Here is a 119,577-nt window from a genome sequence, read left to right as displayed (position 1 = left end):
ATTTATAATAAAATTTTCTATCGCTACATTAGGCTCTGACTGTTCATTTTATAAGGGTGAGAAAATCAGTGAAATCAAGATAAGGACAATCATAAACTTAGAGGCCCAATGATCATGGTGACTGACATATGAAGTTCTTGAGTTGAAAGAATCATAGCCCTGATTATATTGCTTACCTTAATCTAGTAACTAAGGAAGGAGGACTAGAGCATGACAAAATTTGAAATAGCTTTCTTAGAGCCATTTCACTCAGTGAGGGTGAGAGGTTTTTTTCTAACTACGGTGAAAGTACCACGTGTGTAGGTGCTGGAGAATTGCTTTGGAACAAGGCAGAATCCCTAAGTAAATTGGATTGATCCCTCCCTGTAATGCTGTTTCTCATAGCGGAAGGGGACTCAGTTCAGAGGAAGAACCTTGCCCTCCCTATGGAGACACTAGGTGGTGCAGCCTTCCTGTGTGACACTGGGAAGAGCCCTTCTCTGCTGTGAATGTTCTTGCCAGGTCTTTGACTTTTGGGTTGGTCTGTGCAAATGCGGTGGTAAATAATCACTTGGACACGTCTTTAACCGGGCTGGAGATGTTGCACTTGAGCCGGTGCTGTTCTCATGTTTTGAACTGTTTCTGTTAACTATAGGTTATGTGGCTCCAGTAGTTCTAAAGACCTATAATCCCTCTAGGGTAGAACTTCTAAAATAATATTCTACTCCCACACAAGCTATTCCAGCTATTAAAAAAATATTTTGGTGTAGTGCTACAATACACTGAGTGTTGATCCCTTGATCAACATACAAATTGCTCTAAGAATAGTGATATTCAAACAGAAGTTAAAAAAAATCATCAAAACGGGCTAATGCTGGAACCTTTCTATAGTGCTAGATCGTTTGGAATGGTATTACACCTTGCCAGTCTATCACTTGTCTGAGAGTGTATGTTAGCAAGTTTATGTAACACAACTGTAACCTCTTACTCCCTGAGCAACTGCTGCTTGCATGTTCCCTCCTACTTCCCAGAGCTCTTTGGTTGGCAACAGGAAACGGTTTGAAAGACAAGGTTACATTATCTTAAGCCTTTTTCTTTTTTTTTTCCTTAAAATGAAATGAAGCCTGTAGTGAAGTGCTGACCAATTCTTAACTGTCACGTTTTCCAACGAGTTGTGATGGACTGTGTTGCTAGGACATTAAAGACCTCTGAGAAGCTGTTTTAAAGGTCAGCTGAGGACTGACTTCCTCTCTTCCTGCCCTCTACACCAAAAAGAAATCCTAACGAGGATGCAGACATGGCTGGTTCAGTCCTCTTCAGCTTCTCAAAGCTCAATGGATATAAAGAAAGCAGAATGCATTAATATTTACCATTGCAAAATAATCTTGTTAGTGGTGACGAACAGATGTTCCCCTGTTCTGCGTGAAGCTACCACTCTGGATAGAACATCAGCCATTTGTCTTATCTCAAATTACTACCATACAACTTGCTTCAGGTTAAGTGTTTATTAAAATTAAAAATCACCAGACAATGGAAACTATTTACATTTGTAACTGATAGGCTGCTTAAACTGCACAGTTTGACTGAAGGAAGCCAATGGAAAAGAAAAGCAATTAATATTTATGCTGTTGAACTTCAACTGCAGGCACACTGAAGCTTTGTCAAAAGGGTTTTAAGCTTCTGCAAAGTACCATTGCCTAAATAATTGGGCTGAGGGGTGGCAAAGATGTACTGGGTTTTGGTTGTAAAAACCAGTATCACTTTGGGGTCGGGGGGGAAGTAATCTATGCTGTAGTTACATTGCAATTGCACTAGCTCAGCTGTTTTAGTAAGTAAGTTGGTAGAACAATTCAATATGTAGAGCTTAGCAAACTGCATTCACTTTTATGAATTAGATTTATATGTTGAGCAACAAACCTATAGTGTCACCGCAATGTAACTTGATATACTATTGCGTATTTCCACAAATTGTTTTTGATAGTGCTAGGGCTAGTTTTTAGCTTTAAAACAGATTTGAGGTTAGTTGATTAAAGCAGCAAAAATACAAGGAATATTCTTGAATAATCACAGAAGATTAAAAATTAAGATTAAAATATTTTCAGTGGTAAGAGTCTCAGCGACTGCAATGAAAGTAATAACTTCATTCAAAATCCTGTGCTTTCCCATGGACTTCAGATGATGACTTTGGCCTTGTGGGAAAGTAGAGGTTGAATACAGAACTAGCTGTGCTGCTGCTTCTGCCATCATGTGTGTTCGTATTGCACCTCTGCGTCTGTGATGGCCGTGCGATGCTTTGAAAATTATTTAAAACTTAGTACGAGTAATACAGCAGTAAAACAGAATCATCTTCAGTGTAAATAATTACATACATAACCCCTCCTTAAAGGAAACCATGACATCATTTAGAAAGTCTTACAGGAGGTGACAGTACTCCAACTACTAATGTGAAATAAGAAGGGTATAAAAATAACTTTCACATTATGCTGTATTTCAAAAAAAGATGATTTAAGAACATCACCACGTCTTAAATCTGCAAGTTCTCCTTCGTGACTTGTTCTTTCGAAAACAGCTGTTCATGCATCTTCTCACCCCTTTTATAAAGGTCTCTTTGTAACGTATTCCGTGACTTGGATCCTAAGAAGGCATTGTCAGACTGTACCGGTGCATGATTGCTTTCCTTCCTTCTCCCTCCCCACCCCAAAAAGCCTGCTTGGTTGGGGATGTTTCTGCAGATGTGAAACACAGAGCATTTATGGAGAACTTCAATCTTTAGAGAACTATTTAAACCAAATAAAAACATTATTATTTCTCTGCAGAATTACTCTTTCCTTCAGCATTTCAGCTTCCACGCTCAGTTAAGACATCCAGACGTGTGAAGTAATGGGTTTGAGCAGTCTGTGCCAATGATCCATGTCAATAGAAAAAGTGTTCTTTGTTCTATGGCTGTTGTTGATACTGCCCTTCTGTTGCTGTGTAGAAGTCATCAAGCACACTCTGTAGATAATCAAATGTTGGCCTCTCTTCTGCTTTGTCTTTCCAGCATGTTTTCATGATATCGTAAAGCTCAGCTGGACAGGTTTCCATGCGTGGCATGCGGTACCCGCGCTGAAGAGCAACCATCACATCGGAATTGCTCATACCTTCAATAGAAAAAGAAAGTTTTGATCAAATTATCTCAATTCCTAAAGAAATGATTTTTTCTTTTTTATTTACTTTAAAGATCTTCACCCAATAATACAAGGCTATTGCTACTTATTAGAGGTAGCTACTAATACAAGTTCAATAAACAAGGCTGAGGTGTGTTCTGGAACCGAGGGACTTGCATTGAAAAGCCTGAGGGAAGATTTCCATTTCCCCAGTTGAGGGTAGCGACCTCTCTAGTGCACAAGACTGTGGGGGAAATCATAATTCTTGTCTCCAGAACCAGCTGCAGTCTGTTCATTTGACCAATCCTGCCACTTTGTTCTGCTTCCAGCAGTGGTGAGATTCACAGCAAAAGTCCACCCTGGCATCAGCCTTTGTCTCATAGCTGCAGAGCTTCTGACCTGCTCGCTGTAGGCCCCATCCATACGGAGATGGAGAGCAGCCTACCTGGTCAACCACGCTCCCAGTCACCCTGCCCAATGTAGTATAACACACTTCAGATTTTCTTCTATATCAGCTTTTGTCTAAGTGCTGCTGATTGCAAGATACTGAATGTTGTCACTTGTAACAGGCAATTTCCCCTCCCTTCTTCCTCATCCTATTCCTATTGTGCAAAACCATCTTGCCAGCGGTGCTGAGCTTTGCTTTGTTTCCCCGTTATGGTTTTCTTGCAGAGGATAAGAACTCTAACTACCAGAAGCGCATCCTGAGCCTCACATGCCAGCTAACGTCACATGAGGGAGGCCTGCCCTGGACTCCGTCTTCCTCCTCTCTTTTTTTTTTCCCCACCTTCCCCCCTCCTTTTTTAAATCCTTGAGAAATTGGTTCACAGAACAATTTCAACACCTACTCTTAGCTACGGCAGGGCCAACAAAAGGCTCACCACTTCCTACCCAGAAACCTGTCTTTCAGCTTGTCCCTTCCTCTGCAAATCTTATGCAACCCAGTGGAGTAATTGTGCCAGGATTCTCCAGGACACAGACTCTTAAGCTTTCTGTACTCCAGTGAATGTTGTTTCTTCTGATGACTGGGCATGCGGGAAGCACCTGTGCTTCAGCCTGGATATTTGCTACCACCAATGAAGACCTTCCCTCTATCAAGAAGGGTACGCCAGACCCCCCACAGCTGCTGGCCACTCCTCAGGCTAAATGCTCTACATGGTGCAGTTCTGCCTAAGACTACAGTTTCTCATGATTTTTCTCAGGCAACTTAGCCTCTGGTCAGGCGCATTGTCGTGGTTTAGCCCCAGCCAGCAACTCAGTACCACGCAGCCGCTCGCTCACTCCCCCTACCCCGATGGGATGGGGGAGAGAATCGGAGGAGTAAGAGTGAGAAACACTCCTGGGTTGAGATAAGAACAGTTTAATAATTGAAATAAAGTCAAATAGTAATGCTAATAGTAACAGTATAATAATGATAATAATAATAATGATACACGAAGCAAGTGATGCACAATGCAATTGCTCACCACCTGCCGACCGATACCCAGCCAGTTCCCGAGCAGCGATCGCTGCTCCCCGGCCAACCCCCCCCCAGTTTATATACTGAGCATGACGTCATATGGTATGGAATAGCCCTTTGGTCAGTTTGGATCAACTATTCTGGCTGTGCCCCCTCCCAGTTTCTTGTGCGCCTGGCAGAGCATGGGAAGCTGAAAAAGTCCTTGACTAGCATAAGCAGTACTCAGCAACAACTAAAAACATCAGCATGTTATCAACATTCTTCTCCTACTAAATCCAAAACACAGCACTATGCCTGCTGCTAGGAAGAAAATTAACTCTATCCCAGCCGAAACCAGGACACGCATGCATGACATTCACTGCTCCTGCTTACACCAGCTCCCCAGAGGTGCGGGGAGAGCAGGCACACTCCACTGAGAGGAGGCAGGACAGGTCCTGCTCCGAGCAAGGTCGGCAGCGGAGCTGCAGATGTGGTGCTCCCCCGAGTACTTGGTGACTCTGCAGCTCTGTTGCTGCAGACTGTGCGGATCTTTGGATGTGTTACCTGAGTATTAAAGCTATGATTTAAGCCACTGGGCAGGTAAGGACAGATTTGAATTGCAACCAAATGACAACTTTATAACTACTTTGATTATTCAAGATGGCTATAGTTCATATATACTTGACTTCAGTTCAAGCCTTTTGGCTTTGACCTATTCTAGAAATAGCCATGAAACCTGGGTCTGGATCAGAGTGCTTACTTCGGGCACATCTTTTGTATTTTCAGTTCCACTTTGGAAGGAGTGACGTTTTTCTGAGCTAACATTGCACGTGTCTGTAGAAAACCAGTATTTTGAAGGTAGCAGTGGAATGGCATGTTGTCACAGAATAAGGAATTACTGCTATATAAAGACAAAATAAATATAGGAAGAAAGTCAATAAAGCATTTTATAGAGAACAGTGATCTGACTGCTTGAGCTTAAAGAAAGGGATTGTATATAACATATGCAGTAAAACAGTTCTTCATGTTATGCAGTCTTAGTTAACTGTGTGTAATGCATGAGGACTGCTACTACTGTGTTTTGCGCAGAATGGGGCTGATTTTGTGGGTTTAAGTACTTTATAGGATTGTGCTTAGATCTAGTGTCTGTAGTACTGATTGTTACATTCTGAATGCCAAGGACAAAGCCTGTGTTTCAGCTAACTTGCAGGAAAACTATCTGTTAAATAACCACTTAAGTTCACAAGAGAAAAATGAACTTTTATCAGTATCCCATAGTAAATACAATGTCGTGAACATACTTGCATATGTTTTGGGTTTTATTTAAAACAAAAAGGCTTACTTGTCTACCCCACAGTCCATGCAGTATTCTCAAAATAGCTACTTGTTTAACTTTTCCTGGTTTTTTTTTTATTTTATTTTATTTTTGTGGCTAGAGAATTACCTGTCTCACCAACACTACATCCTAATCAGTAAAAGAAATGTATCCCATGTGCATATTTGTTACGCTTACACCCTCTGAAATGCTAGCAAAGGACATTAGTGCTAAAGGTTTGGTACGTGTCTCTTAATTTACACTGTGGTACCTGTTAAGCATCACAGCTAAAGACATATCTGCTTATATAAAAGCCTGGGAAATTATGTGAACGCAGTGGTATGGAGGAAGAATCCCACCATACAGAAAGTGGTGTACCTTGTGAAGAGCAGCTGATGTAATTGGAATGCAAGTATGGATGCTGCCAGTATTTGACGTACTATCACCTGGAAATTAGTTTTAACAACCAATTCAACTTATTTGCCCAGATGTTCAGATACTTGTTTCATATTTCAGAGGTAGTTCCTGAAACTAATTGCTTTGAGTTTCTCAGGAAGAGAAACAGCTGTTGGAATTTAAGAACAAAGGTCACAAAAGCCCCAGGTTTCTTGGCTGGAAATGCTTCCTACCAAGTTACCTGCCTAGACTTTCTTCACAGGTATTAACTACTTGCCAGGTTCAACTCAAACTGTTTTGTATGCAGCTTTATGCTGAATACCGTCTAGTTGCTGGAGCTGGTTAATAATTGAAAATAATATTTTGAAGCATTCCCGTTAGAATTGAAAAATCAATTTACTGTTTCTCTCCAGTGGCTGCTGGTTACAACCTATCACTAGGTTACTCTTGCCATGCTGGGGTAATTTGCCCAAACCTGTCACATCTCTTCATGTAAAGTAAATTGGTCACCCATTTATTTTGCTGTCCTGATTCTTCAGTATGAACTTTCAGTCTAATAGGCTATTTCAATTTAGACTTCTACTTAAAATAGACATATATCCCTCTTCCAGTTTAATGCAAGCAATGCCTGCAAACTATTAAAATCTTCCAGTATGCAGTCAAGAGGCTTCCGCTTCTAATTGCTGGTTGACAAATGAATCCACAGTGTATGGCCTATTTGTGGTGCTCATAAAAATGCTCCCATATTAAAAAAAAATATTGCCTAGACTTCCCCTAGAAGAGATATTTTCCCACAGTAGTACAGCAGTACAGTGTCTGCTGTACGGATTGATTTTTTTTCTTAAAATAAAAATATGGTAAGTTTTATGGAGGCAAAGAGAGAGCAAACATAGCTGCAGAATTAAGTACTGAATTGGGTTTTGTATTTTTGTAATGCCAGTTTCCAGGCATGCTCATAGGTTTGCTCAGGGAAGGACAATTTTCAAGGCATCTAGAAACAACCTTGTGAGTCCAGCTCAGCACAGGTAACTGTCTGGATACACAGGCATGTGCTGACGGGGAAAAAAAAAAAAATATCCTGACTGTGGGAAGAACCAGGCATTACTCAGCTGTATACAGCTCCCATGTGACCTTTCCTGGGGTCATGAGCCGTGTTTAGAATAGCTTTGGGAGGACCTGCTACTCAGTCGCATATTTTGTAGCCCTTACCTGAAAACCAACCCAGAGCATATGTTTAAACACTTAGCTGTGCAGACAGCCCTATCATCTCTTGAAGTTTAAGGGGGCTACCCTTGAGCTTAAGTGCTTTCCTGGACTGGAGCCTTACCAAGCAACGAGAATGTCTTGTATGGAAAGTTGTTAAGTTCTTCCCTAACATAGTGTAAAGTTGGCCACCATCACCCCTTCCCCGCTGCCCGAGTCTTGTGGAAGGTCCGGTCTCCCTGCGCTCAGAGGTGTTGAGCCTACTGTCATTTCAGGACCTGGGACTCAGGTCACCCAGGTCTGCCCCTTTGACACCTCTGGCAGTTCAGGATGCAGAATTCCAGCTGCTCAGGAAGCGGTGGTGAAAATGTTTTCACTGTTTAAACAGCAAGAGCTGCTGCACTGGAAGTGCTGGGAAAGCTTTGCTTGGTTGAAATATCTACTCTCCCTTTACTACCTGTAAACTGCAGGATCCTAAGGGTTCTTCTCATAAGTCACTCCATCTATGAGATGTGCAGTACAGGTGAATGTGGCTGTACTTTCCCTGTCTGCCCACAAGTTAAGAGAATTTAGGTTAATTTTCCATAACCTCAGTAAGCTTAAATGAATGTGGTCTGCCACCCTGAGTTAATCAGCTGAGATATGACAGTTTTGTGTGCAAAAATATCCTTCATCCAAGTTGTTTCTGTGGGCTAGAAACATTAATATGTATTTTGTTTAACAGAAAGAAAAACAAAACATAAAGCGCATAGCCCTTTCCCGGCTACTTAATGCAGCTGTGATTGATGTACCCCTCTGTGGTCTTGTGCCTGAACCGTATGGAACAGTGAAGAGTAAAAATTCCTAGCGGTAAGTCAATGCTGCTTTAGGGTCTGCTTTCATATTTGTTTAGATTACCTAACACCGACAAATTATTACAGCCTATTTGCTTGTGGAAACACACTTTCTTAGTACTTTCACACATTACAATATTAAAAACCCCCAGCAGCTTACACAGCACCATTAGAGACTGTGCTGACTGTAAAGCCGGGATCTGTGACAGTTCAGCATTTGCTGCACTTGTAACATCTTTTGAATACATAAAAATGACTACTTCTTCATGGTGCCATTAGTCTTTGCTAAAATTTACCCCAGAGAGGCACGTGGTTTATGCATACGGTGACTATAAGTTTTCAAAGCAATAACGTTACCTGCAAGACATTTTCCAAATCACTGCGGTCGCTACTGTCAGATGCCAGCTCTTTCCCTGCATATTTTCTTTGCTTTTTAACACCAAAGTATAAATACAGAGTAACGGTATAAACACATGCCCATACCTGGATACGGAATCTTTCCATATGTAACAATTTCATACAGGAGAATCCCAAATGACCACACATCGGATTTAATAGTGAAAGATCCATAGTTAATTGCTTCTGGTGCTGTCCACTTAATAGGGAATTTTGCACCTACAAAAAAATACAGTCTCAATCAAAGGCAAATTTAAACACTCGGTATCAAGTCACTAAAAGGTCTTAAACAACTTGCCTGTGATACCCCTAAACTAGCAAAGTTACCAGCAACTCCTTCTGTCCAAGAGTTAGCAGCAGAGCTGTGCTGCAGGGTGCACGTTGCCACACTGCACGTCCCGTGTCAGGGGTGCAAATAAGATGCCAAAAGTTACACAACACCTTTTGACTCTTAGGTATGGTGAATTTTTGCTAAAATTACAGTCACCATTTTCCCTTCTGCGCAGTGGTCAGGCAACAATCTTACAACTCCCATCATCTGGAACTTCGCAAGACTTTACTGACTTTTCCTATTTTAAAGGAAGTTAGTCTACCTTCAACATACATTTTAACACATTTCACGTTCAGCCATAGATGCAAAAGCAGTAGCAAGTCATATCTTAAAAAGTCACATCTTAAAATACTGTCTTTCATGTCTAATTAACTGATTCCAGAAAATCTCATATAAAAGCAAACTCCTTGCAGTTAAATAAGAAAAGTTCAAGCAGCCTTTGTTGGGCAATATTACACTGGCACTTCAGACAGTGAAGACTAATACGAGCAGATTCTCTATGCCCTTTTTAGCCTGCTCTATCATTCTGGCACAAAATACCAGGTAAGCTAGGAAACTTTTCTGAATGGCAGACAACACATCAAAGAAGTTCGGCATAAAGAATTTATAACCTGAAAGGTTCATTTAATCAGTACACAATGTCCAGAGCTAGCTAAAAAACACAGATATGGGTTCTGTACCTCTGCAAACTGCTTAATCAGACCCTTCCCTCTGATGTACTGAATTACTGTTACCCAGTGACTGCTGAATAGCTCATCTTCCTTTAATCTCAACTGTAGTGCATTGTTCTATTTCTCCCTCATACCTTAGTTCTTCCCCTCCAGGCTGTATGAAAATATGAGGTAGTGTCTCTAAAATAAGAGGGGGAAAGCCAGCCAACAAACCTGCTCCGAAAAGTTACCCTAATGCAATCTGTGCATGGAAGCACGAATACAAATTTTTCACTACAACAAACTGACTACGCACTTCTTGAAAGGATCCTTGACAACATTAGCAACGCACACGTGGCAAAACCCAGACAAATATCTTCCCCTCTTGCCAGTCCTGACCCTGCTGCAGCGTTACCTCCTGCCCGCATGCTGAACAGGGACATGACCCAGCCTTCCCGTGTCCCTGCACGTAGCAGCAACACTGCTGAACGTGCACATCAAGGCTGCAGCTCCTAAAGCAGCTTCAAAAGATAACCACTCCTGCTAAAGGTTTTCCTGTTACCAGCAACTACACCTGCTAGGGCTCCTTTCCCTACGTGAAAGGAGGTGCATATGGCACTTAAGGATGTGAAGAGAAAATAAGTTTGTATTTTCTTGGCATTTAATTCAGTGGGATGGAAGCTGCGGGTGTGCAATTAATTTGTTCAATTTAGAAAAATTTGTGTGCAGTTAAGTACTCTCAATTTTCCTTGTTTTTCAGATTTATTTCAAATAAAATTTTAAAAAAGCTGGGGAGCACAGAGAGGTTACTTGTTTCCTTACTCTTTTTTAAAAGTTGTTGGCATTAGAACGCTGCCTCTAGGAAGTTCTTACGGCATTTTCTGTCCTTAGTGACCATGTTATTGTTTGTTAGATACCGCCTCAATGCCTCCCAGAGGCTGAAGTTTTAAAGACAAAAATAAAAATGCATACCTTCCCTTGCTGTATATTCGTTGTCTTCGATGACTCTTGCTAGTCCAAAATCAGCAATTTTGCACATCAGTAAGTCCGAAACCAGAACATTTGCTGCTCTCAAATCTCGATGGATATAATTTTTTCTTTCTATGTATGCCATCCCTTCTGCAATCTGTAACAAAAGAAACAACTATTTTGATATTTCAACACCACACAACACCAGCAGCAGGTCTGAGCTCTCTGTTCTTTCACTGTATCAGAAAAGCCACATCCATTTATTCATTACCAGTATCTTTGGAGCATTTTTTACACGGAAGCAAGGAAAGGGTGATTGCCGTGGAAAACTTATGTGTAGATCCAGTCCTGCAAACCTATACTTACAGCAGCAGCTTCAAAATAATTGTTTGGGTGACTAACAGCTGGCAGGATGAGCGATATGTATTAGAGACATTTCCTGAAACAAAATCTTAATTAAAATGTTCCTAAGATTTCTACTAAAATATTTTCTTCCCCAAATTATTAACCATTTTTTTTTCCAAATACTAAGAAAATGGAAGGAATGAATAAGTTAAACAAGATGCAGATGTTCTTTTAAGGACTGATGAAACAGCAGATAGAATTTAAAAAAACCCAACAACTTTCTATTTACCTAGTATAGGCCTGGACAATCAGGAAACAATTACTAAGATAGGGAAAACAACTTTATTTTCTTCTACAACAACTTGTACCTGTTCATACATGAGGAGTGTTAGGGAGCAGCCAGCTCTCAGATACTATCAGAAGCAAATTTAATTTGTATTTCAGCAGCCCAAATTAATTTCCAAACCAAATTAAAGATGATTAATGTCCTCAAAATATGCACTGGGGATGATTTTTTCAGTATTTGCCTAGACTAACGTCCCCCCCCACTGCAAAGAAAAACATTTTACTTTTCAGAAAAAAAGAAACTGAAAGAATACTTTCTAAAGTCAGAGCAATGAAACTGATGTGTAGATCGCATTCTGTCCAAAAGTTTAAGAGGAGCTAGGAAAAAAGAAAAATAAACCCAGTGCTTGTGAGCTGTCAGTTTTTCTCTCCCTTGTAGGACCCTGGTGACGGGTGGTTCCCAGGCAGGGCCCAGGGTGCAACCTGGGCTGCAGCTACCTCTCCAGGGTGCCTGTGGGTGGGTGACAGACAGCTCGCTCTCGGCCACATGGTTTGGGGAACGCACAAGCGCTGAGGTTTGCTAACGAAGCAGCAGTAAAGCAGGAGGGGTCCTTCTCCAGTGCCAGTCCCCAGCGCACTCACACACGGGCTCTTTCTCTCCACCGCAGGAGAAGGTAAGTGCACGGATCCCTTCTCAGTGCCAGAGGTGCTCATTTCAGCCATGCAGGGAAGCAGGCAGGAGCACCTGACCGAATTTTAAGAAAACATTAACATCACTTCTGCTTATCCATTTTTAAAAAGTCCCCGCGGGGTACTGCAAAGGTGCACACTGCCACCGCTTACAACACAAAACCACACGGTCTTCGTTCCTCTTTTTTGGTTTAGGCAATGGAAAAATAGAGCCACTTGCCCTCCCACCTCCTTCCACCGTGAACCTCCTCTTGCAAACCACTATATTCTTCAGCGCAAGTGTGTTACATTGCCCTCGTACAACACAGGGGGGTTCTCACACTGAACCAGAAAGAAACTCCGATGATGAAGAGAATGAAGAACACCTGCATTTCACATTTTCTAGAAATAAGTAAGACGTTTTATAATGAAGGAAGCAGCTACTAGTGAATAATTGCTGCGGAGAGTCTTACTAGAGACTTACAGACAATACAGAAACATAGTATTTGATTAGAGCCTGCTCTGCCTCTCTCTCCTTCCCGTGTGATTACTTGGGTTTGGGGAGGAATGAGACATGAAAGGGAGGGTTTTGCTGTAAGATTAACTCTGAGATTGGACTGGCCAGCTTGGCAGATACGACCAAAATGCAGACAGGTCCCCTAATGTCACCAAAAATACATCAACCATCACAAAGGAATCAACTTTCCTCCTACTTCCCTGCACAGATTTAACATTTGGGTGAACTGGTGGCTGGGGAATGAAGAACCACTTCATGAAAAAGACATTCATGATGGCAATATTTAGTTTCCAAGCCCAACCAAGCAAAGCCATTGGAAAGACCATTTTATTTCCTCTTATTTGTGCCAGACTCACTGAAGTCATCATCTGATTAGTCACAAATGAAGAATGTGATATCAAACGATCCATTATGTTTTCAGCAAATACAAACTACATTTCCGTGAAATTCCAGGACAATGGTTTTGATTACATTGAATCAGAGAAATTCAAACAAGCCACATATGTGCAAGCATTTGGGCATGCAAAAAATTCCCAAGTAGGAAAAGAATAATGGGCAAGGAATTTTGAATGGGAGAAGGAGGGGAAACACAGCAACTGGACAGCTGAATTCACACATCTGGTCACGTCAAACCTTTGCTTGTGGGAAATGAAAAAAAAAAAAGAGGATTTTTTTGATCAAGGGAACGGGTGCCAGAGCCCATGTGATAACTCTTTATGATAGCTGTTGGGTTTTCATTGCGAAATGATATGTTAAAGGTAGAGAAATTCATGGGAACAAAAGAAAATTAAAGCCTTTTCCCCCCCTCTTTTAATGATCATTGGTACCTGTCAAGACTGTTCGGCTACATGTAACTACTACTCAGGAGCAGGATGGGAAAGCTAATTTGGGCTTCTGGAATATGTTTTGTGGCCTTTAAGAGAAGATTCTGCCTACACTGCACAAGTGTTACTACCAGGAAGGGAGCAGTTTCCCCTTCAACTGTAATGAACCACTGGCACACTTCTAGAAATACCCAAGTTAAATCCTTCTAAAAACAACCAACCAACAAATCTCTAAATGCTAGGAGCTATGCACCCAGGGTAAGAATGGAAGAAAAGTCTTCTGGAAGAAATAAATCACTCCACAAGACAGCATCCGTACTGTAAAGCTTCAGCTAAAAGTCACACAATAAATGAATGACTCAGAGACACAGTTCTGCAAACAGCTCTGTCACCCATTTGGGGTGTGATTTCAGCTGGCAGTGCTCTTTCCTCTCTGTTTCTGCTCTTTCTACCTGTAAACCAGGGTAATTACTTTTAACTTTCTGGAATACTTGTGGGTCATTTCACAAATAGGTATAAAGCTCTTTCAAAATCCTGAAAGAAAATGGTAGCAAAAGCGTGGCGCATAGGATGTTGCTTTGAAAACATGCATGCCCTACTTTCTGACCCATTCTTTTAGCTTTTGAAGGTGTTCAGGGAAAAAGGAAAAAGCAACAGAGGACCTTGAAGTATGGAGGGGAGAGCCTACTGTCACAGAAGAGCTACACCTTCTGAAAAGCAAAAGCACTTGGTCACAACTCGAAGACTCCCTTGGTGAAACGTCACAGCCGACATTAAACAGCATGTAGAGGGATGGGCAGTTCTGTGCTTTTTTTCAAAAGGTGAAACTCAGCTATTTTAATTTTTTTTTTTTCTGAAAGACCAGAGAACTTCTGGATTCCTTCATAGCTCTGTTTTTCAACTCAAAGACGTGCTTGATTTCAACTTCCATTCCAAAGGTCCATGATCCTCCTTTGCAAGAGTTATTTCAAACAAGGCATGTTTTACATAGTTTGCAATGCTGTTTCTTCATGCAGAGAGGCGGTTACGGCAACATGTGTAATGGATTCTGCTTGTGCATTTCTAGGCTGTATGTAAAAATGTGGAATACTAAAAAGGCCAGATGGGTTTGCTTAGGGTCAGCCTGATAGGATGTTTTTACATCATACTGAGAATGCATTATATCATGTTGAGAAGGAAAATTAAGTGACAGGATCATGAAATAGAGTGGAATGAATATGTAAGGGAATGAAAGAACAGCAAAATACGAAGTTTTTCTTTTATTAGGAAAGCAAGTTTTAAACAACCTGGAGGGTTGACAGGTCCAACCTCATGGGAAAAAAGTCTCAGGAACAACCACACCATCAAAAACCCCAGCAATTACAAGTGCAAGGGCAAATCACACTTATTATAAAGACAGCGCCTGGCAAGAAAAATTTAGAATAGAATAGAATAGAATAGAATAGAATAGAATAGAATAGAATAGAATAGAATAGAATAGAATAGATTAGGACTTATTTCAGTTGGAAGGGACCTACAGCGATCATCTAGTCCAACTGCCTGACCTGACTGACACTCCAGGGCTGACCAAAAGTTAAAGCCTGTTGTTAAGGGCATTGCCCAAATGCCTCTTAAACACTGACAGGCTTGGGGCATCGACCACCTCTCTAGGAAGCCTGCTCCAATGTTTGACCACCCTCTCGGTAAAGAAATGCTTCCTAATGTCCAGTCTAAAGCTCCCCTGGTGCAGCTTTGAACCATTCCCACGCATCCTATCACTGGATACCAGGGAGAAGAGATCAGCACCTCCCTCCCCACTTCTCCTCCTAAGGAAGCTGTAGAGAGCAATGAGGTTGCTCCTCAGCCTCCTTTTCTCCAAACTAGACAAGCCCAAAGTCCTCAGCCACTCCTCATAGGACAGGCCTTCCAGCCCTTTCGCCAGCTTTGCCCTCCTCTGGATGCATTCAAGGACCTTCACATGCTTCTTAAATGGTGGGGCCCAGAACTGCACACAGTACTCACGGTGAGACCACACCAATGCTGAATACAGCGGGACAATCACCTCTTTTGACCGGCTGGTTGTGCTGTGTTTGATGCACCCCAGGATGCGGTTTGCCCTCCTGGCTGCCAGGGCACACTGCTGACTCATATTGAGCCTGCTGTCGGCCAGCACCCCGAGGTCCCTTTCTGCAAGGCTGCTCTCCAGCCACACCTCTCCCAATATTTGTGCCTGGCATTACTCCATCCTAGGTGCAGAATCTGGCATTTAGACTTGTTAAATTTCATCCCATTAATCATAGCCCAATGCTCCAATCTATCTAGATCCCCCTGCAAGGCCTCCTGTCCCTCAAGAGAGTCAACAGCACCTCCAGTTTCGTATCATCAGCAAACTTGCTAATGGTGCATTCAACTCCTGCATCCAGATCACTGATAAATATATTGAACAGAACTGGCCCTAGGATTGAGCCCTGAGGAACACCAGTGGTGACTGGTTGCCGGCCAGATGTAGCCCCATTCACTACAACCCTTTGAGGTCTGCGCTTCAGCCAGTTCTTCACACAGCGCACCGTGCACCTGCTCATCCCACAGTTGGACAACTTGTTCAGAAGGATGCTGTGAGGAACAGTATCAAAAGCCTTACTAAAATCCAGAAAAACTACATCCACCGCCTTCCATTCATCCACCAGGTGCGTGACCTTATCATAGAAGGATATCAGATTAGTTAAACAGGACTTTCCCTTTGCAAACCCATGCTGACTGTGCCTGATGATTGCATTATTCTGTAAATGCATTTCAATAGTACCCAGTATAATCTTCTCCATAATTTTTCCAGGAACTAAGGTTAGACTAACAGGTCTGTAAGTTCCCTGGGTCCTCCCTCACGCCCTTTTTGTAGATCGGAATAACATTGGCTAGCTTCCAGTCAGCAGGGACCTCCCCAGACTCCCAAGACCTTTTGTAGATGACTGATTTGGCCAAATCTTACATGGTCAGACATACCTGAAAATTATAAAGTCAAATTACAAAATATAATAAAATACCCCAGTATGACAAAAACCAGAAGAGCCCACCCACAAAAAGTGCTACAAACAGTAGGTATAAGCAGGGAAACTAGAGGTGCATTAGTAATAGGATAAGACCAGGGAAAACATTCACATGAAATGAATGATTAAATTAAATGATGGAGAAGGCTACATGCAAATGCCACAGAGAAGTTTTTAAATGCCGGCCTTTGCTTCAGTCTCCACTGAAAGGGCCAAGGATGCACACGTGGTTAACATGAATGAGAAAGGGGTAAGAACACAGGGTGGAAAAGGGAAAGAACTGGATTAGGACAGTTTTCATGGATAAGGTGGCTTATGAGATACCTGAAAACTATCAGTAAATCCAAACTCATACATCCTCACTCGCCTGCAAAGCCAGCAAGCAAAATGGGGAAAAAAATGGAAGTGATGAATCAGTATTCAAAGTTGAGCCTAGTTTTTATTTGGTTACAAATGAAGTCAACTCTGGGAAAAAAACAAAAGGGTGTGACCTACAATTGCCAGAACAATGAGAAACAACTAGGCTAAGAACCTCCCCAGCCCTATTTTATCTATGATTTTAAACCAAAATCATGTAGAAGTGATTACTTAGAGATAATCTAGGTATACTTTTAAAATATTTCCCTTTGTGTTGACAGGTGTGGCTTTTTACTCTTTTCAGGATCCGTACTATAAAACTACACGTGAAACCGCAGGCAGTAAAAGGCAGAGACTCGTGCATAAAGGCAGCTTCAAAATTCCCTCTGTATTGGTGCTGCCTGCGAGACAAGCGGGGCTGAACCGCTGCGCTCGCTCCCCGGGGCTGGGATGCTGCCCCTGAGGGTGCAGCCGTGAGCGGGACATCCCGGCCACATCCCTCATCCTTTGCTCGGCGGGTGGGGGGCGGTGGCCTCAGAGCAGCTCTCGGCTGCCCACCAGCTCAGGCCCAGGGCTCGGCGGGATGTTCCTGCCCAAGCAGGTAAAGCAGCCCAAAAACCAGACTAGAAATGAATCCAAAGCACTTAGGGTGGGGAGGAGCATCCTGCTGGTGAAGTTTAAGCAGAGGAAATAATCGAGCACATCCTGAGGTTCACACTGCCTTAGATTTGGTAATTCTCACTTCCTAGGGAAGAGCCTCACTAAAAACAGTCTGCAGTTTTGAAAGGTTTGAAGCAAAAATGTGTAAATGATCTGGACAAGGTTGTCTTTGGTCTGGGATTAACGAAAACCAGGTTGCTTTTAATAATGTCCAGATGCATAATAAAATAAAATATACTTCTTGATCACAGAGTTTTCAAAAAGAAAATTCATCTTCATGTGACTCTCTGTCTATGAAGAGGGTGTAGACCCCTTGTATCTGGCAACTGAAAACTTGCAAAATAGTCACATTTTAATCTTCAAGTGATATATCCGTGTAATACCAATTTTCAGTGTGCAGCAGTGCTTATCCTAAAGGTGAAGTCAGGAAAGGCTGCAAAAAAATATTCCTCTTGCTCCAGTCAAGCAGCTATGTAGTCAGAGAAGACCACAGGGAAATAAAAGGATTATTAAAGTAATGTATATAATTATGCACTGGAACATTAGAGGGTATCATTAAAAATGAAAGAAACCTGGAAAGGAATATGGCGAGACTGCAGTGGAAATGCCAATAGGAGTTAAAATTAATTCTGATTTAGGACTTTCCCTTTTCCCCTTAAAAAAGAGAGGAGAGAGGGATTAAAGCACTAAATCAAAAGTCTCTATTAATTTTATTCTAAGTTTATTATAATTCTAATCTGTAGCCTTAGAAGGCAAAAAGAAGAGGATGAGAGTTGCCAATGGAGTTGTAGATCATAGAAGAATTAATGAAAGTATCAGCGCTGCATGGGAAAGAAGAAAGACTGTTTTTGTGACAAAGCTGTGACCAGTTTGAACAGTATGACATGAGTATGTTCAGTAACAACTGATACAATTTTCTAGCCACAGCCACCACGCATGTGTGCACTACACGGTAGATAAAGGATTTGCGTAAGAAGCAGGAAGAGTTTGCACATGCAAAAGGTTCACTGAATTTGCATCATACATTTCCAGCAGGTCTCATCAAACAGAAGCAAGTATGATTTCAAGAACTGTGAAAAAAAGAATCAGGAGCTCTTTGGGTAAATTACCCCTGGGGCAAGATGAAAACCAACTAGTAAAATCCAGAGTTTGCCAGCACTTTAGTGCTGAAGGAGCTAGACTGTTGCCTGTAAATGACCAAGGGGAATATGGGCAATTTTGGGCCCCTCAATACAAGAAAGACATTGAGGTGCTGGAGCGTGTTCAGAGAAGGGCAACAAGGCTGGTGAAGGGTCTGGAGCACAGGCCTTATGAGGAGCGGCTGAGGGAACTGGGGTTGTTTAGCCTGGAGAAGAGGAGGCTGAGGGGAGACCTTATCGCTCTCTACAACTACCTGAAAGGAGGTTGTAGTGAGGTGGGTGTTGGTCTCTTCTCCCATGTAGTTAGCGATAGGACGAGAGGAAATGGGCTTAAGCTGCGCCAGGGGAGGTTTAGGTTGGAAATTAGGAAAAATTTCTTTACGGAAAGGGTGGTCAAGCATTGGAACAGGCTGCCCAGAGAGGTGGCGGAATCACCATCCCTGGAAGTGTTCAAAAAGCGGGTAGATGTGGCACTTGGGGACATGGTTTAGTCTAGTCTACCCTTGATTGGCTTAGAGTAGACTTGGTAGTGTAGGTTAATGGTTGGACTGGATGATCTTAAAGGTCTTTTCCAACCTAAACGATTCTATGATTCTATGTCCACGCGGACTGTCTTGGCCTGCTGCATTAGCAAGATCTGGCAGTATAGCCATGAAATTTGCTTACCCTCCAACTCGTAACTGGGAACCGACAGCGCCTTTGGGTTCCCTGAGCCCACTGGCTGAGCGGACGGGCAGTAGCCCCAGGAAGGAGAATGCTTGTCAACCGTGTCAGCTAATGCCTGCCAGATGTGCGGCAGCTGCAAGACCAGCCCATGAGGTTGCCATGCTGCTGACTCACGCCCCAGCAGTGGTCATGCAGGCAGGGAAACGGGCTCAGATTTTGATTTCTCTGTATTCCTGTATGTTTCTGGCATGTCTGACATACTGACAGTTCTGCTGACTTCTACGGGAGATGCCAAAGCTCTGCTCTGTACTAAAGCAGGTAGTATGTGCTTGAAGATACATTTGCAAAACTCGGCTTCCTTTAAAACACACTGCTTTCCAAGACTTCTAGCATTCATCTCTAGTGGCCAAAATCATCTTTGCCAGGGCATAGCTAACACTAGATTTCCCCAGCCCCTGCTCATACGCACTAATTAAAACACAAAAGAGAAAAAGCTCTTTCAGAAGGCAGATTGCTTTAGAAACTGAGCTGGACCAGCTTCCTAGCAAGCATTTTCTTGCCGTGTTTTCTATGAGCCCAATTTCATAAATTGTGATTGTTAGTACAGCAAAAAAAACCCATAAAAATCCCGAATCCACAGCTGTACACTGAAGCAGTCACTAGATGTAGGTGTAACTAAGTAGAATCACAGAATCACAGAATGCTTTGGGTTGGAAGGGACCTTTAGAGGCCATCTAGCCCAACCCCCCTGCAGTGAGCAGGGACAGCTTTAACCAGATCAGGGTGCTCAGAGCCCCGTCCAACCTGGCCTTGAATGTTGCCAGGGATGGGGCCTCCACTACCTCTCTGGGCAACCTGTTCCAGTGCTTCACCACCCTCATCGTAAAATATTTCTTCCTTATATCTAGTCTGAATCTACCCTCTTTTAGTTTAAAACCATTACCACTTGTCCTATCTCTACAGGCCCTGCTGAAAAGTCTGTCCCCAGTACTCAGCTGTTACTGTCAAAAATGGCAATCAGTGAGTGTAGATGTTAAGCAAACAAAACAGCAAAATCAGTATAGTAGAGTAGGTGTATATTTGATTAATCACTTGAAAAATGCTATCTTTTTAAAAGGTGCTCCTGGGGGAGCAGTCCTTACTTTTCTTTTTGCAAAATCAGAACGTTTCACCCCTTGCAAATGCCGATTTCTTTCAAGACTGTTCAAGGCAAAGGCATTACAAAGTCAGTGAGTGGAGCGCTAACAGCAGTCTGGCAATAGAAACACCAACCCACAGCGCTCTGCAACACCACTTGGAAAATGGGCTTCAGCTGGAGGTTCATGTTCAGCTACCTGCACTATACTTTTCAGCTATCTGATAGTCACAGAGACCACATCATCCCCTCCTTTTCTCCTGTTCCCAGTTCCTCCTTAACCAACAAGGCCATTGTAAGGTGGCAAAGGCCATTCCTCTGGATAAAAAGGCAAAATACTAAGTGGAACCTCTTCTTGCCCATTTTCTTTTTAGCAAGGCCTGTTGTGACAGAACAAGGAATAATGGATTTAAACTAAAGAAGAATAGATTTATGATTCTATGAAAGTTTTGTTTGGGCTGCAGCTAGAAATCCTCAGAGAGGCCTTCCTGAACATAGCTTTAAGATCACTCTGGAACCCAATGCATGGCTCGCTCTCAGGAATTTCTGTTGATAGTCTACATCTTACGCGAAGAGAGGGACTTCTCATATCACCTGTGCTGCACAAGGTCCTGCCCTCTGAGGCCAAGTGCAGGAACTGGCTCTGAGAGGTTGCTGTCAGATCCGTGTGACAAGCGATGTCCATTTCAAGTGACCTGACCTTCAAAGCTTGGTAAATGGCAATCGCTGACCCCTGTCATCTTGGAAGTCATTTACCTAAGTTGTACACAGTTAGAGTTGCTCTCTAGTTCATTAAGCTTTTTAAGCCTTAAATTTCTGAAAACACAATATTAATTTAAAATGAACACAAAATCCCTAACTCCAGTAAAAAGATCTGCTATAAAACCACATATGCTTTTCCTCTCCACATCCTGGGTCTCCTTTCATATCACTGCTCACAGATGTTCTTCTCTCCTTTGAATTTTACACACTATTTTCAAAGCTACATTTTTTTTTTTCTGCCCACTGTTACTCATCTGTCCAGACCATGACCTGGGATCCAGCAGGTTTTCCACATCTACAAAGCCTTTGCCCCACTAAATTCACAAGGACTAGTTACCCAAATTGTTCTGAAAACTTAGAAAGTCTGTATCTACACTGAACCAACAATTATAGCATTTTGGCTCCTGCATTGAATCTATGTTAAATAAAAAAATCTATATTTGATATATTGAACATCTATATAACAGTATGTGATCTATAATGTACCATAGAATAGAACAGTTCCAGTTGGAAAGGACCTCCAATGATCATCTAGTCCAACTGCTTGACCACTTCAGGCCACTTTAACCAAAAGTTAAAGCTTGCTGTTAAGGGCATTGTCCAAATGCCTCTTAAACACTGCCAGGCTTGGGGCATCGACCACCTCTTCAGGAAGCCTGCTCCAGTGTTTGACCACCCTCTCAGTAAAGAAACATTTCCTAATATCTAATCTTATATTTATTTATATAGCAGTAGTTATATAAAACAATTATATAATATTCTTATAGTGAATTTTTTTTATAAATCCCTAATGTTTCATTATGTCTTTTTAAAGTTTTCTCATCTTTCCTCATGAGTTGTGACAAGTTAGTGTAATAGGGTACAACAGCCTGTAAACTCTAATGCATAATAAAACCACAAAAAGATTGGTGAAACAATAACCTACCAGAAATGTCTTCATTACCTATTAGTAACAGGAACTACAACTTGCAAAAGCACAATTCTTACTCTATTTTCTTATATGCCTTCCTGGACAACTGCTGGCAACTGTCCAAGGCAAAACACAGGGCTCCAGGCACATTTGATCCAGGCTTTGACACACAAATCACTCTGGGATCTCTCTCTACAGATTTCATTTATGACATGGGATAACTTGTATATTTTGAAACAATCATCTCGGTTCATAAATCAGATACTAGTACCTGAATCATTTGATTAGATTTCATTTATTTCACAGTAATTTACATAAGAATTTGAAACCAACAATAGTCCCTCAAGGTTAAGAGAAGTATGACCAATTGACCTAACTTAAGAAGTAAAAGCGATGCATTTATTAACACTGAAGGAGTCTCATAAGCATAAACTCACAGACTTGTACTTACATTTTCAACTCACAGCTGCTCGAATTGAAAACAGCCTTTCCACAAAGGAAAGCGGCTGCTTACCACTGCCATGTAAGCAGGTCACCAGCAGTATCTAAGAGTTAAGCCTAAGTTCACATATTCCCTTTGAAACCTCTTTTATCTATTCCCACCTTTCAAGTAACCTTATTTACTCAGGCCAAAACTTATTTGAAAATTAAATTCTTTTTAATGCAAAAAAAAGTTAGGATAAAATTGCCCAGCGTGAGTTTCAGACTCATAGAGAAATAAGCCCCATTAATTTTTAGCATATTTCTTAAAATTTACCTGAGCAGAGAAGTCGATTAGCTTTGGAAGCAACAATTTACTTCCTTCATCACTCTTCAGAAAATCCAGCAAACTTCCTGTCACAACAGAGATAGATTAAGTCAGTGCAGCTTATTACCAAAATAAAGGTCATGCTAGGTCCCCAATTTTCTGGATCACAAAATTTTTGCAGTGAAGTGCTGTGATGTGTTTTCAACTACAGTAAAGCAGTCTCTTTACATCATTTAACAACAGTAACATCCAAGTCAGCGTGTCAGGCATCCATTCCTGGGTGTAGAAAACTCCCATCAGACCATATGTTAGTTCATTGGTGTTGAGTTTGGTAAGTACCCTAGTCTACGGACTATCAGGAAAGCTGCCTAGGAGAATCACACATATCAATCCTTTCCAAGTCATAAGGAATAAGTGGCTCAACACTTGTATATGAAGTTAGCACCAGAATTGCTTGAAAATAGAACAAAAGAAGAAAAACTACCACCCGAGACAATTTGAGAAGGAAACCTCACTTATTTTGTGTAGTAATGCTCCAATAAAGGCTGTCCTTTTCTAGTAGTGCAGCCATGCTTGCAGGACCACTCATCACTCACCGAATTACACATGTATTTATCAATTCAAGGGCCACATAAGGCAATTTCTAAGGTTTGTTTTGTTTTTAACCAGACACAAAAGTTAGGTACAGAGCCCAAAGGAATGAGAGCTGTTTTGGGGGTTATGCTCTGCATCTGAAACAATTAAAAATGCTACATTTATGAAAACTGTAAAATAGTTTATTTCACAAATGCAGCAATGAATCATAAAATTAAAGCCTCAATCCTCCTCTAGGATAGGTGCTCCTTCACTTTATACCATAGCATTCAAAAGAATAATGCTAAAACCCCAAGTTTTCCTTTTTTTTATTCATTTATTTTTAAAGAAAGGGGACTGATTTATGAGAAGCCAAAGAGTTTACTAAAACATTGCTTACAGATCCAATGTTATTCTCACCTTTAGCCATGAATTCTGTTATAATATAAATAGGTTCTTCTTTCGTTACTACAGCATAAAGCCTAACGAGCTTATCATGCTGAAGTGTTTTCATGAGGTTAGCTTCCTCCAGAAAGGCTTGCACAGACATTGTTCCAGGTTTCAGAGTCTTCACGGCCACTTTAGTACTGTTATGATAATAACCTAAAGGAGAGAATACAGTCAGTGCACTTGAAGTCACTCTGCGCCCTGACTAGTAGGAATTTGTAAAGCCGGTGAGGTTGGATTCCAGTAATAGCTAAGAGCCTGAGAGCAAGTGCCAGATGTAGCACAAATATTTACATTAGAATTCCTTTTTGTTTTGCAACTGATATGACATTGCAGCGAAAAATAATCCATTCTCTATGTTTAGAAATCAGTTATCTGAAAAAAAAAAAATAAAGCAAGCAAATCATCTTACTTCATACCAAGTTTTCATTTACAAGTAGCCCATAAAATATTCAAACAGTCAAGAGATGTTTTAATCAATGTCCACATAAATTGTCTCAGAATCTAATAGGGTCCACGGACTGCTTGCAAGATCCTGGACCATCTTTAAATACCATGATTATAACCATTTTATGCATGCCAGTCTCATGCTTATAATCCTTTCTGTAACCCTCAGTGCTCAAAATGGAGCATTACAGGAAAGTGCAATCAAATGAGGATTCTCATGACCAACAAAGATACGCTGCCAGGACTGCAATCCTCCAGCATTCACAGCAAGATTTAAAATATGATAACTTCTTATCACATAGCCCATGCCAAGAGCGGAGGAGACTGTGGCAGTGGCATTTCTCTGTTTATCAAATCTTCTACTGTAATATTCTAATTCTATAAAAAGCAAGTATGACTAAAGAGAAAAGCAGTGAATTGTTTTCTGCTTTAATGTTTTCCAAATATAAAATAAATGTTAAAATAACATTTAAAAAATAGAGTAGCAAGCACTGATCCTAAAGTTTATCTTGTGAAATCATTTAATTTGAAAAATACAAGAAATATAAGAAATAAAAGGGAAGAGAGAGAGGGATATAAATGCAACTCTTGTCCCCCACCATACCCATTTCAACATTGCAAAAATATTTCTCAGAAGAGGTAAAACTTTCAAGACTCAATGAGATAGCCTCATTTCCTTATTCAGCAATGATCCAGACAGTATTACCACAATGGATACACCTCTAAATTAGAGTCCACCATTTCCTTATACTATTTATCATCCTAACGTAAGAAATCAGTGGCAAAGCAAGGAACAAATTTCCAGATCTTAAGAGATTGCTCTAACCACTGCATCTTCTATCACCTTTTTTTTAAAGAAGGATCACAACCTGAGAAAAGCCACTATCTCTATCACAAAATATTCACCTGCATGATTATTAAAACTATTTTTCCAGACACGGTCAGGTCAAAGCATAACAAAGATATGCCTCTAAATGATCTAATAATATGAAATGACAACTACAGGTCAAATCTGCTGTTAAAGCTCAGGTATACAATTTATATCTATCAGAAAAACATCTTAAATATATTTCTTTCTGCTTAAGAAGCAGAAAGCTTATTTGCATCATTTCTACTATTCTACCCCATACCCTAAAGCACAGCACTGGTTCCATTCCCAATTTGTTGAATACTCTACTGAACATACTAATTAATATCATTATTTCTGTGAAGCAATTGTGACCAACACACTTAACATTAACGATGTAACAGTATTTTACATTCACTGAGGAGATCCATCAAACTAGGGTTTATGGTACTACACCACCTCAGCCATACTGATGTTTTCTGCAAGAAAATGGTCTACCCTGACCCTCTGCTAGTAACACACAAAGCAAATTAGCTGAGGAGAGCACTAGAGATAATTGATCCTGATCTCTCTCACATTCATTTATTTCATCAGGTATTGGGAGGGATGGGACACCAAAACAATGAGGAAAGGTGGTCATGCACTCTATGAGCACGCACAACAGCGTGCATCGACAGTTTGGCAAAACTGGAATTTATCACCTCTCTCACCCACCCATTATCAGCAAAACGAGCGTTAGCTTGATTTGGGCTGAGACCACGTCAGACCTGGAGCAGGCAGCATCTTTTTAGTATGAGTCTGTACCACCCCAGTTTAACAAAGCCCTAGTCCTCATGTCAGGTCACTTATTGTTACTGTGAGAACGCCTGTGGTAGTTTCCAAAAAGATCGTCTGCTTTGCAGGCACACTCTTACTGTACAGGTAAGAACCTGCAGCCTTGGTGCAGGCGGAGGGAAAACTGGGGACCTCAAAGCGCTTCAGCTGGTGACAGAAAATTTGATGTTCAGTCTGCATCACAGAAGGATTCCAGTGACGCACAGGGAGCTGTGGGAAGGGGTGGCTACAGCACTGCATCACCCCTGCTGCGTACAGTACCTGCAGCTCTGAACCCTTCGCTAGCATCTGCCGTGGCTGAACTGAACCTGGCTCCAGGTGTAAGCCCAGCACTTGCTGTGCCATGGTATTCCTTGCCATATGATATGAATGGACATATGGTCAGTTTGCTGCCTAAACATGAATTCAAAAAGATAGGTAAGCAATGAAATTCTTGCTTACCTCTAGAAGAGCTGACATAAAATTCGGATTCTTTGCAACCTAAACGATTCTATGATTCTATGATTCTAACTAACACTCAGCTCATGTATATACTGTAAAAATCCATTTCTGATACTGATGAGATGTACCAGAAAGTTTTCTTGGTTCATTTTAGATGCCTTTTATTTTAATAACAGTATTTCTGAGGCATGATTTACTCAGATTTTTCAAACAGCTGCATAAGAAAATACACATCCAAAACATGTATTACTTATATTCTAATTTGGGGGTTACAAAATAAGAGAATCTTTTACACCTGAGATGCAAGCAAAATGTGTCTCATTAATAAAATAAACTATAATGGCTCCATTTGGCTTGTTGACTTTTCTCTTAGCCCTGCTTGAGAATTGTCTTCATGGATTATTAATAATACAGAGCATTATGGTTCACATCATATCAGTGCACACTAGGAACAAAAATGCATAAAACATAGACCCTGCTCTTGCAATCACATCGCTAAAGAAGCTGCCCAGATGCACTGAACTCCATGGTCAAAAAAACCTTTCATACCACGGCAGGAAGCAAGTCTCTCTGCAGTTTAGACTTCTGTTAAAAAATAAATGTGATGCAAGCAATAGTACACAAGTCTGAGGAGTGTGATGATGTTTTACACAGAGCGCCATGTTCTTCTCTACATGTTAGAATAGAATCCTCCAAAAATTGTTAGTATCTCAGGTATTTATTCTGGAGTTGATTATGATTATTTTGACAGACTAGTATCTTGGACAGCCAGGTTGCCCCCAGATTCTTGCATGGGCTTAATCAGGCCAAGCTGCGATATTAATTTATAGCAGACAATAATGAGCTTGAGCCTACCATTTCTGACCAGATCTCCAGGACTGAAGATGAACAACTTTGTGAACAAGCCTACAAGATGCAGCTTCCTCATTCCTCTGCTTTCACAGTAATTCCCTGCAAGGTTATACTGGGAACAACTTGTTTGAGCTACAGAGGTATGACACTGTTACAAGCCAGATAATGTCTCAGGCCATTAGGACTGCAGGAGGTACTGAGGAACAGCAGCTTCTCTGCAGACTGTTGCATGTCAGCACATCACTCCTCCGTCACCAACTACAGCCATCACTCAGCTGAAGAGCAGAGGAATGCAACAGTAGCTCCATCTCTAGCTCATCTCCATACAGCCCATGAAATGTGAAGGCAGAAAGCATAGGCTGCAGCTTTCTAGCCACGGTGCATAAAATTTAAACACAACTCTGCCATGCTGTTTTCATCTATGATGTCAGCACAGCTGATGCCCAAAACACACACACAAACACTAACTTGGTAGCCTAAAACCAGCAAGTCTTTATAAAATGTATAAAATTACACATAGCTGTAATGAAGAACGACATTGAATGTGCTTGCAGTAATAGACAAAACTGGGAAATTCGTGGTCCTTTATAGCAAGTTTTCTCTGCATTAAAGAAACTTTTCAGAGTTGGAGGGTATTCACCTGCCCACTCCAGAAGTGACAAAGATTCTCTGCACAGGTCACACAGGAGCACAGCTGAGTGCTTGGGGGATATGGGGGTCTGCTAGGTTCCTAGGGTGTTCTTAGTCCTTCCGTAACATAAGCTAACTCCCTCCCAAATGTGCAAGAGGAAGACGTCACTTGGAAGCCCAAAGAGTACTTATGGACAAATTAAAAAGAAAAGACTATAAAAGACACGCTGGCATATCTTCACATTGCAGTAACAACATTATCTCTATCTTCCCATATATCACAGAATCACAGAAAGGTTGAGGTTGGATGGGACCTCTGGAGGGCAGCTGGTCCAATCTCCCTGATCAAGCAGGGCCACCTAGAGCTGGTTGTCCAGGACTGTGTCCAGTTGGATTTTGAATTATCTCCAAGGATGGAGACTTCACAACCTCCCTGGGCAACCTGTGCCAGTGCTCGGTCACTCACACAGTGAAAAAGTGTTTCCTCATGTTCAGAGGGAACCTCCTGTGTTTCAGTTTGTGCTTTTTGCCTCCGGGCTTGTCACTGGGCACTGCCGAAAAGAGCCTGGCTCCGTCCTCTTTGCACCCTCCCTGCAGGTATTTACATACATTGATGAGATCACCCCGAGCCTTCTCTTCTCCAGGCTGATCGGTCCCAGCTCTCTCAGCCTTTCCTCACAGGAGAGATGCTCCAGTCCTTCAGGCACCTCTGTGGCCCCTTGCTGGACTCTCTCCAGTAGCTCCGCATCTCTCTCTGTTGGGGAGCCCAGTTTCTCTGAATGGGGCACTGTTCCCCCTCTGAAACCACAATTCTAAGCACCCTTTATCAATAAGAAATTTATCCAGTTATTAAACCATGGAACAATATTTCTCTCTAATTCACACTATGACTGAAAAATAATTTTGCTCTACATGGGGAGAGAGCGCAACAACTAGCTCTGTAATGCGGAGAGCGTAACAACTAGGTTATTTCTCAGTACCTCTACATAACTCCTGATGTCCCTGGTTGATCATTACAATACAGAGTGTTTGTTGATACCCTGCACCACACAGGTGACCTAATAGGTCTTTTCCAGCTCGAAATTCCTTGGTTCTAAGATTAACCACGCTCCTGATTCGAGAGGACCTGTGCCATGCAAATCAGCTTCTCTCGCTTCAAGAAAGGAAGCAGAGAAGAGGAAACACAGCGATTGACTTTACAGTACATTAATTTTTCTCACAGTGCAGCAATTCAGATGCAGGGGTTAGGCCCAATTTAGATGTTAAAGTAATGACACAAACAAGAGGAAACATCTTGAACCAGAAACACCCTTTTAAAGTTTTATGCCTTTGTGTGCGTATGTGCAGAAGTAGTCACTTCCCAAAATGTTCTACATTTTCAAGCAGGTGATTACCTTCTGCCACAAAGTCTTTCATAGCATTTCAGTGTCTGTTAAACATTTCTTGCCCTGGTTTATTAAGCACAAAAAAACCTGCACAATGGCTGACGCTTGTCTTAACTAGTGTGTAAATTGTCACTCATGTATATCATAGCTAGAGGGTTTCTTAAGCCTTTTCTTGTGAAGGCAGATAAAAGGCTGAATTTGGCTATATTATATTATAAATATATATATTATTGCTTGCATTTTTTACACGATTTATATTAAAAGATTGCACCTATGACTGGATTAGAGCTTTCTGATTGACAATGTAGTTGCGTGTGGAATTTGCCACTCAAACAGCACCACCCTGCGCTTTACTTTTCTAAATGAGGGCATCTCTTCAAAGCAGTGACATTCCTGTTAGCATGCCACACTCCTGTGGGTCATCAGAGACCCCTTCATAGCTTTGCAGCTTCTAATAAGTTTTGGGATACGCTTTTAAGTTGCTCAGAAATGCCTTGCCTATAGAATCTTGAAGGAGAGGAGAGGAGAGGAGAGGAGAGGAGAGGAGAGGAGAGGAGAGGAGAGGAGAGGAGAGGAGAGGAGAGGAGAGGAGAGGAGAGGAGAGGAGAGGAGAGGAGAGGAGAGGAGAGGAGAGGAGAGGAGAGGAGAGGAGAGGAGAGGAGAGGAGAGGGAAAAAACCAGCACTGTTCTATTATTATAATAACAATTTTATTACTATTTAAATATAACCTCCAAAAAGGAGATTCAGAGGAGGGTTGAGACAATGATCTGGTCTGAAAAAAACACCATAATGAAGACTTTGGGAGAAAGGTATAGTTTACCTCAAATAAGATGGTAACCAGTAACAAGGATGTAAGTAATGAATAGCACACAGAACATGCAATATGGCAACCAAAAGAATACTCAGATCCCTGAATAGACAGCATTTCAAAAGCAAGAGGATTAAATATTTTTGCAGAACGTGGTTAGACCGTGGTCATAGCGCCTTGCCACAGGAAGTCACTGAGGCTGAGAAAATAAGATGTTTATAAGCAAACAAAGCTAATTATGGTTATAATAATTAACACTATCATTTTTTGCTGGGTCTATATTAACATTTACAACTTGTATGTCTTATGACACTTTCATTATTGGGGACCTGCGCAACAGTTCAAGGTAGGGGGTGATCAATCTCTAATCTTCTTACTGTGTGAGTCACCTGCTTTCTCAGCAGCAATCTGGCAGGCAATAATCTTGGATTGCGTCCCCGTTTTTCACCCAGTACGGCAGTCCCATGCATGATATTGCAGCCTCTTCTTTACCAGAGACAACGAAAACTCTATACCTCATTTACTAAATGACATGATTTCTTTCTATTTCAGGTTCTTTACCACTTTCTGATTTGAAACAAAGTTCTGAGATGCCCACTGATTTTGAGAAGTCACAACTTACTATAACCTTCTACTTCCCCCACAAAACACAACCAAAAAAACCCCTTCTAAATTACAGTGTTTGCTCACTATTTGTTTTTTCCTTTAAAAAACACCAAAGGATTTGTTCCATGATATCAGATATCTTCCGCCTCACAAATCCTCTCTCCTCACAAAAAGGTATATTCTGGGCCTGACTGTGCTGTTTTACACATATATCGACCAGGTTCGTGTCCACTATTATTCTGACTGGCTCTGAAATGACACTTCTTTCAGCATATTTAAATACTCTTTCCAAAGGAATAAACTTACCCATCCAGACTTCTCCAAACTGACCAGCTCCAAGTTTCTTCACTAATTTAATTGATTCCCGTGGAATTTCCCATGCATCTTTATCCCATGGTTTTTGAGGCTTGGGACTAATACAAGCTTTTTCCAACTTTCTGCATAAGCCATCTGATTGTTCTGATTTTCCAAGGAAAAACAAAATACAAAATTCATTACACTTCTGTCCCTCAAAACTTGAGACAAACGTTACCTAATTACAGGTGTGCACTAACCAGCTCAAAATAATTCTAGAAATAATCAGGTGGTTTGATGAAAATGTAACCTTTCTGATGCTTTCACATAACTTTAAGCACCTCTGAACTGAAACTTGGTATTCAGAGACAAATTTAATAGTGTCACATACATCTGGTTAGCATCAGATTATTAAGGTTTTTTTAGTACAATTCATACCAACTAAATAAAATGTAAGATCTGCTTACTGACAGTATGTTGATGAACATGCACACCGGAGTCAGGCTTGGAACCTGTATTCTGAATTTGTCATTAAGTTTTCTTGCAGCATTGTTTCAGACACATGTGTACGCAAGCATAAGTAGGTCACCATTATTTTTTTTCTCCAGATGCTGACCAGCTACAACTTTAATACAAATGTAGAATAATTCTCAGGTTTTCCAGCTGTGCCAAAGAATTACCACACATGTCCAACAACTCACAGAAATCTCATAGCCAAGTCCTCAGCGTGGCTTTGAAAAATCACTAAGTGATTTTCTGTCCTACATTTTTCATCTTCTCTGTCTTCCTACTTTCAATACTAAAACCCACATATTTTGGAGCTATCCACCAGGAGGTTATGCAGAATGAAAAGTCACTTTTGTAGCTAAAACACAGGTAGAAACTTGTCCCTTCCCCAGTCCCCCCCCCCCCCTTTTTTTAATAATAAATGTATACATTCTATGTGGGTGCAATTTTCTTTCTTTGAAGTCAATAGACTTTTACTTCCTTCAAAACACCATTCACAATAAATAAACAAACAAATTATTTTATAGGAAAAATAAAAACAATTCCACACTCAACACCGCAAGAAGACATTCACAAGTCTATACGTATTTCTGCTAATTGTGAATACAAATTTACTTTTGAATACAGAATTAATTTACAGTGCAGTCAATTCTTACTGTAGTTTCACAGCATCATAACTTTGATGAGGTGTTTTATAAAGCTATTCTTTATTTCACAATGGTATGCCATAGAGCAAGCAGCATTAGGTCTGATTATGATAACAGTGTTACTTGGGTTCCAACCAGTTTTACTTTATCTGTGATAACACGCATGCTTGGGTTATTTAAGCGGGGAAAAAAAAAAAAAGATTAAAAGGTTTGAAACAAAACAAGAAAGCATTTGTTTTCCTTCACAGGAAATAATGCCTGTGTTGTATTAAGTCATCCACTAGCTGATTTAACTTACTTTGATAATGTTTGATCATATCATTGATGTTGGGAAAAGTTATTCTTGGAGAGATGTAAAATCCTCCATTGTCTAGACTCCTAATTTTGTAGTGCTTAATAACATCGCCATGCTGTGGATCATAGTCTCTTATGGAGAGAGAATAGCTGCCTGTGGATAAAGAAAGAATGGTCATTAACAGATAGCAAAAGTCAACAGTGTCCACGCATATACAGTTGAGCCTAACAAAATCACCTTTTTGTCTGTTTTTCTTTTTACTCCCTTATATCCTCAAAAAGCATTTTGCAATCAACATGAGGAAGTTAACCAATGGGCGGTCCTGAACTGGTCACCAAAATGCTTACAGTCACACTTTCTTTTTCAATCTTATTCAACAAAGCTAGGAGTTCCATAATCCAGACGGCTCTACATCCAACGCCCACTTCTGCAGAAAGTCCCCCTGACTCGAGTGGAACCAGCTGGGAAAGCAAGGCCAGGGCTGTCACACCCCTCAGGCAGAAGCTGAAATTCGGAGATCAGCGTTTCGGAAAAGGAACAAGCTGGATGTCATGGGCCATAGCAAAAGGATAGCTTGGAGATGGCTTGAGGCACACAGGAGGGAGGGCAGATCTCTTAGTCCTAGGGAGCCTAACCTCAGCTGGGGTGGGGCAGCAGAACATCTACCCTAAACTACAGAGCTCTTCGTTTCTTGCACTCATACAACTCTTGTTGTCTATTTTCAAGGCTAAGAAACCACTTTTAAGCCCTTTTCTCTCCCCACACACAGATGCAGTGACAGAAAGATTTTGGGGGTACTTCGCCTTACTCCCAAGCAGCCTATGTTGAATTTAGATCTCTGTCTTCATTTGAGAGCACAGAAGCAGCAATATGGGCCCATTACAGAGCACTACCTAATCAAGAAACCGCAGTGTTAGGGCCAGAAAAAGAATCACAGAATTGTTTAGGTTGGAAAAGGCCTTTAAGATCATCCAGTCCAACCATTAACCTACACTACCAAATCCACACTAAACCAATCAAGGGTAGACTAGACTAAACCATGTCCTGAAATGCCACATCTACCCATTTTTTGAACACTTCCAGGGATGGTGACTCCACCACCTCTCTGGGCAGCCTGTTCCAATGCTTGACCACCCTTTCCATGAAGAAATTTTTCCTAATTTCCAACCTAAACCTCCCCTGGCGCAGCTTGAGCCCATTACAATCCACTGAAGGGATTCATGCATCTTCCTCTGGAGGATGCAGTGTTAGAGTATCCAGCTGGAGAATCCAGTCAGGCTGCTGTCAGTCCAGATGCTGGGGCAGAACCTACTACCCTTTTCTGGAAGTGCTAGCCAAAGAATCTGAAGACTTCACTAAGCTTTTCAGTACAAAGGGTTCTGTCTACAGCAGAAACCTTTACCAAAAAGCTTTTAGAAAAAAATCACACTACAGTGCAGAAGTGTAAACTCTCAATATGCACTAACTACATTTTAAAACTTGTAGCAGTGGATACAGACCCAATAGTGAAAGACTATAAAATGCAGCATCTTCTGTTTATAATGAAAAGTGTTCTTCAGCAAAGGAATCACAAATATTAGGAGGGGAAAAGATCTCTCCATTCATTCCTGCTTCTTGTCAGCGTAATCACACACACACACATATGTATTTTTTTCCCTATCTCCACTTTGGATGTCAACCTGTAACTCTCTTCTCTCTTTTCCTGGTGATTTTCTCATCCTTCTCACTCCTACAGAACTGCAGAAAAGTCACACACTAGGACACACTAGGACTACTCCAAACCCAGTGCGCCACTTGATGCCAATTTTTGTGAAGACAGACTGTATGTTTTTAACTCTGCAACCAATACCAAAGTAAGCCACACCAAAGCCTACCTTTTAATGTTTCACTTTCCCTGATAAGGAAAGCTCCAGGACCATTTCCAGGAGCCAGGAGTTGTCTTTCGGCATCTTTTCGGGTTATGTCTTTGAAGAACCATCTGAAAAATATTTCAAAGAGTTAGGACCCTCTCTTTCCCCCACCTACAAAGGATACACCACCAGGGTCAAGAAGAGGTTTGCCAGTATTTAGAGCCTGGGAGAACTTACTCTTCTGTTTCCAAGGTGTTTACTTTTGCTACGTAGTTGCTGGGAATGAAACCTTCCTTCCTTGTTGTGAGAGATTTTGCTTTCCACCATTCTCCCAGCCTGAAAAACAGAAACAAAAGTAGTATTCACAGGAAAGGAAAATTATAAAGTGTTATTTGGGTTCTACTGTGCTGAGAGCTTTGCCCGTGCTGGAGAGAGAAGAATCTTTTCCCTGAACTCAAGCTCCCTGAGAAGCCATTGGCTCTGTCGGATCAATGTTTGATCACTGTTACCAGGGGCAGCTGCCAACTCCTACCAACAGCTCCACATGCATTTATATTTTCACACATAAGGGAACTCTCTTACCATTAATACACTCATGTTATGAGTAGGATATAAAAAAATTATACAGGGAATTAGATGAGTCCAAAGAAAAACTACAATACAATCAGTACTGTCATACTTACTCCTCAATAACTTTCAATTTTTCTCCTTTTTTGAAGGACAAGTCATCTTCATGAATGCCATCATAGGGATACAAAGCTACCACAATGACTCCATGCTCCTCTGTTTCTACAAAGGTAAAAAGCCAAAGGCATGTTCGCGTTATTTCGCAGGCTGACATGGGCATAGCACACAGCAGTAAGATTCCTATGAAAACGTACCTTCACTGACAAATCTTTGTCCTGGTAAAAGCTGTGCTTCTGCATTTGCCTAGAATAAAACATGTCTTTAATTAAGCAGTTTTAGATCTTTGTGACAATCTTATATTACAATTACATGTTATTCAGTTGCTTCAGTATCATCTTATATGTTAAATTAAATGTTAAATTAAATGTTAAATATATGTTAAATTAAAAGGAAATGCTCCAATCTTTTCCCAGCATTCTTCAAAAGCGAATTACAACATAAAAATATAAGCCCCCATTAGATTTTGAATTGAGCAGCTAAGACCTCGGGAAGGTGTGACACAAGCTGCGGGGAGGAAGTTCACAGCTTTGTGACTTCTGCTGAAAAGGCTTTAGGCAGGGCACTTTAACAGGAACAACCTTAGCAACACAACCGTGCTTGTAGTTCTTTATTAACATGTGGCTGTCATGCTAAAGAACTACAAGCACGGTTGTGTTGCTAAGATTGTGCAAGGGAAAAAAAAAAAAAAAAAAGAGTAATTAAAAAAAAAAAATAATGGTAGTTTGCGATGTGTGTACGTTGGCTGAGAGCACGCTGAGTCCACTGTGTCAGCTGGTGAGAGGGGAGAGAAGGGTGTCATTCACACCTGCAGAGAGCATGACCCCTGAATAAGGGCAGTCAGGAAAAAGAGTTTCCTCAGCACAGTAGAGAGGGTGGGGAAAAAAGGTACCAGTCAATATGCAAAACAGCAAACCCACTTGGTACCTGACGGGATTCCCCTTCCCAGCACCCTTCCTTTCTAATGCCAGGCAGCACACACGGAACTGCCGCTATCTTGTTCCTCTTGCGGCAGGGTGCCGCTCCCTTCAGCACCGCACCCTCCGCTCCCCTCCCGTCCTTACCTACGCACCTCGTGCAAGGGCGAGTAGTGGCCTTCAGTCAGTAAAGGGAAAGTTGACTAGAGCTGGTAAAGAATCGCCCATGATTACCTCAGCCTTTTTAAACAGAATAACCAACACCTGGAGACCATAGCTATTAAAAACCCAATGCCGATGCTTTTGAAAACGGTTCTAAACTACTTCAGGTTTTCTAAAGTCACCTAGCGTTCTTCTACAGACGTAGCTATATCTAGATCAAGCATTGCCAAGGATTACTGTTTTCATGCAGAAAACTATGACAAACATATAGTGATTAAGTAACAAACCGCCAATTTTTATTTTTTATTTAAGTACTAATTCATTGAGGGTGAACTGCATGCTAAAAGCCCAGTTGTGGACTAATGATCATTTGATTTCTTCATGCATGTGTTTTGGACTGACATTTAAGTTATGCCAGTCATGCTTTGATCTCGCTACTGGAATTCTCCCCTGAGACTATCTACTTACTGGCCTTTGCTGTTTATTGGACGTTGGATCCCTCACATAAATAGTTCGTTCAGTTTTACGTACTGGTTGATTCTTCAAATCTAGCCCATCTCCATGCAGACTGTCTTTCCTTTTTGATTTTATACATCCCATATTTCCTGTTGAAATAAAAAAGGTATTAAACAAAAAACATTATGCTATAAACCAAGCCGTTTCCCATGCAATCATCTGGGCTATGCAGCAAAAACGTGCTTCCTTTTCATACACAATAGTTCACGGGGAGAGCAACTGAAGGTTAGGAACACATGCTGAAAGCTCTTTTCTGCTGCAAAGAAAAGAAATGACTTCTTGTCTCAGTTCACAGATGAAGCAAATATTTCAAAAGAGTTATTTACCATTTCAACATTTTCAGATTTATCATTTTTTCTCCCCTACCCCCCCCCAAAACCCCTTACATCTTTCTGATACTTCTGTGAGCTTCAGAATAGATATAAGAAAAATATAATTACTGTAGTGACGACTTATTTCTGTATGTTTTAGAGAAAAGGCTGCTTTGGAAGATGTAGGAAAAAATTCCAGTCCAAATGATGAGAACCGTAGCTTCAGTTAGCAACGCCTGTATCTCCCCACTTCATTTTGCGTATGCCAGTCTAGCAGGGAGCTCCGTTTGATTCAAATCCCCATCTGACATGAGCATGATGACTTGTGCAGTCCCAGCTCCGTGGCAGATACGCTGCTACTGTGACTTTCAGTAATGAATCTCCTTGTTCAAACAGGCCTGCTACAGCAGTCTAAAATAGCCAATGTGTGCATCAGTGATGGCAAATCACCACACATGTATTTCTTTTTCAATACAATTTAGAAGGATAAACCTTGTCTCAGGATGCACATCCATGCTAAATCGGGTGAGATACAGCTGACAGCATCTACATGACTGGAACCTGACTGCTAATCCCATGATGTAATTCCATAGTACTTCAGCAAGCATATATACAACATTATCTCTATATTCCTCCCTCAGAGGAGGGTAATTATACTTACTCTTCAAAGAATCCACTATGAATGCTTTTCAAACCTCTCCTTCCTTCCTCTCTCCCTCCTTTCAGGTCAGTGCTCTAATGCTAGGTTCACAGTCATGTTTTCCCTTGCAGGCACACACTCTCATTCCTCCCCCACCCCCCCTAATTAATCTTTAAAGCCAGTTTTTGAAGAACAACGGAAAACCTAAAATAAGAGCTCAGCGCATATATGGGCTCAAGTAAACCAGCACTGACTAAAACACAGCTGGAGAAGCCAGAGCAGATTGTAACACCCTATAGTACATCTCACTTTTACGTTCATCTGTAGGATAGAAAAGGTCATCATAGTAAAGAGTTAAAGTAGTAGAGGTGTTCACTTGCAGACACAACTGTTTCAATGGGATGGTGCCTTACACACCCTACCCCTGTAGGTAAAAAAATTAGCCAGATTGGTCTGGGTTCATATTAAGACTTGTACTTTTGTTACAATATTGATAATAAACATAATCCTAACTGACTGTAACAACAAACCAAGGCCACAAGCACTCCCACGTGGCAGGTCTCAACTTCCCACGTCGCCTTCATTTAATCTCCCATCCTGCTGTTGAGGAAGCAGCACGTAATGACAGATGCACTGTCCTATCCATGGGCTGAGTGTTTTCTTCTAAACATGAGAGGAGGGTACCCTCCTCTCCTACCATTTCTGCAAATTATCCGTCACCTACTGCCAACAGATCTTGGGTGACCCTAAGATTTCAGCAGTGATGCAGTGAACTGTGATACTGGTTTAAAAGCAGCACGAGAACTCATTGCTCCCCATCTTGTCTTCTCTTGAAATAAAAATTAAAAGGAATCATACAGAAAATCAATAGGCACTGACCAGGCATAATCATCCCACAGAGGTAGAGAATACAGTTTTGTCTTCTTGTGTGTCAACATTTCAGTGTTCCCATACTTGTTTAAAGGCACTGGGGGGGCACCTTCAGCCAGGATCTTCCCTTAGAAGCAAACATCTTTAATGCTTAATTTTAGCTTGTGCAAACACCCATTGGGAGATTTTTCCAAATTCTCAGCTCTACCTGGGTTACATACTAGTTGTTTTGAAATACCGAGAAGGATTTATTTATTTATTTGTTTGTTTGTTTGTTTATTTATTTATTTATAGATGACTCTTGTTCTGTGGTTCATAGGAAATTTGTGTACACCCACAGGCAGGCTGGCATTTGCGTGCTCACCCCAGACATCAGCAAGCCAGTGTTTAATTACCTGCTGTATCTGCAAGATCAGGTATTTAGCCACCTAAGTGCTAACCTTTTGCTCTTGAATAGTTCTGCTTGGACAGAACAAACAGCTAAGGTGGAGGACATAAGGTAATTTGATATAAGTTGTCAGCCAAAAATCCCTTTCCCTATTGCTGTAAGAAAGCTGGAGATATCTTTAGAGACTGCAGCTTGCCCAGTGCCAGTGTAAACTCAGAGAAAAGCATTTTTACTCAGATTTTTTTCTGCAGCTTAAAGCACAAGAACAGCTGTAACTCAAGCCTGCTGTGAAGTTGTGCTGGTAAGCTCAAGGTTAGCATTTGTTCGTGACGGTAGCAACAGCAGATCAGTAATGCCAATGTGCAGGTGCTCCATAATCCCACAGAAGTCCGCTCTATGTCACATGAAATCACACAAATACTGCATGTGAGATAACATATATGATGGCACCAAACAGAGAGAAGATCCTGAGCCTCATCATGAAGCACTGCTGGGTTTTTTTTTCCCCTCATGGAGATGAAAGCCCGTAGTCCTCACAGGACTTAGCTAGGTCTACATTAGCAAATACCAACACCAACAGTTGGTGCTGAAGCCCATACCTGTTTCAAGGGGGGGTTACTGCCCCATTCACTCCAGTATAGCCCCAAGGACTAGAACATTCAGTAGGAGCAAGGCTATAGCAAGAGTTTCTGTAAAGGTAAGCCCTGCACTGCATCTTCATAAAGCAGTCCCATTCTTGCACCCCAACTCTGCTCCACAACACTACCTACAGCCTAGCAAGTGGGGAGTACTACTTCAGGAGTGGGATCCCAGACTAACTAAAATGCTGATGTAGACATACCCTGAGACTTTTAGCTTCTTTATAAAACAAGCCTCTTAAACCTTGCAAAAGAAATCTATGAAAAATATGCAATAACATAAAATGAATGTTTAGCACGTAAATATCAATATAGTTAAATATCAATTTAAAGTTAATTATCAATATAGTTAAATATATATCAGTTAATATATTTAATAATATATGATATATCATTTAATATTTAATTTTCTGACCTTATGTTATTTCTAAACAAGTGTAGACAGACAATGGAGACAAAGCATAAACAAAGCTGAAAAACAGTTTTTAAGCTGTAGAAACTGGATCAATGACCACATGTTCTTTTGATACTGTGAAATTAAAGTTTTCTGAACTCTTCAAAGGCCACAAGATCTTATATTTCTGTACATGCTAGCCCTCTGTAAAGCTGTGTGCACTGGGTTCTGGACTGCACATTTAAAATTCCATAAGATCAGTCCTATGCCCAAAGCAAATGTAACTGTTTTGGTTTCAAGAGCTTCTGCTCAGTGACTGCTCAGTTCATCTGCAATGCCAGATGTATTTGTTTCCAGCACAGCATTATACATTTTTACTGAAATCTGATCCGGGTCTTTCCCAGGATTTTGAGAGTGGTATCAAAGTAAAGATTCATAGTGCCGGTATAACCAGCAGGGACTGACGGGAGAGTTTCGATCAACACACATTGTAATGGATTTTAAAATACAAAATGCTGTATCAGTACCAAAGTTAACTTCACAGAAGTTTGACACTAGCAAATTGTCCATACAAAAAAGAAGCTTTGAAATACAAAATGTGTATACAGTTTACATCTTTCTTAGTTTATACAGCAGTCATAAGGAAAATCTGAAGGGGGGAAGTTCATTCATGCATAAATATAATATTTCACTTGGTGTAAAATGTTTATTTGCATAGCTCTCTGTTGCCATATCACAAGGAGCATCAAGGAAGCATTTTGTGCAGATATAAAGAGAAAGAGAATATCGTAAGCAAAGAGCAATCCAGAGAGCACAGCATCATTACAAATGAAACCATGTTATTGTTTCGTCAGAGATAAAAATAATTTAGACATCAAAGAAAACACTGTCAGTCTCTACTCAGACTTTTCCCATTCCAACAGTTCTGCAATACAGGAGACACTACTTTTCATCCATGATTTTCATTTATTGTCCTGTCCACACCTCTAGACATGAAAGATATATATTTAATTCAAAGAAACTCTATATAACATAGCTGCTAACTTTTATAAACAGATACCTAAAAAAGTAACAACTTCTCTTTTAACAAAGAGCATATTGTATTTCATGGCTAAAAGATAAAGACGGGTACTTGAGCTAACATCTGCAGCGTGGTGACAAGAATCTAAGTTCAGGCACCCTTTGAAAAGCCACAGGAGTATCCATAAGAACCATCACACAGAGCCTCTGCAGCAGGTTGATCCACAGACACCGATTTTGATGTCTACAGAGGCATTCACCTTGAATTTTCCCTCTGAATCCCCTATTTCATTTTGCTACAGCAGCATTTGAGTCTTAATTCCAAAATGGATTGGGGAGAGTGGGGGTCAGAAACCAGTGCAACATTTTTCCAGGGGTTGAAAGTTCCTTTCTATCCCCAAAATACTACTGATTTATCTGCCTTTTGCGACATTACCAGCAGAGTAATGTGTCTCAAGCCACAATACTTCCTATTGCAAGCAGTCAAGGTTCGTGTGACCATCGCCTGTCCATCCACCATCAGCAGCATTTGAGGTTTCATTTCCCCCCAGTGCTTATCCTTTGCATCCTCCAGAAAGCCCATCTCATTTTTCATTTTGCTCATGGTCACAACTGTTCTCCTCCTTGTGATTCTGTTGCATACAATACTTATGGTGCACATTAGAAACCATTTCCTAAAAATCCACCTGAAATGCCTGGGCTTTTCCTGATTGAAGCCATGTCTTCATGAAAATGATTCTCAATTCCTCGATTTTTCAACGGAGAGGCTTCATTTTAATCTTTGCAGAAAATGTAAACTTTTAAAAAACAACTAAACCAGATTATACTTTGGCTTTTCCAATAACAAAGTAACTTTTAAAAGAATTAGAACTACAACATTAGGAATCCAAGCAACTTTAGTTTATCAAAAATATATCTGTTGTTCAGAAGGTTAGTAATCATGTATATAAACACCAATTCTGTGGGTGGCTTAGGCTTTAACATATGTATTTTAACACGTATATAAGTAAAATCAATTTGTATTCAATTACAAGGTTTATAAGCAGTAAACTCTTCATTTAAGCCACAAAATTTCTTATGCATATATTATGTAAAAGATATTCCTTAGCAGTACAAATAAGAGAGAGACAGTGCATTAATAAGTGTAAAGAAAAAAACTTTAAAAAAATCAAGACCCCCAAATTATTCTGAGTCTTGAACATTGCTGCTTTATATTTAAGCTTCTGAATCAAAGAACAGGAAGCAATTGTTTACACTTATGTATAGAAAAAGCAACTGGTGTTAAACCTGGAGCTTTAAAGAAGCTTAAAAAGCAAAGGGGTAAATAATTTTATTTTTCAACACCTCTTTCAAAAATTGAAGAGAGTATCTTTTCCCTCCTCTGTTTTAGACATTTCATTCTGGCCTTGAATGCCAGCTGGTTTGCTGCTACTTCACAAGTTATAAAGCCAGAGGTAGAACAGTGATGCCCTCATCAGATCTCCTGAGTAATCGAGAATGTGAGACTTCTCTGCATTACCCTCAAGGTCAAGGCAGAAGTGTCTCGATAAACAAACAAACTCAGAGTGATCAACTTAGATCTAAAACTGCTGGGGAGGAAGAATCGTAAGCCCACTCTGCCCAAGGACAAAAACACGCGCTTTCTCAGTACCCACTCCAACTTTCCACATCACTTCAATCAACTGCTCAAGTTTCCCATTCTGCCAAAAAAATGGGAAAGATCTTAAATTTAAGGAATTCGTTTCTCTTAACCTTTATTGCCTCCACATCATCTGTGGTACCTGAGTGTTGCAACGATCTTCTATACCTCTGTTATTGGGACTATGAGGAGGACCATCTCTGAGGGGCCTGGGAACCCTGGGTTCATTTCTGGCCCATCATCACATGGTGCAGAATGGCAAAACAACCTCCAAGGAGCACAGAGGAGGGGTTTAATTTGAGGTGGTAAACCTCAGCAAAACCTCATCAGTACTGCTCTATACATATTTGTGCCAGTGAAGATGTGCTACTAGATCAGAGTGAGAATATGAGTGACAAAAATAAATTATCTGTGGTTGGGAGTAAAATGAAAGAATTAAACTGGAGAGCAACTGAACAGAAGTGGATTCCTATTTCTTGCCTGTCTCAAAAATGATCAGTTTGGGGTTTGTTCAGCCTTGTTCTTATACCTGCAATTCATCACATAAATATATATATATAAAAATATATAAAATAGCTATCTATATATTTAATAATATTATATAGATAATACAATATTATAGACATACACACATTTAAATTTTACTGTAAATCCTGACTGCCTGGTAACTTTCATCAAGCTAGACTCTTGCAAACACAGAAGTCCTGGGTCAGCTTTCATCTTGGGCTTGTTTCACTTCCTACATCTTGTTTTTGCACTGGAGACCAACTAGGGGAACTTAAGCAGTTTGTTCTTCCCTTGCCTTTCTGCTGAAAGGGTTATGTATATCTCAGTCACTCCTCGCTTCATGTATTTTAATCTCTTTTTTAATTTAGCTTATTTCTATAGGTCCAGACTACATCAACTCTATGCCTCCCAAACTGAATTTATCCCTTATATGATACACGTATATATGGGCATATAATCACAAATCACCATGTGCTCCCTGCGATGCATATAGAAAGGAGCATGGGTAGCCTAACTCTATGTGTGTGTTTAACGACGACAGACTTGCCCAGTGTAGACTCCCGGTGATCCTCTGATGTGAGAAGTCCAGCTGACAGCATTTTTAAAAAAGAAGAAAATTTGGGGAATTTTTTAGCTGCTTCAATCTCTTTTTGAGAAAAGGTGAGATAAAGCTAAAATAATACTTTGACATACATATCTATATAAACAGGCAAAGAAGAGAAACAAGTTAATCCCCAGTGTAACCAACAAACCCCAAATATTACTGTAGTGGAAAAGTATGCAACAAGCACGCTACTGTGAGATTTCCTCAAACTTATTATCATTTAAGTCAAACCCTCGAATTTTCCAAATTTTCTATCAAAGCAAGATAACAGAGCTATCTAGTTTACCACCCATGATTAAAGCACAGGACTAAAAACTATTTTCTGGGAAAGGCAGACCCATTCCGAGCAGCACAATCGCATTGTACAAGCTCAGAAGTGAGTTTGCCATGCTCTATTTTTAGAGAGGTTAATGGGTGGTGGTGGGGAAGAACAAAATATTATTGCTGAAAGGTTTCAGAACCTCACTTCGTTTAGAAGCTGTCTTGTAATTCCCAGTCTTAAGCACATTTTGGGGACAATAATGGCATTTAGCCCTTCATCCTCTTAGGCGATTAGGAAGAAGTCACATCTCTTTCAGCCTCTTTTCTAAGCTTTAAAGACCAAGCCCTCTCAGTCTTTTCCATTTCCACTGGTTATCCTAGAAGCCCTTCTCCACATCTGTTTCAGTTTGAACTCACCCCTCTTTAAGGACAGGAGGCTGGAGTTGGTAGGGTATTCCAAGACGACTTTCAGCAATGCCTTGCAGCAAATAGTATTAACATTTCTTCCACGTACAGCAATATGTCACCAAATAAATTCCAGAAATGAATTTATTTTCACACCTTCATCATGCTAGCCCTTTATAATCATCTTGTGATCCATTAAGACATCCAAGTTTGTCTCATTTTTCATAATGACAAACTGTTGTCACAGCAGACTTTCATATCTCCAGTGGCATGACCTTACACCCTGATATTAAATTTCTCCCCATTATTTTGCCAGAACATTCTTTCTGCACGATATTCTCAGCTGCCTGTGTGTTTCTAATGCCTCCTAATATCACAAAGGGACTCCTGTTTTTTCATTGCAAATGGAAGTATTAAAAAACCCCAGTCTCAATGTAATGCTAATGTAACGTTAAGCAACAGAGAGCGGTCTTGCCAAGGGTTTGGGGAAGTGCAGCAGACAGGCACCACTGACCTGCTCAGCTTCTTTCACAATTCCTTCCTTAGCAGCTGCGACCAAGACAAATTCTACTTTGCCCATGCTACCTCAGATTATTTTCTATAGTTTTCCTATATCCATTACAGAAAGTATCACCATATCACCTTCATGCTCTCCAACATTTGCATTCCTACTACACTTATAAATCCGTCGTGTTTCTACTTCCTCTGCAACATTCAGTTTTAAGCCCTGCATGAGTATTTCTGCTACTCCTCTTCAGAGCCCAGATTCCCGATGTTAGCACACAAATATCTCAGTCCCACTAAACTAATCTGGGTTGGCAGAAACCTTTCCTGAACTCATTACCAAGCTGACTACTGTTTTCATTGACATTCTCGACAGCCATTCTTCCACCCTTTGGTGTCCTGTTTTCCTTTCCCACATTGGTCTGCACACTGAAATCAGTGGTAGAACTCTGCAGTATTCATAACTCAAGTCCACTTCCAAATTTAAACATTTTTTGAATGAAAATCAAGTTAGAACAGGGAAAAAAGGTGTGCTGTCATCTGACTATAGTGGAAGTGGACTGTGTACTACCTCATACAGCAAAAATCCCCCAACAGCTGACTTAAGAACAGAAAACACCTGGTGAGATAAAATACCTGGAATTGCTGTATTGATGTGTTTCTGGAAAAGGCAGACCCATTCTGAACAGCACAATCGCATCATACAAGGAAAAAACTTTTCTCCTATACCACTCCCATTTTTTAATTCTTTTTTTTTTTTTTTTTTTTTTTACCTACTAGACCAGGCATTTTAGCTATGCAATAACCAACATTAATTAACACATTGCTATACTAAATGGAAAATAAGTGACTTAAGTTAGCACATCTCAAACTTTCAAGTATGAAGTGACCCAATACAGTTATATAGAAGTCAGGTGTGGTCAGGCGAGGTTTGAGGATTATGTACTTCCATCTGCAGCCTTTGAAACAGGAGTGCTTTGGTAAAGCCAGCTGTATCAGTTCAGGTAAACAGTTTTCTATATTCAAATGATACTAATCCACAGTCCAACCTTTGCCTGTCTTGCCTTTAAGTCTCTGGGGAGAGGATAAGTTTATTCAGTGCTCAGCTAAATGATACATGATCTTTGTTGTGTAAAATGATAAAAATGATAGCATAACATATATAATAAATACCATCATAGTTGATGACATGAAAAGTAGCTCTAACAGAGGTGGGGGGCCTTGACCAAGACAGAAGCATCTTCTCTTTTTCTATAAATCCACCACAGATTTGCCTAGATGTGTTAAAAGCTTGGTTTCATGCAGGAATTTCAGCTTTCAAAAGGATGAAAATAAAATTCTGAAGCAAAACATTACATTGAAATGAAGCAGAATATAATTTATACGAACTACTGTTCCTTGATTATTCAATTGAAGAAAAATACCAAAACACAAGAAAGTTAATCCACACAAGATTGTAATTTTGTTAACATTGCATAATAGACTTCATATATTATGAAAATGTTCCAGATTCATGTAGTCAGTATTTTTGGAACTAATTTTAAACCAAGTCTTACATTAAGCTAACATCTGTTTGCTGACCTTATAACACCCGCTTCATTTTATTACAATCATTTGCCTCAACTGCATCCTCCAGAATTTTGAATCAATATCAACAATGAATTAATTCACTTTGCCAGCCCTCAGGCAACTGCATCTTCTATTTCCTCAACTTTTTTCCACTGTACTATATCTTTTGAAGATAGCGGAAAGGTCAAATAACATCTTAATTTGGCATAACAGAATAAACACTTCTATCAAATTCTTCAAAAGGATCATAAGAAATGGAACAGAGAAAAACTGTACCAACATGTTAACCCACTTAAATGGAAGGTTCCCAAAATACTTTACAGACTTAAAAGTGTCATGCAAACTGTAAGTAAAAATGTCATTTTCTTTACTGGTAAAAAAAGTCAGTAATGACAAACTCCATATAACCAAATCTCTATTTCCAGATGAAAATTTGGCCCAACCACTACATTGAAGAGGATGGAGATTTTTCCTAAGTATTAGGAAGTGTCCCACTCCAGCTAGCAAACCCCAAGAACTATGCTTACCTTCCAAGCTGAGTGTACGTATGACTCACATACAATTTTTTCAGTTTTAAATTGATGACTTTGGCCAATAATGGCAGTGTGCTAAAGATTCAGTAGTCTAATATTTGCCCTGAGCTTTACAGATGTCCATGTCTACCAGTAGTATAAGGATTCTTCTCCCCTCCCTTTTTAATGACTGGAGCAATCACTGTGGCATAGAAAAATGAGAAACTACCCACAAAAATGACAAGGTATTGGAGTGAGGTCCAGGAGTAGCCCAAATGACATCATCCTCATAACAAGTGATGTGACAGAAGAGCAGAAGGACAAGCTTCACACAGTTTCTTTGGAGAACATAGATCTGGGACCTGTCCTTCTTCACTCCCAACAGTACTTGCCTAGCTCCTCGCTCTCCCCTTCTTCACACACACACTTTGCATCCCAAAACAAGGTGTAGTTGAGAGGCACGCAACAAGGGTTTCTATGTCAGTCCAAAAGTCCTAATTCATACACATGGTGGTCTTACTCAGGTGTTGATTTCAACATACCCATCAATGTACTCGAAACCAAAGGCACAGCCACTCAAACAAATTACACTGAGTAACAAGTGGCCCCGCATGAGCTACTGTGCAGTACCCAGTGTCTGCATTTACTGCGTGATACATGAAAGAGAAATGAGAGTTAGCTTCTCCCTGTTTCACTGAGCCTCAGAAGATGACATGGGACAAAGTAAGCACCTTGCTAATGTTTAGTGAGTTTGGGGAAAATTAAGGTGTCTCTTTAATATCATCACCAGGCTGTACCCCAACTAGCTCTTCAACTGAAATTTGTCACTCTGTCCACCCCCTCCAGAAGGTGCATAGGAAGGTGTATTTACAGGTAGCAGCTGATACGTGAAACCTCCATCTCATTCAAGTAAGGCAGCCTAATGCTCAACCTAGTTAAAGATGTTGTTGGCAATAGTCTTTTGCAGATGTGATCTCTTGCTTTGAGATGTGCCTGTAATTCAAACCCATTGCTACACTGTAAACAGAACTCAAAGATCATGAAATTATCACAACATGTCAATGAAAACATGATGGAGGACAGCAAATTCACAGCCAGCAAGCCCTGATGAAGGTTTTGAGGTGGCCTCATAGAAAGTATACCACTTCTCCTTTGGGTTTATCTTCTGTTTTCAGTGTGTTTAATAAAAGGGGGAGTAGATCATTAGTGCATATTAGCTTTCATTTTCTCAAATTCAGGTAACCATATCCCCATGGAATAAATCAATTATTGTAAACCTTACCTGGTTTTATACATTCTACAATCTGTTTTCAGCATGGATTAAGATAGTTATGACTAAATTAGTGCAGAAAGACTTCTGTGTCAATGGATCCTAACTCTGTACTAGCCTGGTCATTTTGTAACTCCTATTACTTTGCACCATGCTGCATTTACCATCCTGCTCCATTGGTCAGAGGGCTTCTTCATCTGCTGTCACTTCCATATTTAAATGCTGACACATACTCATGACCAAAATTGCAACTTAAACATAGCATTCTTGTTATAATAGCATCATATTATGCCTTGGGCATCTGTCTAACACACTGAATTTCACAAAAGAAAAACAGATTTTTTTTTTTTTCACCCTCTTCAAACACCAGCATATAATTCAGTTGCAAAAAGAGTTAGTTCTCCAGCAGACTGTTTTGTGTTTCATTAGCTGTACGGCATTAGATATACACAGAGGAACCCTCCTGAAACACAGGCCATTGTACTGGGGTATGTAACATTGGTTTTAAGAACTCTAAGCTCGGATGAAAATTTGGGGTTAAATCATTCATGCTGATGTGGGCTAACACTCTTACTCAGAGTCCAGTTCCTCCTGGAAGTTTGCAAACATTGAACAAGTTTTCTTAAGTCACAAGAGGAAGTTGCAAGAGTTCTTGAAAAAAATCAGACAGTGTCAAATCCAGTGCCCGTAAATTACAGCAGCAGAAATGAAGTTTTGTGCTATTTAATCTTTACAGGGATACTGGAAGAACATTTAGCACTAACTGTGTAAGTATTCCTGTGAGGAACCACCTTGCCTTGTTCTCACTGACATAAGTAGCAGAACCTCCCTTAACTTCAAGGATTTAAGATTGTACTCCAGGTTCTGGCACTTCACAGAGGTCTATTTATAACTCGTTTATTTTACTTAATTTTAAACTCTGTGTTAATTATGTTCCTTTGAAGGCATGCATTTAAACCAGGCACGTTGCAGTTGATTTCTCACGCAGCTTAGTAAACTGTTCTAAGCAACTGTTGCAATTTGGGATACATGCGGGGACCCTAAAGGATGCTGTCTGAACCAACAGTTTGCTGCAAATATGGTAAATAGAACTGAGAGCTGTATCATGAGCAATTTTTGGAGGTTTTTAGATGAAGTCACTGAGATCAGGGTTTTTTGAATAAATATGAGTACACTCTGCATAAGCCTACCAAACATATCCTGAAGGCCTGCGAATTGCTGCTGATTCAGGTCTGAAAGGCTGGCATGTAAAGACAGAAGCACACTTTTAGTTAAAATCTTGTGCAGCTACATGCTCAAGCTGGGGTGACAGTAACAGTGCAAAAAGAAATATGTGACTGAATGAACATGGAGTAAGAATTCACATCCAAGTTTCTAAGCATGCTTTTCACATTTGTTGCACACACGAGCATGAACAAGAAGTTTCTCTAAAGTTAACCAAAATTAAAAATATTTTACACTCTTTCCATTTTCAGAGAGGAGTGAGAGTGGGAATCTGGAAACTCTCTTTTGAGGGAGGGTTGTGAATCACTGGTGTGATGGTTCACTTGATTGTTCCTGCTTCAAACGTCCTAAGAACTGGAAGCTGTGGATGTTAAACACATCATGCAGATGATCTTTCCCAAGGGCAAGAATGAATACAGAGTTCCCCAAATCACTGGGGCAGCAGTTATGCAAGAATATTAACTTGATTACAGTTCTTTTATATTTCAGAGAAATTATTCTACACTAAATAAAAGTTCTGAGTGGGGGACTGACTTGAAGAAGCACATTGCAATTTGCTCAATATGTTAATTTATTTCATTTTCAGAAACCGATTAATACTTTGACTGCTGCTACAATTTTTATTTTGCCTTGACATTTCTTGTTTTCTCTCTCTATAAGCAACCAACATTGCTGTGTTCACAATGTATCGTTACTGGATCGCACAGCATTTAGTGTTTTCTGTTGTTTCTAGTCCTGCTTAATGGTCAAGAGCCTTGCAATTGGTAGCAGATGAAGACCTAGCAGTTACAACCATAGCCAGTTCCACTGAACCAGGCTCTGATCCTGTAAGTGACTGCACGCAACTTGCAGGAGCTCTACAGACCTTGAGAGACTCAGGCCGGGATTTTCTAAACAAAGTGCAGGACACGGACCTTAATGAGTAGGACAGCGTGCATGTAAACTGGAGGTCCATGACAAGAATTATTTTCACATTCATACTGCAGACTGCAAGAATTTTACAGCACTCTTATTATGACCACACTGGCTGCTCGTTGAAGTTCATAATCTTTGTAACTTCAAATATAAAATATATAGCTCATAGGCAGGCCATGTGATCACACTGTACCTAACAAAAACATCTTGGACTGTGCACAAGCCCCATTGTTTATACGTGACTTTAGCGCTCACAGCCCACGCAGCTAACTTTCCAACCAAGAAATAAGAATAAATCAGTGTTCACAATGGTTACCCGAGTTTATTTCAGGAGAACTGTAATGAGCGCACAATGAACTTACATTTAAATTCCATAGAATTAAGCATTGTTCAAAGAAGATGCTTTAAAAACCAGTAAGACTGCTTCATTGTTAGGCATGCACTGGAAGTTCTCAGGACAACACACACTGTATGAGAAAAGGTGTAGGAGAGGAGGCTGAAACCCCTGAGAAGTCAGAATTGGGGTTAATGCTGAGAAATAAGCATTAAAAGAGGGAAGACTGCAGAAGCAGAGAGATAAAAGGAGAAAAACCAATCAAATAAGAATGCAAAGAATGATAACTAATGGGGTAGAGACAATTACAGTCCCTAGGAAAGCACATAATCAGTATGACAAGATACAAAACATGTAATAAACACAATATAGTCACATCACTGAAACTGTATTCTATGCTCAAAGGAGAAATTACTTTCCCGTGTCATACCATACCAAGCATCCTGATGTTTTTTGCTTTTATTGCAGGAGCAAGGAAAAAGACTCTTCACCCCTCTAAACCTAGCAGAAGACTGCCGTTGTACATAGTCAAATACATTACAGAAGAGAATACTGTTCTGATCTCCAATTCAAATAAGCTATTCAAATGCTGAATTTTGCATTTTCTGACATTTGTATCCAACGCCCTCAGACTTGCTCAAATGCCTCACTGAGAGCAGAAACATCTCACCTGAAGCACCTTTTTCCCACTTGTTCACTCTGCCAACCAAATCTCTTTTCTCCTGGTGCTGGCTCTGCTGAAGATGGTTCTTCAAAACTTGCACTGCCTTCCCAAAGCTAAATTTCTTAAGTTTCACTTTCTGTGGGGACAGAGCATACGGGGCATGTCGACACTGAAGAGCACAGCACAGAAATCCCGGAACAAGAGCTGTTGCCTTAGCACCACACCCCCACAATACCAAGCCTTGGTTTCTTCTTCACAGGCCAGCACACATGCCAATAAATCCACGCTCTGCTTTCCTAAACCAGGTGGATTTACAAGGAGAGTCAACGCTGGCTCAAAAACCTTTTATATGTGTCACTACACAGCACAGAAAAACCTCTTGCATACCACAGAAATGAAACTTGACCAGAGAAGGTCAAAGCAACATCGCAGAATGGCAGACAAAGCGGTAGCAGACAATCCATGCCAACCATCTTCAAGATACAAACTAACCCGTTTCAAGTCAAGGCTGAGGTCACTATTTTAAATCAGATGTGGTAAACAGTAGTAGTTGGTTCTAAAGACAGATCACACCTATGCATAATACATGCCCTAGATAGAGTCTTGCTGGCCATCTATAGAAGTACAAAGCCGCTCTTTAAGGAGGCACAGGCTTCTTAAAACACTGTGAAGACCATGTCAGTACTGCTCCCTTGGTCTTCACACCTCTTCAGGAGGCTGGGGATACATATTTCTGGGCACATATTCCCTGATAAGGTAGCACAAGTAGATTACAAATTATAATTAGATTGTGAAAGGTGCTGAGACTTATTTTTCTGGCAGGGGGGAAAAGAAAAGTTGCTGCACAGAGATCTAACTCAAGAGATGAAACAAACAGCTCATACCACTGACAGTCCTGAAGACAAAGCTGGAGAGAAAGAAACAACAGAATGATGTTGGGCAAATAAAAGAATGATCAGAAAAGAAAAAAGGAAATAGTAGTAGGAAGGGAGTACTGCTACAGCAGGATAAAGACTGAAACATGGCTTTTTCCAGGAAGTTGACAAGAAAAAGCCCCAAACAACCAGCACATTATTACTAATGAAGACATTTGAAGCAGTGACCTCAAGACTTTTTCAGACACACTGGTAAACATCATGGCAGAGGCATGCGAACTGCTACCAAGGAATTTAGTGGGACATTTTCAGAAGAGGCAGGCACTCCTGGTCAGGCAGTCCTGCTGTCCACCACCTGCCTAGCAGAAACCATCAATCAGGCCACCTACAGCCCAAGAGAAACTGGCTTTGCATTCACCTCAATATGGCCCGGTGCTTCTCCACTGGTGCCAGGACAGCTGCCGCAATCTCTCTCACAGCCGGTGCAAGTACAGCTGGAAATCAGTGACAGAGCAAAGACCTCACAAGACAGAAAAAGGAAGACGAAGTGCCATGCCAGCAATACCAGGGGAGTTGCTTAAAAGGCAAGTTTTCCCACACCCCTCATGGGCTGCAATGCTTCTTTCTAGCCTTTGCATAGTTTAGCAGATCTTTTGCAATGGTAGGTCTGTAGTTACAAAAATGTACTTTGAATCCTATTTGCATGCTCTGCTACGCCATAATGACACATTCAAATGACTGTTGCAATGTATTTCAAACCAGTTGAACCTAGAACATCCAACATAGGATTTCCTCTTTCTCCTGCCCATCCCCTTCCTGTGTGTTTACGAAAAACTTTCACTTCCTCAGTGGAGCTGGCACCAGCTCTGGCGATCGCTTAACTCTGTTCTCCAGCTCTCGTCCGCTCACACCTGTATCACAGCTATCCTAAGACATTCAGCACTTACAAGGGTTTTAGAAATCCCATCAAGACACATGGTAAGGCTGGGGTTGTCCTGGAGAAAACCATTTTCTGTCCACCGGATCTAATGAATGTAAGCCTCATGATGCTGGCGAGGGATACTCAAGCAGGCAATTTCAATAAATGCAATAGATGCATTACTATCCAGGTCTTTTCCTACTCAGTTGATACTACTGGGAAATATTTTCTTTGTCTGAATAGAGTAGAACTTAGTCATAGGTCAGACCTACTGGTTTATAAATACATTATAATTATGTCGGAATTCACTCAAACATACTCTACCTTTTAATACTAATTTTGTTCTGATCCCCTAGTACAGTCATACATGGAAAGAACCAACCTGCTCAGCAGCCAAATATACTTCTGCACTAACTCCTGTAATACCATATTGTTTCAGTTTATGCCCAAGAAAAAGCTTGAATAAGATTTCATCAAAAAATTGATCAAACAGGTTTGTATACATCTATCTGCACAAACTAATAAAGGAAACATGAAAAGCAAAGCAATATATTATAGATGCCACATCAGAAAGCCCACCTAACGGACTGTGTTTTTGTTGACGAACTTCCTGAAAGTGCTTTCTGTTAAACCAAGAGAGAAGTGGTTAAGAACACATCCCAGAGTGAGTCCATTCCCTCCAAACTTTTACCATGTCCAGACTGCCAGTAGCCCTCTAAAATAGAGAAAACTGCAGAAAACACCATTCCAGAAGAGTAGCTGCATCCCATACTTCAACCCCTGTGGTGAGCGATCACATTTTTCCAGTTTAAGATTGCACAATTTGCTATCACAGGCACATTCAAGAAATGGTTTGGTCAGAAGAAAATGTGCACAGTAAAAAGCAGGCCTTTGCAAATTAAAGTAGCAAATTCTACAACATATCAACCACAATTTAGACAGGAAGAAGTAGCCTCAAGACGCAGCAGAGACCATAAAGGAAGAAGGACACATTGTTCAGACTGTTTATCATTTGAGTCCTTTGAACTGAAGAAGCAAGATAGTATGCTGCGCAAACACAGGAACCAATTGTAGATACTTAAGATGCCAGCAGTTTGAAAAAGATAAGGGATAGCAAATACTGGCCTGAATGGTGCTAGTCTACCCTTTTTCCCCCAGGGAAATGAGATCTACCCATTCCCCCCTTCACCTTTCCCTGGTCTCCAACTCCTTCTCTCCCCAGCGAAGTGTCACTGTCAAAATACCATCTCTCTTCTGATGTTTGCCTGACAAAAATAACTAACCTATTTACCTCTATGAGTAGTTCTTTAGGGCACACAACAAATACAAGTATCTCACAAATATTTGGAGGAAATGCTTCCAGCAGAAGATGAATTCTGCCTTTGCATTTTGTTCCATGAATCCACATTTTCAGGAAAGATGCCGAACATGACCATGAACCATTCAGCCTCGGAAATTACAGCATTTAATGACAACGTCAACAGGAAACGTATCTGAATCAGGCAAACATAAGTATGAAAGCGCAGACCTTTTCATCCTTCCCTCATGGACAATTAAGTTTAAACTAGGAACAGTCACACTAAGGACAGTTACACTGTATTTGCCTTTGCTGATTTCTTTGAGAAGGTAACATTACTGTTTACAGTATGACAGTCTCTTCCTTGTATGCTTCACTAAAGACTGTTTTCATATTAATGTAATTTTACATTTTTTATCGACATAGTTTCCTGTGGTGTGGCTCAGCATGTCTGGAAGCCTTTCTCTCTATACCTTCTCTAGCACTCCTACACTCTCATGAATGAGGGGACACAAATAAGTGGGAGAAATAGGAAGTGGGAATATGATCAGTAGGAGAAAAATCCTAATTCTCAGCTGGGCAACTGGTTCTTCTACAGAATGAAGCTGTTCTTAGACACAGGAATCCTATAGGGGTAAAATAACAATAAATACTACTTAACAGTCATGTGGTTTGGTGTGATTATTTCCACACTCGGCTCCATAGCTTCAGAAGGAAGTATCACCTACTGCACACAAAGCTTGCACAACCCTCAGGATCTCCAGGCAACGGATTCTCCTCCCATCCCTTGCATTAGCACGTGACAGCTCACATCCTTCAGGGATCACTAGTGCCGCAGAAATACATCTCTGTGTACAGCCATGCTACCAGAGCAGAGTGCTAGAAATCCTAGTCTATACCTAATGCCCACCCCCTGCCTTTATTTATTTGTTTATTCCTCATCTGCTTGTTTTCTGTGTTCATTCAGTTCTGCAAAGGGCTCCCTGAACCTCAAGAGTAAAACTGGCTCTACAGTTCCCTGGACACAAGAAATAAAGTCACTCAGTCACTCAGAATATGCACATATGGAAAGGAGGAAAGACCTCACCCCCTCCCCAGATCACCTAGCCCTTTGAGAAAAATAAAAATTGGTTCATGGTCAACATGTTTCCATCCAAAAACCTCAAAGATGCCCATTAAGATTCCAAATAACATGCAAAGTACAGATAGGAAAACATCTCCTTTTTGCGACAGAAATGGAATCACATCTGAGATTAAATACTGCAGTTCTTAAACTTTCCTGAATAGCTACAGAAAGCTCAAATGTTGCTCTCTGATGTGCACAAGAAGGGCCAGATGTAGCATCTCTGGTCTTGTGAGCTGCCCCGCTGAAGATCAGCTACTAAGCTGAGCCAGGAGGACCTTGGACCTTTCTCATTGCCCGTTTTAGGAATAGCTTCCCACAACACTTGCTGTTCTGTGATGCCATTTATCTTACAAGCGCCAACAAGGCCATAGGAAGATAGCTCGCTTCAATTACATACATAAAATGGGGGGGGAAAGTATTATGAAAGAGTTATTTATACATTCACAAATACCTACATATTCATAAATGCATGAAAGAAAACATTTCACATTTATGGAAACGCCCTTGAAAGGGTAACATTAAGAACCGGAATATTAAACATCTTAAAGGCAATGGTGTTTAACTTTGTGTGCGCAAGTTTTGTAATTAATTGCATTGTCAGAAAAAGTCATTGTGCAATTCCACTGGTCAAGGGACTTATAAGGAAAGGCCTAAGTCATACCTTGTCCTCTGTATATTTATGTAGGGAAAAAAACCCATTTACTCAAAAACCTGCAGAAATGCAGAATAACTTCAAGTCAGCCAGCTACTGTACAAACAAAGATGATTGTTCTACACTATTACAGTTAAAAAAATATATATCTCAAGAGCACACAATTAAAATAGATCTTTACGTTATTAAATCAAGAATTCTTTTCTAACTAGTCTGTAGCTCACAAAGCTGAAATGGAGAAAGAAAAAAGCTATAAATCTCAGAAGAGATCCATAGAATGAGACATCTGTTGATCTCAGAGTTCATTAGTTTCAATCCTTGCCCAAGATTTCATAACATCCTATTAACAGTTTCTACACAGTATCTAGCCGATTTCTATCTAGCCTGTTGCCACTCTTTCAGAGAAAACTATTTGATTTTTCTCATCCATACTTTCAGTGCTGTTGATGGTACGTATTATAAAGATACAAAGTCCCAACACATAAAAGATAAGTAACACTTACTCTGCATTCAATACTGGGTTGGAAACAACTCACACAAACACAATTTGACTATCCCTTCAGTAAAACTAAGCTGCATTTTCCCAACGTAGCTTTGCAATTTCCCAACAAAAATCTTCCTCTTTTTTTTTTTTTTTTTTTTTAATTAACTCTTTAGTGATACTATAATGACTGCAGCCATCTACCTGGCACTCATACTTTACAGATACTTGCAACTAACATTAAGATTTTTAAATTACAAAAGTCTTCCAGGTACTTTATGGGATCAAGCTAAAAAATGTAATTTCCAATTTGTATTACAATGAGCTAAAATACGTTAAGACTGGTCAGACTGTTTCTTTTTTTCAAAGGTGGGAACGAAAGGCAAGAGATGGGATATTGATTTGGGGTTTCAGATGAAACAACAGAATAAGAACTCAAACTTTGTGCTTCCCGTGTATATCCACAGTAATGTGATCTGGCTAAACAAGTTTTAAGTGTTAGCCTGTTCGGTCTTTAGTGCCAACAGAGGGGAGCGGAGCAGCAAGATGAGTTCTTGCAAACCCATTCACTGCAAACGCATAAAAGATGCACTTTCCACAGAAACTCTAAACTGCTTTGCTGAAGGTACAGCATCAACTAGGGAGATCTAGCCTGACTTTCCTAAATTAAAATTGGAAGGAGAAAGCCCCTCCCGATCACTCCTTAGGCGTACAGTCCCATTACAAAAGTAGCCCGCAGGAAACACCATGCACCAAACATCGCAATACCATTTTCTCATCTTTCTTTCAAGCTAAAGCCCATTTGAACATACAGTTAAGAGGAAGCAGCTTTAACTTGGAAGACGATCCGGGAATTACTCTCCTAGAAAAAGAGCAGTGTAAGAAGGAATACCCAGAGGCCACATTAGCTCTCCTAGGTCAAGGCTATCGCCTTGGCTTGAAACACCGACTGCAGCCTTTGATCAGCTAATTTTACACGCCTTCCGGCACGAAACAGCCAGAAGGCACCCGAGCCCTCAAGATCATAGCAGAAGCAAAGCAGCAAGAGGTAAAACGTGCTTCTGAGAATTTTTTTTTTTTTTTTTTTACCCCCCCCAAATGCCGTATTTCCCTGATAGACCCCATCCAGTCCTACCGGGAAGGTCAGCCGGCGGCAGCACCTCCTCCGGGAGGCAGAGGCGAGGGCAAGCCGCCCCAGAAAGCACCTTGTACCCGGGGTGCCGTGCCGTGCCGTGCCGGGGCACGGAGGCAGCCCGGCCGGCACCCCCCGCTCCCCCCCGCTGCACCCCCGCGGGAGAAGGCGGGAGAGCCGGGGCTGCCTGCGTCCGGCGGGGCGAGGGGCGAAGGCACTTACTTTGCCGGGTGCGAAAGTTGCGCGGCAGCGAGCGAACTCCACGGTTAGCGCCGGGGCGCCGAGAGGGGTGTCCCGGGGGCGGCCGCGGGGCGCGGCGCCGCTGTCCCGCCGGCCCGGAGCGGGGGGCAGCCGGCGGAGGAGCCTCGCACGGCCGCCGGCGGCTTGGCTGGCAGCCCCTGGGCTTTGCTTCCTGGTGCCGGGTTAGATTTGCATGCGGGGCTGGCGGGGGCGAGCGGCAGAGGGGAAGGCCGGCGGCGGGCGGCGGGCGGCGGGCGGCCCCTGCCAGCGGCCCCGGCGGCTCCGGGCGGGCGGGCGCAGCTCCGCCGGCTGGACGGCGGCCGCGGGCCGAGCGGAGGGCGGCTGCGGCGGGGGCGAGGTGGGGCAGGAGCTGCGGAAGGGGTGTGGGGGGTACGGCTCTGCCGGGCCGCCCCTGGGCCGGCGGAGCTGCTGCGCTCAAGGAGCGGGTGCCCCGCCGCAAGCTTCGCCAGGCTCCATTAAAAGCTCTGACTAAATAAACCCGCCCGTTAGTCTGAGAGGCAGACGAGACAGGGCTGTCTTGTTCCACCAACAGCATTAAAAACCATCGTGAACTCCTCCAGAGCTCAACTACAGCATCTTCTCAGGTCTGTTGGAGGCTGGGTTGGCGGAAAACAAAGAACAAGTAAGGTTATCTTTTCATTTATTTTCTTTTTTTAAGAATTTTTTACTAGCCTGTTGAGAAGTGCGATAGGATCTCATAGGTCAGCAAAACAGGAAATACGAATGCGTGGACACAGCACCCAGAGGATGCAGCTGAAAAGCTCTACGAGAACTGGAGTCAAGGTGTCGTATGTGTACTGCCAGACCACCTGGACGAGTTCGGGTCATGGAGATTTCAAAGGCAGAATTAAAAAAAAAAAGAGACATTTAAGGTTTCCACATAAAGTGTTGAAGACAGCGGAACGAGTTTGGGGAACAGTCAGAGTGGCACAAGATGCTCAAAGGTATCTCTGTACCCTTTCTTGAAGTCCACCAACAAGGCCTAACAAACTGTGAGTTGGAGCAGACCGAGGAGCTGGCGAGGACTCCCAGCAGACCATCCAAATAGCCAGAAATGGCTCAATGCAGCTCACGCCCTATGGATTTAACAGAAGAACCTGATTCATGTCAGTAGGACTTACAGATCTTTGGCACTGATGTAAAGGCCTGCCACACAAGGTCACGTGCAACTGGCACAATCATTTTGCTGCAGTATGAGCTACAGAACTGCAATTCTGTCTCGAGGCTTTGACTCCAGCACACAGGCCACTACCTGCTTCCCGCAGTAGACTCGGTCTGTAGAAGCAGTCAGACCATAATCTGCCACATTTCTAAATCAGTCCCAGCTGTCCCTGGGCATCTGTAGACCTCTGAGAAGCGGAGGGCAAAAGTTGCTTGTCTTCTTTGAATTATATCATCAGTGATTCAAATAATGTCATGAAGATGCTCAGTATAAGCCCAGCCTCTAAAAATATTGTAGGGTGACACAGTAAGGAATTCCTTCAAGTTCTATTAATAAAAAGTTGGTAAATGTTTTCTCCCTTCCCCCAACTTACATACAGGTGTTAGAAAGCATAAGCAGGGAAGGAACTCTCTCTCTCTCATTATATATTCACCAAGAGGGAAAAAAAGCTGGTTCCAGCCTCCCTGTGTCTCTAGATCTGCTGTTTGTCACATGTTTCAAATGTCTTTGCGCATAGATCAAGAAAGAAACTTCAAGCCTGTCACTGAAGTGGAAGTCCTTGTACGAAGGACTGAGAGCCACATTAGCCAGCTAGCGTTCATGCTCAGCAATCGATTTTCTGCTTTGGGCCAGCTTGACTCCCAGACCACGTCTCTACTGCTGAATTAAGCATGGCTGCAAGACAGTGCTCCAGTACTGAGGCCAGCTGGTGCTGTCAGGGTCCACGTCCATGCTGTTAAATTCTCTTGGCATCCAGAACACGAGGACTACACCCAACTGGTGTTTGAGTAGTCCCTGGCCCAGGCTAACTTCCAGATCAGCTCTGGAAATTTTGGGAGTGGTAAGTGGCCTGGGCCGGGGATCAGTTCAGCAATTTGTCAGTAGACTCAGAGGAATGCCCAGGAAAGTTTCCTTGGGCACTGTTAATTACTGGCCTATACGTAGCCCTATAGACTCCAGACCAGTCCAGCTACACACCTGTGTAGCTAGCTGCTGGTCATTGCTTGGATTACGTCTGAGAGTATGAAGCGGCACAAACTGTAGGGGACAGTGGCTCTGGGCAGTAAATCAAACTTTGTCATGGACAATGAAAACAGACAGCAGGCTTCACTCTATGTTTTTATATATTCCTTAATCTCATTGTTGCTGAGCACTTTCTACAGTGTGCTTGAACCCAAAAGCAGAGCAGTAATAGAAGAATACTGGTTAGTCATGAAAGTGTAAGGGGCACAGCCACAGCAGTAATTTGAGAGAGATCCCAAGGAATGCTTGCATTCATTCAATTAAAAAAAAAAAAAGCAGGGAAAAGATCACTTTGTTCAAAAATAGGTTTATAAGGATTTAAATTCTCCATAGAAGAACAAGGAAAGAGAGAGCAAAGATACTGGTAAAACTAAATCATTAAGATATCTGGCTTTTTTTGCATGAGTCAATGTTTTGGAAACTCGTTCTCAATTTGTTGACACAGTAAAATGTCTTTTCTCTAGAAATTCCAGCATTTACATGGTCACTGCTTGCATTGTTTTTCTGTATTTTATTTCTTCCTCAAGGGATTATCATTAAGTAGCTAAAGTCCAGATTGTTAACCGGCTTTGTAATAATGTAGCAATTTTTTAACAAGTAGTGAAGGGTGGATTATAAAAAATGAGATTCAAGTCACATGCTCGTTCTTCACACAATGTTGTTGGAGAAAAAAACCCAACCCCCTCCCCCCCGAAAATAAAAGCATTATGTTTTGGCATTCATTTTGCATTGCTTCCTTTCTTATAGTAACCTATGATTTTAGAGAAAGCTATATTGACCTATGTAAGAAGAATATTTACAAATTTTATTCTAAGAAATGTGCTTTTCATGTGATAAAGACTGTTTGCTTTTGTTTGTTCAAAGAGAAAGAATATAGGAAAGAAATGTGACTTTCAAGTATGAAGCAAGAAGTTAATACACCCATATGTGTAGATATTCATTGGTTCCTGTTCTTGTTTCCAGTTTTGAGCCTGGGAAAATCAGTTTTGTGACACTAAAGAGAAATGAAAATAAACAATCTTAATTTTTAATTGGAGTTCCATTGGGATTATTTGAAATGTATCACACATTAATTTACAATCTTGACTAATGTTATGGCTAAAACTTTGGAAATTATTTAAAAACACTTTGGGGAATAATGCGCAGATCCCTATATTGACTCAATTTGCGTTTGACCTGTCGTTTAGACTAACACTACACATACTCAGTAGGTTCAATGAGGGAAAACTGGCATCTTTCCTGTAGACAGTGGTCTGCCTAATGCACAGCTGCTTACATTTTATTACACTGATACTTTCTAGCCATAAATCCTAAATTCACCCTTTTTTATTTCATCTTGTTAATTCTAATCCCCATGAATGAACCATAATAATACCACACATAGAAAAAGTGTTTGCCCTGAGATACTCTAATTCTGAAAGTTAAGAAAAAGCTGCTGCTTCTGTGTCTTTGCTGATATTAAATATTTTATTCACCTGCCATTACCCATTTTTATACACAGGAATCCTTCCCATTTTGTTTCCACTTGTTTCATGGCCATGAGCAGAAAAATTGGTAGTTAGCAAATCTAAACATGTCCAACCCTAGCAGACAGTTTGAGAACAGGTGGCAGTGAACTAGGTTGTGCTGGTGGCACGGCACTGGTTCATATCCTGATGGAGACTGAAAATGGCCTATGTGCATCCTACAGAATATTCCGATTGCCTTTCTGTAGAAATGACAGCTCAGATAAAGGGTTGTCTTGGTTCTCATGAATATCATCTTACTCACAGAGCCAAGAAAACAGCCGAACTGATGGGTTCTTCACAGCTCATTCAGGCACGCAATAGTAAGGGTGAGCTGGCAAACAAGTGGCTCCAGGAGCCCTTTGCATTCAAAGATTTGTGGCCATTTGCAGATATACTTACTGGTCTGAGGAGGCTGTCCACACTATTAAAGAATGTGTTTAATTTATGCTTAATTTAGTACACAGTTCTGTGATCACTAATATTTAATTACCTGAAAGAACAGATTTGAGCTAATTCAGGAGCAGGCGTATGGGCATTTCAAATTAGCAAGATTACACAGTGGTGATACATTTGTTTGTTTGCTGCCTTGTACTCCGGGCATTACGCCTGGTATCACCAGCCTGGATAGGTGTCCAGCCTGCATCTTGCCTGTCCTGCAGCACATGAATTGTTAGTTCAGCAGAAGCAACAGGGTATTTCTGGAGGCAGCTTCCAGAGTGGGCTGCTGTCAAAATGTAGTTTTCCCTTTCCAAGATCAGCCAGTTGCTACGGAAAATTTCCTCACAGAGAGGCACTGGACCGTCATTAGCACCTCTGCTGTGCAAGAGCAATGCAGTGTTCAAGCTGCTCTTGAGCAGCTGCAGTAGCAGTCGGAAGGCAGTCCTGTTCCTGGTCACAGTCATACAGCAGTATGAGGCATCAGGCAACATATGTGGGCATTGAGTTAATGAAGTCAGAGCTGGTAGTATTGATGAAAACATTTGGTACAAATTAAAGATATTAACCCCTTTCCTTTGTTGCACAGGGTTTGTGAGAAGTAGCTTTTATCTGGGACAGAAGATAGTTATCAATGGAGTGCATCAAGAAGAAGGTTGCCTTGGTTATATGAAACCTGGGACCTAACTTTTGCTGGTGCATTATCCATCAGCCTGGGCTTGGGAAGGTGACAGCTACCTGTGTGAGTTAGGAGGTGGCACCTGCCACCCATAAAGTTCCTAGCCTGCACCCTCTGTGGACATGGAGGACATGTTGAAAGGCTGTGCTACCTGTAACAGCAACACGGTAGGTTGATCTCTTTATTCCCTGTCTCCTGACCTGGCACAATTTTCCATCAGCAGGACTCCTGAGAGGAGCCATCATGGATCATTACAGATATTTTACAGCTGTCATCTCACGCTGGCTGGTCTGGCAAGGCATATGGCACTCACGTCTTTCATATCTCCTGCCCATCTGATGCTGCGCAGCCATGCCAAGTACAAACCTGCTGCTGAGTCCATTTGGAGTGATGGAGTTGCTGAATCACCCTAACACTGGATGAGCCCACTTACCTCATCTTGCACTTAGCAGCAACCTAGCTGTTGCTAGAACCTCTTGCATTATCACCTCAGGTAGGGCTTCAAAATGGCTGTGCAATGTGTCTAAAAGGGTGTTGGAGGGCTACTAAACTGCCCTCTGAACCAGGCTCCGGTTGGCATGCTCTGTCCTTCACAAAAACACAGTGAGCCAAAAGAGCAGATGGTGGCAGGGTAGGAGTATAACAAGTGGAACTACAGCCAGTCCCTCCACCAGCTGCAGCTTGCTCGTTTCCTGTGAAAACTGGGAGGGTCACATTGTCAGGGACAACCTGACTAATTGTTTTCTGCCGAGTGGTTGACAGCTGTTTGCTGTAACTTGAAATCACGCATATGTCAGACATGAGCAGTAAATCATCTTTTCTCTGACTTTCCTGTTCCCAGTTGCTGTTTCCCCCTGAAGCCCTTTGTATCCCGTTCTTGGAGCCAGGCCCCACTGGCTTTGAAATCCCAGCTGTGCCGTCCCATCCGTTGCAGCTCTGCAGCTCTTTGCCCCAGGCTTTGAAATGTTTGAAATTTCAGCCCTTAACATCTCTGATGCCATCCAGCACTGCTGTGAAAACCCCCAAATAAGTCTCTCAGCTGGAAACAAATGAAAAGTAGGAAGTGATTGAAAAACAAAGGCAAAGAGAAAACCAATTCTTGAACAAAACTGGACACAGCAGCTATTTCCAGACACACTTGAATTGTGGAAGATGGGCACTGCCCAAGTTCTTGTTGGGATCAGGTTGTAGCAAGAACCTCATATAGTGTCTCCTGCTGGCAATTCCTGCTCTATTAGGAGTTGTTCCTTAGCAGCTGCTGAGCCTTAGGTACATTTTCTGGTATGGAGGGGTTTAGGATAGGATATGAAGGGGTCAGGAAGGCTAAGTCTGCAGTAGCAGGAGCTTCCAAAAGAGTAGGAATTACTGATGTTCATTACGGCCGCTACCAACCTCCTCTGAGTCTATGCTAGAGCTTGTGATCTCAACAGCAGCTGTGTTTGTCACCTGGCTCCTCTTTTTGGATGTCCTAGGATACTTTATTTAGTCCAGGAGAGAGTCTATTCTTTCTTATCATCACAACCACTTCTTTCCTGCATGTACACATTTGCTGCCACAGAACTGCCCAGCCTCTTGGCTGTTGTGCACACCCTGTACTTGCTGTTCTGTTTTCTGCCACAGTCAGCAGAATTGGTTTAGTAAGAGAATAGAAGTAATCCTTTTTCCTTCCTTAGCTAGACAGGTTGTTAACATTTCCAAAGGTTATTTGAAGGTCCACACCAGCAGCTTCTGCCCTACCTGGACCAGCTCAACCGTTGGCAGCTTCCGTGTGCATGTTCTTTGGATAGGTTGCTCCTAAGCCATGAAAGGCTGTGGATTGGAGTCAGTGAGGGATGGCAAACGTATGTTAGTGTTAGACTTGGGGGAAAGGAGACCTCCTAGAATGAGTGGAAGCATATACATTTCTGAAGGATGCATGGCATGATCTACTGCCTTTGAGATAGAAAATACGTCAACTCGCAACAAGGTAGAGGGCAGTGAAGGTAGACTTCTCCACTAGTCAGACCTCCTCTTCTTTACGGACAAGCGTATCTCTTGATAATGTGGCAAGTGGCTCTTTCCAAGGCATGGGACTGCTGGGGATAGGAGAGCAATACTGGGACATACTGGGCTCACAGTCCTGGAAGGCTTGCAGGACTATGACATGCAATTCAACCTGACACAAAGTCAGAGGGACACTCTAGGTGGTAACGGGGAGGTACCATATGGCACAAGCCTGGGACAAACCAAGGCAGAAGCCTCTGGCACAAACTTAGAGGCACACAAGAGTTAGGGAGCAGCATTCCTCACATACTAGTTAGTTTGTTAGTAAAGCACTTGGACCAGAATGAATGCCTAAAAAATGTTAAGATAACCAGGAAAAGAAAGAGAAGCCTTCTTGGAGCATTTGGCATAGATGGTGCCTTTAGCTGCCAAGAGTATTTAATTTCTCTTTGGCTGTCTTTTCCATGTAGGCAGGTTTTTATGCTCAAACTTGTCCTCTACATTAAAGGGAGTGACCTCAAGTACAACAAAGGGAAACCCTAGGTTCTTTGCCATGGAGTCCCTTTTCTTCTCTGAAAAGTATGTGTATGTCCCCGCTCAGGATATGGTCCACCACCATAATGACAGTAAACCTGTCAGGACCATCTCACCTATTCTTTCCTTTCCACTGTTGCCCCTAACCACCTAACTACCTTGCAGAACTTTTTAGAGATATGTCTTTTGCCTTTAACTTTCCAAAGGCCCTTTGATGTCCCCACTAAAGCATCTGTGGGAAACAGTGAACTATATCTTGATATGTATTGCCCGCAAAGGTCTGCAGTGTGGTGCAGCATAAGGGGTGGTTTCTGAGGAACATCAGCTGTATTTATGGCTTGCATAGCTTTATGGCTTGACTTCAGTTAGCTTGGCTGTGAGTCAATGACAGTGCTGTATTGGCAGACTGGTTGTGTGAACACTGAGGCAAGGGCAAGGATTAAGGAAAAGCTCTGATGAAGAGATCTGATGTAAGGGAGGAGTCTAGGATAAGATTTATGACAAAGAAGCCTGACTGCTGAGTGTCCGTTAGAGATGGCCAACACATGTAAAATTGCAAGCTTGCAGGTGACATCCAAGGATCGTTATCTTTGAATTGAATGAGCAGAGCAGAGGCAAGAAGGCATTGGGGCAGACTCTTGGGATGGTGCTAGCAGTGAGAGAACCACTGAATTTATACTATGGCAAAGCCAGCTTAAAATTCATTGATACAAATTTATTCCATCAAAACTTTCTACTATACGTATCAGGGCAGTGTTTTGTATTAGACGGCCACCACAATTTTGGTCCAGTCGTATTTAAAATGAGGTTTACTGTTGTATTAGACCACAGCCTTAGAGGCAAGGGTGGCACTATAAATACAACTCAAAAGTCAATAGCAATTTAAGACTGAGCTCTGGGGGGATTAGGCTAATCTTGTAGATGGCATGCATGTTAAGAGATGTCTGATTAACTAAGTTAATTTTCATCCATATGAAGTAACATGGCAAGCATATGAACATTTTTTTCTGTGGTCTGTACTGTAACATAAAACTTTATTAAACAGCTTCCATGAACAAGTCAAACAGTCCGCACTACTAACACGAGGTTATCAGTGCAATGTAACTAGGCTCCACACATGTGCACACATTGCTGTCACTAAGGCAGCCCTCTTGCTTATAAAGGGTTAAATTTAAGTGACCTGGTACTCAGAATTAAATCACATTTGCTCACAAAAAGAAACACAGAAGTCCACTGTGTAGTCCCCCAATGCATAGAAATGTGTACATTACATTAGGCATGCAAATTGCTTAATGATAAGTATGGCTAATTTGCCATTTGTGTGTATATATCAGCATTTCTTCAGGTGCAGCTTTGAGGGTGCTTATGAAATGTGCAAGCTCAGAGATAAACTGAATGAACCCAATCTTTAACGTTCTTAACCAAAAGATGTGATATGCAGTAGATTCTAATCTAATTCTCATCTGCTGCCTAAATTGCTAGAGACAGACAGTTTTTCCAACCTTACAATTTGTGCTAAATAAAGCTGGTGAAAGTAGATAGAAAAAAATATTATTTGGGACCTGAATATCTCTTAAATGCTGAGAAATTGAAAGGATGATACATCTTTTCCAAGTCTTTCACCTCCCAGGAAGGCCACCAAAGAGGGACCTACAGGAAGAATGGAGGGTATCTGAAGTGTCCAGAAGAAGGTAAGGGACTCCCAGCACCTTGGATATCATCGCCAAAAGAGCTCAACTGGATTCCATCTCTTTCAGGCTCTTAAATGGGCTCAAATGGGACACAGCGGGCCATATCTGACTCTGCATGGTCTCCAGCTTCTCTGACTTCTGATTTCCTCTTCAATTTGGCATTTAGGCTTAATAAGAGTGTATAGAACTATGAAGATTTTAGCTCTTTCTGTAAATTTTCTAATGCTTTTTATCGATAACATTAGTATTTCAGTATTCACAGTTTTGGATAACAGTTCACATTTATTTAGATGATTAAGCAGATTGATTAGTCATAAAAAAGATTTTAAAAGTGAAAGAAACCCTACTCACAGCAGAGATAGATAGGTATATTCTTCATAATTTGCAGTATAGCTGAAAATGTAAAATATCTACTTGACCAAGTAATACACTAAATGAGAAAATGCTGTCAGATAATCCCTAAAACCATATACTGGATTAGATTTGTGGATAATTACACAAATGTTTTCTCTAAAAAGGCAAATATGCTTTTTTTAGAATGAATAATATGCACACATTTTAAAACACGGTAGCTGTTGTCCCATTGCTCAGTGATGTTACTTAAAATGTCACTCTGCTTTGCCATCACCTCTGCACGAATGTAGTACATTGTCAGGGACTGACATTACCCAGCCTCCAAAGTAGCTGCCTGCCCTGATGTGTCAAATCAATGTCTGCCAAGTATGGTGCTGGGGTCATTGAGGAACAGCCAGTTGATCTGTCAAGCTCATGATCAGAGGAACGGCTCACAGAAGATCTAAAGCAGTAGGAGAAATTTCTATTAGTGACAGCTACAGCCCTGATGACCATTTTGAGCAAAAACTGCCAAGTGACTATTATGCCACTAAGCTAGAGAGTGGCTTCCAGAAGATGAGGATGCTTCAAAACAAATAGGAATGTGGCTGCACAGCAAGCTCATGGCCATGCCTGCCGCAATAAAGAAAACCAAGGAATCGGAGCCTGACCACCACTATCTGCCACCCCCACATCTCTGTCTCAGAGTTGTCTTACTTAGACAACCATGTTTGTGGAAGAATAAGCCTAACGCAAAACCCAGTATCACTCACTTTTCCTGGTAACTATCTTATGTGAATAACCTCCCATTCCATCGTCTCCAAAATTCATGCACACTACTGCAAAATTAGTTAGATTTTTAGTAAGACATTCTTGAAAGAAATCCACGTCAACACTAACCTTTAAAATGAATCAGTGGAACAACAGCTCTCAGATAAAAGCTTTTTGGGCCAAATTCTTGAGATGCTTTAGTAACAGAGCTACTGCAGCACAGCTGGAACTACGTGGCCACTTTTCTCATGCTATTTTTATGCCTTTCCACCTTCCATTTTCTTTTGCATAGTGTCGTAATTGCTCTGGACTTTGCTTTTTGAAGGTTTTCCTTCCCGTTCTCTTTTATCTCCTACTTTTTTCCTATTCTATTATCTTTTACCTCTTCCTCATCAGGGATCAATTTGCAAATTGGAGCAGGTTCAGCAGAGCGCCACAAAGATGATTAGAGAACTGGATCACACGATGTATGAGGAGAAGCTGAGACCTGTGTTCATCATGGAGAAAAGATGGCTCAATTGAGGTCTAATGATAGTCTTCAGCTACTTGAAGATGTGTTATAGAGACGAAGGTGCCAGATTCTTGGAGATGCAGAGTGAAATGATGAGAGGCAGCAGCCAAAGTTACAGCAATAAAAATTCCAGATGGATTTAAGGAAAAATATTTTCACCATGAGAATGGTTAAATCTGTAACAGGTGCCTAGAGAACCTGTAGGGTCTCCATCCTTGGAGATACTCAAAACTACTAGACAGGGCCCTCAGCAACCTGCTCTGTCTTTGAAGCTAGCCCTGATTTGAGTGGGAAGTTGGACTCCAACATAAATTATTCTGTGATTCTGTCTTCAAATCTCTTTTTTCTGCTAATGTCCGTTTTCTTAAGGCCGCCTTCTCAAATAAGCTTCTGTTTAATGCACCCTACTCAAGCCTTCTGCCCTACCTGGTCAGCCATCAGCAACACTGGCCTCAAAGTGAGACCATGCTCTTGATTTATGTGCAGCCTTTCTTCTGTAATTTTTCATCATGCTCTCCCATACCCAGTTGTCTTTGAACTGGAACAAGTTTCTTTAGCTCTCAGCTGCTCTGCAGGTAGTGGCTGGAAGAAATCTACTGAACAATAAGAAAACTGCTGAGAGTCACACCCAGCTTGTTGCATACGAGGTTGAGCCCACCCATCCAGGTTGCATCCAGATGCTGTGCAGCTATTTCACTGCTTGATATTTGAAAGCCAGATTTAGAAATACAACTCTTAACATCCAATTTAGTATAATGACAAGAATAGCAAAATCCTGATTAAAAAACATAAAAATGTAACAAGGATATTAAGACACATTTGTTCTCATCCAAGTATATCAGTAAGGCAAAGCGTACAAAAATAAAGATTATTAATTGCATAGGTTTAACCTTGCCTGCCAGAGCAAACCTTCTGTGCTCCATTTAAAGAGCAAATGGCATTTGAAAATCAAAACCCAAAGTAGCAAATATCTGACAACTGCATGATAGCTGTAGTCAGTAGTATATTGTTTCTTGAAAGGCAAGTTATAAATAGCGGTTTTGTGTGGTTTTGACTAACAACAATGATATTAGTTTGCTATTATGGCACTCAGGGCAAAGTTAAGGCTATTTGCTAATTGTAAGCACACAGAGAAACCTAACAAGCTGATGCTTCCTGCAAGAGCCCAGAACAGAAACTGAGTAGAATGATAAAAATATTCCATTATAGCACTTAGAAATGTCGTTGGTCAGACAGATCCCTCAGGCATGGCAGATAAAGTCTTCAAGGACTAAGTAGCCTATTTACTTTTGACCTCATGGTTTCCCCCTCATCGACACAGTGGAGAATACAAATGAAGATAAACAGGAATCAGCATGGGCTACTTCTTTAAAAAGAGAAACACCAAAAATCTCTGTGAGCAGTCCCATGGGACTCCCACTGCTCAAAGAAACTGTCAGGTTGAATGAGGCAGCCAGAGGAAAGAGGGACTCAGTGGTGTAGATGACTTCTCCACTGAGTGGCCACACTTTGATGGCATGTGCTGGGAGGGAACTGACTTTGTGGCTCTCCCAAGACTTTGTGGACCCTCAGATGGGGAGCGTGTGAATCTGATGAGATCTGGGGAGAAGCCAGAGCTTCCAGCTATGGAAGAGCTCCCAGCTATGGGGAGAAGCTTCAGCCAGGTTCCCAGGACAGCTTTCCTGGGTGTCACACTCGTGAGGGGGAGTATGTCTGCCACACTGTACCATGGCAGGACATGAAGGCAAAGGCAGAGGCAGGTGTTCATGAGGCACAAAGATGTCTGTAGGACAGTCTGATGATTATCGTTCAGCTGGCTCTGCGGGTGAAGGGAAGGCTATGCAGAGGAGGGGTGTTCGACCCAGCCTTGGCTCCAAGGCAGTCAGGAAACACCTGCATGGGACAGCCACACTGTGTACCTACCTCTGCCAGCAGCTGCCTACAGCCTTCTGAGGCTGAGTGCATCAGCCGGGATCAAACTCCTGTGCAGAGGGTTCATGCAGCGTCTTCCAGAGCCTTGTGCGACTGCAGGCACAGTCCATGTCTGCTGGGAGGCAACACCACATCACCTCCCTAAATGCTGCCCCTCTGCAGCTCCAGGCTCCCTCACCGGGACTGTCCAAGCCCAGGAGACTGGGGCGAAGCCGAGCCATGAAAGGACAGTTTCCTTTGTTTCCTTATTGTTCTCCTACTTCGCCTGTAAACAACGATGTGAACCCTGAGGATGGTTTGTGCTGTATTTAAGGAAGGGGACAGTGGTGACCTCCACATAAGCCATCCACAAGTTCTCTGACGGTAATGCATTTTGGCTAGACTGAAGTAGGCTAGATATGGACAGCTGGTGGAGAATTACGCACTCTCTCATGCAAAACCCAGCATGCTGCTTCTGACTAGCCTGCTGTGTCGGCTTTGTGAGTATTACACTTCTTGACGCTTCTTGACATTATCCAGTATGTAGGTTCCATTGAAACAGGCTTTACAAAAATAAATAAATGCAATGATAAATGTAAAGACTAACAGCAGCATAACACAAACTCTCTTTCCCTTCCCAGCTTCACTATTTGTTTTCTGAGTCAATTTAAAAAACCTTTTCAATTAACTCACTATTTTTGTGAACCGGCTCAACTGTCAGTCACCAGACAAAGGAAACAAGTACCACCCTAAAGTAGTGTATTAGGTGTGCTCTGACTTACAAAGAGAAGTAAAGGATTACAGTGATTACACCAGACTGGGTGATGAGAACGTGACAGAAAATTGATACCACTGTCACGAACAACAAACACTGAAAGCAGGTTCGTAGGTAAACTAAAGAGAGCTCCAGCTATTACAGAAATAAAAATACCATCTGGAACAAAGCAACAATTTCCTGCAGCATTTTTCATAGCATGTTTTACTAAGCCAGCTAAATCAAAGGTTTTAGAAAACAATTGTGTGAGAACAATTAGGAGAGGAAGATAAGGTTCAGGTAATAGTTGAAGAAAAGCAGAGGAAAACCAAGTTATTCAGGAAGGCTATCACAATTAAAAGGGAGAAAAAGAAAAGGCTCTACACTGCTATTCTCAAACAGCCCCAAGAGAAGCTGCAGAGCCTGAAGCTGGATCAAAGAAGATCTCAAGGGTTAGAAGGACCATGAAGAAATTGATAGTAACCTTTACCTTTGGGTCAAGGCTAGAAAGTAGTGTTTCCTGGAATTAATAGGTTAAAGCTTTTTCACCAACACCAGCATTAGTTACTGTAATAGGATTTTGAGGTTTGGAGCTGGGGCTGTTTGAGGGTAAGTAAACATACATACATGTCAATCCAGAGACAGTCCCTGCCCCAGAGACTTCCCAGTCTAGATGTAAGGCATGAATCCCGATATGGAAAACAGATAGGGAGTGGAAGATGTTTTGTTGACAAAACCAGTTGTGAAATAGATGGCACTGGGAGAGGGCAGGAAAACTGGTGATTGAAAAATGGAAAAAAGAATTGCCAATATAAAGAACAAAATACCTGCTGCCAATATACCTATGACCAGATCAGGAAAAGACTCAAAGAATGAGGGGGTGGGAGAAGTGTGTGTAAGAGGTGTGTAAAAGGACTACAAGGAACTTCTCACCCTGGAGAAAATGTTGATGTAAATAGCAAACGAAACCACGGAGTCTCATCTTTACTGTTCTGCCTCCTGAGGATGTATCTGTGTGGGCGAGAGAGGAAGAACAGTGCCAGAATTAAACATGTATGGTAGCAGTTAGACACTGACTTTTCCTCATTTTACTGTCAGATCATGACGTTATGAGACTTATTTATTGGCAGATTTGGTTCCTAGTAATTATTAATGGGGTTTATTGAAACCACCACAACTGAAAACCACTGTGCTACACACTGTGTAAACACAGAAAGGCATTTCCTGACACTAAGTAAAGGGCAATAGTAATAATAAATACAGTAAGTGGCAATGAAAAAGGAAATAAAATCCTCTGTACCTCCGTAACACATGACCATTCGAGTTTCATCAGCTTACTGCTTCTGAGTGTTACAGTAGGGACAAGTCTTGAAAAGGGATTTTGAGGAGGAAGATGAATGTCAGGAGATTCCAGTTATTTAGTGTGAAATCATGCCTCTGAAATTCTGTCATGAATTGTTACTGAAAGTTAGGCTTTATTCATTTGTTATCTCTCCACTAATTCCCTTTCACTTGGTCTGTCATCATAAATCTGTCTGTTTAATTTTTGGTGATTATATACGTATACACACACACATGCAATCTGTCTCTCAGGCTTACTCTAAGATTTATGACTGGATGTTTAGCTACCTGGTATCAGATATTTTTTTCCCAAGGTTTTTGGGTAAGATCAGACTGACTTTTGATAGAACTAAGGTTCAAAGCTCTGTTTGTACTTGCAGATATAGTAGAAAGAGGAAAGCACTTTTTTTTTTTTTTGCCAGTTTTTCAACTTTCCCTTCTTTCTCTGTTACCTTTAAATATGCCAGCTCTATGACCAGAATTATGTTCTGATTTATTGTTTTCATTTTTTGGGAGCAGGATTTGTTTGACTTCAGTTATGCCACTCTTACTGGCATTCTGGTCAGCTGTATCCCTTTATCAGCATCCAAAAGAAAGAAGAGAAATATCTTAGAAATTCTTCTACTGGCATGCAAGAGCTAAAAAAAATAGTTGTGGGACATTAGTCTCGGAACTGTGGGTGAGAGAAAGGACTGCTGGCACAGAAACCCTGCTTCCAGGTCTTTTCCAGGAAATCTCCGGTGAAAGCTCCATAGCTACACTCTCCCTCTGATGCTAGTAACTTCTGAAACTCCTCCACGAGGCAAAAGGCTCAGGAAAATAACATCAGCTTCTCTAGCCTCCCTCAGGAGGCTTTGTCTTTGAATTACCTGCTGCTGGCCAGGAGGAGACCACAATCTGTCTGTATATCTCAGTACTGAGGTGGGTAGTCACCCCAAGAGGCGACTTGAGACTTCCCTCTCCTGATGCAGGAGAGGATCTAAGCATAGAGGAGTGCCTGGACAGGACTCTACTGCCACTTTCTTCTCTACTTCACTATTTATGTTGTAGGGAAAAAAAAAGTAGAAGTTAAAGAAACTGCACAACAGTTACAGGATGTCCTGTTGCATTTATCTAGCGATGCAGGCGAATGACTCACCCAAAATATTTGATGATCGGAAACTATTATGTTTTTCTTTCTTTCTCACATTTCTTCCTGAAAATATCAAGTATTCAAACTCTAAAACATGGTTAAAGGCGACATCTTAAAGCTGTATGAATTCAAGGAAAGAATAAGGAAACTAAGTCTGTCTTTGAAAGCTTATCATAGCCCAGAAAAAAATCACGTGACAAAAATTGTGCCTGCCCATCTCTGAAAGCCCTGAAAGTTATAAGAAAGTAAATGGTATCATCCAAATCACTGGAAAAAGTCCTGCCCAGAGCATATTCTTTCACATGGACTATATACTGAGTTTATTATCCTGATTTTTTTTTTTTTTAATAAAGAGATGTCCATGAATGGTTAGTCATGCCAGCCACAATTCACACCAGCATTAACAACCTTAAACTGTTTCCAGTTTGTGTTTTATGGAACCTAATGCAAGGTTACTCACCTATGAGTGTCCAGGCTGTAGACTGGCCTGCGCACAGCTGTGGGGATGCTTGGTGTCTGCTTCCTCCCTTTGTCACTTCTCCTCTGGAACAGCCTGGGAGGGGGGAATCCTGAATCTCTGTCCCTGCTCCAAGGCACATATAAAATAAATGGAGGTCGACTATAAAGTCTGGTTGTGCATGACCCTGTACGTACCTGTCCAAAAGAGTTGGCAGTCCAACACAGACCAGGAGAGGAAATACAATTATCCTCATTTCATACAGAAAAAATGGAGGGACTGTTACAGTGACTTTCCCAAAGCCATGCAGGAAGTCTCAGAATGGAACCTATTTCATTGAGTACCAGTGTAATAGCCTGAGCACTCAGCATTTAAGGAAGAAGAGCCTACAAGCCCTTTATTAAAGGTGCAGAGAGAACAAGCCTTAAGTTGTGAGAATATCCAACACACATTGCTGTAGGCTGACTATCAGCACACACTTTTGGACCTGTAAAGGAAAAAAAAAATCATAAACGTGGCTGATTAGGGATGAGAGCAAAGACTGTTAGAGCATATTTCACTAGGAACCAATTTTTTGTGTGGTCACGTCTAAGAAACAGCCAAGAAACATCAGGCATGTTAACCCAGGCGGAGTGAATAAAGGGTCAGAATGACCATCAGATTATTTTATTTACCTTCAGGATTTAAAACTGTCTTGCTTCATATTTTCTCAACAACTACAAAGCTAGAAATTTACATGTCATGTTTTCATTGTGTTAATGAAGTCAAGATTATCATGTGGTTCGTTGATTACCATCAGCCAGAGAATTAAGAAAACATCAGATCCCATGACATTCACGAGATTGTGAGAGTTGATAGGACTGGCTCTAAGCACACAGAAATATCTCTACATGCTAAGCTTATTTTTGGTACTGAGCAGCCAGCTATTTCTGAGTAAACTTTCTACCTCTCTCTTTTGCTTATAAGAAGGAATTTTTCAGTGCTATGCAATAGAGAAACAGATAGGAAATAAATGGCAGTTCCTGTCCCAGGGACAAGGCAGAAAAGAAGGTGGGGGGCAGAAGAAGAACAATTTAAGCAGCTCAGCAGCTTGGCCAGGCACCGAGCTCTGTTCTGACTTCCAGTTCAGAGCTTTGGACCCCAGCACCATTTACAAAGAAGATACTGTTTTATAAAAGTCCACTGGGTTATGCAAAGCAAGGCACAACTAAAGGCAGTCTAAGAATATCGTACTTAAAACTCACAAAGTCAGTGTCTTAAAAAGTCCTTTTATGGGCCTTTTCCAAAATAATAGCTCCCTCAGGCTCAAATGCCTCATACCCAAGTAAAGATTTTGTTTAATTCATAAAGAAGCTGATTTGTCTGCTAGATTGTTTCCCATGGATCAGCCTGTTCGCAAACACAAAACATACCGGCATCCAGCTGGGTGTTACTGCTGCCAATTTCAAGACAATAAATGGTTCAGTACAGAGCAAAATTCAAAACTTTTATTCCACAGAGCAATAAAAGCAGTAGACATTGCCTACTGACACACTGCCAGAGTAAATATTACCTACTGTATAAGTTTCCATTCAGAGCTTTCATCAGGTCAAAGTACAACCACAGACATTATCAAGCTTTACACTGCATTAAAAGAGTTTTCATGAATGATTGAAAAACATTTTAATTAAATTTCCAAACATATTACTCATTGCATCTTAACAAGCTACAATCTCCCTCAACAGCAGTGTATAACGGGTTGGCGCTGTTCTCCTGAAGATAAGCGGGTTTTTTTGGATGCAGCCTTCAGGGAAGAGTTAAATGGCTTCTGTGGCATTTCTGGCACCCCAAGACAGGTCCCTAGTACATAAAAAAACCAAGGGGAAGTGTCTCAGTTCAGCACATCTACAACGTGGCCCCTGGCAGCAGCCAAGCCAGGAGCAGGGTTTTTTGCTCACCGTTATTATTTGGTTGTTGTTTGCTTTATTAACACACCCAACTACCACAGAAAGGAAGATGTGTTGGTTGTATGCAGTAAGTGGACCATTGGTAGGTTACGTTAGGTTAGGGAGCTGTCTCCTAGTGTTGGTGGAAACAGTCACTACAAACAGACCGGCTAGAAATCAAATAAATGGGCTAGAAATAGAAGCATTTTTATATTTTTCCTTAAAAATAAACCTAGTAGGTTCTAACCTTGTCACGTTTAACAAAACGTCAGTTTGGCTCTTTCTGCACCTTCAGTAAAGCCACATACCAGTTCACAGCTCCATCCTGCAGTCAGAGTGAGATGTCCGGTGTGCAAATACACCCAGGCAGCAATCAACAGACCTGGTTCTGTCCTGAGCTGCAGTACGGCCATTTCATCTCTCCCCACGTTGGCAGTGAAACGGAGGATGCGTTTGCTATTGGAGCAATTTGAGCTATGGCACAGATAGAAAACCCCATATCAGCTGTGAGAAAAACCCAGGCTTTGTAGTTGGTCTGAAAGGTGAAGGGACTTGGCTGATGGCAAACCCAAGGTGTGAAGTGAGTTTCAAACCCGATGACTTGTCATAATGAATATCTGCCAGCAGCTCCTTTATTTTCATACTGTAAGAAAACCAGCTGAGATGCTTCGTCTGGCAATAGGAGAGCGGCAAACTTCTGGGTAGGTAACAAGGTAGACAGGCTTTAGCTTCTGAATGATATGCATGTGTAGTCTGGTGAGGAGGGCAATAGTTTACCTAATGAAATACAGTTGACTGCACCACAGTTAGAGGGCTCTATGTGTCTCCCAATCATTACAAAGGCAGATTTTGATTCTCTCTGAGAAAATAATATTCTCCAGCCAGGAGATGGACCATAAAATGCATATGGAGCCTCCTAGCAAGGCTTTAAATGAAATTAATTTGGTCACTTCTATTAGATAATACAGTCTCTATTCCTTGGTTCAATGCAAGTCCTTGTGGCCCATCTTCCAAGGTTTCAGCTGGTCTGGATTTTTTTTTTTTTTCTTTCTTTGGTTTGTTCCTCCTTTGAAATGTCCCTTTAGAGCTTTCTCCAGTGAAATACCACAAATTTTTCAGGAAAACATTCTTCTGGTTTAGTAACATACCTTAAGCTGTTGTTGCATCCAGCAGTGCCACATTATCGAATCCTCCCCTCTTTGCTTTTATTGACGTGCTCCGCTACTTTGCTTCTTTTTAGGTCAGACTCAGATTTTTTTTTAAGGCAGTTTTTAAAAGCAAGACTTTGCTCTGCTCTACCACTGCTCACCAGCTTTGTTTTTAGCTAGATTGGCACGCATGGCATTTTCAGGCTGCTCCATGCTGTAGCCTGGCAATGATCTGAAGTGTCCCTTCCCGGGGCTGGGGGATGTGTGCACAATTGGTAGGAAACGTAAGAGCAGCCCAGGAGGGGCTAATACAGAAGCTATACATTAGGGCCGCTTCAAGTAAATGTGCTCTACACCAACATGCCAAGGGATGGGAATTGCTTAGGGACTGTGTTTTTATTTCAGTCAAAAAGAGACACTCCTTTGCAAGATGTATCTTTTGGTAGGAGAGAAACTCTGAATGAGCCACAGAAGAGACAGAGGCAGTAAGGATGGTCTTTGGGACATCAAGAGTTAAAACTAGGAGGTTGTAATCTATTTATGGAAAAGAGCTAAGAGCTTTGTGTATGTGGTAACCAGTCCCAGTTCTTGGAGCCATCGAGGTGGCAGAATCAAACTCAGAATGCTAATTAGTGTAACTGAAGAATGAGTATACTTATTATCTGATATAAAGCAATTTTAGAAACACCCACAGTTTTAAAATAATAGTAATAACAGTAATTGGAAACATGAACTGACAAGTCACTAACAACCCATTATATCACAGCAGTGTGGAAGAGCCTTGTGTCTCCACAAAGCACCCTTCTGTCAATCCTTGACAAATATACACACCCCAACATGGTCTAAAGAGCTGCTGCACAGTAGATGTTAAAATATGTCACAGCCCAACACCCAAGTCGTGGAGTTTCTGCTAGGTCTTTTTGTTACTGAGATAAGGTGGAACTCAAAAAAACCATATCCGTAGCTGGCTTCAAAAAGACATACTGGTTTGTCCAAACAGGTTTGTCCCTTGGTATAAATCAAATTAACTTTTCTGAGCTACCTGTTTTCACTTGGACCCAGACAGGGGTCTCAGACTACTCTTATTTGGGCTCATATGGGACAAGAATAAAACTTAAGGACACCAGAAGCTAAAAGACTGGTCCTATTTATCACACTGAGGAGTGATTCAGAGAACGTGTTGCACAGAGACTTGTCACTTCAGCCAGAAGTCTCAGGTAAGCACCCTCTTGCTAGGGAGCTGCAGACCGTCCTTGCCTGCATGTCTCCTGAGTCAAGGCAGGCAAGGCAAAGGAGGAGGACGCAACTCCCATGTTGTTCTCTGTTTTGTCAGCCTGCCTTGAAAGGGAAAAAAGACAAAAAGTTTTGCAAAGAAGCAAGAAACTTAGTCAAATACAGACTGGATGCAGTAGGAGGGGAAAAAAAAAAGAAAAGCTTTCTTTTCTTCCAGCCATTCTTGTCTTCATTTCATGGAATTCAGTTTTTGGAAGTAGTAGCATAACGCAACTGAGAAAACAGCTATATAAAAATTCCCCCTCCCTGTTCCACACTGGCGTTCAGCAGCTCTAGGATACCTTATCCTGTGGCTGTCCATGGAGAGTGACAAGCAAAGGAAGTGGGAGGAGGAAGAGGGAACATATTTGCGTTCCTTGTACTTTCTGATTTTGGAATTTTAATCTGATATAATCTACAGGATGATCCAGTCTCTAATTATCCCCAGAGCTAATGAGCTGCAAGAGCACTCTAAGTCAGTTTGTCTTCCTACAGCCCTTCTGTGTGCCCTACACCAAGAGCAGCTCAGCCACATCCAGGCTTGCTGTTTCCTCCAGATTTGTGCAACCTTAGCAGATGAGATCGATCCGGACCCTCGTCCTGATTTTTCGGTTACGCAGAGGAGGCTGGGGAACTGGGGCCTGACTTTGTCAGCATTTTCCCGTGAGCTCGCACCAGGGCTGTGATTTGCAAGTTTCCATCTGTGGACAGACCCAGCCTGCTTACTGCCACGCACAATGCGGTTACGCTTTGCTCTCTCCTTGTGTCTTTCCGGATGTCTGCCATCTGGCAGACCCCGCTCACATTTACAGTACTCTCCGAAGAGGGTGATGGATTTGCTTGCCACCAGCCGCACAAACACACACATTGTATGCGGCTGGCTGTGTGCCTGGCTTCTCCCAGCTATAGCGTAGCCCACCCATTCTGTACATCTCAACCCGGATGCATAATCAGCTTAGTATACAATAATAATTCATTCTTATTTCAAAACAATCTTGCCCTACTTGCTACCACTTCACTAATTTCTTAGGCTGAGTTGCATCATTTCTTTTCTGAGTTACACCCAGCAGCTTCCACTTACCGCTCCAGAGCTGCACTGTCCCGAGCACCCGCAGGCGTAAGGACAGACAGCATCCATGTGCACTTGGTGGCTCGCAAGATCGAGACGAATGGGACAGAGGTGGAGGTAGTGTGTGAGACGATAACCTACCAAGATAACTGTGGTGTTTACATAGCAGCATCTGATATTTTAGGAAAACCCACAGTAGATATATAATTAACAGAATAATATTTATTATTAAATTAAACTCTGAGCCAACACCTGTAAGGGTGGTGCATATCTGCAGGTCTCACATGAGGTGACATATAGTTTCGGTCCACAGAATATGCCATGGAAGGGAAAGAATGATAATTCTGGAGAGGCAGCCAGGATTTGAGTGTTCCCTGTCCTGTGCTATGCCAGTGACACTCCAGTTCCCCGCTGCCTTTCGCTGCTTCAAACCAGCCTTCATGGCTCGGAACAGGAGCAGCCCTGTGTGCCCCACAGCAGGGACCTTGCCTGCAGCTGGTGGGCCCTGCTTTCACGGTCCCATCTGGGACTGCTGTTCTCTAGAGAATGAGATACTGGTAGTCTGCCAGCCAGCCTGAAATCACTCAGCTCAAACTGAAATGAATTTTAACTGAAGACAAAGTGAAATTATATTGACATGCAAAGTAGAAGCATTCAGTTGCTGTCTGTAGAGACAGACAGACAGAGAAATAAGGAGAAAAAGCACAGATGGCTAGCAGTGATTTTTTTTTTTTTTTTTTTTTTTAGCTCCAGTGGGCCCTCCAGTTCTTCCAGCTAGAGACCATTGCGGTGCTGAGATGGAGCTCAGTCCCTGCGTAAGGCATCCATTACCTCTAGGTATCGCTAGACTGGTAGTTTAATTTAGATCAAGAACACTTTTTTTAAATGAATTTTGTGGTTGCCCCCCCTTACTGTGGCTCACACTGCAGCATAGTCTTGGAGCGTGCAAGCTGGATTCCTGCCAGGGGAAGCATAGCCAGAAGATCACTTTGACCACCAATGCGCACTCAGCCCACAGCACTGGATTAGGGCCGCTCTGTGATAAAATCCCGGCGACGTGCACTGCATGGGGCCCCTGCACTGGCTGTTTTCCTCTCTAGCTCCCTTCCGAGGGTGCTGCATTGCCCATGTGGACCTAGCTGTATCATAGAATCATGGAATGCTTTGGGTTGGAAGGGACCTTTAGAGGCCATCCAGCCCAACGCCCCTGCAGTGAGCAGGGACAGCTTTAACCAGATCAGGTTGCTCAGAGCCCCGTCCAACCTGACCTTGAATGTTGCCAGGGATGGGGCCTCCACTGCCTCTCTGGGCAACCTGTCCCAGTGCTTCACCACCCTCACTGTAAACAATTTCTTCCTTATATCCAGTCTAAATCTATTCTTCTTTAGTTTAAATCCATTATTCCTTGTCCTGTCACAACAGGCCTTGCTAAAAAGATTCTCCCCATCCTTCCTGTAGGCCCCCTTTAAGTACTGAAAGGCCGCAATAAGGTCTCCTCGCAGCCTTCTCTTCTCCAGGCTGAACAATCCCAACTCTCTCAGCCTGGCCTCACAGGAGAGGTGCTCCAGCCCTCGGATCATTTTGGTGGCCCTCCTCTGGACCCACTCCAGCAGGTCCATGTCCTTGTGCTGAGGGCCCCAGAGCTGGACGCAGTGCTCCAGGTGAGGTCTCACCAGAGCAGAGTAGAGGGGCAGAATCACCTCCCTCGACCTGCTGGCCACGCTGCTTTTGATGCAGCTGTAGTAACCTCTCCTGCATGGCTGGTCACTGATTTTGGGACTGGAATCTGGGTTGTCCTGGTAGGAAGGTGACATGACAGAAAGAAACCTGAGAATCTCTCTCAGCTACAAAGAAGGGGTTGGGAGCTCATGCCATCTGTGGTACCAACTAAGCATTCAGCTAGAATAACCAGGCATCAGTGAGAAGTCATGACTTCAGAACGTCTACTGTATACTCTTACATATATTTTTTTATTCACAGGTCTTTGTGTTAACACCCAATGGTCTTAGCAAGTACCTTTTCTAGTGCTAGCAGCAAACTGCAGCATTGCTATTTTCTCTTACGACCAGAAAACTAACAGTTATTACACCTCAGCAGCTAAGTGTCACTGCCTTAGGCCACTGACTCATTTTGACCTGTTTTTAGTGAAAAACTAAGCAGGAAAGGACTGCACAGGTGCTAGCCCACACAGATGGGGGCTGGCCACCGGTTGCACTGCCTCCTTCCCCCTGCTTTCTTCAGAGACCCATGGGGAGCTTGAAGCGTTTCAGATGCTGGTACCTGTATTCAGGTCACGTTGGCCAGTTATTCTTTACCCCCAGCACAGAACAGCTGGCTGCCAGGCCTGCCAGCTGAAGCATCTGTGGTATTTTTCTCTAAAATGCAGTTTGCCTGGTGTGCTACAGCTCTTGGAAGTCCTGCTGTGGCCAGCACGGAGCAGCTCGTGCATTGACTTCCTCTGCGATAAGCTGTGGAAAATGATACTGCTGGTGGGGATCCTAGCATTGCTGCTTGGCATGTAGTCTCAAAAACATGATTTGGCATCTGTCACCGAGGTCATCTGTTCACTCTTCTTGTGTAAATGAAAAATAAAGTTCCCTGCATGGCCCGAAAGGCAATACAAAACTCATACTGCAGATGAAGAGAGGAAAGGAAGAAGCAACGTTTTCTTAACATAACCTGGACTCCAGCAGGAATTTGATCTTTTCTTAATGTTCCTTTATCTAAGTTATTGCAAATTGCCATGCATTTTGCAATTCATCTTTGCTCACAATGGTCCTGCTGTGCAAGGCAGCAGCATCTTTAGCATCAGCAAACCTGTGCAGGAATCCAGGTCTGCTCCCAGGCATTCCCTCAAACACCTGCACTAGCCTGGGCACCACAATCTGCTTTTTTTTTCCTCTCTTAAAAATCATGAACTTTCTGCAAGACCTATAAACCGTGATCTATAAATTCTGGCTCTTTTTTTTTCTCACCCAAGCAGTTGACTTCCAAGCTGGGACCCACTGCTCCTTGGAATTTCTTCTCCTGGCAGTTTTCCCAGGTCCCTAATCCCCACCATTTATCATATCTGTCCACATGCTCTGAGCTAGCCAAATACTCAGGTTCACTTCTCTCATGGTTCATAGCTGTCAAACAGCTGCTCATCACTGGTTCCTCCTCTGGGCTGAGTTAAGATCATGAATCTTCTAGGGTTTTCTGAGTCTTTTGTGCTGGCAGAGCTCATTTTTCTAGCTAACTGAACAGTGTTATTTTTGCCAAATTGGCCAAATTTGATTTCTTCTTGGCAGACCTTGATTCTGCAGCCACCGCATCCATTTGTGAACCGGTCTTCTGCTTGCAAAGAGATTAAATGATTCCTCCACTTCGAATTTTTACAACAAGTGACAATAACTAGGTCATTCTTCTCATTAACAGAGAAAATAAGCATGCAAGAAGTCAGACTGTTTCCTACTTTAACTTATTTATAATAAATGCCCCCAGTTCTTTAAACAAAGCTGGTAAATCAGAGCAGCAGCAGAGACAAGCAGCATGGTCAATCCCAACTGCTGAGAAATCATCTCAGCCTCTCTTCATCTTTGTGCCTCAGGCCAAAACATGAGGTGGACCTGCCTACAAAGCAATTGCAAACTAGAATCATAAAATCATAGAATCATTTAGGTTGGAAAAGACCTTTAAGATCATCCAGTCCAATCATTAACCTAACATTACCAAGTCCACCACTAAAGCAATTAAGGGCAGAGTAAGAATTTCATGTTTCCTTGCTTGGTGGCTGGATTATTTTTTAATGAAAGTAAAAACTAGGAATCACTAAGTTTGGAAAGGATCATCAGTCCAATCATCAACCCAACACCACCATGCCCACTAAACCAGGTCCCAAAGTGCCATGTCTACCCATTTTTTGAACACCTCCAGGGATGGTGACTCCACCACCACTCTGGGCAGCCTGTTCCAATGCTTGACTACTCTTTCCATGAAGAAATTTTTCCTAATATCCAGTCTAAACCTCCCCTGACACAGCTTGAGCCCATTTCCTCTTGTCCTATTGCTAACTACTTGGGAGAAGAGACTGACACCCACCTCGCTACAACCTCCTTTCAGGTAGTTGTAGAGCATGATAAGGTCTTCCCTCGGCCTCCTCTTCTCCAGGCTAAACAACCCCAGTTCCCTCAGCTGCTCCTCACTAGTTACATTTTGGACATTCTTACCTGATTTCTGAACTATTATAATGCATCCAGGTCTTGTTTTTGTGTCAGCTGTTTTTGTTTGGTTGGTTTTTCTTTTAACTGCAAGGACTACAAGTTTATTTTTAGATTAAAGGTCTTCTTTTTTTCCAGACAATGCTCTTTTCAAGCTGCATAAAAAAATCAAAAGACTGCCAGTAAAGTCACAAAACTTGGCAGCAAGAAGCAAAAGTGGACACAAACAGTGTCTCTTGCAGAAGCTACAATCCAGGCACCACGGCATTCAGCTCTGCAGCCTGAACACAGCTCCGCTGGCCCGGCGCTCTGTCCTGCTCCCACTACTTGGCTCGTTCCTGAGCCATCAGAAGCACTTCCTTGCAGAAGACATCCCACTCTACATGACCACAAAGGTTGTTCTCAAACCTGACTCTTAACAGCACCTCTTCTAGACAGGGTTAATGAATACCCTGGCTGGTAATGTATTAGGTGAAGAACCTCCACGAGACTCTTTTCTTGGAGAACTGGGCCTCTTGGTGTCAAACCCCAGCACTAAAGCACTTCTTGGAGTGTGATTTCTCCCACAGCAGGAGCCACAGCCCAGGATTCCCCCGCCGCACAGCCGCTTCCTGGGGAACTCCAGCTTCCCGTGTGGGGACGGTTGCTTTCCAGAAGTACAGGTCTGAGCCTGAGCTGCAGATACCATTGTCTCTGCTGGGAACATCCAAATGCTCTGAGGTCCAAGGGAACCCTTTGGATAAGCCCAGCTGCAACTCACATCCACTGGAAATCATTCCTGCACCAGCACAGACATTTGGCACGGGCACACACCCCCCCCAGCCCCGGGGTGATGGGCTTTGCCAGTTTGGAGTTTCCTTGGGCAAAGCTGTCTGTGTTTAACCTTCCTAGGCAGACTTTCAGATTAAGTTGGTGTATACTGGGAAAGCAGAGCGTACAATTTGCCCCTTCCTTCCCCCCCACCCCCCGACATAATCATAGGCTGTCCCGGTGCCTGGAACAATTTAATGAATACCTTAGGATGAGTTTTGCTGTCAGATCATAATACCGCCTTTCACAAAAGCTCTTGCCACTGTCACCATCGCTGCGTCTGACACTGTGACAATGTGATGAACCCCCAGAGCTCTAGGTAGCAGTGCACTGATACGATAAATGTATTTATTCAACCTGCACTAACTACGCAGAGGAATATCCTCTCTGATGCCCATTCTTTGGCTGCATTTTTAGGATAAGAGATTAGGGAAAGGTATTTCATTATTCCCGACACAACAAAGTCACACTGTGAGCCTCTTTACTCATGTTTATGCAGGGCTAAAGCTCTGGTGATGCCATTGCACCCCGTATTAAACCACAGGGGTTTCACAAGACGGTTGCAGCATAGCCTTGAAAAAAAGGAAGAAAATGAGCCACGGAGAGAGACAGGAAGGATTGTGCCGTCATCAAACCCAGACTGCCTCCAACAGCACTTTTTTTTTCCTCAGCAGTCTGAGAACCCAGAAACCTGGAGCGAAGTTTCGGGTTTTCAGTGAAGCCCGTGCTGCTGGGAAGCGCTTTGCAGCTCGCTCCAGTTTTGAAACGTTGCGAGGTGATGGGCCAAGACCTCAGAGACGTGCTGAAAGGAAGAGCTCAGAAAACACACTTCCATGAGACTTGAAGAAGAGCACGCAACGTGCTGAGGGCAGAACCACGCTCCCTGACACCCAGAGATACCCCTGTCGTGGCACGTGCTAAAAAGACACCGATCCTTGGGTCTTTATGTAGAGAAATCCAGGGCTGACTCAGGTTGGTAGGAGAAGGAGAAGGTAAATGGTGAGACCCTGCTGCACATTGCAGGGGTGGTTTTGCAGAGCCGTGTGCGCAGCCCGGCTGGAGAATTCCCTGGCGCAGGGATACCCTCGAGGAGAGCCCAGCTGCTGTCAGGGCTCCCAGGTGGGCTGCTGCCCTCCCCACCTCCGCCCCGGGCAACAGCCCTGCTCACAGCGTCGCTCGGGCACTACCCAAGCCGTCGGCATCTTTAAGAGACACCACAGGACCACACTGAGTAGAGGTGGAAACCGCACCCTGGGGTGGACGAGCCCTGTTTGCAGACTCAGCCTTTTCTCCTGCCTCCTCCTTTCATGGTTGCAGCTAGGATTTTCACTGCTTGGGTAAATCTCCAGCCTCACTAGATTCAATCACTCCAGCTGGTTTTAGCTGTTCCTGTTGCTTCCTTTCAGCTAGTGATCCCTTCCGCAGCCTCCTGAGTAACAAGCTGTTTATTTATTTATTTATTTATTATTAATTACTTTGGGCATTTGGGAGATTTCCCTTAACTGAATCAACACAGCATCATTCTTACAAGTACTTCCCCAGAGTGCGTAGATGGGTAATACACTGGTGGAGCAGGCTGGACCACTCGACAGCTTCACTGTCTGACAGCTGAAACAGGAGAGGGTCTGAATCAATTTCTAGTCTGGTTTTCGAGCATTTATTCCTTTGCCACTGCACCACACACTTGCAAAAATATCGCACTTCTGTTTTCATACAGAAATCTAAAACTTCCTCGCCACTGAAAATCAACTTTTTTTAAGTACTCTGGGCCGCACCAAGATATTCCAGTGGCAGGAAAACCAAGATTTTTTTTGTGTTGGAAAGGCTAAACTAGCAACGCTAGATTAGTTCATGCTATGTTAGGACTACCCTCCTTCCTTGGGATTTGGAGATGGGAAGATTTGTGGTGGGGGAAGGACAGTTAAACAGTGAGTATGAGGCATATGAAAGCAGAGAGAGTAACCAAGTGAAAATGACCCAATTTTCTACTGATTTGTTCGATGAGGTACTGCAAGTAATTTTTTTTTCTTGTGCTATTTATGGGATTTCCCTCTTCTACCATGGTCACTGTGGTGTAACATTAATTTGTTTATACAACCCCTGAGTTGCACATATAGACCCAGATGTTACTTTAGAACCACTACACTTGGGGAAGATCTTCTAAAACCTGCACATTAAAACTTCATGGAACAGTGATTTTTTACCATAACACTAATGGGGCCTCCTTCAGAGAAGGGCACAACGCTAACTGTCCTGCCACGAAGAGGCGGTTGCTCAGCCCTGATGATGCTCTGCTCCCCTTGAATCTGCAATTAGGCTTCAACCTTGTAACGTGCTTGCTTTAACCGTATGTTCCATTGCTTCCCTTCATACCACGCACCAGAAAAAGAAATTTATGTTTGGTTTAATATTGGATTTAATTAAGATAAACCTAAGACATGAGGAGCTCGAGAGCATGGTAGAAAGTATAAAACAGCATGTATTTATTGCATGTAGTCCAAATATTAGTTTACTTCCAAAAAAAAAAAAAAATCTGCATTTTTCCTACAGCTTATTTTGTGGCTTAAAATTGGTAAAGATCAAACCTCTGTAAGTATTTACAGCAGCAACGTAACTTCTTTGTAGCCTAATGTATCATATACAAAATACTACTCGAATCCTGAAAGGGTATTAAAACTCTGGGTGTGAGATGTCCAGAAATTTAACTGCATCTCAGCCCATATTAACTTTATTTCTACAATATAAAGCAGAATAACATTTTACAGAAATTCCTATAATGAATGAAGCTGTCCTCCATGAAGTGTTTGTTGGTTGAAATTACAAACAACAAAGTAAAAATACTTGTAGATGTATTTTAGGCTTAACAGATTAATTCACAGCCTTGGGGAACTTCACCTGTTCTGTCCGAGTGGGAAGCTGAGGGCAAACATTTATTACAACCCAGCAGAGTGTATTCTGACTTTAAGTTGTATTTAAACAAAACAATAAAAAAAAAGACCTTTTGTACTTGTTGGTTACAGAGAGGAACAGCCATGAATTTTATTCAGCCAAGGATATTCTTCCGCTTTTCGTGCTTCATGTGCTTGCAAAGCTCAGCAGAGACCTTTGATAAATCGTTGCTTTTAACCAGCAAGTTCATTATATTGGAAGCAAACATTAAACCAGTAAATGTTGTACCTTTTATGTCATATTTCAGCTTCCACATTTTGCGTACTGGGCACTGAACAAAATCTGACCACATTCCTGAAGGCAGAAGTAAATTCACTGGTATTTCCCCCATAGAGCTTCCTTTTACAGAAACAGCATCAGCGAGATCTGAAAATGCTTCTAAAGCTACTCCTTAACTTTAGGGAGGAAAAGAGGGCCAAAGAACAAGACAACAGTATTTCTGTAAGCAGCAGTAAGCCCAGTATAGTAAAATTTTAGTGTACAGAGTACTGTGACATGCACAGTATAAATTAATTCATTTGGCCTCATGACTCTTTCTTGGATTTTTTTTTTTTGTAGCTTGTAGTGAAAATTTAACAGCATCGTTACATTCATGTGCCACTGCTACAGCAGGTTTGGACCTCCTAGCACTCTTGCCAACCACCCCTACCTCTAATAGCAAACTTCTAAGGAATATGGAAGAGCAGGTAATTTCCTTCCTTTACAATTCCCTTTAAATATTGACACAGAGGCTGGCACTATCACAGCACATCTTCCTTGCTGTAGTACAGTGGCAAAATGCAGTGATGCAAATTAGTCAAATTACCTTCAAAGTAATCTAAAATACCTTACCTGAGGCATGGATGTAACAGTCATTAACAGTTTAGCACTTGTCTGGTACTGGATGGACAGTAAAGTTAGAAAAAAATGACGTGCCAAGTGCTCTTTTAGTGCACTGTGAACTGGCACCGAGTCAGGTTGCATATGTGTTTAACATCCTGTACACACACAAACACTTTGGTCTCCTAACTGATTTGAAGAGTTGAATTTCATTCCTTATGGGGGAAAAAAGTCATAGAATCATAAAATCGTTTAGGTTGGAAAAGACCTTTAAGATCATCCAGTCCAACCATTAACCTACACTACCAAGTCGACACTAAACCAATCAAGGGTAGACTAGACTAAACCATGTCCCAGAGTGCCACGTCTACCTGGTTTTTGAATGCCTCCAGGGATGGTGACTCCCCCACCTCCCTGGGCAGCCTGTTCCAATGCTTGACTATCCTTTCCGTGAAGAAATTTTTCCTAATATCCAACCTAAACCTCTCCTGGCGCAGCTTGAGCCCATAGTCCTCTTATTTGGCTATTCTAGAGAGTTTTGTTTGTCAGCACTAATGCATGGTTTAGTGCTTAGTCTCTGCTGCCTTCAGTGTCCTGCTGCACTCCAAGCAGAGGAGAAGCAGCCCTAATTTATTGTCTTAGAAACTACATTCTTACACTGTTACCTCGAAAATGGACTCAAAATTGATCTTGGGTACTTACTGTAAGTCCATTTCGGAGAAAGCGCCATATCCATGCCCTAGACACTTCTCACCTGCCTCCTTTTCTGCTTGGAGAAGTGCCCAAAAGCCATTCTTCCCCCCGCCAAAGCCCAAGTGGGAGCGGAGAGTCCTCACCAGGGAGAGCTGGGCTCCCCCTGCCCTCCCCAAAGCAAAGATCCAACAGGCCTCGGAAAAAGGGGGGGACACCTGCCCCTCTGGTTACTGAGACAAGCCTCCAGTCAGAAGGTTTCTTCAAAGTATCTTTGTAACGAAGAGGGCTGGCAAGGAGGAAAAGAATAAATAACAAAAACCAGAGGGCAGAGCCCTGCCGCCAGGCACAAATATGCCCCACTCTCTCCCTGTGCTGCAACAAGCCCGAGCACTCACTGTAAGAAATATATGGACCTTCATCCCACAAAGAAAAGCTGAAAAGGTTTCCCAGCGAGCATGGAGCCAGAGAGGTGAACTGCAGTTAATCTCTGGTGGTGTACCTGACCTTCTAGTTCCACCTGATGTTCAGAGGCTTTTGTTTCTAAAGCGCAGACAGCAGTTCTTGACACATGGGGGCTTTCAGGCTATTCTTTTTGACCCTCTGAATGCTCAAAACCAGAGCAAGTACAGAATTAGCACACGTGAGAGTTGCGAAGAAATCCTGAACTCCCTTTCAACCGGTTGGTCTTGAACTTTGCAAGACCGCATTTTATAAAGATCTTTTTTCCTGCATTGACAGCTACTCTACATTTAGAATTTTGTCAAAATTATTATAAAACATTTATTGACAGTAGCAATAAACAGAACAATTTTTTTGTAAACAGAAATTAAAGCAAAAAATGGCTTTAAGCCATTTTTGACCAGTCAGCTGTACAAAAGCTTAAACAAAGCAGCAATCAGGGAGGTTGAGTTTGGAAGAATCCACACTGAGTTCAGGAGATGTCATGCCTTATTAGATTACCAAAATAAGCTGTTATTGTCTTCAGTTTGTTATTGAGAAAATTTTGTTCTATTTCAACTTTCCCCCCTGGACCTGCTAAGGAAGCCACCTGAAAAACAAAGAACAAAAAGCAAATCAATCAATGCACAGGAAAAGAGGCAGACCCCCAAACCTTTTATTCACATGAAATATCATGTAAAACACATCTTCGGCTCTGTTAATACTGGTGACAGCATTCCTTGTCACCTAATGCCTCTGCTCATCTTTCAATGTTTCCTTTTACTCACAGAAGTGGTTTGTGGCTTTCTTGTGACTGAAAAATCCGCCTCACCCCAAGCCATGAAAATAAGAGGACTTCAGAAGTAGAGCTAGTCATCATTTCACATGCTGTGCTGAGGCGAGAGATGCTAGACTCGGCTTTGCAGGGTACTTGGCATTTGAGACACCCAGCTGCGGCAAAAAGCAAGCTGTAAACTGTGCCTTGAAGGTGTCAAACCCCAAGTTTTGGGGGAAGAGTAAAACCAAATCCTGGAATTAGGAAGCATAAAGGTTGCACTGAAGAGTGGGGGGAGGGAAACACCCCAAACAAAAGCAACCCCAAAACCCCAAACAGGCAGAAAAGCTCACAAAACCCAGAGTTTTTTGTTGTTGCTATTGCAACCAAAAAAAATGCTGTCGTGTGCACTGGAGTCTGGGGCAGTGTTGAGCGCAAGGCTGCGGGCAGGTGAGTAACTGGGCAGCTGAGTAACTGCAGGCAGTGAGAGCCCGTCAGGCAGCACTGGTCCCAGCTCTCATGTTTACGATCAACGGAGTGCGAATTTCACCGTTCATGCTCTGTTGACTGAGCCCGGTGCACACCTTTAATGCTTAATGATTACAGACAAGACAACGTTTTGCAGCGAACTTTGAAATTTGGACTGGAGCACGCAATACTCTCTCCTCTCCTGTTCCTACTCACGATGCCTAGTACCACTTTGAGGGACGACAGCCATACAGGCTACTGATTTCTCACCAGGACAGACTGCACAGCCAGAAAGAAGAGAACACCACCAAAATTGAGCGCTGACTGCTTCCCCCCAACCCCATCACGGACCCCGAAGACCTCTGCTGCAGTGAGGGTCCGTGCTCCACAGCAATTTCTGCTCCATGCTGCTCTTTTCCCTGCCTGTTGCAGGAAAACTATTGCTATAGTTCCCTATGCAGGCAAACTTCCTGGGCAGACATAAAGTGATCAAGGTCAACACGTCTGCTGTAGATTTTAACTGATCTTTGAACGAAGAAGTCCATGTTGTTAGCAGCTGAACCTTGAAGTTCAGGTTGCATTATTAACGCTTCTAAACTCCTTTGGGACTTGACTCTGTAGTGCAGGTTTAAATATAAACATGCTGAACTTCCTCTATTTTACTGTAAGTAAAAAAACAGCCTACTATCAGGAGGAAATAACAGGTTAATCTAAATTATACTTTGAACCTTTATTGACTTGCCCAGAAGATTACCACACTTATCTAAACGAAGCATTTTTACTTTTCTGTTTTGGTTTTTTTTTTTTCCCCTTTTCATTTTTTTGTTTCTGCAGACAAAACCAAAAGCATGAGCAGTTTCTTCATCCTTCAATTTAATGGTAATAGGAAAAAAATCTCCACGTTCTTGTCAAAGAGGAACCTGCCACTTAAGTAAAAAAGCAGAAGCTGGCTGACTTATAAATAGCACAAGAATCTGAAATTGGCAAGTGATCAGGAATGCTAATTTTACGACTTATCTTTTCTTACTTGAAATCCTAAAAGCAGTTAACATTGTGGGGCGATCCACGTTTTTTTTTCTAGGAAGACGCTAACTTTGTACTTCTAATTTATTATGGACAAAAGCTGGAATGTCCCTCCCAAAAAGCATTAGAGCCTTTGCACTTTGTAGCTAGTGTTAAGTATTCTAAAATATTAATTGGTTTAGTCAATATAAGAATATTTAAATTACTGCCTCATGGTTACATACTCCTGCTTTCAGGGCACAATTTGTGTCACTGGCATATCTAGGTATGACTAACGCATTGATATTAAACACAAGTGTTTACTGAATATTTCTCTTAGAAGACCAAGTAAAGCAAAATGCTCCGTCTGTAACACAGGCAAATGCTGCTCCTTTGCTGAGGGGTGGTGTCCACCAAAGGACTCCCAAGAAGTTACATATGCTGTGTCTAGTCTCAAAGCGTTAAATCCAGGATAACTAAGACTAATTTCAAATGACTACTAAAAGTATTCAATAAACCCAAAGGTGACAACAATCTAAATAAGCGCGTGGGTGTAAGCTCTGCAGGGATGGATCCCGCACCGCACGCTCCTCAATGCCCCCTGACATTCAGAGGAGAGAAACGCAAATACTCTGCAAGGATGCTTATTTGTAAATCGCTGGAGGTTGCACATTTAATTACATAGGAGTTGCCAAGTTTTCCTCGGAAGGGCTCAGTCAGCTATGACAGCATAACGAGGGAAAGCTGCCACACACCAAGCTTCGGAAAGGTGCCAGCTTGGCAGAAGGATGCCCTCTAAAAATAACAGCAGACTAAGGAATGATGCCTGGAGAAAACCAAAGGTGCTCACTTATTTTTAGAAGTACCAACACGCATCTCCTGTTTTTGCAGTGAACTACAATGGTGAGTATGGAAAGGGTTCTTAATTTCTTTTCAAAATTGGACTAGTCCAAAATTGTTCATTTTGCATTTTCCTGTGCAAATACAACAATTCCCTGCTGGCAACTCTCCTTATCCTGGTTTGTTCTTTAGCCCAAACCCACGTACTCGGGGGAGGAAACTATTCCCTCCTTTGCTGCGCTGGGTAATTCCACACGTGCCACACACCTCCCCGGGCAGAGGCAAAGGATGCAGCTTCAGTTAATGCCTCCCTGCGTCCCTCTCACCTGGATGCTTCATCCTTCAGTTCAGCGACTGCTAATGGAAATAGTCCACAGCCACAGAGCATTAAAAAGGCAGCCATCAGGTGTGGTCTCAAGTTTAAAATAGGAGACAACAAAAAAGAAGTAAAGAGGGAAACAAACATGGGAGATTACTTCAGGAGCACAAGTTGCTTAAGGTGCAAACTTGCTTTATATTGTTCAGGTGTATTTTTGAACTCAGGAGGTTTTCCTGCTGGCCTTGCAGGTTCTTTTTTATCATACTGAAATTCCTTCAGTAAAGTAACTTCCTATCTGTTCCAGCCATGAACTAAGGTAACCGTGGATAAAAAGTTTGTCGTCATTTTTCCCCCTCCAAGAAACTTTTCTGGGGTATGAGAAATACAAGCTTTTTGGCGTGATAGGCAGCCACACCTGGACACTGTGATTCATTTCATTTTACAGAACACTAGTGAAAAGAGGAACCCTCTCCCGCCACAATGAACCTAAAGGCGACGGGGCAAAAAAAAAAATCCCAACCCACTTGGAAAAAAAAAAAGGCAATGGTATTCTTTACACTGAACAGAATAAAACAAAATGCTCTCAGGCAGCTTTTTTCAAAATGTACAGGTCTGCAGGCGAATTATGCCACTGCCACGGCAGTGCTGCCACCCTTTGACAGGCCAGAGATTTTTTTTTTTTTTTTTTTTTGAGGTGGGCAAACTACAATTCAGTATTCAAGTGCTACAAGCTTTAGGAAGACTGAAGTCCAGAAGTGCCACTCTGGCTTGGTGTATGCTGGGAGTATCTTCTGGCTTTATCAAGGACAGAGAACAGATTTAAAGTGGGCTGCTTAAAAGCAGCCAATATTAACACAATACTCACAGCTGAAGCGTATGCAATTACATTCACTTAGAAATGATCAGCCTGCAAAACACATCAACCCGCAGTCTTTTACCTGCCAACTCCCCTAATACCCAAGCATCTTAAAAATACAATCAAATTAATCTGAGTTCATCTCCTGGCCTCTCACTCCCTGCTTTGCTCACTGTTATATTTACTCCTAAATAAACACGACATTGCTTGGCAGGTCCCATTTGGCTATGTCTCCAGTCTAAAATCATAGCTAAATGAACAGGGCCAGTGGTAGTTTTACTAGTCAGCCTCCCATCAAATTTCTTAATTCACAGAGGTTACCATATATTCTTTTATTAAACTGATCTCTCTGGAATGATCTTCTGTTCTCTGAATGACACCAGATAGAATTAAAATAAATAAATAAATGAGTTTTACCCATCTTTACACTCCCTTCATTGATCAGTCATTTGTAACAACCGGACTTTCAAAAACAGAAACACAGCAAACATCTTCCCATTCAGGCAAGAGACCTGCAGACAGAATAAGGCTTTGGTGTCTAACTCTAGATTCTCTCAAAATGGATGATGAAGGTGAGTTGGGAACAAAGGCAAGAAAAAAAGAAAAGTACCTGCATGATGTGTATTTTTTGTATGACTATCAAGGTCAAGAGCACTTTGCTTAATTCTGGGCTCAGGGAATCACTCTGCACGCTAGACAAGGAACAAAAGGTAACTCGTATCTTCTTGTGTTTGGAGTATAAGCCAGGTCTGAGACACCAACATTTAGGACAACAAAACCTCCAACAGCAGCGAAATTTCATTAAATTAGGTATAGCTATCACAAACAACAAAAACGCAAACACCGGCCTCCAAAACCCAAAAAAACCCCAAACTCAGGAATCCATCCAATTCATAAAGTTTTGCACCGGTCATCAAATCTTCAAATAGTAAAGATGCAGACAAAGTTTTCAATACAGAAAGAGGAAGAGTTCTGAAAAGTGACTGGTTTAAAAAAAAAAAAGGAATTCTCAACAGTGCATAAAGACTAACATAAACCTTTCTGTCTCACACCCTGCTTCAGTTTTTAGAAACACAGTATCTTGAGTGAATAAATGCAGCCCATGAGATGTTCCTAGGGGGGACTTGTTACAAACCTGTACACCACCAAGAAGACTGCCAGTAGGTCGGCTCATGATGGATGGAACTACAGCTGGCTGGTAACAAATAAATCACTAGCTAAAGTGGAGAGAGGCTGCCAATTTGCATTACGATCCCAGTTTATATAGTTCCAGTCAACCAGTAGAAATCACGCGGGAGAATACCATAAATAATATAGATAGAAAAGCATATGCCTGTGAACACCTTGCTCGTGCACAGCATTTATCACTCCCCACCGGATCTCCCACGCAGCTGTGAAATGTTGCACCACGTCCACCACACAGCTACTCTCATGCAACACATCCTCCCAGTGCTGCTGACGTTGCATCCCCAAGCAGCACGCCCGCTGTCCCGTCCAACAGACCCAGACTCCTCAAAAGCTGGATTGGCTTCCCCCCTCAGCAAGGCTCAAAGAACACAGACATTTCTGAAAACCCTTTCATCTATCAGAGTGATGTGGTCATGGAGAACATAGGCTGCAGTGTTATAGTCTTGACTAACATTTGAAAAAAACAAAACAAACCAGTCTTGACTGAAAGTTAAAAGACAGAACGAGATTGTTCTTTGCACAGGCTTAAGTTAAAACCCTTGAGGTGCTCTCTAAAGTCTTAAGGACAATGAAAAACTCCTCCTGCAGATACTGAGCAGTGAGTTATCTGCAGCCATCTAAAAAACACCCCATCAACCTGACAATGTTTTGCCTGTCATGCCTTTCTGCTCATAATTTTAAACGCAAGTGTCTTACAGAATCATAGAATAGTTTGGGTTGGAAGGCACCTTTACAGGTCATCTAGTCCAACCCCCCTGCAAAGAGCAGGGACATGACAGACAGTGATTCAAAGTCTGGTTATAAATATTATTCTTCAGGAGTCAATAGTGCTCGACAGTATTTTAGATCTTCCTCAGTGACCTGGACAATAGGAGACTTGGAACCTCAGCAAGTTTGTGGATGTCTGTCAAATTTACAGAATTATGGTTGACATGGACAGCAATCAACAATTAACAGTTCTCTTAACCATAAAGTTTATGTTAGGAATTTACTCCAATACTTTATGGAGTGTAAAACTTCATATATGGTTTTATGAAGAGATACTACTCAAAAATGGTTGAAAGAAGAATATTATTATTTGACATATTTTAGCCAAAAAGCAGCATTGCTCCTCTCCCTCTGTTACCCTACACTAATATAAGGGCCAAAAATAGCTGGCTGAAAAAGGGGACATTTTGCAGAAGTTTAATAGCAACTCTAACAGGAAAAGGCATTATTTTCAATAAATAAAACAGTTCCTGTTTATGAAATTGGAACTATATTAACATTAGATTGTGAAGTAGATGCAAATTTTGAAGAGGGGCTGCTATTTCAGTCATTCCACTTTTGAAAACTTCTTGACACTTTTTTTTTTTTTAAAAATTAGGTCTTTTCTCATACCCCATACCACCAAGAAGCCTGCTAGTGCAAAAACCATAGAGCAAGTTAATATGGTCCATGATGTGACTTCACAACACAGTGGCTATAACCGCCTGAGCACAGCCACATTGCCATATCCTTTCTAGGGATCTATATTTAAGCTTCAACTCACCTACACAGAAAGGCTTCTGAACACTGGCAAATCTTTCTCAAATTGTGTTGTTTTTTCTTTTGTCACAGGCTGGATCTTGGATAGATCAAAACTTTTTTAACTCAAAAAGATAGCTCTCAAGTTCAATAATAATCAGGCATTTTACTCTCAGAATCATCTTCAATTAGCAGTCACTCATATTCCGTCTTAAGTAGACCAATATTATTCCAATAGATCTGCTTGCTCTGCTATAAAAGTCATAAAGAATGAAATGTTATCTGAAAACTGGCCTCAGTTATCCTGCTGTTTCGATATACTAACACACGACCCAAAGTTAAAACTTGCACTACTGTATGCTCAAGATGTTAAATATGCAACATTTCCAGAAGCTAAAGATTAGAAAGACTTAAAGATAATCCCATGATAACTAGATAAATGTATAAGATTTCGCTTTTAGCAAAAAGACAAAATCTGTTTCTCAATTAAACCACCAGCTATAAATTTGTACAATATGACTGTCTTCAAAAAATGGTGAAGTTTAGGATAATCACTAAGGCACAATATAGTATCTGAGCAGTTAACCATCCACTGTCAGGATAAGTAAAAAACTCCTGATTCCTCAGTCTTCCATCTCTCAAACTTGGCTAGGCTGGTAAAGATGCTGATGCTGTCATCTATCTCACAACATACCAGGTCACCAACATTTTAGGCTCATCAGTTTATTGGGAGGAGCCATCACGCAGCCTGACTCCATTCTGACCACCAGCGAGAGAACAATACCTCAATGGCAGCACTCACACAGCTTACAAGAAGAGTCACGAGCATCACTACGTTAGCATGTGAACACTTGGGAGGGTATGTTTTTGTATCTTTTGTAGCTGAGTATGCCTTCTGCAACAAGGTAAAAAGAAGCTATCACACCATTAGGAAGAAGGTCCTACAGCAACAAATCGCAGGTTCCTCCTCCTTTGCTGCAAATATTAAGATACAGAAGTATTCTAGGGCACAGAAAACAGTCTATACAAGAAATTGGGCTACTTGGGATGAGTCCTGGTCCCTGAAGTGAGTACTCACTTCCCACTCTGCAAAATGAGGCAGAGCACAGCTTGCTAAACACTTCATAAACAACATTTAATCATTCTGTCTCAAGAAACTTACTTCTCAAGTCACTTGTGGAGGTCTCTTACATTTTGCTGGAGTATTAAGACCTAAAGGTAGGATCTCCTGCAGATATCACCTTTCTTCCCCTTGATCTGGTGGAAATGAACCAGCCAAGAAGGGAAAGGATGCTGGGGAAGGCTAAGCATTCCCTGACTGCAGGTTCCCTGCTGCTACTAGAATCAATCAACAGCAGAGCACAGGGAAGAAATTTATTTTCATCCAAATTTTGCCAAGGCATGCACATTCAATTATGTATTTTTTTTTTTTTAAAAAAAAACCATATCAGCTTAAATCAGTACCATTAATACTTCTCATAGAAGGCAAGAACAGTTTTCAACTACCCAAGTATTTATCAAGTGTTTTCACTTCATTTTGCTGGGGTATAATATTGATTTAAATATGCAAGCCTATCTGAAACAGTGATTTCTAATTCTTTCCTACTTTGTAGGAATTCTAAGTAGGTCAAACTTTTTGTTTCGCTTTACAAAAACACCACTGGAAGCCAAATACAAGTTTAGCCCCCCAGAACTGAAGCAGTATTAATATACTTCTGACTGGTAGTTTCCACAACTCCCTCTCTTTTTTTTTTTTTTAAAAGGATGTGAAAAGAAAAAAATCATGTAAAGATGCTGCAGAGATAGGTATCAACAAGGGCGTCACACATGAGCTATGTAATAGGCACTATTAATAAAACAACATTTTTTACGTATGTGCACACATATATATAAAAATTCCTGATTACTCCTTAACTAGAAAGAATATTTTGGAAGATTGATTCAACCTAAAAATGGACCGTATACATTACAAATTTTGTAACAAGTACGTGCTTGTAAACAAGGAGATTTGATGCAATTGAGGGAAATGTTTCACATTTCTTGTAAATGCACCAATCATATTCCACTGGTTCGCTGCTCCCTCTCGAGGCAGAAGTACAGAAGTTCGTTTCTCCTCTTCCCCCTAAACTCAGTGAATTTTGTAAGGGAATTCAAAGAACCCATTCTCTCTCTACAAGACTAACTCTACAGAGAAAAGCCCATGCCTGCAGACATAATAAGCACTGTTTTTGCAACAAAATCATGTGGAACAAGGTTGGATGTCTTGTCTACCAATAATGCAATGAACACTGAGTCCTCCAACACAGCTAGGTCAAGGTCAGCTACCACCTGCTTTCACACCAGCAGCAGGACCCCTATTCTATGTTAGCTCTCTAACTGTAAAAAGAAGCACATATTTTCCACTAAATTTGCACCACCTTAACTAAAGGTTAAACAGTATTTTTATTGTAAGGTTGCTTCCAACTGCTGGGCATTTATTTCCCTTTCTGCTTGAGATCCACTGTCAAACAAACTTGCAGTGATACACTGGCTTACAGTCAGTATAAACGTCTCCATGGAGGTTTGCAATGGCAATTAAGTCAGCTTCTAAATCAATTTTAATTGACAAAGCACACAATCACACTTCGGTTGTAGATTCAAGCCAGTCAATGAGAGACAAGAGGCAGAGTACTTAAGTTTTAACAACTGCCACCTTACACATTAAGCATGTTAGACCACCTATTCTAGGAGCTAAGTGATCCCTGAAAGCCTTACATATGTGTATGTGTATATATACATATAGAGTTAATTACTGAGGACACAGAAGAGGCAAATCTTACATGCCTGAGCGATGTCATCACAAATCAAACTTAGTTTTTTAAGTTTCCATTCAAATCTAAGGCATCAGATAATCTGTTCAACAAATACTGCGTTATCCAAGTTACTCAGGTTTTCAGGTATTAATCTCCTGCAAAAAATGTTTAAGATTTACTTCACCAAGCTTTTATAGGCCCCTAGAGTTTATGGACTACATTCACAAGCCAAGCTACATCACTACACCCTAGCAGTGGTGTCCACGGGCCCTTGCCAACGCAGTTGTTGCAGCAGAAGCCACCCTATCTGGTCTATGAGAAAAGTAAGATGGATGAGAACTGTGGGCAAAACCATGAGCAAACTGAGAAGACAACTGTCTACACTAGCCATTAAGGAACTTCAATCATAAATCTTCTTTTTTTCCTGGAGATTCACAGCCCTGGAAGTGTAGTGGCAGTAAATTCAGACACTTCATTCTTAAATATAGCCAGAGATCATGGCAGCCAAACCAATAACCAGTCTCCTATGGACCAGAGTATCCACTAAGGTCATGTTTGGGACGGTCACATTTGACACACTTCTGCCCACACAGGATTATGACTACATTTCCTTAAGCAGTGCGCTAGAGTCACATTTTCTTTACCTGCTCTCAGATCATCAGGCTTTAGGTTTTTTGTCTTATACTGGCACAATCTCTAGAGAAAGGGATGAGGAGCTGACTTCTCTTCCTGAGAGTAACCCACAACCTGGATGACTGAACTGAACCAAGGCCTCCAGCCACGTGCTTTTAACAACTAAGCCATGACCACGAAGCCATATTTTGAGCAACAGCAGTTACTCTTCAGCCATTTGTGTAAAGGCAAACCCATAGATGTACGCTGAGGAACAAAAGCACATCAACAACATTCAGTGCCAATCAGACCAAGGTGTAGAGGTGGCAAGACACCTAACCCAACCATGTAGAGGTGCAGAGCTCTTCTGTAAGAATAGGTGCAAGCCTGTGGATAGTACTCGTGGATGCTTTTGTGGGAATGCAAGCAAAATGTAGATGCCTTTGCCCATTTATAAATCTAAATCCAGTAAAGAGTGCTCATGAGCAGAACAGAAACCTGGTAAGGTCATTCTTCATTGTGGGAATGAAACATTTTATAAAATGCAGTGGTAATAAGTTGAAACTAGAGAAACTCTGCCCAAAATTAAGGACCCTGTTCGAAGAGTCATAAGCCAGTTTGACATTTCACCAGCCTGAAATGCAAAATGCAACTGAATCATCACCTGCTGTATAAATGGTGCTGTGCATAGCATGGGCTCACAGTGTGCTAATGCTAAGGCCATGTGAATTTCAGCCTGTTTCTTGAGCCAGCTGTTTGCCAGCAACGATTCTGCAAGCCACCATGTGGCTTGACACCTTGCCTGCTCTATGTCAGACACAGCTTTTGGAAAAGCAGGAAACAATCCTGGAAGTTCTGCAGCATGTTGCAGGTAAGGAGAACATCCCACTGCTCCCTTCTTTGCAAAAAGCTACAAGACGTAATTAACATAGAAAATACACAGAGGAAACTAAACCAGACACTCAGGGGAATTGTTACAGTCATCTCATTACTTAAAAAAAATTCTAACAAAAATCTCTAATAGAAAAAAACCCCACACCAGGGAAACAAATTGTGTGTTTATCAAGTCAGTGATGCATCTAACTATCTAATCACTGCAATGCAAGCAGCCCATATGGAACTGACACTTGTGTGGACAGTATCAGTACCACCACTGGTGGCATGACATTTGTCTCCGATCTACTAATCAGTGATAGTAGTGATTGTAGGCTGTACAGTGACTTCCTGCAACTCCTTCACAAACTGAAAGCCATGAAAGTTTAGGACTCAGCGACTTATCAGATAGTATGAGCTGGTTAAAAACTTTTTATTGGTCTGGCACTCAAGAAATCTACTGGCTTTGGACCTTCTATAAGAACCTCCAATCTGTTGCTTTATAAAGGAACAGTATTGAAAACATGGAAATAATCTACTACTCCCATTTCTAAATACAGCAAAAGTACTGCAAACACAGAAATCACTTAACATAAGGTTCAAACTTAAAACAAAAAACCTGCCCACATTCAGCTGCACAGACTTGAAAGTCTTAAGTTTGTGCTTATAATGCCTATGTTTTAAGACAGCTGAGCTTTTTGTAATTACCAAGCCCTAATCGAGTAACACACCTGGTCAATGTCAGCATTCCGAGGTAGAAAATACACAATATTGTTGGTGATCTTCTTAGAGAGCCTGAAAATTTCAAATGTAGAAGTCAGTAAAGGAAAAAACAAGAATAGGGAAGGAGAAGTTACTTTATATTAATTCATTTTAAAATTATGTCCCAAATTCAGTTATTATGCAATTAAATTATAGTTAGTCTTCCGGGTGTGTAAGTCAGATACTCTTCTGAAATGCAGAGATTAGTACTGTCTAAATGCAGAAACTCTATTTCACCGTTATTGCCCTAGAAAGTAAAACACCCCCACACACACACTTTTTAAGAAAATTTAACTGAACTACAGAGAAGTATTTGAGAAATTTGGATGTAGTTTATAGCTAGTACATTGGTTTGATATCTGTTTTCCAATTCATTTTGTGGAATCTCTCTCACACGTGCACACAAGGATTTCCTTATTCTTACAAATATGGCTACATTTTAGCCAAAAAGGAAACAACTGAGATTATGTGGGGGGAAGAAAACCCACCACACTTCATATTTGATGAAACTATTATGCTACTACCTTCCCAGATGAACGAGTGCTCAATACCACTGTTAATAAGTTAGTATGGAATTTTATACATTAATTAAAAGGGTTAATATCTTGCTTGCACTCTTCTGTGATTTCCCAAGTCATAGGCAGGTGCTATGATTGAGAATAGTTTGAGTAAGATATTTTAAATAAGATATACTTCTTATAAATCAATTAAAGAGTGGAATTAATAACAAAGTCATGGCTCATGTAACATGTAATCGTTACTTATATATACACACATCACATGGCTACTTGATTACTTCAGGGTATTTTAATCAAATAATATAAAGGAGTTAAAACTGCTGAATTAATCCCTTAAGTTAAGAAAGTACTACAATTCTCTAGAGGATTTTTTCCTTTTAAGAATAACTCTTTATGACTTTTTTTTTTAAATAAAAAAATTATAATACAAATATTCAATTTTAGGTGGTCAAAGTCATATAGTTGAGGTTGGGGGAGGAGGACTAAACCCATGCAGCACATCTGGGACTTCAGCTGCTGGTCATATCATCCCCAGTGAGCTAACTGGACATGCAAAGCCCATGTCAAGAGAGGGAGGAGAAAGAGAGAAAACCACTCGTAAATGACTGAAAATCATAACAATGTGTAACTTTGAAAGGATATCCATCTGGGCAAATCATGGTTTGGATATCGAAGATCTCGGCAGTGGCGTAGTCAGGTCCCCCCCAGGGTGGGCTGAGGAACACGACGTCTGCTTGCAGGTCGGCTGCCAGCACCATGAAGTCTCCACACACAAATTCTATCTGATCCGCCACGCCGTACACCTCAGCATTGTTGCGCGCAAGACTGAGTTTCTCAGGATCAATATCAATAGCGATCACTGCAAACAAAAAAGGGAACAAATGCACAGGTTAACGTGAACTGCAATGCCACCTGACCACAAAAAGGCCGTTTCAGGAGGAAGGTGTTCTTCTGCAGCCACCAGATACAAGTCACATCTATAATCTGCTGTTGTGCAGCGAGTGACTACTTCAGTTTTGTAGGTCATGGTAGACCTGAAGCTACAGTTCCTCAGCGGGGAAAGACCTGCCCTTGCGTTGCAGGAGCAGAGGTTCCACCAAGAGCAGAACCACTGCATTTACAAACCAAGAAGGGAAGCCACACAGCCAAGACTGGGAAGGCTCAGCTGCTGTCGCAAAGCTGCGAAGCTTTAGCTTTTGGCAGTCGTATATCTACCACCATGGCAATCCTCCCTCTCAGCTCAAGTAGTGGACAGGGTTAAGGCTGTCTGCGTAAGTGAGGAAATCCTCCCTGCGTCAATCTTGGCAGGAGCCTGACAGCTTAAATGCTGTCAAATAGAAATTTCCTCTTCTCCTTTGTTAAAGATAAACATTTTTCAGTACAATGTGATCAGCCACAGATAATCGAGTTTTAAAAAAAACACCCAACACAGCACAAGAGAGATGATACAAGAGCAGTACATAATCATAGAAATAAAAACTTAGCCAGGAAATACCAGAAGCTAAGTGAAATTTAGAAAATATTTATAGAATGGATCATAGCCTACCAAATTTAACACAGTAGAAACTACCATTTATCTTGCTCAGAAATTACTCAGAAGCATTTAGATGAGCTGGTATTTTACCAGAGTGTTTGATGAGTAGAGGAATATCAAGTAGTCAATATTTTTACAGAAAGCACTCTCAATGTTTCACTGCAATTTCATTAGCTGGCAACAGGAAGTTAGACTAATATTAAGTTATCATCACTTTCCTGTATTTGGTTCTGCTGCACCTGCAGGTGATCCCATCCAAGTGTTTTAAGTACTATTTGCAAGTAACCCGCTTTTGAGTATGCAGACTTGGTGTAACAAGTGGGAAAAGCAGCAGCTTTGTGGCATCTCTGCAGGTCGGCACTGCTAACAGAACTCAACCTTTACCAGCAATCTTCAGAGCGTCTGACAGACTAGTTACTATGCCACATAAAAATAACTTTGACTAGTACAACACAAATCCAACTCTGACTTAAAATAGAAAAGCAGCTTTATAGGTCCTTTTTAAAAACAGAAAGCTCACATGGTGAGTCTGACAAAGCAAAAAAGCTTCTGCTGCTTCAGAAGCACTGAAAAAAAAAAATCATAAAATCACCAAAGTGCATACCCAAATTTTTAGGGAAAAAGATTGAAGAAACAAAATAATGTGCTATATACAACACCTACTTACCTCTTTTTGAGGTCAATGCAAACTGAATAGCGTTTCCTCCAACCCCACAGAACGCATCCACTATGATATCACAGTTGAATGACTGACTAACACGGACAGCAATATGCTCAGCTATTTTCTCAGGAGTAACAGAAAACCAACCCTCTGCAAAGGAAAGGGAAGAAGTGTATTTTCGCCTCTTATTTCAAGGTCACCTAAACTAAAAACAACCGACCAACCCCCACACACAACTGAGGGTTTAGCGTTAATCCCAACAATTTTGGCTTAGTGCATTCGACCAGGAAATATAGGCTTTGAAGATGATAAACTCTGGTCAGTCCAGCGATTTGCTAAGCAAACAAAGTCTCACTGAAGCAAACATACATGCCTAAATCTGAGTAAATGCTTTGTTGAACTTGGTGCTGAGGACTCTGGCTTATCAAGGACAAGTCCACCGAGAGAGCTACAAAAAACTATACATCATGATTACGCTCTGTAACAAATAAAACCAGAAATACATTCTCTCTTATCCAACGTTATTTTCCTTACAGCAATATCTGGTCTGCCAAATGATCTACATGTTTATGTGGGAGATCATTAGAATTCAAAGGCTTACAAAACCAACAAACCCAAGATACAAAAAAAGCAGTAATCCTAATTCCTCTTTTACCTATAAATTTACAATTTGGAGGTGGTTTTCATGTAAATGCGGAAGAAAGTAACTTTGAAAGTGACTGCTGAAAGTCAGAACAAAACAGCACAAAGCTAGATCCATCAGCATATTTGGAAGTTTCACAAAATTATTTTATAAAATACAGAAACAGAAAAATGTCATCAAGTGTCTGAAAAAGTCCTGACCAAGCATAATTTGGGTACAGTATGATCTTGGGCAGACATCAGGACTGATGCAAACAGGGGTGGCCCATGCTAGAAGCTCTACTGAAGTCCAAGACTTCTGTTTGCCTGCCTGCTGGAGGATGGAATTTACCCAGAGGTGCAAACACACTCAGTAACGCTCCTCTTATAAGAAAATCAGTAATCAACTGTGAGAAGGGCCACAGGTTTGGATACATCTTATACCACCAAGTCAGAGCACTTTGTACTGAACACACCTCTGTCTAGTTTAACCCCCTCGTCAAACCGAGAGAACAGCCGGTAGCGTTGTGCCCAGTACTTGGCCAGCTCCGGATCAGCAGCAATCTCGGCAGGTATAGCTCCCAGTGCAGTTTTGTTCCTCCTTCTCCTTTTTTTCTCCTTCTTCTTTGCAGTAATTTTTTCATCTACAGCTGGAAGACACTGCAAAAGTTAACAATCACTGTTCTTGTAGGCTGGGAATGTAATCGGTAGGTAGGTGAGAGTTAAGATATAAAGATGCTCATGTTTAACAACACTGCTAAATGTCCTTTATTACTGTTTGCCACATTATGCAGATTAGTGACTTAAGTTAAAAAAACCAGCATCCTATATTTCAAGGGAATAGTGTTACCTGACAGGTATCAGTCACAGTCCTAAAAATCATAACATTTCACCCATTATTTAAGTGCCTTAACAGGCTAACCATCATCTTCAACTGATGGCAAAAACTCTACATAGTGAGCAAACAAGTGGATCAGAGACCAATTTAATGCCCTTATATAAATAAGGAACAAGAACCAATCTATACAAGAGTTTTACAGTAGAAATCTAACATAACTGAAGTACTGTACAAAGGATTAAACTACATGTAGAAACCTGAACAATCCTGTTTGCCTTTGTTTACAGTGTTAAATAGAAAAGTTCATCATACAGATTTTTTTTTTTCCCCTCTAGAAAATAATTTTAACAGCACATATTCCCCAGAGCTCAGCAATATACATCTGAGAACTCAAAACCTGACGGTCTGTGCATCTACCTGAAGTTAATCACCCTCATCCTTACAGGGGAAAAAGAGTGTGAATCGGAGACCTGTTTGCATCAATAATGACCGTTTATCTATAAAGAAATATTGCCAGTATTAAAGACAAGACCTGGGATTCTGGCACTCCAGGAATAAGCTACTTCCACTAGCACAGCTCTCAATCAGCCTCATTAGCCCCTGGACCTAACAAGTCTCTTTGAATAAACAGAATAAATAAATACCACACAACACTGTAATTTGGGAAAGCAGTATTAAGTCCACTGCCAATTCATTTCCAGTTTGTAGGAAACTGATGTACCTTGGCTGACGTCCTCTGTCTCTGCCCGGAGATAATCGGGAATATCCAGAGTGACTAGCTGCCGCCCGCAGCCACGCTCCTGCCTGCCCGCACCCTGGCCATCGGAGCCGCTCGCTGCCGCATCCTGCGCTTTCTCCTCAAGGTTATGCCCTCCAGGTTCTGCGACGGCCGCACTGGAAGATGGTGGCTCTTGGTTTTCAGCATTCAGTGTCACGGTCTGTGTGGCAGTAACGCTCTCCTGATCCTCCGAGTCGCTGCTGGCGGACAATGCCTCTGCTTTACCCTGAGGGGAAGCTGTTTGGGATGTGGCTTCCTCCCCAGGTTTATTAACCCGCTTTAGGAACTCTTCCACCTGCAATTGTCAAATATCACAGACGATTAGGTGGTGCTGTTAATCAGCTACCAAGAGCACAGATTAAAAGCCTTACAGTTCAAAAGCACCTGCCGTGCATGCGCTCTCTACCATATGTATTTTGAAAAAAGTAAAATATCCAGAGTCAAAACGTTCAGGAAGTCCTTAACTGTGCTCCCTTTTTACAACATTTGGAAACAAGTTGTCTTTGGGAACTAGATACTGGCTACTTGCAAAAGAGGAACTCCACAAAATTGACTGATAAATACAGCAAATCATTCTCAAGTAATACCCGAAATATAAATAGACTTGCCAAAGCACAGGTGACCAAACTACTACTTTTTAATTAGCTATCTTTTCTCTGATCTGCATTCAGAGAAGCTGTACTCTGCCTTTCAGGTTAGCATAAACAGGTAAAATTACCTTCATACATTAGTTGCCTCATCTCCAAAACGTACCCAAGAGTGCATGTGCTAAGGGTTCTGCTGCACGTTACATCTTCACCAACATGCAGACGCTAGTCCAAACTCTGCAAAGGCATACGCAGATGCTCACGTCTACGTTACAGTTGCTCTGAGTGGCACTCGGCCTGGGGCAGTTGCTTACCGGAAAGCCGGAGGAAATTTATTAACTTTTTTTTTCTTCACATAATTAAAGTTGCCCTCGAACCATACCGGCCTCAGGTGCAAGATGGCAATGGTCAGGCCTCTGGTCAAAAATCACAGCAATGGGACTGGAGTTCAATACAGTATGTGCTGTCACCACCAGAAAACAGTATTTTGCACTTGGGTGTTAGGGAATGCCAAGCATCCCAGAAGAAGGCAAAGTAACATTAAAAATCTAGGTAACAGATTTTAAAGAGGCTCAACTAAGAAAAATCTAGAGTGAATGAGTTTTTCTACTCATTACTGATTTCTGAGTTAAAAAAAAAATTAAGCATAAAGTTATAGGTGAAAATAAATGCAGGTAGGGGTGTAAGCAAAAATGTTGATACAAATTACTAAGAACACGGAACTACATGAAATACACTAACCTATACAAACATTTTTCTCTCACTGCTGAAATGCCAGCACTAACAAATGACCTCACATGCATTTTAAAATCATAGATACTTTTACTAACTACATCCACACACACCTCTAATGGAACGATGCACCCAGATGTTCGGAATGACTTTCACATAACTTCACCACTAAGCTCACATTCCTCTTGACAGATTGCCAAGAGTCCACCAGTGCCTTTCCATATCCACCCTAACCTAACTACTCTTCACCTAAGGGTGGGGGGATGCAGACAGACCAAAAAAAGAATAAAGAGCAGTGGACTGTCACTTAAAAAATGCCACCTACTCTGGGCAATTAATTTATTTTTTCCTAATTAAACAACACCTAAGCGAGCACATAAATCTATGAATTACAGCAACACTAACAATTAAACCTACCTTCTTCAAAGTTTTATTTTTTTTGCAAGACGTTTCAGATTCCTCTGTAAAGAAGATGTGTGTGTTTTTGCTCTTCCTTGGTTTACGCATATCCAAGAATTTGGACTTGAGTTTTGCTTTTTTCTCCAAGTACTGCACACTTCGGTGGGTGAAATCTGGAATTCCACCATACCTGAAATTTAAAAAAAAAAAAAAAAAAAAAGGAATTAGTTGGTTAATTTCCAATCTGGAAGCTGTAACATGAATGTTCATGTCTACAGAACATGATTTAGACTAAATTATTTCTTTATGAGGTATTTGCTCCACTCTTAAAATACATGTCACTGGATGTAGCTGCAAAACAATGTACCTTCCTGAAAACTTTTAAATATTTTTATTTGGAAATGTTTACCCGAATTGGTTTTAGATTTTTAAATCTCTTTTTCCTAATAGGTATACAACTTCAGGTGGAAACAATTTCCCAGACCAGACTCTTTATAAAGTAGAACAGATTGTCGACTACAAAACACACTCCTCTTTGAAACATATATATGTATGTGTGTGTGTGTGTACTAAACAACTTGCAGAATGGCTAGACCTAAGCTACAGTCCACCTGTGCCCTATGATGTTACTTCTGTAGCACTGACGACCAAAATTAAATTTCACTTGTAAACACCCTGGCAACACTTTTTTAATATAACAACATTTTATCATTATAAAGCAACCTCATTCCAATATGAAACAGCTATAAATTATGACCTAAGCTCACAGGACTCCAAACTGAGAGGGCCATTCATTGACAGAGCCTTTACGCTCTAATTTAAGTAGCTGACCAGCCATTTAACATTTACACAACTGCAAGAACCTTACGAGTTACACTTCTGTTTCAAAGCACTTTTCTTGTTCTTTAATTAGTCCCTGTATCTTTGCATATCTCTCTCTAGCCAAAGGATGAGAGTTTTATTAAGAGCAGAGACTAACTTTGGGAATCATCTTCAAAAGTTTAACAAAATGGGAATGGAGATGAATGGTCTATTTGAATAACAACAACAGAGCTGACTTGCTGTGAAGAAACCCTGAGTTTCTCATAAGCAATTACTTTTGTCCCGTGCCACATTTGAAACCCAAAACAGAGCAGGTTTCCTCAGGATCTTCCACTGGGTTCTCATCCACATCCAGTTCATGGCTATGAAAAAAAGCAGATGACAAAGTTACTTACTGTAAGAAGCACTCTTATTTTACAGATACACCACTAAGAAACTCACATATTGAAAACATTTAAATGTGGGCTTCAGTAAGTTCTTCCACATGTTGCTGAAACCAAGCAAGGCAGATAACACCAGCCTATTCATATGCATGAGCACATACTCACCGCCCACTCGCCCCCAATTCTAGGGATGTATGTCCTTCTGTTGGGGTTATAATGTTCCAACTATACTGAATGACCTCTTAAAATATTTAATATCAAGACCTACATGAAACTGATACAGTGTTTGCTCACCCTATTTCCAAATTACCTTCATCATCTATTATGTTATCTATATTATTATGTATTATTAATGTTATGGCAACAGAAAAATGTTAGAACAAAACCAAAGCTACATGATTAGCAGACAGTAATTCCATCCATCCCTTCACCGTTGATTTTGTAAATTTATTAGAGGAAGAGCCATCTCATCATCTTTGAGGCTATAAATTTTTAGAGAAGCAAGACTGTGACAAGGCAGAGATGAGCTACTTTATGATTGCCATAGCACTGAGCACTCTACTGGCAGCATACAATTCAGTTAAACAATACAAATTATTCACTATCCTTCTTGTATCGTCTACACTAATGAGACCTAGGTAAGCAAATTGTCCTATCCAATTTAACAATCTCGTATACTTCAGTGGGACAAGAATAGTACCATCACCTTGCACAGTCACAGAGAGCATACAAAAGCAACAGAAGAGAAGAAATATCCACTGCTTGTTGCCAGGTGAACTGATAAGCAGCGATGGAAGACTGGTTTTGTACTGAAGTTTTAACTCACAATCTCAATCAAACAAGTAGTTACTATATGTCAGGAGACTTCTGGACCTGGGCTTCTTGAGAAAAAAGCTCATCTAAATTTCATGACTTGCCTTCTCTTGACTTTGGCGTGTCTGTATTCAGGAGGCTCTTCATCCTCATCTTCATCTCGGTCATGAAGCAGCAACTGTTCTTTGCCATTTGAATTCAAGCTACATGACCCCTGTGAACCTAAAAAAAGATAGATGAAATCATACTTTCCTTCTGAATAAATTAATTCCTTATCTTCCTGTCCCCAAAGTACATCTGCAGCTAGTTAGGTTGTCGTACATACCTGAATCTGACAAATAAGGCACAAGTGCCAAACACACATACCTTTACCTGTCTTTGTTTGAGGGACAACATACCAATACAAGCTTCCAGTATTAGTTACACTGTAAAGTTAGTAATCTTAAGCAGGACCAACTTCAAATTATCTCAGTTCTCCAAGAAAAATAAAATGCCTATAAGGTACAAATTCAAAAGTGTTTCTTCCTTGTGTGTAAATTTTGTTTCCATTTCATTAGCTATGCAAAGATATTCACACACATTTAATAAGAGAGGATTCCAACACTCTCATTCGTTGTTGGAAAGGAGATTTTCCTTTCATCTCTCCCATTCCAACTCTACTGTAGGATCAAGATGGGACCTCACCTGCTTCTTCCTTAGAAAGTCACTAGCAGTGGCCTCAGAGGTTTCCCACCAAACTGAAGTCCTGAGCTGCTGACACTTAACTTGTGTGCTTCACCCCTCCTCTTCAGGAGGGGAAACCATACAACAGTCAGGAAAGATGTTACACTGCTGCTTACAGCAAACGCTGGCAGGAAGAACTGGCAGGCAGAGATGGCTCTCTCCTTTCTCCGCATGCCGAACTGGCTGACAAAAACATCTCCAGCCTGGTCTTATACCTCCATCACAGCAGCTCTTCCAGTAGCATAAGGCACAGCCACTGGCTTCCACCATACTACTACATTACTTGGCACTTTCACTTGTTAGCACTAGCTGTGAACGTATGAATTTGGGGCTGTAAAGATAAAGTTCACTGCCTAATTGATAACTTAATGCTGGAAAGGACCTCTGGAAGACATCTGGTCCACAGTAACAAAAGTACAACAAAACAAGAGTTTATTTTCAAGTATGGCACTTTTGGGGGGGGGGGGGGGGGGGGGGGGGGGAAGAAACCCCAACCCCAGGACCGCAGAATTTTTTTTTTTCCCCTCAAAAAGCCGTTCTTAAAATTTGTCAGATTCATGAGAACATTGACCTGAGTTTTCATTCATTTTAGACTATCAGTGAGAAGACACATCAGCTGAATGACACAGCTGCAATACCAATACTAAGATAAATAAATAAATATACCCTAACAGTGCTCTCTCACCACTTTCTCTAGTACATTTGAAAATTTATGAAGTACATGTTCTGTTAAAATCACTTCTGGCTGAAGAACATATTCAATATACAGGTTAGAGAGGAGAGAGATCATCCAGAGAAGCAGAGGGAAGGAAAAGGAATCAAATATGCCATCATTCCACAAAATACTTGATTGACTTTTTTTTAAATGGTGTAATACAGACATGCCCTTGTTTCTTATATATAAACACCTAGAGAAATTCTGGTGGAAGCAGTTTTAGCTGATTTTGCATTACCTGACTGGTTAATACTTTTATTTTCACAAGATGAACTCCTTTTCCTTGTTCCTCCATCACAGGGCTCCTTCTGACTTTCACTGTCAGATGAACTACGTTCTTGAGGACCTTGGTGGGCTACTGGTAGAGCTGCACTGCTCTGCTCCACTTCCTCCAAAATCAGATTTAAATTACGAATCCCAGAGATTATGTCACTGTGGGGCTCAGCACCTGAAGGGAGCGTTTCCTCACTTCTGGTGTTACAGGGAGACAGCTCCAAGCTCAGCACTTCACTGTGTTCATCCCCTGGGCTAACCAAGTCCATTTTTCCCAGAAGATCCGTCTCCTGGCTAACCACATTAGCTTCCACATTGTCACCGTGTGAGCTCTCAGTAGTCCATCCTTGACTTGTCCAGTACTGAAACTGTTCCCAGTAATACCAGTACAGTTCGCTATAATGCTGCTCCCACTCTTCCCTGGTGTCTGGATTATTCCAAGGCTCAGAGACTGTGGTGGCCTCAGACGATGAGACCTCTTGATGCTTCTCCAGCCAACTCTGCCAAAGAAGGCCCTCTCCGTACTCACTCCAGTACTTCTCCCATTTTTCTTTAAGTTCGCTGGGTAAAGCCTCATTTGCGAGACTTTCTGAACTTCCACAGTTCTCTTCACTTACAACCTCAGGTTTGCTGCTCTTCTCACGTTGCTCTGTAGCTAGGGCCAGCTCACCAGAAACAGACTGGATATGACCACCACAAGCTTGATCCTGGCATTCCTGCCCCATTTTATCCTCGTGTTTTTGCTGTAACTCTTTTTTCTTCTTCTTTTTCTTTTTCATAATCTTCATGTTACTTCTCTTTCTATAATTTTCTGTTGCCTAAAATATAATGGAAAAGCATACTTAGAAGTCCGCAACGTATGCAGTCTTTTCTTGTTCTCTCTCCAAGCACACTTCTGTTTCCATTGTAACTCTCCCTCCCACTGCAACGCTCCTGTTAGCCTTCTCCCCACAAAAGGTTGTAGGGTTTAGGGGTCTAATAGGGCCCCACTGCATAACCCTGGCTGACATTTCTGAGGAAGTTGAGAGAAAGAGCTGCGAGAAAGTCTATAGAAAAACACATACAAAAAAAGGCAGAATTATGAACAGAAGGGGGGTGCTGAGAGGGAAGTCATTAATAGCTCAAGGATTCAGAAGGAAAGACATCAACATGAAACACTATAAAATCCTAAAGGGAGGTTGGTCAGGAATTGAGGGGTCACGGGGTTGAGTTCATCAGTAAAACACTATCTCAGGAACATCAAGGACCTGTTTTAGTGGTCTGTGGAGGCTGACCCTTACTGTTGCCTGGTATCTGCCTGGCCAGCAAACACTGTTCGGGTGTCTTACCAGGGTAGTGAACATATAATGCCCAGCCTAATAGAACGTTAAATCCTTGCTATCTTTGGGTGTTTTAAACAAAGAAGCATCACTTTATACTTGTAAGCTCTGTAAATCCTGCAGCTGAACCTCTGTACGTCTGAAGACACTGACCCAAAAGAGGGGTGTAATATTCTTCCCATCCCATACTGATCTCCAAGTTGGCTAACAGAAACACAAGGAGACAGCCTCATCTCCAAACAGGCGCCCTTTTCATTTGACCAGTACAACCACTTCACTTGTTACAACAGACTCAGACTACTACAGTTGTGTAGTGGAAGAGAAGACAGAAACCTGTTACTGAAAGGAAACATAAGGTAACTTGTTGGTTTCACCAAAAACAACTCCACTTGTTTCAGTGGGGCTTCCTGTGCTTACAGATATAAACAAGATAAAAACACCCAAGAAAATCAAGTTTTTCTGTCAGATAAATCTGCCAATTTTTTTCATAAACTACCAAATTAAGTTTGGCAGATAAAAAGGTGGCAGTGAGGAGGGGCTACAGCTCACATGGGCAAAAAAGACTGCAGACGTACAGTTATTACTCCAAATGTCCCATCAGCTACAATCCCTACTTTTGTTGCATTGACAAGTGCATAAGGTGGACTATAAAGAAGTTGGATTCAGAGAACTGGCATTGATCTTTCATCCACACCCCTCATAATGTCATGTTAATACACACAGTGCAAAACACAATGCTTAGTAGTAATCTAGTAAAAACACACAATATTTTCTCATTCAACTTATTTGCAGTATTACTACATAGCAACAAAAATTGCACGTATACTTTGGGCTTGAAGTTGGATACCTGTAAGGTCTATTACATGCCATCAGTTAAAATCCTGTACAAGTTTCTCCTATTTATTTACAAATTAATCAGGTCAAAACCATGGAGCACTCTGCACAAAAGTACTCTCTTGCTGCCAGGGAGGTCTGTATTCCATAAAGCAGACAATGTGGATATTCCACTGTCTTTTTCTCATCTGTGAACAACTTTAGTCTTCCTCTAAAGCCCAAACGCTCCCTATGGGAAGCGGAGCACCCAAGCCTCACTCCTGCCCTCTGGAACAGCCTGGGTTTATCAGCTGCAAGGGGGATCTCGGAAACTAGCTTTTTATATTAGTATCTAAAGCTAAAAGGTTAAAGTAGCCAGTGTGAACACACGCGCTCAGATTGGAGTGTACTAGTTATCCTGATGCAGAGCATCAATGTTGCCACAGCTGTTTTAAACTAGCTCTCTCTAGTAGCAAGAGGAATATAGATATGGAAGCATAAAGCACAGCCTGACCCTGTTTAGTCAAATTGGCAGGTAGATTTTACAAACTGCACGGACCACAGTGCTGTATGTTGTTACAAGTATGCAAGGCAGGCAGCTTAAAGCCAGCTCAGATACATTTCCATGAACTGCAGTCTCAAAAATAACTGAGGAGCAGACGTACCCCTACAGTCTGGAAACACAAAGTAAAAAGAACAAATGAAGCAAACAAAGATTTACCACAAAGTCCCTGTGGGCTGACGGCCCACCAAACTGAAGAGGCAATCCCATACTCTTCATAAGCTCGGCCTCCGAGTCTAGTTCAACTTCTTCCAGGTCGAGAGCATGATTAGTATCCACCTTTAACGTCACATTGGAACAACGGTTCTCCTCCTCGGACACTTGTTCCTCCCCTATTAACAAATTTCTTTAAGTGAATATAATCCGGTTCTGATACCACAATGCAACAGCATGGCCTACAAAAATTAGCAGAACTGCCTCTTAAGCTTCCTTTCCCATCTAAAATTTTCGTCACAAGCATCTTGGCTTGAGAGAGTTGGGGTTGTTCAGCCTGGAGAAGAGAAGGCTGCGAGGAGACCTTATTGCGGCCTTTCAGTACTTAAAGGGGGCCTATAGGAAAGATGGGGAGAATCTTTTTAGCAAGGCCTATTGTGACAGGACAAGGAATAATGGTTTTAAACTAAAGGAGGACAGATTTAGACTGCATATAAGGAAAAATATTCTACAATGAGGGTGGTGAAACACTGGAATGGGTTGCCCAGAGAGGTAGTGGAGGCCCCATCCCTGGCAACATTCAAGGCCAGGTTGGACGGGGCTCTGAGCAACCTGATGTGGTTAAAGCTGTCCCTGCTCACTGCAGGGGGGTTGGGCTAGATGGCCTCTAAAGGTCCCTTCCAACCCAAAGCATTCTATGATTCTATGATCTTATTTTTTTGCACAACTATCAGTAGGAACCACCATCTAACGTCAACAGCCAAAACATTGCACTGGGTCTGGCTGGGATGGAGTTAACCTTCCTCACACCGGCCTGCACGGCTCTGTGTTTTGGCTCTCTGGCTAAAACACTGTGGATAACACACTGATGTTTTGGCTATTGCTGAGCAGTGCTTGCACAGCATCATAACTTTCTCCTTTCCCCAGTCTGCCCTCCCCAGCGAGTAAGCTGGGGTGGGCAAGAAATCCGGAGGGGACACAGCTGGGACTGCTGACCCAAACCGGCTGAAGGGATAGTCAATACCGTATAATGCAATGCTCAGCATTAAAAACTGGGGTAGAGGGTGTGGGTGCTCGGGGTCAACCCACCGCAAACACGCACCTCAATAACTTGCAGAGCAAACTACAATAACGCCCAGCAAACAACAGAAAAAACAGTATTAGGAAAAGAAAATTCTTTACAGGAGTTCTTTTGGCACGTATCAGAGCAAACTTAAAATACAAGAAACTGCTGGTTTTGTTCCCAATCTTTCAAAAAACACACTAAACAAAGATAATACGATTTTACAAAAATGTAGTGTGAACTACAGAACATAATTATCTCAGAAATAACTCATCAACTATCAAAACACTGCTTGCACTTCTATCAAATTTTTAAGCAACATCATATGTATATAAAATGACAAATACCACTGAGGAAGTAGGAACTGTATATTGATGAAACTGATGAAATACAAAAGCTCTTGACACGTTGATAAAAATGAAAAATTTAAGATTTTTTTTTTTTGGCCAGGATATATTTACTGCCAAATTATCACACAGCACAAGATTCTTCTGGTTTTAACTGATTACTCTCATCACAATTCAGTCATATATGCATAAAAACATGGTTTACATTCTCCTTCTTCACTCCATTCACACTCCACTGCCTCCATCTAACCTGTGCTATTCATTCTCAGCTTCTATGGACATTCCTTTCTGTTCAGACTCCTTTCTTTCAAATTAAGCTATTATATGATGCTGGAGCTAGCAAGGCAGCAATGGAAAAATCAGGTACCAAAGGAATTATGTTCAGATAGGCACGTGTGAGGAATTCAGGAGCATGGAGCAAAGGACTGGTGCTGAATTTGCCAGAGCATGCTCCACGATTATTCCTAAAATACAAGCAAGTAGGGAGAGACTTACTCCTCCGGCCCTCCTCATATGATTCCTCATGTACATGCAAATCATAATTTCCTCCAACAGGGTTATTGCTTCTTCTCTACTTGTGGCCCAGCAGATTAATCAGCAACAGCTAATGTCTCAGGCTAGGGTAGAGGCAGCAGGACAGTATCACTCCCAGGCAAACATTTAGGATTTACAGATCTTCTGTTATATAATTAATTTTGAGCTAGGGAAGTTGAAATTATGATTTGAGAGCAGGTCAGGCACTCGTGAACTAATCTGCTCTGTGCACCAGGTGGAGATTATGCGAGCTGGTAAATCTGTGCAAACAGGAATAAGCATCACACCTGCTTTGACACAAAATTCCACATCAAGATTATAGTAACTTGAAAGTTAAGCAAGTCCTAAGTTATTATTCACATCCATCCCCTTAACAAAAGTACTGAAAACCAAGCCAGAAATAAGAACAAAACTATGGGTTAGCAGTTATACAGTCCTACTGTACCTTAAATAACCGCAGAGAACTCACTTTAAGTATAACTGCACATCGTATCGCACAGTACATTTTATTACCTTACCTGTACTGTCACTGTCATCTTTGACATAAAATCCTTTTAATCCCAGTTTATATAATTTTCGATCTCTGTAAAAATGAAGATAGACATTGACGCAGGTCATCATTAAAATTTTTTTTTTTTTTTTTTTTTTACAGTAAAAACAAACATTCAGTGGAACAACCTCCCCAGGAACGTGGCAGAGTCCCCATCGCTGGAGGTTTCAAGATGCGATTGGACAGGGTGCTAGATAGAATCATAGAATAGAATCGTTTAGGTTGGAAAAGACCTTTAAGATCATCCAGTCCAACCATTAACCCACGCTACCAAGTCTACTCTAAGCCAATCAAGGGTAGACTAGACTAAACCATGTCCCCAAGTGCCACATCTACCCATTTTTTAAACACTTCCAAGGATGGGGACTCCACCACCTCTCTGGGCAGCCTGTTCCAATGCTTGACCACCCTTTCCGTAAAGAAATTTTTCCTAATTTCCAACCTAAACCTCCCCTGGCACAGCTTGAGCCCATTTCCTCTCATCCTATCACTAACTACTTGGGAGAAGAGACCAACCCCCACCTCACTACAACCTCCTTTCAGGTAGCTGTAGAGAGCGATAAGGTCTCCCCTCAGCCTCCTCTTCTCCAGGCTAAACAACCCCAGTTCCCTCAGCCGCTCCTCATAAGGCCTGTGCTCCAGACCCTTCACCAGCCTTGTTGCCCTTCTCTGGACACGCTCCAGCACCTCAATGTCTTTCCTCATCTAGGCTCGCTTTCCCACAAAATGCTGGCCCAGGTGAGCTTTTGAGGTCCTTTCCCCCCTGGGCTGCTCCGTGATTCTAAACACGTGAAGCAAAGACAAATATGAAAAAGGCAGCGCTTTAAAGCCTGGAGCAAAAAGCTGTCATGAGAGATATTCAGAAAATGTTGCTGCTACACAGAATACCCAGGAATTAATTTTTTGGCCCGCAAAACTTTCTGCTTAAGTGGGTGGAATTTAGCGTCTTCAGTCCAAAACTGCAAATATTTCAGCCACCACCCAACGCTGCAAGCATCTCATCTCTGCAAGTGCCTCCGCTGAACACCCAGCGTGTGTAACACCAAAAGCTCCGGTAACGGCCACGACCCCTTCTCCCAAATCCCGCACCCGCGGCAGCCAGCCCGGGAGCAGCACCTCTCATTTCGCCCCCCGGCGTCGAGAACCCCGCCCCGCCCCTCCGCCTCGGGCAGGCTCCGCGCCCGCCGGGGAAGGCAGAGGGGGCCGGGGGCGCCGGCCGGAGCCCGGCCGCGGCAGGGAGGGAGCGCGGCGGGCCCAGCCCCGCACAGCCGCTGCCCCAGCCGGGCACGGCAAGCGCAAGGGCCCCCGCGGGAACCGGCGTTTGGGTGGGCTCCCCCCACGCCTTTTCTGCCCCCCCCCCAGCTGGTATGGCTTGGTAAGCACAACCTATAGGGACCCTTTTGTGCACCTCCCGCTGCTTGCGGCCGCCACGGCCTTCCCCGCAGCTCCCCAGCGGAAACCTCCCCCGGCCACGGGGGACGCGGACACGCGGGGCCCGCCCGGTGCCGGCGGCGAGGCCGCTACTCACTCGACGAAGGCGCGGGAGCAGAGGCAGAGGATGCTGCGGGCCGCCCCCGCCCGCAGCAGCAGCTCCGCCACCAGCCGCCCCCGCGGGTCCTGCACCATCCCTGCGGGAAGACCCACGCCGCGGCACCGACCCGCCGCTGCCTTCCGCCGGAACTGCCGGCAGCGCCGAGCCCGCCCCGGCCCGCCAGGCTGCGGCCGAGGAGAGCCGAGGAGACCCGAGCCGAGCCGAGGAGAGCCGAGGACACCCGAGCCGAGCCGAGGAGACCCGAGGACACCCGAGCCGAGCCGAGGAGACCCGAGGACACCCGAGGAGACCCGAGCCGAGCCGAGGAGACCCGAGCCGAGCCGAGGAGACCCGAGCCGCCTCGGGGAGGCGCCCGCCGCGGCGGTGGCGGGGTCTCCGCTCGAAGGAGCCCCCGCTGCACCCGAATTGGGGGTTCAACTTTTAGCACCCTGCTTTGCCTGTCGGCGTCCCAGGCCACCCAGCTGCAGGGTAGCCGGGCTTTTGCGAGCTGTGGGCTGGGGGTGCCTGTGTAAGGGCGGCCGTAGTTGCGTGACTTCTTGTGCTTTCAGTGACTCCCTACAAGGAATATTTGCACCTTGACGGTGTTCGGAGTGGGGAGAAAGGAGGGGTGGAAAGGACATGACAACAAAACTCTGCGACCAAAGATATTGCAGCAAAAATCTGGCAGAACTGGGAGTGGGAAACAGGAGTGTAAAGCCTGAGTAAAGCGTCTTGGGAGCAGTGACTGGAGCAGAATCACAGAATCGTTTAGGTTGGAAAAGACCTTTAAGATCATCCAGTCCAACCATTAACCTAACACCACCAAGTCCACCGCTAAACCAATTAAGGGTAGAGTAAGAATTTCATGTTTCCTGGCTTGGTGGCTGGATTATTTTTTAATGAAAGTAAAACTAGAC

The 119,577-nt window shown here is 41.9% G+C and overlaps 2 protein-coding genes across 3 annotated transcripts; both read right to left on the bottom strand.

The window, feature by feature from the left end:
* Positions 1–1,487: 1,487 nt before the first annotated feature.
* Positions 1,488–57,828, bottom strand: LYN (LYN proto-oncogene, Src family tyrosine kinase). Of its 2 annotated transcripts, none has more exons than XM_075705914.1 (13): positions 57,813–57,828; positions 36,392–36,528; positions 35,042–35,090; positions 34,844–34,949; positions 34,398–34,496; positions 34,185–34,288; positions 32,314–32,463; positions 30,874–31,026; positions 23,690–23,872; positions 22,706–22,782; positions 10,660–10,813; positions 8,794–8,925; positions 1,488–3,119 (listed from the first exon to the last, which is right to left on the bottom strand). In XM_075705914.1, the coding sequence occupies exons 2-13, from the start codon at positions 36,521–36,523 to the stop codon at positions 2,917–2,919; spliced, it is 1,542 nt and encodes a 513-aa protein (XP_075562029.1). In that variant the 5' UTR covers positions 36,524–36,528; positions 57,813–57,828; the 3' UTR covers positions 1,488–2,916. The 2 variants fall into 2 exon arrangements, with proteins under 2 accessions (XP_075562029.1, XP_075562027.1); XM_075705912.1 differs by having other exon boundaries at positions 36,455–36,528.
* Positions 57,829–89,891: 32,063 nt separating this feature from the next.
* On the bottom strand, positions 89,892–118,755 carry TGS1 (trimethylguanosine synthase 1). The gene is made up of 13 exons (XM_075706032.1): positions 118,658–118,755; positions 117,098–117,162; positions 114,642–114,814; positions 111,754–112,606; positions 110,182–110,299; positions 109,157–109,243; positions 108,078–108,249; positions 106,285–106,636; positions 105,202–105,375; positions 104,111–104,254; positions 102,552–102,768; positions 101,361–101,439; positions 89,892–90,008 (listed from the first exon to the last, which is right to left on the bottom strand). Exons 1-13 carry the CDS (start codon positions 118,753–118,755, stop codon positions 89,892–89,894), a joined length of 2,649 nt encoding a protein of 882 aa, XP_075562147.1.
* Between the last annotated feature and the right edge of the window lie 822 nt (positions 118,756–119,577).

Source organism: Pelecanus crispus, chromosome 2 (genome assembly GCF_030463565.1).
Source record: "Pelecanus crispus isolate bPelCri1 chromosome 2, bPelCri1.pri, whole genome shotgun sequence".
Taxonomy (NCBI): Eukaryota; Metazoa; Chordata; class Aves; order Pelecaniformes; family Pelecanidae; genus Pelecanus; species Pelecanus crispus.
The sequence above is the reverse complement of the archived record's forward strand: the minus strand, read 5'-3'. Positions and strand labels throughout refer to the sequence as shown.

Excerpts from the sequence above, each read along its gene's own strand:
- LYN (XM_075705914.1), bottom strand. The coding sequence starts at position 36,523 with ATGGGATGTATAAAATCAAAAAGGAAAGACAGTCTGCATGGAGATGGG. Across the intron at positions 10,814-22,705 it reads TAATCGACTTCTCTGCTCAG|ATTGCAGAAGGGATGGCATA; the intron begins GTAAATTTTAAG and ends CTTTTGTTACAG. Across the intron at positions 8,926-10,659 it reads CGAATATACAGCAAGGGAAG|GTGCAAAATTCCCTATTAAG; the intron begins GTATGCATTTTT and ends ATTTTTTTGTAG.
- TGS1 (XM_075706032.1), bottom strand. The coding sequence starts at position 118,755 with ATGGTGCAGGACCCGCGGGGGCGGCTGGTGGCGGAGCTGCTGCTGCGG. Across the intron at positions 112,607-114,641 it reads CAGCCCACAGGGACTTTGTG|GCAACAGAAAATTATAGAAA; the intron begins GTAAATCTTTGT and ends ATTATATTTTAG. Across the intron at positions 101,440-102,551 it reads ACCATGATTTGCCCAGATGG|ATTTGAAATTTTCAGGCTCT; the intron begins ATATCCTTTCAA and ends ACTGACTTCTAC.